We start from the raw sequence: 144,179 nt of genomic DNA, 5'->3' as shown, positions 1-144,179 counted from the left end.
TCATTTCTACCTGGCTCTCCGAACAGTATGAAACTATGGATGATTATCGTCTACCAACAACAATTTATCCAACCACTTATGAAATTTACCTATCCCCTTATCTTGTGGAGGATAATTTCACATTCGACGGGAGTGTACAGATCGCAGCGAATGTCGTCGAGCAAACTAACAAAATCGTACTGCAGTACTACGAAATCACCATAACCAACGTTTCGGTGGCGGCGAACTCCTCATCCCTCATAATTTCTAACACGACTTACAACTCGACTACCCATAAGTACACGATTATACTTGAAACAGCATTGGCAGCTGGAACGTCTATCGTTATTGATATTATTTACGTGGGAACTCTGGACGATGATATGCAAGGATTTTACCGAAGCTCATACATCAACGCTGAAGGTGAAACAAGGTATTGTATCCAAGTATTTCATGATAGAAACATTTTCTCTGCCACGATAAAGTCCTGTAGGGCCTATTCCAATATCGCACGGTTCTCGAATAGATTCATGTAAGAATATATGACCATTCCAGAAAATTGGGGCCGATCCTGCAAAAATTCACTGTATGGCATTCATTTTTAAACTAACGATAAAGCATCAAGAATGAATGTTTATTGCAAGTCTATTTTTCAGATGGCTAGCTGCCACTCAATTTCAATCTACGTACGCAAGACAGGCATTCCCTTGCTTTGACGAGCCATCTTTCAAGGCAAAATTTACTCTCCACGTTCGAAGACTAACAAATTACACGAGTATCAGTAACATGCCATTGGCCAATTCAACTGCATCTGAGTAAGTAAACATAATTAGTAAAACTTTTAAAAAGATTTAAACACAGCGAAGTCAAACAACGATTATGATTTGAATGAAATATCTTCTTAAAAAAAAAGAAACTCAATATTTACAAGAATATTTCAATTACCGAGTGATCATCATTATTGTTGAGTTGAACTATTCATGGACCTGACGAGCCAGAATTTTTTACATTATTCTTCCACATGTGGTCCGAGAGAGCCATAACACTTTGTGATAAGTTTCATATTTTTCGATTCATGTATTGCCCAAGTGTAGTATCCTTCAATTCGTGTTGTTTCAAAATATACTTGCTAAAAACATATTTTCAACAATTTCTCAAGAAATTGAAAAGAACAAAAACTACTTTCTATGTCATGAATCTTACGAACACTTTCATAGGCTTTTTCGTTGTTTTGAAAGAATAACACTAAACTAATGATGAAGCATAAAACTTTTAAGTCCTTGGGAAACTTGGTATCCCTACTTGTTCCGCACTCATGAATCTCTTAATATCTCAGTGCCATGAGCAGTTTGCTATATTGAAAACAATTCTCAATCTACCGACAATATCAAAAACTCTATACGGTGAAAAACTCAAGCAATTCCTATTACGATATGGAACGACGGGATTTTTGACATTTGTCGTCGACATTGAATAATTGAAAAGTGTGTATGTTATTCAATTTGCCGAGGCCTATTGGACGGTACAAATAAGGACCATGTTGACCTAGATAAACGTAAGCTTATAGATTAGAAATTAGTGTTAGGGTTATCATCCTGTTACTGACTATGAGTTGTTGACGAATAGACTTCCAACGCCTGCTGAAAGAATCTTCACAATATTCTTATAGCAATTATATTGGTCGAGAGAAGCATGAGTAGAAACAATTCCTCAAAACTAGTTGCATCAGAAGTCAGATTGAATAGAAAGTATCTTAGACTTGCATAGGGCAGGCATTCTGCAAAAAAATTAATAACCCTTCTCGATGTCAGGAACCAACATACCTCGCTGAATTCTTCTAGCTAAAGTCTGTGAATTGTGCTGTGAAGAATGATTCTGCCGTGTTTATCTATTATTAACCGGATTGCGCCAGAGTTTTAGGGTACAAATAGAGGCGCTAACGAAACGATACACATTCAAAGTATCGTTTCAGGCTGGATTCTGATACACTTAAAGGCTTTTTTCCATCCTTCCCAACCTATGCCGGTCTGAGGTTATCATTTGTAGCTTATATTTTTGAAGAATCACATTCTTCTCGACAAATTACTCCAGATTCAAGGTAGTTATTTTTTTCTCTACAACCATGCATATCGTTCAATTGCACTACCCGATTATGTATAACATTTGTGTCAGTCTTAAATGTATCGCAAATTAGTTTATCTAGTATGCTGCTGCTGCTTTTGATACTGTTAACTTGATCAGGCCAGTCAAAGACACGTGAAGAGGCTAAGTACATGGAGAGTAAAAGTTAAGTCAGCCAGGCATATTTCAGATTTATCCATCCGTATAATACGGTGAACACGTCATCAGCATATGATATTGGTACTGCATACATACAAACATGGTTAGTCGCATACAATGAAAAGGGACAACAGTATGGCAAATTCAAGTACATACAATGTATCTCTGAGCAAAGATTATTGCGAGTTTTGATCGAATAGTCATACGGTTGGTTGAAACACCAACACCTGTCTCTTAATTAACCACAATGACTTGATCATATTCGTATGACCATGTGCTCTGAATCGACTTCTTAATGCTGCAAATAATGTGACTCTCAAGGGAGTAAAATTTGTTTGCATTGACAACATTTTTCAACCCTAACTAATTTCAATACGTGGCTCGAATGTGACCAATCTTTTTGAGGTATTGTAACCCTTATATTTCAACGGAATAGAATAAAACACTAATGACTTGAGCGTTGAGCAGACAAACATTCCTTAGTTTGCCAAGTGTCTGCCTTTGTTGTGTATATGATATTTTTTTGTCGTATTCATCGCTTCAACGGCCCACGTATGTAGGAGATCAACTGCGACTTCGTATACCTACTTTGATGAAAGATTATTAAATGAATTTATTTACATTGAAAGTTAGTCCGTTCTCATTGCAGTAACTTTCTAGTATCTTAATTTTCGTTTTGAAGCTGTGCGAGTTTTCAGCAAAGAGAGTAACTCATGTTATCGGCATAACCAAGGTTGAGTTTTTAATTTATGGTTTATCGACATGCCCCGTACTAACCTATCAACTATAGTAGAATATTTTTCAAAATCACTGATGAACAGGAAGAATAGTAAGGGGCTGAGTATTTAGCTCTGCAATACGCATTCCGTATGGTTTACTTTTTCTATTACGCTGCCAGAACTACGTGAGCCTATTGTTACTCTACCGTGGATGTTTCTATAGACTCATAGAATTTCAAGCTGACACCTAGTCTTAACAATTTATGCTATCGTAGATCATGTTTTTCTGAGTCGTATGCCCTAACTAACAATAAGTTCATAAAGAAAGCGAGGAAATTGTGATTTAGCTAATTTCATTTTATTTGGACTAAAGAGATCAGGGTCAATAAATTGTCAGCACATTCGTTGCCTCTGCAGAACCCTGATTGAAACTCTGGCAAGGTCTCTGTAGTTTCAAACCACTTTACTTAGCGATCCTGAAAGATTTGTAAGAATATTTTTACTGTGGTAATTACAAACGAAATGCATCAATACTCCCAAGATCGTTAACGTCGCCTTTTTTGTATAGCATACTCAAGAAGAACTTCAAGTAGGGTGTTACCTGAATAGAAGGTTATCATAAAACTCACTTGAGATACCGTCAGGACTGGGCACGTTTCCGATTTTACATATTTGCAGACTGCTCAATAAAAATTTGTTCGCCAGCATTTTTTCTGGATGTTATGATTCTAAGTGACAATACCACGTCTATCTATTAATAGTATTTATTACCGTTCTTTGAAATCAAAGGCGTTTAACCGTCTGCTCATAATTCTTTGCTCTTTCGACACTTAGCAATAGATTCCGTAATAGATTTGTCTTATTAATATATCCTATTTCCCAGCAATTGTTCTCATTTTTCTGATTACTGTTATAAGCTGATCTGTCGGCTTCGCAAACCCCCGATTTTTTGCATATTCTACGGCATCCTTCTATTTTATTCTTTGCTTTCGCTTTCATGATTTGTCATATCATGGTTCTATAATATGCGTTCTGAGATTACGTCTTGTCCATACCAAAACTAAAAGCTACTTCTTTTACACTCGCTTTGAAACACGCATCTACGTTATCTAGATTGACAGCTGACAATAATTGCTCCGGTAGAGTAGATTCAAGAGTATAGAAAACACATTGATTTTTGAGGTACGCTTTCTATTTCAGGAAGCTACTTCCTACGGGAAGCAGAGACTCTTGAGATATCATAATTGCGACAATTTATTTTCAGAGCTATCGGCAAGTGGTTGGATAGTGTAGATAGATCGAGGACTTAAAAGATCAGTTATCAATATTTCGCATTGCAGATGGCTAAATCTGTTACACTAGAGCCTTTAAATCCTTGGCGCGTTAACCGGCCAGGAAAGTCACTTATACTGGGAGAATTCCTCGAAGGTTAACGAACGTACAACGCTTCACCGGCACATAGGCAGCCAAAGTAGCATCTTACACGTAGTAAGTCACCCAGATGGAACTTTAGTTGCCTATGTGCCGGCGAGTGTCGCTCGCACCGTTAACATTCTTGGAGTCCTACCGACATATTTACCGTTAACGATTATGAGAGCGTTTGGTTCAAAACAATCTGGTAATCTTCTAAATAAATTTTCCTTTATTTAGGTAGCCAGATTTCCCTGTTCCAGAATGAAAGTCGCCTTCTACAAAATGAGGAACCTAAGAATATTTTTGATACATGTTTTCCTACGCGTGATCAAAGCTTGCTAGGCATCGCGTTAAAGTTTATGTTTAGGTCAAAGTACACCGCGGCTACGATAGTCTGAAAATTTCCCACAGATAGTTTGACTAACAAGAATTTGGTAAGCAGTCGAATTATTTCTTGATGAAATTTACGTACCTTTAACGCAATAATAATATCACTTTTAATCCTGTCCCTATTATAATGTTTGCAGCGTATGTGTACAACAAATTATAGTTTCTTAGCCACGTTGATATTGTAGCCACTTGCTTCATGGACCGTGTTTCAACGAAGCATAGAACATCCATATCAGTGATTATTGTAGCAATATACGAGGTGTTACTGAACTCATGCACGTTCCAAAAGAAGATTCTTACTGGGAGATATAAATTCGTAAAAATGGTGATTTCGAAAAATTAACAACGGAGCCAGGAATCGAACCTGTCGTCTAGAGATACTTGACCGGAGCCTTACTTCACTAGACCACCTAGCCGGCCTGACTCTGTTGTCGTTAATTTCTCTCTTCACCAGTGAGTTCAAATTTATTTTCTTGTGCTTGGTATGTGTGAATACTCACTGGTGAAGAGAGAAATTACCGACAACAGAGTCAGGGCGGCTAGGTGGTCTAGTGGAGTAAGGCTCCGGTCAAGCATCTCTAGACGCCAGGTTCGATTCCTGGCTCCGTTGTTAATTTTTCGAAATCACCAGTTTTTCGAATTTATATCTCCCAACAACGAACTTCTCGTAATTAATGATATGCACATCCGCATATCATTCATTAGACGGCTTTGCCCGTCTTGCGTGGCTTCCCATAGGCAGCGTAAGATTCCAACATCTAAACATTCATCTACATACATTCTTACATCGGGTGCTCAAGAGACGAAAACGTTCTATTTGAAGATTCTTACTAGATGGAGGTGTCAGTAGGTGTTTGTTGCTATTTCCTTCTGGTCGGCCTTTGCCGTGTGGTATGCGACGATGGAGTCTTTACGCTTACGACCAATACCTTGCTTATATTTGGCGGTATTCGCTATTTCTACAAAATCTGTTACACGATCGCCAGCAGTATGACTTGTATTTGTTCTGGTTAAGGGGCAGCATTTTTTTCGACTTTATATGGACGACGTGGTAGCCTTCCCTTTTCTGTGTCATCCAAGTCATTGTCCTCAATCACAAGAGTAAATTCTTCGTCTGACAACGGACGGTCATCCAGAACTAATTGATTCACTTTCAAAATCTGCTGCTTACCTCGACTCCTGAAAAAATACCGCGCTTTCAGTAACCTTTTCTCTAGTGTACACTCTTCCGTGGAATAATCATTTTCTCTGGCCAGACTCATGACAGTAAAAACTGCGGTTTCCTCGAAGAACAGTTTTTTCAACGGGAAGTGATTAGCTTAATAACAATTGGTCTAAGCCCGTTTTTCCGGAAAATTTGATATATTCTTTATATATATTGTATGCTTTTTTTATATTTGATACACGCATGCCTTCTCAATACTGACTCCCGCTGTTCACTCTATAGTTACTACTTTATAAAAAAATTTTTTACTAACCATGTCCGTGTCGTCAACTTTGAATGGCATGGATGCTACTTGCTGTCTCTGTTGTTTCGGTACGCGAGAGCTTGTCTATGGTATTAAGTTTTCCTAAAGTTAGTGATACAAATTTCTTTAACTGACCCGTGCTGCTTATTATCAAGTGTGGCTATTTTATCTTTGTATGAGGAAATAGTACATTACGCTACGAGTGCGCAAAGCAGGTCGTTCCCGCTTCGCTCGTGCGGGATGACCTACGTGCGCACGAGTATCGTATACTATTTTTCCTACTAAGTTGCGCAAGGTTCGACCACTACAATTATTTTGAATAATTGAAACGTATAGAACGGTGGCGTTAGGGCGCTGGAGCGGGGGGGTTCGGGGGGGGGGGGGGGGGGGGGGGGGGGGCGAAGCCCCCGCCCCAAAAAAAAAACAAATTATAGAACTATTATAAATTTATTAAATTAATAAAAATCTGATTTATTTTTCATTTTCAATTATTATTAATATTTATCGTAACGTGGCAATTTACAAAATGAAACGGTATATTTTTTAATGACTCGGTTTGTTTACATCTTCAAAACGTGCGTTCTGTGTTTTGTATTCTGCCGTTTTGTTAATACGGACAACGAATGTCAAAGTATCGCTCGCACGTGTTAATGCGTAAGGAGTGCCGCAGAGATGGCGCGCGCGTATATACCTTGGAATCGCTCGTATACTCTTATACATTCCCACACGCTCACCACATTCCCGCACGCTCAGCTACATCTCCGTTCACTCAGTTGCATTCCCGCACGCTCTTATCAACTTGTGGGAAAGTGGTACTTTGCGAACGCAAATGCATGCGCAAAATCGAACTTTGCGCACGATAATAGGAAAACACTATAATACCGTCACCTAACTACACCTTGACACACCAGGCACCAATGCGCAGCATCATCTTCATATTGACATAAGAACAGCCTGATATATGCACGTGAGATGACACATTACTATTGTTCATGAAATGTCCAAGAAAAAAAAACTGTATACAGTTAAGGAAACTACAGAGCGATTATAGCTACGTCTGACTCTGACGACTGCCTATAGGGTACTCAAAATTGAAAAGAGCGAGGCCAACTTTTCTGGATCAGAACTTTTCTGTTCGCTCCTAATAGTAAGTACAACATATGTTCAAACCCTCCAAACTTCGTTGGCAGTCAACCAATTTTTAAGTAAATCAGATATTTCGGAAAGCAATCAGTCGAAAAATTAAATTACAATTCATTCAACGGAACACTAGTATAACGACTTGAGGGTCGTTTATTCCTGAGCGGTAAGGTTCAACTTCTCTTTCGGGTTTAAGAACATCTGGGATAAGGAATTGAGATTGAGGTATTCAAAGTGAACATGGGTTTCGAAAATGAAATAGCACTTGGTGATTTGTTAATTGTTAACGTATGCGTGGTGCCGAGTAATCAGATGGTCGCAAACAAAGTTGCCTAGGTTGAAAGGTAGGCGAAGTATACAGGTCTTAAAAGGTCGATGAGAAGTGACGTTGGATGAGCAAAAGGAAGCGTGAGAGAAGAAAGCAAGTAGAGTACCGGATCAGGATTCTGGGATTGGGGGGCGATAGTCAGGTGTGCACAGGATGTGCGAGATATTGTTTGGTCTGGTGAAATAAAGAGATTTTCAGATAAGAAGAACAAAGAATGAGTTGTGAGTGCAAAATGGCAATGAGCACGTTACACCAGTTTCCCTTATGATTAGAAATTACCTCATCATCCGTAATACTTGTTTTGCAACGACGTTCCAAGCCGCAGGATTTTTGCAGGAATGGATACATGTGGGATACATTTGATCAGAGTCTCACCATGTCCACTTACTTGGTGGCGGTTCTGGTTTCCAATTTCGACGGTGTGACTAATACAACAGCAAACTTTAGTGTATGGACTAGGCCTGAAGCTACTTCTCAGGCGGAATATGCTTTGGATTTCGGCCCAAGGATGCTGACTTACTTCGAGAATCTCTTTGGCCATGAATATCAACTATCCAAGGTAGACATGGTGGCGATTCCAGATTTTTCAGCTGGTGCAATGGAAAATTGGGGCCTGATCACGTACAGAGAAACGCGAGTATTATATGATGAAGATCATAGCTCAGCAGCCGCACAGCAGAGAACGTCACCCGTTATTAGTCACGAATTATTGCACATGTGGTTTGGAAACCTGGTCAGCCCGAGTTGGTGGCGCGTTGTCTGGCTTAGCGAAGCTTTCGCCAGATACTATCAGTACTTCGGCACAGCCGCGGTAAGTTCTTGTCAATTTTCATTGATATTTTGCCCACCGAATATTCCTCGATGCGTATTCACAGGAAAAACTGTTATAGAATGAAAGAAAACTCAACTAAGTAGACTACATACGAGTACTGAACTCTATTCTCCAGATCGAGCCGACGTGGAAATTCGATCAGCAGTTTGTCGTTGATCAATTGCAAGTCGTATTTGCAACTGATGCTTTGGAATCTGCAATTCCTATGACCAACGACGTGTCTACCCCATCTCAAGTCAGCTCGAATTTCGGGACTATATCCTACGCGAAGGGTGCTAGCATCGTTCGTATGACAGAGAACTTCCTCGGATCCGAACCCTTTGTCGCGGCACTACACAATTACCTGGACGCCAGGTATGCGCCGGAAGAAGAACTACGGAGTCATCGGCTTCTCCGAAGCGAGCAATTACTAAATTGTCATTGTTTCTATTCGCAGGCAATACTCTACGGCGGATCCAGAAGACTTATGGGAAGCGCTGCAAGAGCAAGTAGACATCTATGGACTAGTACTGGGCAGTTCCGTGGAAGATATTCTCAACACTTGGACTGAGCAGGCGGGGTTTCCGGTAGTCAATGTATCCATCACTAACGGGATTGCTACGCTCTCTCAGGAACGGTTTTTGTTGAGAAAAACTAATAGCTCAGTGACCAACGTCACATGGTGGGTGCCAATCACCTGGACGACCAGCAGTGATCCCAATTTTGAGAATACAACGGCGAAATATTGGTTCAGCAATGAAACTGCAACTGTTCAAATAGCTGACGGAACTCCGAATTGGACCATTTTCAATGTTCAAGAATCTGGTTAGTGTTCACACATTCACCATGTTAAAATGGGTTCCAATCCAAACAATGAAAGTACACGCGTGATATAATTTTTCGTCCGACAAGACACTTTTAGACCATAGTTTATTTGATCTTTATGATTCTTCGATTTGACGAACAACTTTTGTAACCCAATGTATTTTCACTTCGTATCAAATTGCTTCAAAGTACATTTATCAAGCATCGTGAATTTTATCATGTAACTCAAATCGGACATAGACGAATCACCAAAGCAAGTTATAATATAAAAATTTACTCATTAACAGGATATTATCGCGTCAATTATGATAGTGATTCATGGGCGCGCATCATTGCGTATTTGAAGAGCTCGAGTTTCGAGGAGATCCATGAGTTAAATCGGGCTGCGATTGTAGATGATTTGCTTCACCTCGCAAGAGCTGGTTACTTGGATTACGAAACCGCACTGGATGGCTTGCAGTATCTCAGTCAAGAAACCAATTACTTACCATTCAAATCCGCGTTCACCTCACTTGTTTACCTCAACCGACGTTTCGCTGGCCAGAATGGTGAATCGTTGTACAATGTTAGTTACAAATCATACATCATATTCTTGACTTTACAAATTTATCTACAAGCTAATCGTAAATTAGGTTTACATTTTTCGTAATCAATTGTAATTTCATAGTCGTACAAGTTTTCAATCACTAAACCTACCCACTGTGTAATCACAGACGCACATGCTGGCTTTAGTGGATAATATTTACCACGAACTCGGATTCGAGGATCAAGATGGAGATGATCGATTCATAGTCCTGTTGCGAAGCGAAGTCAATAGCTGGGCGTGTGACTTCGGCCTTGACGACTGTATATCTAAATCCCTTGAATACTACGCCGAGTGGAAAGCCAATTCATCAAATTTGTAAGTCAAATAATTATATTCAGTTAATGTTTTACAGACGATAGTTTTTCAGTTCCATTTGTATCTACAGAAGAAATGTTCTCCACAAAAATAAATAAACAACTGGTTCCATTTTCAATCTTGCAGTCTCTTGTGTATCCAAATTTACAATTGGCGCTCTCGAATTCAAAGACTTTTGATCAATGATTACCCAGTTAATTATAAGGCATTTTTACCAATTCTATATTTCTCGTGTTTCTGTCCACATTGTATATCTAGTATGACAATAGATTCAGGCTTTGTATCATTTCTACTTTCAGAGTTCCTAAGAATCAGAGACCTGCAGTGTATTGCACGGCGATTAAGTACGGCTCGTCAGACGACTGGGAGTATCTGTATGAAGCATATTTAAACTCTAATGTTGCCGCAGAACAAACAGTAATTCTAACTGCACTTGGTTGTAGCCAAAATACAACGATCCTCAACAAGTGAGCTGAAACAGGACATGCTGCTTGGGCAAAGACGAATATAATGCGTACAATCTTACCACTTTATTATTTCAGGTACCTTAGCTATGCGACGACTGGTTTCGCCAGCAACGGAATCCGTCGCCAAGATAGTACGTCTGTATTTGCTGCCGTTTATGGCGCTGGTTTATTCGGCGCTGAAGTTGCGCTTGATTATGTATCAGAAAATTATGGATTAATGTATGAATAGTAAGTATTAATTGTTGCAATTCTGCATGAATTACGTAAGCGTAGACTCGGGGATGCATAAGAATATTTGAGTGCTCATCAATGAAGTTTTATAGCTACCAAGGGTACAGCAGTATATCTTCTATCCTGTCAGGGATCGCTCTTAGGCTATCGACGCAGGAGCTGATCGATAAGTTCGAACTCGTAATAGAAAACCATGGGCAGAATCTCAGCTCAATAGCATCTTCTCTAGAGTCATACCTAACTTTGGCTAACTACGAGTTGAACTGGTATAATGATAACTCACCAGCCATAATTAGCTGGCTATCTGCATTGTATGAAGATACGAGTGCAACGACGGACTACAGACTTCCTACAAACGTAATTCCGGAAACCTACGAGATATACGTTACGCCATACATTGTAGAGGGAAACTTCACCTTTGACGGCATCGTGGACATTGTAACAAATGTAGTTATGGCGACGAAGACAATAGTTCTTCATACTGACGAAATCACATGGAACGAAATCACCGTAACTAACAATGGCATCGAGGTTGAAATAGTTAATGTCACTTACGTCTCGACATATCACTTCCTCACCATCGAACTCAACTCTACGCTTCCCGCTGGTTCCGTTGTTCATATCAACGTCGTGTACATGGGTATATTGAATACAGTGATGCGCGGCTTTTACAGAAGTTCATACATTAACGACGATGGTGAAACTAGGTGAGTGATAAAGCCAGAAATGCTTGATTCATAGGTGTATTTAACGGTATGAACTGGTGATTTTTATTTTACTGATAACGGAGATAGCACTCCAAAATACAGCGTAATTTTCACAAAAGGATGACTCAACAAAAATTTCATGGCAGGTGGCTAGCAGCAACTCATCTCGAACCCACGGGAGCCAGGAAAATGTTCCCCTGCTTTGACGAACCAGCCCTGAAAGCCAAATTTATTGTCCATGTAAACAGACCAGAAGACTATAATGTCATCAGTAACATGCCGCTGAACTTCTCGTCGAGTGCTGTGTAAGAATTATTTTAGAATTTTCAATAACATCCCGAACATCCCATTTTATTTGTGAATCCATGAACTCAATCTTAACCAAACTAGTACTACCGTAGAATTTTGCTGGTATCATGTTCAGATCTGAGGTGAAAAATATCAAATTTAAAATGGTCGAGAAAAAATCAGATTTCATGTGATGTATTTAGACACATGTTATGACAAGATGTTTACGCAGTGACGGTCGCGTTTGGGATACTTTTGAACAAACTGTGACCATGTCGACATATCTGCTCGCTGTGATCGTCTCCGACTTCACAAGTCTTACCAACGAAACTGCAAACTTCAGCGTTTGGGCAAGGCCGAACGCCATCAACCAAGCAGCTTACGCACTGTCCATTGGACCACCGCTGGTTACTCTTTTAGAAAACCTAATTGATCATGAGTACCAATTACCAAAACTTGACATGGTAGCTCTACCAGACTTTCGGTCTGGTGCTATGGAGAACTGGGGGCTCCTCACCTACAGAGAAACGCGGATGCTAGTTGATGATGAGCATACGTCGACACCAGACAAACAAGTTATCGCTAATGTTATTGCCCACGAAGTGACACATCAATGGTTTGGTAATCTGGTCAGCCCTGAATGGTGGAAGTACTTATGGCTGAACGAAGGATTCGCCAGATACTATCAGTACCACGCTACATCGGGTGTAAGTTTTGATTGACACAAGTCCGATTGGATGAGCGCTACATCACTTTGTATAACACGTAACTTGTAGTGAATTGTGAAATTTTTTCATAAAAATAATCTGTCAATCCCAGGTTGAAACAACGTGGGGCTTACAGTCTCAGTTTGTTGTGGAACAACATCAAGTCGTGTTTGCCGCTGACAGTTTAACATCGACTCATGCTATGAGCTATGACGTATACAGTCCCACCCAAATTCGCAACATCTTCGATTCTATCTCTTACGCGAAAGCAGCCAGTGTCATTCGTATGATGGAGAAGAGTTTTGGCGGTGTGCTGTTCCACAATGCTCTGCACGATTATCTGGAAGCCCGGTAAATTTCGCTCAGCGTTCCCAGTTTTCATTGATATCAGTTCACATAATGCACACTTTTAATAAAAAGGCGAACCTCGACAATGTATACTTTGCTAATCATGAAATCGATTCAATTAGGCAATACGACTACGCTGCACCCGAACACCTTTGGGAAGCCTTCCAGGCTCAAGTAAACGCTACGAATTTCGAACTTGACGCTAGTGTAAAGACCATCATGGACACGTGGGTTAACCAAGCTGGTTATCCGGTTCTTAACGTTACAATCGCAGCCGGTACTGCTACGCTTTCCCAGGAAAAATTCCTCTTAAGAAACACTATTAACGCTAGCACTGAACAAACTTGGTGGATACCTGTAACTTGGACGACTCAAAGTGATCCTCAATTCACCAATACAACCCCAACCTACTGGCTGAGTACGCAAAAATCAAACATTACAGTAAATAATGGAACCGATGAGTGGATTATTTTCAATCTTCAAGAGTCAGGTATGTCATGTACATATATTACTAATTACATCTCTAGTGAAGTTCTTAACCTACAGCATAGGTATCTTGCAGAAGGGAGACGATCACCCAAGTAGCACATGGTGGACTCACATTTGACTTATTTTTTACGGAAATTGAAGCCTATAGTTAACTTCATGTCATCCGTAGGTTCACGAATGTCCATTGGATTGTCAAATGATAGTCAATAGTATACAAGTAAACTGTAAAATGACTCGTGGTCATCAAAAAATAATCAAGCGAACCTTTGAAATTTAGATAATTATTAGATTTTTCCTTTCTATTACATTTACTATGGCGCCGTCTATATGATATTCAATTTTTGTTTTGACGTTGTATGAAAAGGGACATTTTTGAAGACATTTGTCAATGTACGATTGGCTCAGCTTTGACATTTGACTTATTCACAGTCATTCTCACACTTTAGACGAACAATTACCGTCTTGCCGACTTTATGCCAACTCTCAGTCAACTCTCAGTCAGTTTTTATCCGTTCACATTATGTCGACTATAATTAGTCAAATGGTAGTCGACATTTTGATAAGTCTGCTACCTGGTTACATTGGAGATAGTTTCGGATGGAGTTTGGTTATAAACGTTTTTCAAAGGGCATTTTCATTAAGTAGTAGCATTAGTAAGTAAATGCTTGAAGGATGATGAATTATAATACTGGTATACTCTTTAGTAAAGACATTGCTAAATCTTATGACTCCTACTGAAGATGGCTAGTCTTGCACACCTTTCTGTGCATTTATGCTCACATAATTCACCTCAAGCGATCAAATAATAACACAGTATAATGCTGTATTGTTTAAGACAGGCCCATACTTTGGACCCAGTCATTTATAATGTATTAATTACCTTCAGGCTACTATCGCGTTAACTACGACACTCAATCATGGCTGCGTATAATAAATGCGTTGAAAACTGAAGACACTACGATAATACACGAGCTTAACCGTGCCTCAGTAATTGATGACCTCTGCAATCTTGCTAGAATGGGATACGTCGAGTACGAAATTTTACTTGAGGCAACGCAATATTTAAAGCGTGAGACCAATTATTTACCATGGAGAGCTGCATTCAATGGATTAACTTACCTGAATCGAAGATTCGCGGGCACAGATTCTTATGATTTATACAAGGTATATTCGAAGTTTCGCTTGCATGCAGTACAAGCTTAGATTATTTAGGAAACAGAATCACATAGATGACATTTTTTAGCAACACATCCTCGCAATTCTGGATACAGAATACGAAAATCTTGGATTCAGTGACATTGACGGAGAAGATTACTTCGATACTCTTCTGAGGCGATATGTTCTTAGTTGGGCTTGTAACTTTGGATACGCGGACTGCATAAGCACATCCCAGGAATTATTTGCAGCTTGGAGAGCCAATTCCTCTGCAACGTAATACTTGTTCTTCACCCTAGCATGTCACCAAAATATATATGTGCTATAACTACCACGTCACCCTATTGTAGCATTCCTGTAAATCAAAGAACCGCTGTTTACTGTACTGCGATCAAACATGGAACATCGGAAGACTGGGAATTTTTGTGGGAACAGTATCAGGAGTCTAACGTCGCCACGGAAAACCTTGTCATTTTAGATGCTCTTGGATGTTCGGAAAATACAACTATTCTTCACGAGTGAGAGTTTAACTTTTTGTAGATGTTGCCACGATTTTATTTGGCACTGTTTGTTACGTATAAATTCATTTCACTTGCATGTCAATATCTCTACGCTCATTTAGCACACTATTATCTTAAAATGCGAAGTATAAAAATTTAAGTTTGATTTTGTTTGTTCTAAAGTTACCTGACATATGCAATTACTGATTTCGCCGAAAGTGGAATCCGCTCGCAGGACAGCTCAACTGTATTTTCGTCGGTTTACGGCGCTGGTCTGATCGGAGCTGAATATGTTCTCGACTTTGTCGAAGACCATTACGCAGAAATGTACGAATAGTAAGTAATTTCTCATGTTTTACTTGCTACTGCAATAGGAAGCTAAATGCTCTACGTGTATAAATGATTTACGTTTGTTAACTGTTATTGCAGCTATGCAGATTACAGCAGCATTGCATCAATACTCTCGGGAGTTAGTACCCGATTATCCACACAAGAACTCGTCGACAAATTTGAACTGTTCATTACGAATAATAGTGGCAATCTTTCTTCCATATCTTCATCTCTTTATTCATATCTAAATTTGGCGAACTTCGAACTAAAATGGTTCGAAGACAATTCACCGGGGATAATCGAATGGCTATCTAAAACGTACGCCGAAGAGAGTACATCCGTAAACTACCGTCTTCCAACTAACATCCTACCCGAGACGTACGACATATATCTGACACCATACATCGAGATCAACAACTTTACATTCTCCGGAGAGGTTCAGATTGTCATGAACGTTGTTAATGAGACTTCCGAGATCGTTTTGCATGCTTTCGAACTGACAATTCAGGAAATATTCGTATATGAAAATGCGATAAACATTTTGACAATTTCCAGCACTAACTATGACTCAGTTACCCACAAGCTTACTCTTTCTTTTGGCACCACTTTCTCGGCAGGAACCTCTATCACTGTATACATTGCATACACTGGAATCCTGAACAACGAAATGAAAGGATTCTACCGCAGTTCATACACGGCTGAAGATGGAAGCACACGGTAAGTCGATATTGAAATTTATTTTATCTTTCTATCAAATCAAGTCATCAAGTCATCAACTTATTTTCAACATATTACGTAAACAATAACTGAAATCTGAAAATCCAATTGCAGAGCTATTTATTCATTCATTTTCATTATTTTTGGCGTGTAAAAAATATCCAAGTGAGTACAGTAACACAAAATTTGTAATTAGGTGTTTCACCATCGATCTCATTTCAAATCACGTTATTAAACAGTCTCCATGATTAATTGTTAAATTTATAATGATCAGATGGATAGCGACAACCCAGTTCCAGCCTACTCATGCACGGCGTGCCTTCCCGTGCTTTGATGAACCATCATTCAAAGCCAAATTCACCGTGAATATCGAAACCCCCGAAGGTTATCATTCGATTAGCAACATGCCTTGGAGCCAATCTGTAACATCGACGTAAGTATGCAAAGTATGCGATATTAGTTTCACTGTGCATGTAATCTTTTACTAAACTTACAAACATTTGTTAGTAACGATTTCTGATGCTTAATAAACGGACTCATACTCGTTAGGCAAAGTCGTACGCATAAATATGTTTTACGGCATGGGCATTAAAAAGCCCACTTTTTGTGGCAGTTCTCGTTCCCTAAAGTGACGCTTTTTACGGCAGCGAACAAAGTTGCGGAATAAAGGCTTTATTCCGCAGTTTTGATGCGCAGTTCGAAGTGCGCATCCCAAACTGCCGAATAAAGTAGCTTCGTCGAATAGATCGCACTATAACTTCACTCTTCGTTTTGCTTTTCAATGCCCATACCGTAAAAAATATTGTATGTGGCATGCCCGTAAACCGTTTTTTGGCTCGGATAATTTCAGTACTCGCTTCCGGCTCGCGTTCAGCTCGTCCTGAAATCTTTATCCTTACCAAAAAAAACAGACGGTTTACGGGCATGCCACATAAATAGCTATGCTTGGAAGGTACAGTTGATCAACTCAATAATATCAACTCAATACTATCATGAGAAAAATAATAACAGAGATGAACAGAGTGGAGATGAGAGGCTAACGTGACAATGGTGGTGACGCCTGGTGATCTAGTAGGAATCAGTCCACGTATAGGCTTCTGCCGGTCCCGAGTTCAATTCCCGTGGTTGTCCGTTGACTTTTCCCATCGAAAAATTCTTCCATGTTTATTCTTATGTAACATAATTATAAGTAATTCCCATTTCTAAATTAATACGTTTATTTCCATTGTTTTCTAGGACCGCTAATCGTACTTGGGATTCGTTTGAACAAACCGTGACGATGTCGTCTTACCTGATTGCCTTCATCGTATCCGACTTCGAGTCAATAGAAAATGAGAACGAGGATTTCAGAGTTTGGGCACGACCAAACGCCATAGAGCATGGTGAATACGCGCTGTCGATAGGACAGGAGATATTAGACGTCCTCGCTGAATATACCGGTGTAGCGTATCCATTGGCCAAAATGGACATGGCAGCCATCCCGGACTTTTCTGCTGGCGCTATGGAAAACTGGGGACTTGTTACATACAGGTCAGTATGGGAATCTACAGTTTTCAGCTCCGTTATCTTATCACGCTCTACTTAATTACGAGATGTTTTTTCTCCAGAGAATATGGTCTGCTGTCGAACGATAATGTCACTTCGGCGACGTATAAGAAATACATCAACACCATCGTAGCACACGAACTTGTGCACATGTGGTTTGGAAATTTGGTCACTTGTGAATGGTGGGATTACACTTGGCTTAATGAAGGGTTCGCTCAGTACTATCAATTTTTTGTTGGCGAAGCGGTAAGTTTCAAACTCAATAGTAAATTCACATTGCAGATGAAGAGTCAGAGAGTAATAATCAAATGACAGTACACAATAATAAGAAAAGTCGACTTACCTTGTTTTGATGTTATTGTTTTTAAATGACTCTTGGAACACTCAATTTTTAGAATGAATTTCAATACACATTTCACGTTAAGTTAGATCAATGTGTCCAGATTCAAATCAGTTTATTTTATTTTCAAAATGATACGATTTTAAATGCAAACTCTCCTTATTACCGCCAACTGAGATCCAACTAAATGATTGAACGAACTGATCCATTAACTTATGTTTGCGCAGGTGGAGCCCGAGGGGAAACTGCTACAGCAATTTGTCGTCTATGGACTTCACAGTGCCATGGAAACTGATGCAACAGCCTCTATCCGTGCAATGAATAACGATGTTTCAACCCCAAGCGAAATCAGCAATGGCTTTGATACAATCGCTTACGCAAAATGTAAGGTTGCAGCCAAATTATTCAAACGCCAGCAATTACACATCTACTTTTCCTAACAATTATCAAATACATAGTGTAGACTTATGGCGGCTGAGTTAGAGATAATAATTCATCACGCGTTGCGTATATTTTTCCGCCTCGTCCGAATCTGTTAAACTGGTAGTACCGCTAGTCACTGCGTGTTTCGTCACCAGATTTGGACATCGAAAGCTTACGCGTGCCGCTACTGAGTAGCGCTGCATATTTTCGATTTGCCATTACGCTTCCCTGGCAAAAATGATTTCTACATCAAACTACGAAAAATTGCCGATCACAGAAAATCATAAAAAATAGTAGCAAATCTTAACAAGCCGTAAAATATTTTAGATAATCGTAGAAAATCGTAATATTTTGGGTAGAAAAATACAAGTTTCTACGAAAAATTACGAATATCTACGACTTTTTATGAAAGATAATTTCAATTTTAGACACAAATATCACGATTTTTTTTATTCGCAGAACCACGTAGAATTTTGTAGAAAAGTACAACTTTATACGAAAAATTACGAATTACTACGAAAACTGATAAAAATCTCCAATTTCGTATAAAAACAAATTACATTTTCGTACCCAAACCATCTGCTAGTTGCTGCATCTCTCTCACAAGGAAAATTTATGGCAGACAAGTCAAGTACCGAACAAAATTTTGGTCTATATCCGAAGACTGATCTTCTCATCTTCTAAGTACGATCTAGACGGATTCAGAGGATCTGTCGTATATTTTTGAACTCATCTTATCTCAATTAGGTGAGTTTTGTGAAAGAAAAACTAAGCTAAAAATGCAATGATCTACGAAAAATGATGAACTTTCACGGAAATCATGACTACAACATTACAGAGGAGTAAAGAAAATCTACGAAAAATTCTTCGACCAAACTACGAAAGTGTTCCAAATGACGTAAAAAATCGTCAAAAATTTTTGTCGTTTGGCGTAGAAAATTGTTGCAAGGGTTCCCTGTGCGTTCCATGTCACATGCATTTTCAATACGAAGTAATCAATCTACGAACGTATACGCACGATTTAAAACAAAGGTGAGCATACAGGCATTATAAATTCGAACTCGGACTCCACATGCCATCGAGACAAGAAGAAGAGACCCAAGAGGTCAAAAGACGATATTTTAAACCGAGAAACAAAGTGGCTGTGGAAGGAGGTTCGAGAGGACATTCGTCTGTTACGTGACCGCAGCTCATCAAGGAAACCAGTAGCCAGACCCTTACTGGACTGACTACCAAAGAAAACATATCACCAACAGGAAGTCTGAGTTTTGAGTATATAAGTCATGGGGTCAGGTTACTCTCTGATTTATATCTCCACGTCTCTACGACAAGGAGGTCTTTCATAACCCCAGGTCTGAATCAGCTAATCATGAATATCGCAGGAGATACAGAAGTCGATACCCTGATCTACGGCCAAAGGTTCTCAGATCGACTTGGAGCTGTTAAAGACCTGGAAAAGATCAGTGAAGATGGCGCCAAACAAACGTCAACCGACGAAAAAGGAGGAGGTTTAGCAGGCAAGAAGGCTACCTCAAGACTCTCCTTCAAACTGAGAATCGATTTAAACTGCAGTGGCCTTCTCAAGCGACACCCTCAAGGCTCACGACCAAGCGGGCTAAGACTGAACTATCATTCTACGAAATAAGGAGTCGTCGAAAACCAATAGAAGGAAACAGAAGTAAAAAAAGCTGGCTGGCAAAGTACAATTTTTCTTGGACGCTTGGAAAGAGATTACGACTGAGCCTCAACTCTTTAAATCGAAAACGGATATCGTGTACCATTCATTGAAACAGTACGTGAGAAAATACCACCTAGGAAACCAAATCTCTGAGTCGAAAATCATGAAGCTTACGGCCAAGTTATATAGAAGCTAAGGGATAAGGAAACACCTTCCGATGTTCGGCATGTTAGTGACAATTTATTCTGGTTTATTACATCCGTAAAAAGCCCAATGGAAAGAACAGGTTCACTCTCAACCTGAAGAAGCTCAATGAATTTTTACAGGCGCGACACTTTAACAATGAAGATACGAAAATAGCCTTAAAAGTCTTCACTAGGTTTTGCTATACGACAACAATTGACTCTAAAGATTCATATTCTCAAAGAGTATCACGAATTCTGAAGGCTATTGAGATTTTCGCCAAAAAATAGAGATATCAGAAAGTATAAGAACAGACTTGAATTGGTGAAGCTAAAACTTGAAGACATTAAACGAAAACCTATGGGAGAAAATGCGTACATGCTGGAGATATTCACAAATGCATCCCTCGCGGGAAAGAGGGCGTACTGCCAAAAGAAAAGAACACACGGATGGTGGGGATAAAAACAGTTTTCAACGAGCTTAAAATCTTTGGAAAAAATCGAAACACTTAGGAAATTATGCTGAGAATCAACAACAGTACGGCCATCTCGTATACAAATCAAATGGAAGACACTAAACACACAAGGCTTCAAGATTTTTGTAAACAGATATGACAATGGTGCGAACTTCAGAAAATATGGGTATTTACTTCATACATTAATACGAACAGAAATAAAGAAGCAGATGCAGAGCCCCGCATTTTGCCACCTGAAATGAATGAGAACCAACACACTTAGTTTTCAACACGTAAACAGTTTTCGTAAAGAGATCTGGACCCAACAGCAGTAGATACCTTTACCGTTAGCTGGAAGAATCTAAAGTTTACGCTTTCCCTCCATTTTTACTCATCCTAAGAGTCCTAAGAAAAATTGTAGTCGACGAAGCCGAAGGAATTGTCGTTGGCAGAAACTGGCCAACACAACCCTGGTTTCTATGATCCAGATTTGGAATTATTAGTAAAAAAAGCTGATGACACTTCTAGCCTTAGTAACGGTGCAGAGTGTTCAAACGCTATCCAAAATTACATTACCAAACATAATGACTTCTAAACGTTAGATCTGGATCAAAATCCCACAGCAAATTAAAACATCCGGGGGAAATCTATTCCAAACACCGTTAAATATCCGTTTCTTCCCGGGACAAAAAACAATATGCGCAGGAACGTCCTTGCAAGCACACATGTGTAAAACAGTTGGACTGACAATGAGACCAACCGGGGAAACGAACCTCTTAATTACCTTTGAAAAATCACATCATGCCACGATATTACAATCGATCAACCAGTGAATCACGCAAATACCAGAATAAAGTGGAGTAGATACCATAATCTTCACTGCATATTGCACTCGCCATGTTTCTGCATCAGGCGCAGCCCAGAGGGAGCCAACGTGGAGACCTACAGAAAAGCAGCGGGTGGGTCGAAAAACTCAAGTGTCTGCTCAATTTTGAGACAGACCAATAACCCGCAGGCAAAACTTCGCATCTATGGCGCTACAGGAAATGATCCAAGAGTAAAACGCTATGTTACAACTAGTTATCTATTGCATATATCTAAGGTATGACACACAAAGGAAAATAAAATATCCAAGCATATATAAATGCACAGACTGAGTGAACAGTAAAGTTTCAAGTAAGTACAATATTGAAAGACATAAATGAACAAATCGTGGCTCACTTTAAAAATCTATCAGTGTGATCTGGAGGACAAAGCAGAGAAGTATAATCAGACGATCTGCAAATTCAAAAAAAAAAAAAATCTGTCGATCTTCTACGTGTGGGTAGGGGGTCTTACAAGTTCAAAAAAGTAATCAATTAATGTCCCCTTAGTGAAGCTCGATGGAAATTTTACGAGCTGTTTCGTCCGAATAGATTAAGAACCTATCCAAAAAGATAAAATCGATCGTCCCAAATTCACTATATTGCAATGTAGTAGCTTCAATATTTAACAGCAAACCGAGAGCAGGCACTTAGTGACGGTTCACAAAAACTTTGGAACTTACAATCCTCTTACGGGATAAGCAGTGACCAGCGGCACTTCTAATTTGATCTGTTTGAACGAGGCAGCTCATACAATTTCATTTGACTTTCATTTGAGTAAGTTCGCTCGATTTTCTAATTATGTTTGTTTGTACAGCTGCTAGCGTCATCCGGATGATGCAGCACAGTTTTGGTGCGACACTCTTTGCTAGCGCCCTGCACAATTACCTTGAAGAAAATCAGTACAACACGTCGAATCCTGACAAACTTTGGGCTGCCATTCAGACCCAAGTGGACCAAAACGGTACACTTGACACGGTGGGCCAGACGGTCAAGACTTTAATGGACAGCTGGGTGACACAGTCTGGATACCCAGTTGTCAATGCGAGTCTTTCGTCTGGTGTTGTTACTCTCACGCAGGTACAGGGTGTAATTTGACTTATTGTTTTTTTACCACCACAGTTATAAAGGCGTCATTGTAATCCTTTGTGAACTAAAAATCATGGACATTCATCTCAAAGCTTTTGCACTGATCAAAACAGCTACATATATTTATACATACCCTTAGCTATCGCTGTCGTTTTTCTCTCCATCTATGATATTGTTCAATGTTTTTTCGTTCACAGGAAAGGTTCTTACTAAATCGAACTTCGACCTCGGTTACGAACTACACTTTTTGGATACCAGTCACATACACCACCGAGTCCGATGCAGACTTTGAATCAACCTCGCCCAAACTTTGGTTTGGCGAAAGTTCTACATCCATAAACTTGGGAATCGCAGACGAATGGTTTATCCTGAACGTCCAAGAAGTTGGCTATTATCGCGTGAACTACGATAAAGATTCATGGTCGCGGATAATTTCAGGCCTGCAAAGCAGCGAATTCGAAAAAATACATGAGTTAAATCGGGCACAGATCATTGATGACCTTCTAAATTTGGCGCGATCCGGATACGTGGAATACAGTTTAGCGCTTGAAGCGACTCTGTACTTGAAGCAGGAAACCAATCATCTTCCCTGGAGAGCATTTTTCAACGGGATTGCATTTTTGAACCGACGTTTCATAGGGCAAAGTATCAAAGAGCGCTTCGACGAGTACGTTCTGAATGTTATAGACGAAGTTTACGAATATGTTGGCTTGAGCGACGTTGATGGGGAAGGCCAACTGAATGAACTAAACAGACAGCTGATCGCAACCTCGGCTTGCAATTACGGCCACACAGACTGCATCGAACAAGCGCAAACTCTGTTTGCCAATTGGCGCAACGACAACTCGCAATGGTAAATATCCCTTGAGTGTACATTGTCCAGAACGTTGAAAAATGAAATTCAGAACAACTCAAAAAATTATGACCAAGAAAGTTGTTCCTAAGAACGTAGTTACAAATAGTAGCACATATGTATTCATATGTTAATGTTTTCCATAATATAGAAAAAATAAGAGTTAGGTTACAAATTATAGCAACCCAATGAACTGCATACTTGACTGGCATGCGCGTTGATATTTGTTAAGCATAAAAGGTCATGAGACGTAAAATAAACATGGGACTAGCATACACATGGGATCGGCTTGGTAGCTGTCATTTAATTAATTCATTCATTCATTCATTCATCTATAGCCATTTACATCGACTCCTTCGCCAGCAATAATTTAAATACTATCTGGTCCGTAGTAGGCGTATTTGGGTACTTGGGCTAACAACGATTTGGACGACATACGCGTAATTTTCGATGCCATGCAAACTCAGACTGTATAAGAATTGTATTCGTCTAAGCGTATATAAATCCGAATTGATGAAATATTTATCTCCTGGAATTTCCTTATTCGAGTATCGTACGTATACCCTGATGAACATATTTGTCTGGAAAAATAAAATTTTTTTGCAAATTTTATTACTTCGAAACATGTGCCGATGCATTAAAATGTTGTACTGAAAATTTCTGAAGATCACAACATTTCGCTGAGTTTCTTTTATCGATTCCTCATTTTGTTCGTAAATTTTTTGCACGCTGCATAATTCTTCTATAGATCTCTGCAAGTGTTCGACTCTATGTCTATTGTTCTTTCAAACGTATGAATACCTCTGGAAATCTGTGCATATTTCTGTAGTCTTCGCGAGATTTTCGTAGAAATTCATAAAAATTTTGTGAAACGACGTAAAATGCATATACTGAGATTGATAATTCAGTCATGCAAAGGTTTTCAGAGACTTTCAGAATTATATTTTCTTCAAAACTCTGATGATGTTAGATAATAGAAAATTGTTCAAAAAAGTTTGCAAAGATTTTCAGCACAAATTTTCAAAGTAATTCAAAAAAAGTTTCCCGCCAACAAAGCAATTTTATTTATTCGACATACAATTGCGTTGGGAAAGTGCAAAAATTCACGTACAGTTGAAGAATAACGTAAAACAATTCAGATAAGCCGGGAAAAATTCGACAGACAAATACAAAGTATTTCAGTTACAGATATATCGTAAAAAAAATGTGCAGAGACTATTAGAAAATTGTGTGAAAAATTGCTATAAGAATCGAAGGAATCGAGAATAATTTAAGGTCATGTAGTACTCCTACCATTACTAATCGAGCAAACTCACCCTTTTTCTTCCTGTATTAAATAAACCACACATTATAATTTGACAATTTTTGTGGTTTGAGTAATTTTCCTGTATTCCGCTACAAAACAACGATGCACTATCGAAATTTTAACCCTTTCCGTTTGTTTGTTTATTTAATATAGGTAGAAACAGGGTGAGTTTGCTCGGTTGGTAAGGGTAAAAATACTACGTAACCTTAACGGGCAAATGCAGATGATTTCGCTTAAAAGGAGGTCATTAGTATCCGATTAACGTCAATCACTTTTCGATATTTCCAGGCAATTGTGAGAACAATTACAAAGTTGCAGAGAAAATAAGGAAAAATAGATGCGTGAAATTGTAGAAATTGGCAGAGAATATGCAAAATATGTGCTGATCAATTTACAATGTCCTTATTTGTTTTAGGATAACGCCAAACATTCGACCAGCTGTTTATTGTACAGCTCTCAAGTATGGAACTTACGATGACTGGGATTTCCTATGGGAACAATACGGAACTACAAACTTCGGGTCTGAACAAGTTGTCATTTTAAACGCCCTTGGATGTACCACCAACACAACTATCTTATCCAAGTGAGTTAAAGTATACTTTTTAGTTTTTTTTGTATTTTTCATGCGGATGTAGACTAATAATAGTCACTCTATTCTCAACTAATTTTATTGTTCATTCTACTAATTATTATTGTGTGTGCATGTATGCTGCAGTCTACGTGTAATTTTTAATTACTCGCAAAATTCGACCACATTTTTTCTTTCAGTATCGGTATTTTTTGGGACAGTGATATTTTTATTGGATTGTTATTAATCGTTATACTGTCGATCATAAATTGCACGAATTTAGAAGCTGCGTAGTTCACCGAATTTGATAAATTAGTTCAATTAATTAGTAACGGAAAAGGGATTTCATGGTTATGATATAAATAGGAACGAGATACAAATAGTAACAATAGCAATTATAAGTTGACCATCGCATGAACTCACATGATTGACATCTTGATCATTCCACTGTAATCGATAAGACTATTTCTGAAATGCCTAACTGAAGTTCACTTGCATAGCAACATTTTCAGTAACAGCCGCGCAGTGAGCGAAGTTGAAAAAGAGTTTTGAAAATTATAAGTAGCGCCTTTCCTCAATTTTTACAGAAAAATGTCAAAGTCAAATTCGTTCAAATTATTCGCAGCTACCTTCACTACGGAATATCAACAGATCATGGTATTCGAAAACAAGATAGTTCGACCGTTTTCTCTTCCGTGTACGGCTCAGGTCAAATCGGCTTGGAGCTGACCTTGGATTTCATTATTGACCACTATAACGATATGTACGAATAGTAAGTTCTTTTGAAATTCTTTTTATTTGTATTCTTAGAATCTTGCTTCCATTTGCCGATTTTTTTCAATTTCATTTTGTTAAAGTTACGAAAACTGGAGCAGTGTGGCCTCTGTATTCTCCGGCGTAGCAACTCGATTGTCAACTGAAGAGCAAATTGCAACTGTACGTATTACATATTTTTTAAACATGGCCGTTATTCAGACGTGTATTAATTGTTTGGGACCAAGAACGAAAAGTCCCGGTAGCCTCTAGACTTCAATGTTAAGGTCATGTAATACTCCTACCTTTACCGACCGAGCAAACTCACCCCATGTTTATTTAATGTAGGGAAAAAAACCGGTGAGTTTACTCTGTCGGTAAGGGTAGGAATACTACATGACCTCAAGTATCGCGTGATTTAAACTTGTAACTGAATGATGCTTCTTATTGTTCATGTAGTTTGAAACTTTCGTTACTGTTAATACGGAAGTTGTTGCGGAGAACTTGACGGCACTCGTTTCATACGTGAACAGCGCAAAGTCGAACCTCAACTGGTATGAAGAAAACTCTCCAGCTATAATTGCCTGGCTGGAGATTCAATTTGAGGACGACGTAACGACAGAATCGCCTTCTGAAGGATCATCATCAACAACAGAGATTACTGAAATTACAACTACAGAATATCTGGACAGTGGAGGTGCAACGCCAAGTGTTAATATCATTACCATCACCGTAGTGTTAATCTTGACATTTTCGCTCCATGGATTCTATGTTGGCTCCCTTAGCCACATATAACTTTCGTGACAGCACTGACGATGAGTATCTCTGGTACAATTTAAAAATATATTAAGAAATTAATATTTGTATAAGCAAATTAACATAGTGTGACCTTCGTATATTGCGACAGATTTAAATTGATAAATTGAACCATGTCGTTTGTATAACTGACGACGTCAAAATAAACACGGAGAAGTCCCCTTCCTCTTTGAATCACTCATTCATTACCTTCCTTACGAACAAGTTTGGTTACAAGACCTAGAATTTTAATTTCATGAAGTGTACTCAAATATCAATTTCACAAATATTAATAAGTGGATAATTATCCCCGTTCACGGAAAATTTAAAGTGTTCCACGTCAGGTACTTTGGAATAACTAATGTCAACTCCTTGTCGAGGTAAGAGAAGTAAATGATTGACGGAAAATAGGTGAATAATAAAGGTGGAGTACTTCAACGGAGCATCGACGCGCCAGATCTCAACGATTGACATGCCACACCTCAACGATCGATGCGTCATACAACATATTGGAGTGAGTTTTGCCAATTCGCCGAGTTAAAACTCCAATCTATTGAAGTATGACGCGTCGATCGTCGAGGCTGGCGCATCAATGTGATTGAAGCAAATACAATCAAAACGTATCGACGTAAATCATTCCGAATTTTCTCTCCGAGTTGGCGATGTGAATCATTTAAATGGCACGTCATCTGACAAACGAAAATTAAATAAAAAAAAAAAAAAAACAAAATATTAAATTCAACAAAACAACATCTTAGATGTAACTATTAATGTGGTTGCCGAAAATTATATTACTTCACCGAGAAAAATTTCATTTGTTATAATAATTAGAAAAACTCAGTAAGACAGGTATCGTTAAAAAAAGGTGTTTAAATATTATTGGAATTACGAAAAACCAGGTAAATGTAAACATTTTGCGCTATTGTCGATCGTTTTTTGGTAATTGCAACGCAAAATTAGTTTGTCGGTTTACTGTACTTTTTTACAAGAAAATATAGTAACAGTGATCATAATGAGAAAGTATAGTAACAGATACCAGACTTTCTGGTGACAGCTACAAAACTAATTTTCGTTTTGTACCTAGAACTATATTTTTTGATTGTGGTAAAAAATTTAAATAATTAAGGACTGAACGGTAACCAGAACTAAAAATTTCTCCCAGTGTACTAACACCAGTGACCTTTGGAAAAAATAATTAAACCTTATTTAAATATATTCGCAGATGAGAGATGATTTAAAATAATTTAGTTCCAGTTTACATTTACATTGTGCATAAGAAGTAAGACTTGCTTGAAAATAAAAAGTTGAATTGAAATAAACTAGATAATCAGTCCCGTTTAACTATATCCTTCGTTGTATTTTTGTATTATGTTATTTTATAGATGTAGTGGAAAGTCCATTACAATAGATATTTACCTGCCACTTTTTTCTGTTATAAAGCCTGTTCCGAATATTTTTAATAACGTGAGGTGCATCAGAGAATACGAAAACTTTTCGTTTTTCATCAACGGGGTACGTGAACCAGGTCTTTGTATCCTCCATCGAACCTGAGACACCCAATACTGACCACATCTTGACGTTTGTTGCTGCACCGTCGACGACGACCCCATGAATTTTCGCACCAGCTTTCTCCAAATATTCGATGGCTTTAATGACCAGCTTCGCGAGTTCTTCACCCTTGACCGAATTTTTCGATGCAAAAACTGCAACTGGTTGTGTATATGAATCCGCAAGAGGTTGGAACATGATGACTAGCCCATGTGCCGCTTGATCTTCACTGTTAACAGACTGCAGACCATCGTCACCAAAGTCAATCAACCCGACGTAACTCAAATCTTTTGAAGATACGTCCACTGAGTCCCTCAAGCTGATTTCATGCAGGAAAATCACCCCATGTCGTTGCAAAGGCGTTTTTTTATCGAAATGTTTTTAAAGCAATTTGGCGAAGTCTTTATCGAAACCACACTTCAGGTCGACCAGTGAAAAATAATCGCGGATGGTTTGAGAACAAGGCAGTGGCAGAACATTGTTGTTGCGAAGGTATTCGTAAAAACTCGGCGACCTTATATTCATCAATAAACAAAGTATGATCCACTGTTCCCCGTATCGACGATTCTTACCGTTCTTCCCTGCAGCCGCAATTATTTCCTGAAGTGCAGTCTGTTGAGTGGCTGGAATTTTTAGTTTTGAGCATCTATTGATTAAAGTTTGATTACGAATGAGAGCAATTTCAGCAGCTTTTTCTTTCAAACTTCCCTCCAATAGGTGGATACGTTTACGGGTTCTTTGCTGAATTCGTCTGATACGTTCATTTCTTTTCCGCAATGCGTTTATCTTCCTTTGGTCAATAGGGTTGGAAGCTTGATGGACACGTTTCAACGATTTTTCCGTTTTTGATCTCGATTCTCTCTTTAGGACTACAGCCCTCATTTTAATGCAGCAAGCACATCTTTTCCATTTCGAGATCAAAGTGCAATCTCGGTCACGCCAATGGTCGACGCCATCTTTGAAGACACTGATTAATGACAGATGATGCTCGTTGATAGAGCCAAGACCGTTGCACAAATTCATATTCTTGAAGTTCTCCAAAGCTTGCGGTAGTAAATCAATGCTATCCAAGACTTGCAGGAGTTTACATTCGTGCACGACACGCCCGTATACAAAATAACGCAGCTGTTTGTTGGGGTCCAGCTTGACCAGTCTTTGTATGACCGGTACATTTTCGCCGTTGTCGACCTTAGGTGTAACGTATGAAAAAAGAACAGCCGCGTTATCTGTGCTCAATTCACTAACAGTCCACGGCTTCGGTATCAAGATGGATTCAGTCCTCCCTTCAGTAGTACCTGTACAAACAGAAATAAACTGAAATTCCGGAATAATTGACACATTTAACCCTAGACTGGTCACCATAAGCGACCTAACGATTTTGGTCAGGTGGTGAGGAATTCGCCGCCGTATATATTGGCTGCGACGGTGCCAAATCCCCTCTACACTGCCCAAGCGCGTTCAGCGTGTTTTCGGCAACGTCGCTCACCGGATAATTCCATTTAGCATCGGAAAAATGTTATCAGTTCCTAGAATTTATTTTAATTTTCTTCAAAATTTGCAGGATACATAATTAAAAAAATATAATAGTTTCTTAAACATTTCAACGATAAAAGTCAAATTTTTTTCAAAATTTTCCAATTAACCGATTGTTCATTGAAAAAAACAGCGGAGCGCGGCGTCACGCTCACAGGGAGACCAGTCTAGGGTTAAGGATGTACGAGTCGAATAGTTCCAGCCAACAATTGTATCTAATTGGAAGAATTATCGTACTACGCGATTCACTGAAAATCTGATGAAAACCAGTAACATTTGGCATGTTCCGAACAATAATCAACAATAATATGGTTCAATAGTTTTTGATGAATTATTGAAATTATAAATTATTCAACAATTAGTCTGTTAGTTTTTCTTGTCCTTATCACACTAGTCGAGTACGGTAATTTTTTCCATCGCTTATGATTTTGTTTTCAAATTCATTAGCTTTCTAAAAAATCACTACACTCGATTATAGTATAGAAAAATTGACAGATTAATTGTTGAATAATTATATGTTTAAATAATTTGTCAAAAAGTATTAGACGATATTACTGTTGGTCACTGATGTTCATAGCATGGCGAATTTTTTATTGAAACGGTTCGACTCACACATAATTAAGAGGGGTTCTTTCATAGCACATTAGAACGCACACAATATCCACTGGACTTAATTAACTTACTTATTTTACAGTTCAGTTAACTGGAAACACTTACAGCTTAAGGTAACTTCTGAAAAGTTAAATTTGCAGCCACTCGTTTCGGGGGCGCGATCATCTTGTATTGGTTCATCCTGCATCGGCTCAGCCGAATCATTCGTTACAGGATCCGATGCCATTTCGTTGGTTGAAACATCTGTGAAAATAAAGCAAATGTTTATATACTCATCCACCTTTATATCTATTAGAATTGTAAGTCATATTATTACGAGTTCATTCGCATTTGAACCATTTCTTTATGTTAGAGATTTTGTAGAAAGTTAATAAAATTTGGTGATAACATTCTTTAACATCAATTATGGAGACACCATTTTTTTTTTAATTTCTACATAGTTATTGAGTAATTAGAGTTACACGAAATGTATATCTGTATACATATATGTTAGTTATATACCGTCATTTCGCTCAGCCGTGACCCTGACCATTTTTAATTTTGTTGATCTTTTTTCTATAATAGCATCCTATGCAAGGAGTAACCTCATTTTTTTAAAATTTTTATCGCATGTATTTCAGAAGTTACAATTTTTCGAAACATCTGGATTTCAGAAAGTTCGAAAACGTTCTAACGCCGATATCTCTTTAATTTATCGATATATCGAAAAATGCCTGCACATCAATTTTTTTCATATTAGTTCACACTTTCATAAAAACAGAGGAAAAAATTTTTAAATCATCGTTGTCAATATTTTTTCAGCGTACAAAGTGAAAACTATTTTTTTCAAAGATGATAACCATTTTTTTTTCTCAAAAAATTCTCTTAAATAATATGATGAATTATGTAAATTTTAACGCCGGTCCCATCATGAGCCCATTTTTTCTTCTATTTTTTTAAAAATAAATTCCATTTTTTTTCCGAAAATTTTGAGTGTTTCGTATGAATTACTAATAATTTTTATTACTAATAATACTCGTAAGTAATAATTATTGTACTCATTTACAATTAGTAATTGTACTCATTTACAATTAGTAATTATAGCGATAATTTTACAATTAGTAGCCCGATCTAATATGTTGAGGATTATTTTTCAATTACTTTCCTAGAAGAAATAATAAAAATTATGCATTATGGGAGAATATATGAATGAAACACTAGGTAGATATTTTTTATCTTGAGAGAGATAGATATTCATTTTTTCAGTCATATAAAAATTTTACACAATCGAAACTGATCAGATTTTGAAAAATCTTTTACTCTCAAGGCTGCACCTGCAAGTTTCCAATTACCGATGCATAAACAGATAACGACTTCGTTCGATCTGTATGAGTGGGCGGCTCAGACAAATAACTTGCCCAATATAACCGCAAAATTCGCGTCATCAGATGCCTATCAAAACGTAGCGCAAAAACTAAGTGACCGGTATAAACGGGTAAAAACCATGACAGGTACTCAAAAATTGCACTGTGTTGTGAATGATAGTGATGGTGCCTTGAGAGTAAAAGATTTTTCAAAATCTGATCAGCTTCGATTGTCTAAAATTTTCAAACGAGTAAGAAAATAAATATCTAACTCTCTCAAGATAAAAAATATCTCCCTAGTGTTTCATTCATATATTCTCCCATAATGCATAATTTTTAGTATTTCTTCTAGGAAAGTAATTGAAAAATAATCCTCAACATATTAGATCGGGCTACTAATTGTAAAATTATCCCTGAAATTAGCAATTGTAAATGAGTACAATAATTATTACTTATGAGTATTATGAGTAATAAAAATTATTAGTAATTCATACGAAACACTCAAAATTTTCGTTAAAAAATGGAATTTATTTTTTTTTTACATGGAAGAAAAAATGGGCTCATGATGGGACCAGCGTTAAAATTCATATAATTCATCATATTATTTAAGAGAATTTTTTGAGAAAAAAAAAATGGCCATCATCTTTAAAAAAAATAGTTTTCACTTTACACGCTGAAAAAATATTGACAACGATGATTTAAAAATTTTTTCCTTTTTTTTTTACGACAGTGTGAACTTATATGAAAAAAATTGATGTGCAGGCATTTTTCGATATATCGATAAATTTAAGAGATATCGGCGTTAGAACGTTTCTGAACTTTCTGCAATCCATATTTTTCGAACAATTGTAACTTCTGAAATACAGGCGTTACAAATCTAAGAAAAATGAGGATACTCTTTGCATAGGATGCTATTTTATGAAAAAAAATCAAAAAAATTAAAAATGGTCAGGGTCACGGCTGAGCAAATGACGTGGATTGCCTCATATGCTTATACACGTGAACTTTAGTATTTAACTACTCAAGAACTATGTAGAAAAAAAACATAAAAAAATGGTATTTTCATATGTAATACTAAAGAATATGCTCACAAAATTTTATTAAATTCCAAGCTTTTTAAAATTTCCTGCGCCTTTAACATGGGCATCATCGCTGAGTATAGCTACCCCCTTCAAGTTTTCGTGTCATGGTATTTCATATAATTATAAATTTAAGAGTACATTTTCATAAGCATATTATGTATAATATATGTATACCTTGTATGGAAGATCTTTCAATGGGGTCGTGATCTGAAGATGACGGAGTTTCAATTGCTACGCCAACCGGTGTACTCTCCGCTTCAAACGTTGGAGTCTCTTTCGTAACACAATAATTGTGCTCCTTCCTATTGTGTCGTTCGATGAAGCCATCGGCAACATTGACATTGCCCACTTCATTGATGTTGTCAAATTCAGAAGGCACTGCCGAAGGGTCGAGGCGAACACGGGAATACGGCGCCTTAAAAAGCAGTCATTGTCATATTCAATTTAAAAAAAATCAATGCTAAGTCACAAAAATTATTATTAAAACTCATATTGATTACAACTATGGGAAAAAATGCAACGAATAAACTTACTTCTGCGACAATCCGACCGTTTGCGTCATATTTTATCCACTTCCGTCTGATGAATCGCTCCGGAAAATGTTTTTCACAAACAAATTGTGACGACTTTAGGTCAAAAATTCCTGGAATCGCAGCAATCCATTTTTCACGCAGTTCACGCTTCGATGGAACTTTGAACACGGAGCACTTCTCTTTAACTGATTTTCGCCCCGTGTTGCAGGTCGGAACCGCACAGGAATTAGTCGTCATTGCATTTATCTCTCGTGTTATTAATTTTCATCACAGTCATATGCTATTCGAATATAACCTTACGTTGTAGTAACTTCACTCATATATGTCTATGAATGACTGACAGCGCCGCGTAGCGGCCAGTAGTGGCAAAAAAAATCTGGACAATAACCCGGCTACCCCCACCACTCAAATTTCAGTTGCTTGCAAGACCTGGGCTGAGTTCAGAAACCTTACCCGAGTGAACTCGGATATCGTACTGTCTCTGTCTGACACATGAGATTAAACAAAGACACAATGATACTCGAATCACTCGAGCAAGGCTTCTGAACTCAGCCCTGTATGCACGGTCTTCTGGGGAGGTCGAAAAAGTCTATGGGTCGAAACCATGGGTCAGAAGGTTTCTCTCTGTCAGAACTGGTCAGAACTACGGAACTCACGAATCGCAAGTGAATATTAACAGAAATGAGATCCACTGATGAACCACGTGTTCAACTTGTTGTCGCAGTATTTTGCTGCCCGTGAAAATCCGCTTCGGCCAGCAGTCTTTTTATATATTTCAGTCAACGCAACCTAAATCTCTTACACCACGTCTTAGATTGTGAAGTTATGTTTTGACTTTTGATAACTGTACGCTAGTGAATAACCCTCAAAACATACCAACAATCAAGATCAAATAAACATGGTAGTAATTTTTTGCGATGTACCGTGTGTGACCGAGTGACATAATCGTTTGAGGAATTTCTGTCAGTCCGCAAGCGGCCAGCCTTGTGTTATTTGTTCCGAGTTGTACTAGTAAGTGACCGGGTCAGCCTTAACTACTATCGTTATGATATTAGAAATGAATATTAACCGAAAATGAACACGCAATCAGAAGCAGCCATCGGGAATGGTGGTGAATGTATGTTAGAGATTGATCTATTTTAATTTGCCAATTGTCACCGTTATGAGACGTGTTCGCAGGTGTAGCATTCAACGCATGATCTTACCGTAATTATCAATTCTGCGTGTTGTGTAGTACAGATATAATATATTGATGGACGGCGCATGGTGCTATGGATATACTCTGGCGATTATCTTAACTTTGCATTAACACATTTCTAGCTTCGGAAGAATCTGTTCCAATCCTGACGGGAGTTAATATTTCAACCAGATCTTGGACGACATGGAACCCCCTCAATATATTCACCTGCCCGCCAACCTACGGTCATGCTGTCGTTATTTTAAACAGGCCCATTCGCCTGAAACGCAGCATACTCCGAAATGCTTGGAAAAAAGGTTCGAATTTCGTTACGCATTTTGCTACTGGTGTTGTCATGATCGTTTTGACTATTGTTCTGTTAAGTATTGTTTTCTGCCTACATCTAACTTGGCATTACTGTTATTTACAATAACATGTGAACCAAGTGAAGTCAGGGAAGGGTTTGAAGCATCAAATAAAATTGAACAAAAGCTACATTGAGGATGAAGTCACTTTTTGAGGAGGTTGTTTGGTCAAAGCGATACTTGCTATCGATTTTGTTACAAGATAGCTGTACATTAAATCTTCATCAAATTGTTCTATTCATAAGTTACAGAAGTCTTAAGAAATAAAATAATTTAATATACTGTAATTGTACACATAAGCTCATCCATGTTTTACTTACAAATCGCTTAAACGTGGTTAATAATCTAGTAGATTTTTTTGAGTTAACTTTGTGATGGGTCACTTTATTCATATTATTATTTTCCATACATTCACTGAAATGCTTTGTCTTAGCGCGTTAGCATCGTTAAATATTTAATTTTTCATTACTACACCTTTAATGCTTACAATCGTCAAATGGCAATATAAGATTGATGACTCAAAATAGCCTATTCCAGTGACTTTTCAGAAAACACTATTTTGTATAAAATTAGCTATCGTTAACTGAAATCAAACGATTCTATTAATATTTGAGTATATTCAAGCGATTTTAAATGAAGCGTCGATAGTTGAATTGGTGTTTGTAATTTCCGTATTTTCCATTTCTGCACTTTTCAAAATATCGTCTTACATCATGAATATATTAATTTGATACATATGCAATGTATAAGTATCTTTTTATATAATTGATACTATTGAAATTCGACCAGCAAGCCTGCTTAATTAAAGAAATCATACATATTTCAAAGGATATTAAATCCTGTAGCTGAATCCAGGCACAAGCCATAATATTTGGGTTGCAATTGTAGCTTCAGCTTTAACTTTTTTTGGAAAAGGTGACTACAGAAACTGAAATTTGCAAATCCCGGATTCTTGTAGATTTTTTAAATTCGAAATTCAATATTCCATTTAGCTGTTCTACGATAGAAATTGAACTGAAATTTGCAAATCTCGGATTCTTTTAGATTTTTTAAATACGAAATTCAATATTCCACCTAGCTGTTCTACTACAGAAATTATATACCAATGGTAAAATATGAGAAAGAAATTTTATATTCCCATAACCAAAAAATGTTGGTATTACTTTATATTTTTATCCTCTCTTCGATTTAAAATTTTTTAAAACTGACAACATTCAAAATTGGTAAAATTTGAAGGTATGGATGGCGAAACTTTCATTACCATTGATATATTTATTTTTCACGAAAGTTCCATCATCGTACGTGAAATTCCGTGGCTTCAAAATTGAAAATTCTCCAACTCTTCTACATTTTCCAGAATTATGTATTTTATGGCTATCTTATTGAATTGTCATCATACTGCACATCAGTCATTCCACATCATACTGCACACTTTTAGGGCAAAATTGACATTAATATTTGTAAATTTGATAAAAGCCTGTGAATATGTTGGCTTTGCCCTGTGAGAATTTCCCTGATTTTTTCTGAATCTTAGTGTTCTGAGAACTACATAGTCAAAAATTTCTAACAAATGGTAGTATACGCTAGTAGAATTCTAGTTCTCTCGTGACGATATGTCTTTTTTCATTGATACAAATATTTAAAAGCATTTTTCACAATAGACTAAACGACCTGGAATTCTTTGAAAAATACCTGCATGTTCCTCATTCAAATTTATATAAAACTTGATATTTTTATAATGAATATATAATGTGGCGTATGTGAAAAGTGAGGAAATCTCGTTCTTTTTATACAGTCTAACGGGACGTGACCTATATAAAAGAAAATTTTGCATAAGTAATGATTGAAATAGTTTGGGTTCGTTAATCCCAATAATCATTTATTATTTACAACACTACAATAAGTGCATGTTTTTGTCAAAGACAAAGTTTCCGCAGTTATTTCGCTTTCTGATTGTAGTAGAGAAGCATGGTCCGACAAGGTGCTGCTGATCGCTTTGACAAAAATAAACTGTTATACTTGACTTCCCTCTTAGTTTCAGTAAAATAACTTAACCGAACGAAAACAATATTGTTGGTGGTGCTACGAAGTAATCCCCTTACAATACAATGAAACTGCCAAATTTCTCAGAAATCTTTTTGGATTGCGTAGCGCATTCATGGTGGCAGACGTTGAAGCTGAATGTATGAATTTCGACAACAAATACCTGACACAATTGCAGTTCTTGTATAAAATTCAGCTTCTTAGGTATAAGGCTTAGGTATAAGGTATAAGGCTTTTTGGGCTCCTTGTTTCTTTCACATAGACTCCATTGTTTCTCCAACATCAAAATTTCATGTTCCGTTGAAAATTGTATGAACAACAGGTCAATATTTTTGTGAGAATTTTTAGTGGTGTAGATCATAGTGAAAAATTCATTTGAATACTTATACCAATGGAAAAACATGATTGACTATGTGGATACTGAAATTAATATACATGTTTATGTCCTAAAGAGCATTTTTATTAGCTTTTAAGTGAGTCCTGTCTGGAGCCCATCTTCGATAAATAGGTTCGGAGGTATGAGCCTTGAAAGATTGCAGTGTGCAGCTATTTTGCTATTGTTTAAAATTTTTTACTGCGCATAACTCCGAAAATGGTGACACTTAGATTTGACGGAAAAATTAGGGGAATTCTCTCGGATCAAAGACTATATATTCATGTATCTTCATAAAATTTGAAAACCCGACTGTTTTTAGAGCGAACGATTTAGCATGGAATGACTTGCCATGTGTACATCAAACTTGCAAATAAATAATTAATTTCGCTTAAATAAAGCGAAATAAATAATTCTGTGACTTTGTCGTATTCAGAAATTGAACAAGGTGATTACAAATTTATAAACAGTATTGTAAAAGGAATTATAACTGCCACCAGATAAGATTAGGGCCAAGTAAGTATTTCTTGCAAATGTATGTAATGAAACATGAGGTCAAAACTTATATAAATATTGTCTTAAGGGGTAACGCCACTGTAACGGTCCAAAAAAAAAGGTTTTTTCACGAATTTTTTGCTTCAAAAATTGAAGGTAATTGATAAAAAACTTTTAAGGGTGTTATCGGGCATACATTAAACTTTATTATCAAATTTTTTTACAGCAAAAAAAAACAAAATGGCGGTTCCACAGCTATCTTCCCGGGGCATGTTTTGCTTGCAGGGCTCCGCGGCACGCAGCACCACTGGTGCACTTTTGAATCTAGAACAAAAAAAAAAAAAACCATCAATCTAGAGGGTTATAGCTAGAGAATGTCGATCGGATTTTAAAAATTATCAATTTTTGTGGATTTTGCATGCGTTTGGAAAAAAAAAATTGATTTTTGACGAAAAAACGGCTAGTTTTTTGTTAATAAAAAATCAACAAATAAAGTTATTGAAAATCCCGATCGACATTCTCAAGATAATGTTAATGTTCACATCTGGTCAAAATTTCAAGTAAAAAAAATGAAAATTGTTCGAGTGATGCTGCGTGCCATTTTGAAAAACCGTGTTTCGAGAAAAACGCGTTTAAAGTTTTGCGAATAGTTTTTTATTGGAAAAAATAAAAAAAAGATGGTAAAAAAAAATTTTACCGTTAGTCTGCAATCCCAGCACCATACATTTGTCCTTCGATGGCCAAATTTTCGTCTTCTTCGTCTTTCCTGGTGGATTTTTGGAGCGCGCGCGCACTTTTTGCCGCGTCGCTCAGAGATGTCTCCGCGTGCGTAATGCGTTTGGCGTCGGCTTCGATGCAGAAATTATATAACTGTACACCAATTTCCACCTCCAACATCTTGAATATTTGCAAGACGTTGGTAAGGCCGCCATTGAATGTGCAAACAGCGATATCCATCGCGATATCTAGGACAGTTTTTCCGCTTGAAGATGATTTGGGGGCCAAAAAAAAATTTTTCTCGCACGGGACCTTTTTTTTCCTTATTCTAGAGGGTTTAAACTATTTTTGAAGCCAATAAAAAAAAAAACGGTTTTTCAAAAAACTTACAGTGGCCATACCCCTTAAGTATGTACGAAAAAACCATCATTGCAACCATTAAAGACTCACGAAACGGCAAGACAATGAGCACAGATATTCGAGTTGTGATTTACTTTTTTTTTTTTTTTTGTTATTTCTTACTAGTAAACCTCTGACGATTTGAGTAATTAACTTTAATAAGGTTGAAGATCGTGACATACAACTTTAGGATTGCTTTAAATTCCATGAACTGTCATTAAACAAAACATACATGTTTCACAGTGATAGCGTAAAAATTAAAATTGAATTGTTGAAGCGACACCTTGAAATCCTATTTTTATCATTGATTTAATCATATTAGGTTAGATAAAACTTCACTAGCGTGCTGTGAACTGGATATCGCCGTTTATCCCTTTGAAGCATGAATTTTGTCTTACAGTCAAATTCCTTGAACTGGGTACCTAAGTTTTCAGTATTCAAAATGGTGGATCTAATATCAGCAAATGAAATCAATTTTTATATTCTCAGTCCACCAGATTCGATCCACCATCTTGCATTTTGAAATTCTGGTGTCCGATTCGTCTTCAGCGACCTCAAAAACTCCTGGAGTAACAAATTTCAAGCGAATCGAATTAATTTTTATATTTTCAGTCCGCCATATTGAATCTGTTATTTTGAATTTTGAATTTTTTATATTGAGCTCATTTTTAGCGACTCCAAAAACCCAAGATTGCTGAGTTCCACTTTTTTAGTCCCTCATAACCTTCCCACAATGACAATTATTTTGTAAAAACAGGTATTTTCAAAATTTTGTTAATTATAGCGCTCACTATATTCGCGAAATCACCGTAATCCTTCTTAAACCAGCAACATTGGCGTCTTAGAAGTTCAACTACATAAAAAAATGACAGCAGTATTTAAAAAATTGAATATAAATCTTGAATAACCGATTCAAAACAGGTGTCTTATATATGAGACGCGGTGCCGCAAATGATTGAGAATCGATTTTTTTTACTTGAAATATAATTATAATATTTATAGTTAAATTTTTGCATATAACTATATTTTCTAAGCATTCCAACATTTTTATGGTGCCTTCGTATGATTCCTCAACTGGCTTATCAAACAAATTGCAAAGAGTCATGCATCTTTCAGTAACTGCATTCTGCTCTTCAAATCTATTTGTTTAATAGCCTTGCTGTATGTGTTTATTTGATCAAATTTAGACTTGAACGTTATCAATCATTTTATGAAATTTCTGCCTTATCTATTGACTCGACATGAAGTTATACATCCCCAATAGCACTATCTGTGTTGTGCAATTCAAAGGATATAAAATATAAGCAGTGTTCAAGTAGAAATTGAGCTTTGCGTGAACATTGTATAGTCAGAACCTTAAGTCATCTATAAAATGCATTTTACTGTGATGCTCTTAATTCAAGAAGTGTTTCCCACAACATGAGTAATTCATATTCCTGTAATAGTTGTAACTGATTACTTTCTTTTGCGCAATTCTAGCCCGTGCTACAGTTACCGTTGACGGAGGAACAGATCAATGGATAATGTACCTTGGTTCTCGTGGAGAATCAGTGATGAATGGCCAGAACAAAGAATTTCTTCCCGATCTAATCACTGGCGACATGGACAGTATTTCACCAGCAACGCTTCACAAGCTGCAACGCTTAGGGGTCCATGTGATAAATACCCCTGATCAAGATGCTACGGACTATACAAAAGCACTGCTTCAACTGGGTGTTTACACTACAGCGAATAAGATAAATGTAACTATCTACATATTTATAATCTTGGTATAGATTGTGTAATTACAAGGTGGCCACCCGTCTGGAAAACCGGGAAAACCAGGAAATGTCAGGGAATTTTGTATATCAGGGAAAAGTGAGGGAAATGTCAAAGAATTTTTTGGTTGGTCGGGGACTTTTTGTACAACTCATGGATTTCAAAAGCCTTGTCCATAAAATTGAGATACTATCACTGCATCGTCACAATTTTTTTTCTCTTCTTATTGACGATTATAAGCTTAGTTGTTGATTGTCACATGAATTCAGTAGAACGAGCAGACGTCGGTGTGATTTATCTATGGCCGTCACTGCATGTGGAGACGCACTTTCACCGACGCCTAATAGTCTAGTCCACAAGTGTGATTCTTGCGAAAAATTGTTCCAAGGCTCCTAAAAATATCAGCGACTGCTCATTCGATTCGAAATGCGATTCTAAGAAAGAAGTTTTTTTCATTTTCCCGGCCGATAAAAGTTGCAATTGTTATTATTAAAAAACAAACAAAAAAAAAAAACGAAGTCTTAGTTTTTTGGCAATAACTCAAAAAGTAAAAGCCCTAGCGAAAATTTGAAAAAGATTCTTAAAGAGGAGGAAGTTTCTAATAAAAAAGTACAAGCACCCGGAATTCTATCTTCAGTATTAGTAATTTTAATTTAACGCTGAACGTAGTGCTCTGCGCAACTGTTACGGCATAGGCGCCCCGCGTCTAGACAGTACACCGCACAAAATAATTGTTTTGCTGTATTAAATATCAATTTAAAAATTTGGATAAATTGTGGTGTATTCTTAACACTTGAAAGAAAAATGTCCCGTTAGAAAAAAATTTTTAAGTTCATTTTTCAGAAAGTTACACATTCGTTAATTAGTCATAATTCTTGGAACCTTGATTTTCATTGCAAACAGCATAAATGTTAGCTTTAAAAATATTTCGCTTCTTGGAGCCCCTTCTTAAATATATACTTAACAAGACCACGGAAATGGAAATTTTCATTTTTGGTCAACTTTCAAAAATCATAATGAACGAACTAAACAACTTTTAAAAAATTTTATAACTTTACCTAGGTTACTATAGTTTTTAGTGATTTCTGCACAAATTGTGCATCAAAATGTCAGGAAAAAATAATGATTTTAGTTAGGGAATTCCGTGAGCGGAATTGAGTGGCCACCCTGACTTAGGTTTGACTCAGTTGTACCTAGTACAATGGATCGAGCTTGATTGAAAACTCAAATAATGAAAGCTTCAGAGTAAGTGAAATTTGGCAATCTTGCTAAAAGCACAACATGATAAACTTGAAGCTAAGTATTGCACTAACGTATGTTCGTTTACTATCAGATCGCAAAATAAGAGAAAAGTTGAAATTTTGATCAAACTCAATCCATCAAACTTCGGATACATTGATTCAGTTTATCACGAATCTTTTATGGTTAGTAGAAATATTAATTCAAGATGGTGAAAATGTGTTTCATGCATCAATACTAATTATTGAACATCAGATAGTTCACTATCTGTAATTTAGCTTTGTTTAGCTTTTGCTCAATTCGGAAAAATTGAGAAAGCTAATGAATTTAAATCTCACGTTCACTATGTATGATTTATATTTAAACTTGAGTTTGATTATGCTGATTTTTTAGTTTTTTCCGTTTAATCCATTACATATTTAGTTACATTTTTAATCTTGATTAACACACTTGATAACTCATCAACTTAATAATTAATGCCAAGCCTGTTACTGTATCCATATAATTTATGACATAATTTCCGCTTTAACGAATTTCATAGAAATGTACCTGAATACTACATAACCGACCATTAAAAGTCAATTGAGAATTTTAATTAATGAATTATTTACATTCACAGCTTGATGGGATTTACGTGTTTACGGAAACATCTGGAAGATTGGATCACATAATAGCCAATATCAACACATTGTTCCAGAGTAAAAAGCTTGTTGGAGATACCCAGGTAGGTGTTGTATGTGTTGTATGTGTTGTAATCAACAAGTAATCTAAATTCATCTACAAATTCATTCACTAAGGTATTAGGCATTATTCTGACTTTGAAAACGTTTCTATAATTCTTCATTTCGTTTAATTATAACTGAACAAAGAAACACCTATGGTCACGTATAAGATTTGAAATTAAATCAAAATAATTTTGTGCAAAGCCCAGATTAAGCATGGATTGATAATCTCTTTTACAACTCACTTAGGATATTTATTTTATTCAGGTAATACAAGTTTCCAGTGATTCTTTGACATGGCTTCTACAGCCTGGGACTCACAAGATATCAATACCTGAACCATTACTGCAACGTAATTCATGGTGTGCTCTGATGCCCATTGGATCTCGAGTTACAAGCATCTCGACAGCTGGACTTAAATGGAATTTGGGTACTTAGTAATCCTCTATTCACCTTGTATTCTATTTTTAATGGCATATTGCTAATCACGTTTTGATTACTTGCACGCTTTCATTGCTTATTTATCAGACTTTTGCATTCCCCACTCGAAAAAATTTTGGTCATCCTCAACACTCTTTTACTTTGCCTGGTTTTTAGTGATAATTTAAGTGAATTTCTTTTCTTATCACATTCCTTTTTATCGATTACATTCATATTATTTTTGTATTGCTTTAAAAATATCGAGTTATGAGCTTGCTGTAATTAGAGTATACTTTTCTCTGAGCGATTGGTCCATAATGAACGAGTTATCCGATTTTAATTTTCAAAATAAATGGTTTGATTAACCAAATAGAGAACTTGAATCCTATTTCTATTCAGATTGTGCGACACTGGAATTTGGCAACATCGTCAGTACTTCCAACACCTATTCTGGCTTCCCTGAAGTAACAGTTACTACAGACACTGCAGTGCTCTGGTCCATGGACATTGAACCACTTACAGAAAATATCTGTCCCGAAAGTGCACTGCCATCTTGAACAACAGGATGGGAAATGAAAATCTTTCTTAGTTAAAAAATTTCGAATTGAATTCCAACCTTTGTTCAAATACTATCGTCAACTGTACAGCGCTGCAGTAAATTGAAGATCTCTTTTCATCTATATTTTACATTAGAAAAAAACTATATTTATATATTTATATATCTCGATAAATACAATACTTTACGGCTACTGTACATAAAAATTATACGTTATGTACACTTGGGGACAATGAATCTGAGACGGCTAATTTTTTTACACTAGACAGTTATGGTGGTAACACAGAAACCTACAGCGCCATAGTCGGCCAAGCGCGAAATTAATTCAATCTCAACAAACATAACCAAGGAACATAGATGTACATGGAAGCACAGGTTCCGTATCAGCCCCCTGACACTCACCACTGCTCGTATGCTAAAAAATTGTACGCATTTTGTCCCCGTTTTTTAGTTCCTCTACTTGGCGCTAGTAGACTTCTGACACGCTCGCTGATCGCGCGCAAGCTTGTCAGAGAACTACTAGCGCCACTAGTGGTGGAAATTGGCGGCAGAATCGAGAGACATTTTGCGAACCACTTTTAGCAGCGTATGTCAGGAGGCTGTCCCGTATTAACGTCGAAGCCAACAATTTAGTTCCCCAAATGAACGCTTGACGTCGCCACTCGCTCGTATATGTGAGCGGCGCTATGTAGTAGTGCACGTATCGACTGGAACACGGAAACGGAACGCCGCGAGCGTTTCCGGCGGTTGCGGTGATAAACTCGCCAAACGCGCTTAGATCATCCCAAGAGCTGGCTTCAGCGGGCCCATGAGACCTGTGCTTCCATGTACGTCTATGTTCTTTGAGATAACTTAACTCATGACTGTCGAATCTAACCTTAGAATTGACGTGTCAATCCATCAAGTGATTATCCCCGCGGTATTCTATGGTTAGATTCGACGGTCATGGGTTACGTTAAGTTTATTGAGATTGAGTTAGTTTCGCGCATGGCCGGCTATGGCGCGGTAGGTTTTTCTGTTTTGCCAACATAATTGTCTAGTGTAAAAAATAATCCGTCTCAGATTCATTGTCCCTAAGTGTACATTGATTATTGTTTAAAAAAAATTGAATGTCCATCATTATCAAGTTTGGGCGTTACGGCACATGTTATTGCGTTATATTATTGTATTAAATAGTATTCTTTTTTACAAGTGCAGGTAGTGGACGATTTCCGATTATTATGGAATTTGCAGCGTAAAACTGCGCATGCGCCAAAGAATTCCCAAGCGTGTAAAATATAACATTTTAATTGCGGGCATACGCCAACGTTGTTTTACTGATCTCTGTGGAAATGAAGCACTTTACCCACGCTCCACAGGCTTCGAAAACCAAACTTTCCACGCACGTGCTGGTAAATAATTGTTTCACCGAAATATTATTTTTGGAATAGTTTGTAAATCCAGCAAAATTCTTTGCTGTTATTCGATTCTGATCATTTGGTATCTTACATCAAATAAAATAAATATGTAAAGACACCGAAGTCAATACTTTATGAAGTGATATAGGTCTCAGTGGCTTATATATCAATTTACAATAATAAAGGAAGAATTAATTTTCTAAAGTTGTAACCCCTATAACAATTACACTGAAAGTTGTCCGTGTACAGTCAAACAATTTTCTGTTTTCATTATTCATTCAAACCCACTCGTATTTTCACTCACCATCTGGCGAGAACCACTGTTTTTTGTGTTTTGCAAGGTGTACAAATAATTATAGTTATTCATTTATGTAATCATATCCGACGTTCTAAAAATAACAATTATGTTGAGCAAACAAAGTAAGTAGGAAACAGTAATGTCAACGTCGTAAATAATTGCATTAGGAAACCATGCTCTGATTAGTATTTTGTGACTTAACGCAAAGTACTAAGAATTATAACTTCAAAATTAGATTTCTACACGGAGGTAAATTCTTAAAACAGAGTAACATTTATGCGAGTATTGTTATACTCCGAAAATACTGACATAAGGTAAGTCAAATATACATGAATAATTGGTATCAATAGTATATTTCGGGAACTGGTATAAATATTATGATACGTATCGGCGACCTATACTGAGAAGTATCCTACATAAAAAATATTATCTAAAACATTGATTCTATCTGTATTAGTATGACAATTTCGCTTATAGAATTGGATAAAACACGTACATGCCTACGTAAATGCGTACAAGATAGTTAGGTGCATAGTATATTGGATGTAGTATGTTACTTATGAAAATACAGCTCATCATCGAGTGAAATATTAGTCCTATGTGAACTGTCTTGATTAATTTCTACTGTTTTCCTCAAGGGGGAGCAAAAGATTTCTGTGTATCATATTAATTGTATCTTCACGCAGTTACATTAAAGTATTGAATAAGCATGTTTTCCATGAAGTCTGACTTTCTCCATCAATATAGCCGTGGTTCAAATGATGTATAAAGGGCTTCGAAATGCCAGATGCCCAAAAATTGAAAGCTTCGTATAGTTATATACGAAGCAATATCTCAATTTTTTTAATTCAAGTTTTTCTTTTATACTGTTCTAATCTGACTAAAAATGCCGCACTCTTAAAAATAGGTATGCAGGAATTCTTCCCATTAACGTTTAGAGCTATATAGATTCAATAAAACTAATAAAACTGTGAATATCTACAGAAATTGAATTTTTATGCGACTATCCGCGAGAATTGTATAGTTTGTAAAAGAGGCAAAAAGTTTGGGCAAGTAATCTGTTTTGAGCATCATACGTATGACGTATCTGCGATGTGAACGATGATATTGGTTTTTTTAATTTTTTCAATTAGAAGATGTGCTCTAATCACAAGACGGACTTGGAAATCTCTTTAATGGTAATTTTTGAAAATTAACTTCGCTCAATCTACTTATGACTAAATTAGAGTTTGGAACGGAGTTCGTAATGTAATTGTAAATATTTCCTGAAAATTTCAACTGCTTATTCCTCTTCAGTTACGAATCTTCAATTTTTGTGATCAAATTAAAAATAATTGGATCTGTAACCAACAGAACTGTTATTCATTGTCTCACGCTTATCTTCAATATTGTAAATTTGAACTCGATAAATGTTAAACGTGAGATTTATTGAAACTTTTTGTTTTCCTTTCCCGGTTGCGAAATATCCAGAAGTTATTGACATTGCATTAAAGTATCCAAACATTGTTACCCCGATTATAATTCAGCATTGTAAAAAGTTAAGGCATGGAACAGTAACGATTTTCGTCAAATGAAACTTTGAGTCAAACTAGCGTGTATAACTTATCCGCAGCAGTAAGTATGATGCAATTACAAATGAAATTTATAACGATCCTGTGTTGCTTCTTAATCATCAATTATCAATTCATCAAGTTATCAATTAATTCATGAATATTGCACAGGTGTTCATGATACGTAATTTCCTGCGACAAAGATTGACAAAAGTAGCGTCTGTCATCAATCATGGACGAAGACCGTGAAATTCAATTGCACATAATTTCTGCATTATCGTTTGTGATGGAAATAAAAATACGGCCCTATTCTATTTCAAATATTTTACTTTATGCAAATGTGAAATGGAGCGATGTGTTATATTATCCCATAAAACTTTCAAATTCAAACCTTTCGAACTAGCATTTGTTTAAAATCAGTTGAATCATGGTCGAAGCAATGGATCTTTTTAGCTTCCACCGTAACAAAATTATGCAGTAAGCGTGTATGCACAGTTATATCTCTGATGAAAATAATTTTACCTCCAAACTGCAATAAAGTGCAGTTAGATGAAAATTGTAGGAAATATTCGAACAGCTTAGTATTTTGCATACAAAATTACAAATTTATACGAAAAATTATAAAAATTTACAAGTTTCTATAAAAGATGATTACAGTTTCCGACAAGATACTTTTTTTTGTTGAAGTATCATTAGAATTGCGTTGAAAAGTATAACTTTTTATGAACTCCGTGAATTTTTGTACCACCGTTAGATGTATCTCTCTCACGAGACAAAATTATAGCACACATGTTAAGTACCTAGCAGAATTTGGATCTTCTTTGGCACACCGATTTTTTCCTTTTTTGAGTACAAACTAGACGGACTTAGAGAATCTATTGTGTATTTGTGAACTCAACTTATCTTAATAACTGATCCTTTCCGTGAAAAAACTATCGCTTGTTAATTCTCTAACAATGAACCGCAGAAAAGACACGATATTCTACAACAAGTTACATCGATTTCAACATTTGATATACGAAAAACGGTCGCGTAAATGTAAGCCATTCTACAGTTATCTATCCAATCCGACGATAATCTATTTTTTTATCGAATTTCTATCTTATGGTCGTGTAGTCCACCTACCCTTGCAGACCGACTAAATTCTTTCTTTTTCTTCCACACATTTTTTTGACGATTTTCAGGATGTGAATAACTTTCCTGAATTCCGCTACGAAAGATTGATACGCCGTCGAAATTTTAATCCTCTTCGTTCCATTGTTTAGTTAATATATGAAGAAAAAGGGTGAGTTTGCTCTGTAGGCAAAGGTAGGATTCGAGTACTACACGACCTTAATTAATCGTATAATCAAATTCCTGGTTGGGCGTAGCAATTATTGCTCCCAGAGATCTACTATTGCCATGTAACAGTATTTTTCAGTATCTTATTAGTTCCGTCTGTCTTCTAGGCTGCTACTTCACCTCCGTATAAGTAATCAATCAATGAATTCCACAATCAAATTCTGTTCATACAGCACATTCGCGTGATGAAATTCGAACTAACGATCGGTTGTCGAGTAAAAATTCCCACATTGAAACAGGAAATGAAGTAAATAAGTAATTCACGCACACGGAAACTATGGCCATAATAAATGAGGATCGGATCATACGTAAACAGCTTAAATAAGCTGGGTAGGTACTACATAAATGAATGGTAAATCTCGTGCACCTAAATATTTAAGGTCATGTAGTACTCCTCCTACCTTTACCGACCAAGCGCACTCACCCTTTTTCTTCCTACGTTGAATAAAGAAATGAACGAATAGGGTTCAAATTTCGACGGTAAATCTCTCTTTCGAAGCGGAATTCAGAAAAGTAACTCTATCCCGAAAATCGTCAAAGAAATGTGAGGCTTACTTTAGGAGTACTACGTGACCTTAAAATTCTACATTTACCGCAGTAAGCGCTGAACGGCGTGCGGCGGGCTGACGATGGACAGTGCCAACCAGAGTGCTAGCATGCCTCGGTCTGACGAATGAACCACGAACCAGCCTTCGATGAACGCTTCGGTTATTCATTAATTTTCCAGCTCCGAGTTTGCGCTGCCGCTCCTCGGCAGGCGCCAGTTGCCGCTCACACTCATCGGTGGCTAGTATTCGTCGGTGGACACGGCGGATCTTTTCGTTGTGTTTGAGCAGCTGGCCGAGTGGTCAGTGGTCAACGGGATCCGTTATAATCCTCTTTTATTTTTTACCTATCTGTCAGACGGTGACTGCGTCGCTGCGGGCACTGACGGCCAACATACGCCAAAACTCCATCTCCAAGGTGCGAATTAATACAAGAGCGACCACCCTGAACACAGCCGGCTGTCAAGGGCTCGGAAAGCTTCCGGGGTCGCCGGAATAAAGAGCGCAACCTAACCTAACCTAACCTAACCTTGGGAGTTACAGCGGTTGACAAGCGAGCCGCGAATCCAGCAGGGGCGAATCACGTTTCGCTGACAACGTTGACGGATGTCCGACAGAAATAATCCTATTCCGTCTGGATCTTAGCTCTTTTTACGCTGCAGATCATACATTGTTCAAGATTCCTCGAGTGTCTGTTTGGTGACGCACGGAGTGCAGTGTGCCGGGGTAATAATATAGCACTTGAGTTACAAAGTTCAAATTTCGAACCTGGAATTAACGACTGTCGACCCGGGACTGCAGAGCCGATAGTGCTGACCTGTTTTACGCGGAATCCTGCTAAGTGGTAAGCTGCAATTCGCCTTCATTCGGAATTCCCTAACTATGTGTGTATTTTACATACATTGACATCTTTCAGCTGCATTCCTTGGTTTATTATTGACATAGACACACGAGATCTACTACCGTTCTGCAGGCTTAAGCACGACGGATTAACTCGTTAAAACACTGTTTGCTCTACTTGCCAGTATATTGTTCATTATTCAGTCGAGAATTAATAAAGAAGCTTACATAACTGACGTACATCGAATAACAATCATTTTATTCATCCCCCATACCCAATAATATTTTTTGTCTTTCCCTCCGAATCTTTTTCATTCCACAGCTCTGATCGAGGTTGAAGTTAGTAACGTTATCTTAACGAAACATTGGGGAAAAAACACAAGGTTGAAGTTAGTAAAGTTAACGTAACGAAACTTTGGGGGGGGGGATTACTATTTTGCAAGTTTATAGTGACTTTGAAGTAGTTAAGTTTTCAAAATATGAATACATTTTGCCTTTATTATGATTTACTGAATGTTGGACATTCCTGCAATTGTGAAATAATGATTTTTCGAAACGTTAATCATTACAATAACTTCAGCCTCTTACGTACTTACTCATTTGCCTTGACCTCTAATACTGTGAGAGAAGACAATCCTAGATCTGTTTTGATTTAGTAGGGTATAGTTGTCATCATTCATCCTAAGCGGAATTTCCGACGAATTTTCTTGCCGAGCAAATGTTTTGCCAAGTCCAACGTATTTACGGGGCCAGCTTTACTCATAAACAATTCATGTAGGCACGCTGTGCAAATACGCGTACATACTGAAGCGATGTTTATCTCCTTGCGTCTATGCGATGTTATTCGTTCCACGTTAGTTCAGCTTGTCAAAATCGATTCGTGGCCGTTCTTATACATTTACCATTCTTGCTGCGGTATTTTATTAATATCAGAATTCATCAAACTTGTGTTGAAGCTCCGGAAAATATCTGTCACTGTCTGCAAATAAGTTTCGAAATAATGGAGACAAATTCTGTTGTCAGACTTCACATTCCGAAGTGTTGTTAATTGTTTCCATCATGACTGGATCATCTATGACGTTTAATCCGTACATCTGACAGGCGATTTTCAGAATTTTCGAGCTAAAATTCCTTAAAAATAATTGAAAAATGAAGCTACCGTCAAGAAAAAAATATCGTCGAAAAGAAATGATTATACTTGATAAATACACGTTTGATTTAGATTGTTCCTACGAAAACTTCCGGAGAAAAATGAACGAAGAACAAAGTGATTACATCTTATTCTTATGGTAAAACGAGTCTCGTGGGACAGCATAACGAGAGTTCATATAGATGTATGAAACTTTCAACGATTTGCCATTCAATTATTCGGAATCGTCTTTTTAGGGGGGGGGGGGGGTCTGAGTAAAAATCACGAACACCCGTTTCGGGACCACCTTAATACACACACTGTAGAGTTATTCATTTACAGAATTGCTTGTCTACAGCAAGACAGGAGATGCTGCAGAAATACAAAAAGATGATTCAGAAGAAATTTTCATAAATAAGCAAAAATATTGTATCTGAAGTTTCTACCGATCAATCTTGATTAAAAACTCAAGCTATCACCGAAAATTATTATTCCGGACAAATATGTGAGGCCTCGTTAATTTTGTGGGAACAGGAAATGGAAATCTCAATGCAATGAAGTTCATGCTGACAGCCAAAGTTAACGGCTAAATAAACTAAATTTGTTATGAGTAGAATAATTCAGTGATTTGACGAAACTTTTAGCTTTCTATGACCTCCGATAAAATTTTTATCACTGATGTATGATCTTACTGCATCATACCGCTTATTTTATGAATACAGGAACTCAATGATAATGACTATTCGAAGATCTTTTTTGAAGTGATCCCATAGACGAAGGGGGACGAAAGTAAAATTAAACATATTTCAACGAAGTGCGTGAAGATATTCATGGGCTTTCATAGATTATTTTGAACAGGGAAGGTTATAAACATGACTTGCACGGTTATTCGCCGTGCAGGAAGGAATGTTATTTTGAGTACTCACGGCCTTAGGATTAGCGAGACACTAGGTATCGATTGACGCATAACGAGCGGCTGACGGTGCTGGCACTTAAAGTGTGACAACTTTAGTACCTACAAGTACCATTCGAGAAAATATTAAAGAAAATTGAATATTCTTTCTCTTTGTTACCTTATCCATTATCTATCATCAATCAGCATTTCCGTAGTTGTAGTAAATAAAAACGTCGAAACGAAACTGCTTCAAATTGTGGATAATCGGCAAAAGGCAGGATAATTATTTACGGTAATACGCTAACAGTGACAACGTTTTTCTTTCAGACACATGGCCGGCTGTTCTAGGCTGGCGATGCGACTTCAGGTATCAGGAGTGCCATTTGATCATCGAATGTCTTGATTCTTGCAACGCGAGGGATGCAGGAGCACCGACCGAAGCTGAAGTAGAGTGAGTTGTTTGTCATTTTGAACCAGTTATAATAGTAATAATAATAATTTGAATTTCATTATTAATAATTCATGAATAAATTCATACTTTCGGAATACCTCCGTTGTAAAAATATTTTTTTTTCAACAAATATGTCTCCAGCCAATTGAAAACGTGGCAGAACTAAGTAAATGTTAAAACAATTTCTACATGTGAGGCGTTACCACCAAATCAGCCACTTTTGTTACCCTATTTTTTCAGATTTTTTAATTTTCATGTTTCGGAAATGTTTTTCTTTTAAACGCGTATATCATGGAAGATTGAAATCGGGTAACAAAACTTTTTCATAAAAAAGTTATGTTGCCCAAGTTTACTCAGCAGATAAAAAAAATTAAATTTTTTTCGCTGAAAGTAACCTTTTTGATGTCATCAAAAATATAACATATACATATTGCAATAGATAGTTCTTAGGAAAAAAATAACTTTCTTATGATCAGATTCTTGTTAGCCGACTTCAATCTTCCATGATATAGGGGTTCAGAAAAAAATCAAATCCGAAACAAGTAGAGTAAGAAATTTTTTTAAATTCACAGAGAGTACCTTTAAGTCGTACTACTATATAACCCATTATGGAACAGATCCGAGAGGACAAAAAAAAAGTGGCTGAGTGATGAAGAACACTTCATGTATTGAACTGTATGTGGAAAAAAATTTGGTACAAGATTCACGGAGCCATCTGCCAAGCGCGCTATATTTTTTCTTGCTTCATTTAATTGACCGATTAAACAAACTTACCTGAAGTGAAGTTCGATCGAAATTATATAAGGGTCTCGTCCGAAAGGATTACACAACATATTATCGCTAATTCTACTACGATGTCGTCACATTTTCAGAGCAAAATACAGTGGAAAGTACGTTTACTCTCCACATGCTACCCACTTCACAGTCATAAATTTTAAAGTGCAGCCCCAAATAATAGAATAACTGGACTTGAAAGTCGACTTGAAATTTCTTCTAGGTTTTTTTTTTATGGATCTGGGGGGGGGGGGGGGGGGAGCGGTATGTAATATTTTCGGACGAGACCTGTATATAATTTCAATAGAGCTTCACTTCAGGTAAGTGTAAGTTCGTTCGATGGGTCAATTATATAATATATATGGTCTCGTTGGATTACACAGCGTAGATGTTTAAAGAATAGAATAAATCGAACGTTATTAATTCATTCTGCCTTGTACTTTTGATTTCAACGGACGATTGTAGAACTTCGCGAAACGTAGGAAGAATTAGACCATCCCGCTGTCGCTGTAATAATATTTATACCTACGCCCTTTTTAAAGGCGTTCGAGGTAGACGCATTTCTCTTGCTGTACGCGGTTAATCCTCCTCCTCCTCTACCCCGCTCTCAGACAAGACAGACTTGATTCACCTACTGTTTTCGTGGATGCCTGTTGTGTGGTTTCTTATAAGTAATTAGTAACTGATCACAATTGTTTGGTTTCAATATATTTCTCGACTGTTCGAGTTGGACAAAGTTGAGGTCTGTCGATGAAAAAAGGTAATTTCAGGAGTGTCTGACCAATTCCTGCTTCAGACGTTTTGACGAGATGAGTAATTTCTACTTCCAGACCATTTGACGTTTTCTTAATATTACTTTTTTTTTTATTTTTATAAGCGATAGCGTCTGAAGTCGGTGGGCTGTACCCAGTACTAGTAAGGTTACCAACTTTAGCGTGAGATCGGGTAATTTTAGTGACTCTGAGAGGATATAACTTAGATAAATATTTTAGTACTACAGTCGGGTCCCATTTTCTATCATATCTGGGCTTTACTGGGCGACTCTTATAAACTCTTCTAAGAAATCTATTCAATAACAAGCTTGACGCCAAATAATTTTTGGCGATCAGTGATATATGTAGCTGCTCTCGTTGAAGTCAATGTGCCATAAGAGGCTCCCGCTTCGAACTTCTCGCGATCTCGGTGAGAAATTGTAATAAGTTGATTTCCTCAAAGATATATGGATCTTTGTCATTCGATGTATGAGATTGCCACCAGGTTTTGATTGTACTGGAATACTGTTTAATCGTTGCTTCAGATAATGAGGCCATCATCATGTTGATTGTAGGGGGCGAGAGGTTCTTTGAAGCGAATGCTGACCTAATAATCTGCCGATAGTCGGTGACAGCTTGTCGGCCAAGGGATAAACGAGTTTTCTGCAAGGAGATCAAAGTAGATTTCTCGCAAGTTTAAATATTAATGGTTCTTCCACAAGGAGAGCCGTAAACATAGGGAACCAAGGCTGTGATGTCCAAAACGGAACCACTAGGATTCCACAAGCTTTATCAGCGACTATTTTCTGCAATACTCTGGGTACCAGCGTGAATGGAGGGAACGCGTGAAAGTGAATTGAACTCCAATTCAAAGTAAATGCACCCACGAAGCACCCTTCGGAATCTTTTAACCGCGAACAGAATTGTTTGCATTAGCGAATAAATTTATAATTGGTACAGTAAAGCGTTCGGTAATGCTTTTAAATGCAAAGCCGGCAAGCTCCCATTCTGTGTCAATGTTGTTCAGCCTTGATTCCTTATCTGCGTGAACATTGTCCTTTTAGGGGATGTACGACGCGAAAATCCGTAGATTTCGTTTATCGCATCACTTCCATATCTTTCCAGCTATGTTATTTAAGTGAGGATATTGTATGCCTCCTATGCGGTTAATCTATGATACAGCAGTCGTGTTATCCACTTTCAAGAGAACGTCGCAGTCACTTACATCCGAAGCAAAATTTGTTAGTGCCAGAAATACCGCAAGTAATTCTAAATAGTTAATGTGAAATTCTCTTTCTTCAGCTGACCACAGACCACGGGCTCACTTACAGCTGTGGAAGGCAGATGCCTGTTAGTCAATCATCAGAATACACTAGTTTGTACACACGAGCGTTAAAGAAGTTGGTCGAGGATGCTATATTTGATTCCCACCAACCTAGGTTAATCGGAATATCTCTTGGTAAACTCATGTTGGCCTCATAGTCGTTATCACTAACAATAAGTAGTAACGCCAGGAATTTCTAGGAGCTTAGTGTATAGCCATCCATATTTAATGGCTGGACAAGCTGTAGCGAGACTGCCTATAAGTTGGGCTAGACTCCTGATTTTGCAATGTTTTCTTGTACGGAAATCCTCAATATTTTTGATGTGTTTTTGAAATTAAGTCAACTAGATATCATATTATTTGAAGTTTATGCATTGTTTCTCCATGTCGTATGTTTGTTGACAAAACAATTAGGTACTTCAAATAAAATAAGCACATGAATATAGCCTAAAAAAAATTCACAACAATTGATTGCCATACTTTGTTGATCTAACCGGAGCTTGTTTAACGTAACTGGTTGAATGAGTCCAACTTAACTTGTTTACGAGGTAAAAAAAGAAACAGCACATGCTTTGAAACAAGTAGAGAATATATTCATCGTAAATATCAGTATACTAATACTATAAACGGCCACTAGGCGGAACTTTCTCACTTCGGAAGTAACTGCAGATATAAACGAAGTAAGGATAATACCAAGTTTCGAGTCATCGAAATAGATATTGTCAAAAAATTAACAAAAATTTCTGGTACATATTGAATTCATACTTCTAGATATACAACAATAAGTTTCCGGGTTATACCCATCAAATATCGGGTAAATCCCACAAAACTTTGTGTCAACAGAAGTATAAAAGATATCAATCGAAAAATGCGTTTTGCATGCTTGAATAACTCTTATGTTCAGTCAGCGCAAAAGATTTTTGTAACTACAAATTCAATTACCTGTTTCAACCATTGAACTCTTGACTTAAAAAAACTTGAATTAGAACAAGTTCAATTTGTTTTGATTCAACAATTTCGTATCTTCAAAACAAAACGATTAAGATGCGTTCGACTAAATTCTTAGTCGTTCCAATCACGCATTTTGTTGATACGAAATTCACATTATTGCAAGGAACTCGCATCATGTTATCTTGAATAAATTGATAATCAGCATGATGATTCAAAGGCTTGATTTAATTCTATTTTAAGTGTTAACCCCCCTGTGCACAACCCCGAGTATACTCGGGGTCGGAGTTTTCGTCGATAACTTTTGATGCATTAACTTATTCGGGGTGTTTGCCAGCGCAAATTAAAGCTTATGAGCACAGCTTGCAGAGGTGCATACTTATGAATTTCAACCAGGCCCAGATTTTTTGTAAAATGACACGGAAAATGGTGAAATTTGTCTACAATTGTGGATAATTATAATTTTTTATCTAACATCTAGGAATGATCTAAAAGTGGCGGAAACGGGCTGAAACTTCATACCAGGGGGTTTTCGAGGCTGCTGATCATGAATCTGTTATCGGATTTTAGAAATTCCAAGATGGCGGCTTGGTTTAGCGCATGCGCAATGGAGAACTCGTGCTAGACTTTCGGAATCGAGCTGGAACTTAATACCCAGTGGTTTTTTGGGCTGCTGATCATGAATCTGTTATCGGATTTTAGAAATTCCAGGATGGCGGCTTGGTTTAGCGCATGCGCAATGGAGAACTCGTGCTAGACTTTCGGAATCGAGCTGAAACTTCATACCTGGGGGTTTTTTGGGCTGCTGATCATCATCCTGTTACCGGATTTTAGAAATTCCAAGGTGGCGGCTTGGTTTAGCGCATGCACAATGGAGAACTCGTGCTAGACTTTCGGAATCGAGCTGGAACTTCATACCCGGGGGTTTTTTGGGCTGCTGATCATGAATCTGCTATCGGATCTTAGAAATTCCAAGATGGCGGCTTGGTTTAGCGCATGCGCAATGGAGAACTCGTGCTAGACTTTCGGAATCGAGCTGAAACTTCATACCTGGGGGTTTTTGAGGCCGCTGATCATGATCCTGTTATCGGATTTTAGAAATTCCAAGGTGGCGGCTTGGTTTAGCTTTATATAAATTCAGTGGAGAAATTCAGTTGCGGGTTTCGTGATCTTGTAGATTCCAAGCCACCTGTTGACATTTCCCCGTACTACAAAGGAAAATAGGGTAACTGAACAGCGCAAAGGCGGAAGATTTGACAATGCGACTGAGAAATTTTGCTTTCAACGGCTCCTTCCAAAATTTCTTGGCTGCACTCGTTTGAGAAGATTCTTGACATCCCCAAAGCCAATATGTCTAATTCGACTCAGAAAGGATCGATAAAAAAATAAATGAATAAGTAAATTTATTTATTTCTTGTACATGAATTTGCATGGATTTCACCAAAAGTTCGGGTTTGACCATAAAATTGGCCAATATTGACCTGTCCATTTCGAATCCGGCACTTTTGACCCTCGATTCGTGCTCAGCGACACAGAGAGCCCATGTACACAAATTTTCACGAATTTCGCAAAAAGTTTGAATTTTACCATAAAATTGGCCAATAATGGCCTGGCCATTCTGAAATTCAGAAAACTAATGCGAAATTCGTTTTCAGCGCCCTCGAAAACATAGAGTCTGATAGTTTCCCTGACGAACCCATCGGCCCAACTCCTGGTGCATTTCGCGATCACTGCTCAGGATTTCATATGCGCAGGGGGGTTAAAAGTATTTCATTCGATGAAAGTATTTCGTTGAATTAAACAAGTATTGTGTTCGCCGCATTTGGCTATAACATTTAGTTGAATCAAAAGGAGACCACTTAATTCAAATAATCATTTCCCTCCATGCATAATTTCAAAATATTGAATTCCTAATGCACGTAAACCAAAATACATAGTTCAAAGCTGACGATAAAAATTTCTTCCGTACATTTGTTTGCCGAAGGGTCTTTTACGGATCAATAGTCAATGAGCGAAGCATTGAGACACGAAACATCTCTTCCGTGACCTCTATAAAGCCACCCCGCCACTTGCTCAAAAAAGTTCGGGGACATCATAGATTAAAGAGCTATTCATGAGCTCTGCAATGCCGCAAAGCGCGGTTATTGAACTCGTTGCTGTTATGAGAAAATCAATTTTGAAAAGTGGTGGGGCTAGCATTCCGGTAAGCTGTAGCTTAAAAATTGAATTATACATATCCTGTTAGCTTTTAAATGGCTGAACATTTTGCCGTAAAACAAAATTCGCTGCGATGAATATTAAGAGTAGTTCTCTGATGATCTAAAACAAATCGGAGCAGGGGGTGGTCAGGGGGGACTAGCTCAAAAATCAAATTATCCGTATCCTGTTAGCTCTTGAATGGCTGAATATTTTGCCGTAAAAAAGAATTCGCATCCATGAATTTTGAGGGAGGTTTTCTTTTTGTTTGTCGCCAAGGGTTGAAAATCAATAATTGTCACCACTGTTATTCAAAAGCTCTTAAATCACGCAACATTCCAGAACTCATCATTTTGATTTCTGTTTTTTTCCTCTCGACGCGATTGGGTATGGATATATTCATAGGGGTTGTTTATACGACATTGTTTCCAACGTATATCAGGAGCTCCTAATTAGCGCCTAATTCTCACGTGGTCACAATACCAAAAAAAAAAAATTTCACCTTCTTAATTTACTTCTTAATATTGATTTTCCCGTAACATAACCGAGCTCAAAAATCGCGGTTTGCAGCATTGCAGAACTCGTAAGTAGTTCTTTATTCTATGGTTTTTTCAAATTTTTTCGAGCAAGTGGAGAGGGAGGCAGCTTTACGGAGGTTCTTCCGTGACTACGACAAACTCGATCGGCGTTAAGACAGCTGTTTCGGCACAGAGCTTGCAAGTGCAAGGTAGGGTGTGTACGCGACAATGTCGAATAGACGAGTGAGACTAATTGCGAGTATTGCGTAGGTATAGGCGATTGTATACGTGCATATAATCGGCACAATACCTACACACACCGAACCGTTTGTGTGTGTACGTTGATTCGTACGCACCGCAGCAGCTGTCCGTTTGATTAGGGTCACTTGTCGGTAGTCAGCCAGCGAACGCTGTCCAAGGCTCTTGTTCCTTGGTCATAATAACGCGCCGCGTATGTTACTTCTTCGCAAGCCCGTCCTCATCAGTTATCTCACCATTGCTACAGCGGTGCTTTGGCATTCCGCCGACCCAAGACGTTCAGTGGCGCCCTGGCGCCTCACGCTTTGAGGGGAACGAACTAGAGAACGTGGAAGAGGGAAAGTGAGGAAAGAGAAACAGCAGAAGAGAAGAGCAGAGTGCGCGTGCTTGATCGTTATAGGTAGGTCATCGCTGCCCAAGACGAATAAGTGTTTTCTAGTCGGAGAAAAGTAAGATAAACTGACGGAGTGATGAGGTTACCGGATAAGATGCGACAACACGACGTTCGTCGGGCTGATAATCGCATATATGCGTGTGAAATAGACTGTATCAAAAAAATCGGGATTTTTTTTTTCAAAACTTGAATCGAAAGTATTGTTTGAAATAAGGAAAAAAAAATTTGTTTCCAAATTTCAGCTCCTAATATTAATATTCAGATATGCCTTGTCGCGATTTTCTATTTCCCGTTTGAACATCATGGGAAAAATGTGTTTCCAACTTTGGAATTTTGTAATTCGTCAACGCATTAGTGTACTGATAAGACCAGAACGTATTTTTGTAGGGAATTAAACACTCTGCTCAAAAGGTCTTTTATCATTTTATGATAAATCTACTCATTCTAATGTTATTTAAAGTCGAAAGGTTTTTAAGGACTTGAAATAACGTTAGAAAGAATAGATTTATCATAAGATGATCGCAGACCTTTTTCGTAGAGCATTCAATTCCCTGCAAAAATACGTTCTAGTTTTATCACTACATCAATGCGTTGAGGAGTTGTAAAATTCCAAAGTTTAAAACAAATTTTTCCCATGTTATTTAAATGGGAAATAAAAAATCGCGATGAAGCACCTCTAAATATTTATATTAAGAGTTGAAACTTGGGCAGCATCTTTTTTTCGACATTTCAAAGAATATTTTCGACTCGAATGACGAAAGAAAAAATGGTCGATTTCTATGATACAGTCCAATGTGAAATATACGTTAGACACGCTTGTGAATGCACCTCTTAAATCGGAACTTTGGAAAAGAGTAAAAACTGTTGGAATACTCTTCAGCAATGTCATTTGCTCCAATGACATTGAACACAAGTGGAATAACATTCCTATATGCTTAGTAGAAACGAATCTAAGGAAACTCCCAGAAAACAAGCTAACATATTATATCAACAATTTGCGAAAAGATTTTACAATCTGAACCTTTTTTTTTTTTTCCTAATCGAATGCTAATGCTTTTGGGCTGTAGGTCTCAACAAATCATCTGATGAACATTCAAACTAAATCTTACATTAGTGTATATTTTTCAACGCGGAAATGTAATAGCGACAACCATCCGTTGTACAATGATTACACCAAGCTATTTTTATCCACTCTGGAGGTAAAATTATTTGTAAAACTGTTGCTGGGACGATTTTTGGAAATCTTTATGATGAACAAAATAAGCCAGAAAACATCAGAATTGCATCTAAAACACTAGAATTTAATCATTTCAAACATTTTGATTACACAACGTTTTCTCTAATTGTTGGTATCTTAGCTTGCGATATTAGAATTCGATCAGATTTATTCTTATTACACGGTGAGGACGTTGTTGCATTCGTGTAGACTATGTTGGGCGTAAATAACACTGTAAAATAAATTTTACAGTTCTTTCCCCTTCATTCATACGATCCAGTCGACTCTTTTACAGCGTCGCGTTATATGCTACATCATGCAGTAAGGCCACTTTCACACGTCTATTTAGAAGTATTATCCATCGTTTACGACTGTCATCATCTGTTTCAATTCCAGAATCGAGTAGTTTGTCTGCTCACACCTGCTACCCATAATTGAAAAATAACTTGACCATCGTGTAGAGCACAAAATTCTACATCGAAATATGTCCTCATGTGTCGGAATCGGCGTTAGATTAGTATAATTAAAAAAAAATAAGAAATTCTACTTATATGTGTATCTGGCATCTGAGGAATTTCGATGAAATAATTTCTTGTTTCTTAATTTGTTAATCCGACTCCGTTTCCGACATTTGAGGACATAATTCGATGTAGAATTTTTCACTCCACACGATGGTCAAGTTATTTTTCGCCTATTTGATAGCAGTTTTCGAGGAAAACGCAAAAAATGTAAAATTTTGCTGTTTTCTCAAAACACCGATTATGCCGCTCAAAAATAAATTCAGATTTGAGTTCCTGAGGGTCGGAAATCTCTGTACACAAAAATGCAGCCCTAAACATCCCGAATATTTTTAATCCAGACCTATTTTTCCGTTTTTCGTCTCTTTATTGTTGTATTTTTCCAAACAAGGTCAACCTGCTGCCTCTTTTCCACATCGCTCTTACATATTTTTGCCGCTTTTCCGCCGCAGTATTTCTATCCCCCCCCCCCCCCCCCCCCCCTTCTTCGCAACCCAGTTGCAATTCACGAAACGACGAGTAGATTAGGCTACCCGTTTGACCTGCGTCGACATCGAGGAGCCGCCCGTTTGACCCATGAGTTTGCTCTTGAACTTATAAACTGAATAATGAGTGACTGGAATAACTGTAGTGATAAATTATTCGATATAAGACACAAAGAGATACAGACGGAGTTAAAGGATAAGGAAGACGTGACCATGGTTCTGATGCAACTCGTAAACATGCGATATAAAATATGGCACAGTATACGTCGCGATTTCGCCACTGACACGATCGAGATATTTTACTCTCTGGGTTCTCTTGTTCCTACAAACGAGAGAGATAGTTTATTTTCATCCGGGAAACGATTGCGCCACGAGTTGGACCTCTCGACAATTAAGTCTTTAGTTACTATTATTAGCAACACGTTTCCGTCCCTACATAACCTGTGATGCAAGGGAGATTCAATTCGCGAGAAAAATGGGCGTGGACCTACTGTGCAAAGAATGTTTAAAGCATCCGGTGACGGTCGATAAAATAATACGTGGGTTAAGGGAATAGTGCGAGAGGGACATTGCGAAGTACTCGAACGCATCGATAGAGAATTGTTCTCGATAACGCAATTTCATAACAGCAGTTTGCCGATTACGCAGGTCAAAAAAAAAATATATACTTCCGCGTTTACATTTAAATGAATAAATTTTGATTCTATGCATCAAATAATAACGTAAATCTTTATTTATTTCTTTTAAAGTTTACTTTTGTCTTTTTTACGTTGATAAATGAGTCCTGAAGTTTTTGGTTAATTGTATAAGCAGCAGGTAGCAGCACGTTGAAATAGAAAGCAAACTTTATGTAATAAAACTATTTTCTCTTTTATTAATTACCTGTAAGAAATCAAAATTGGACGTCTAGAATCCAGACTCGAAATTCTAGTTGAATGGTGAATTGTCTTTTAAATTGCTTCTTCTCTATTACCTGGGTGTGCCATAAAAGTGCAAATAGCTGCTGGTTAGAGGCTATTTATGCTAGATTTTTCTACGTCAATATCACTGTTTAAAAGTACCTTTTATAGAACGCGAACATGATTTACGCGTTATTATGCGAGTTTTCCGTACACAAAGTACCGGTGACGATGAATGAGTCTGAGAATGCACATGCGCGTAGTATTGAAAATACGACTTTCGACTCCTAGAAGTTAAAAATAGTCATTTCTCTACTACGCGCATGATGCGCTGTCGCGAACAAATCTGACATTACGCGACCCTAACCTCAATTTCGTGCTGCGTGAAAGAATGCGTAACATACTCTTGTTATATGTATAAAGAATCGTGTGCAAGAAGAATCTAAATGTCTTTTCGCCTCGCGTTTTTGCAATACTCGTCTTCGGCTTACCTACGACTCGTGTTGTAAACTTTCGCTTAGCCTGAAAAGAACGAGTTTGCCAACTATTGCTGCCCCCGAATACATAAATTACTTAAAATTAAATATACACTTCAAAGATCCCTGCACAGGAAAAAGAATCCCAGCAGTGAGAGTTGTTGATCTTCGGGGAATTAAAAATATATCTAACAGCAATAGCGTTTTGTTTTTCACCCGTGTGTGGAGTTTGCAGTACGAGTCACAGACGAGTAAAACAAACACCAAGAGTAAAAAAAACCTCCCACCCGTAGCACAAATGATATTTTATACAACACAGGTTTGAATACGGCCATTTTGTTTCACCAACATTGTTCATACTAGCGAAATACGTTTACTCCGAGAAATTTACAACTTCTTTGGTCAAACCAATTACGCGAATGCTTGAACGTCGTGAATGAATCATCTATACACATTTTCGTTTGTCATTGAAGTCGATAAGCAAGATTTTAAATATCTCTATCATACGTTTACAGAAATCCGTTGAAAATACGATGGGAATCCGTAAATAGTTATTAGAAAAAACTAATCTTATACGATGGTACGAATCAGAAATGATAGTAAACTAACCGGTTTTAGCCAAAAAAAAAATCCTTGCTTTTTTGTACAAGGCACGATCACGCAATGTTGGGATGCCTAATATTTGATTTTGAATATTTCGAAAAATGACGGAGTTATGAACAGCCGTTTTGAAACTGGAAATGTGATAGAGCTTCAAATCTTATTGGCACTTTCGCACTAAGAACAGTGTCTCGTGTCACCCAAATTCATTTATGAGGATAAAGTTAGTAACGTTAGTTTAACGATGTATGTTCAGAAAAAATAGTTACTCGGTCCCTTAGGATTTTCGAAAATTCAGCTAGTAAATAATAACATAGAAAACATGTTCATATTTTGAAAAGTGAACTCTTTGAAAGTCCTTCTAAATTTGTAAAATAACTATTTTGTCCATAACGTTTCGTTGCGTTAACGTTACTATGTTCAGCCTTCCAAAAATCACTTTTTTATAACTCAAATATGGCTTCAAACGAATCTCGTTTCCAAAATATGAGCATACGTATATGTTTGGATTTCTTTATCCTGTAATCTACTAGATTTCAAATTCTCCTAAATTAGCGAAACAACGATTATTTTTGAAAATATGTCGTTTTACTAACGTTTCGAGAATCAACCACATCTGCTACTAACGTATTCGCTCGGGCGTAAAAATATGCGTAATGCACTTGCCAATTCTTTTCGATTGCGTAAAAATGCACAGTGGCAAACTCGCGGAGTGTCTTTGACCGCAAGCCATGATTACGTCGTTCATACAATCGTATAATCTATACAAGTACTGCGTCTCACATATGGGTAATTCTCGCGAAAGTCAAAAGCGTTCACAATTTCTACCCTCGAATTAACCCCATTATTTTTGTCGAATTACTGTTTTTCAACGTAAAATTATATCTCAAACAATTTTTATCACACTTATTGATATTGACTAATTAATTATCAAGAATTTCAAACAATTACCAATTATCAACTAGAGAAATTTCTTTTCTGAAAGATCAGTCTCTCTAAAAAAAATGGTCTCGATATGAAATCTTAATTTTTACTGAAGGTTCTTTAAAAAAAAAAAATAAACATCCGAAAATACCTCTTTTTTCTGTTTGTAATTCTTTTTTTGGAAAAAATTAGCGAAAATAAATGAGTTAAATTTTTTTGATATATTCTTAATGTTCTAATTAGGACCTTCTGAAATGAAATAAATGATTAGTTGCAGAATTTTTAAAATATCAGTTACGTCTATTTGGAATGGTTCTAATTGTAATTCTTTGCACAGAAATTGAGTAAATTTTTCTAAAAAGTAAAAAATGGGAATTAATCTTTTTGCAAATTTTATTCGTTAAATGCTGACAATTTCAATCAGAGCAGACGAAATCAAATAGAATTGACAAGTTTGAAAATTATTTGTGCAACAGTCAGATTTATTGCAGTAAATCCTAATGAGAGATTAATAAAAAATTTGCCCTAAACTGAATCAAGGGTAAAAAGTTGCCGTGTTTTCGTCCATTTTTTATTTTCGCGAAAAAACACAAAACGGAAAGTCCAAATCAAAGTGACGTATTTTTATAATCCCCAATTTAGGGATTCAAATCGAAAATCCCCCGTCATTGTTTACGATGTTACTCAAGTTATCAATTGGCAGTTCTAAGATATTTTTTATAATTGATTAGTCAAGATCCATAAGTGTAAAGAAGAAATATAATTTTCCGGCGAAAAAAGTACCACAAAAAATATTTTCAAATTTGATCTAAGAGTCAAAGTTCAGTACCCTTTCGACTTGAGCGAAAAGTACTCACATATAGGTGCGATTACGTAGCCTGAAGATATATGACACGTATTATGTATATACGTAATACAGGTATATGTCATGCGCTAGGCTCCTGCCCTACATTTTGTGGTACGCAACAAGTATGTATACTATATACAATAATATGACTGATTCCGACAATGATACGTAAGCCGCTAGGTCTGAAAAATTCTAATCGACTGTAATTTCGGTGTATCATCACGTGTTTTGAAATATGAAAATTTCCCAAATTTTACACATCTAGGCCTTACCGTTTACGAGAAAGACGTTGATAAAGTTTTGACTTTTTTCGATTGCATGTCTTACTTCGAAGTTTCAGCACCTATTGTTGTAGGAAAAAAAAATCTGGTCCACTTTGTTTATTTTTTTTGTTTTTTTTTATCTAGAAAAGTCTGATCTTTCCAAATTTTTAATCCAGTTTTGGATAGATCGTCAGTACCGAAAAAACGCTTCTTTCGAAAAACAAGTGTTTTTCAAGGTATACTACAAACTAAATGTTTACTTTCAAGATAATGAGTAAGAAAGTATGAGAGTTATCAATAAATTTGTTGTAAGTAGTAATGACACAAATCAAATTTTTCCAAATGTTAAAGGTAACACCTTCGGGAAGGCTGGTTCAATCTCACGATGTGTAAAAGTTTTATACAAATTAAGCTCAGACCCGATTCCTCCGTCACCGCACTATGAAAATCTAGAGTCCTTCCGTAAAAATTCCAAGTTTTTCAATGGAATCATCAAAATACTTTCTTTTTTTTTCTTAGTGGAATCTTGAAAAAAAGCTATTTTTTTCAAAAAAATCGGTATATTCTTGCTGTTGCTGACGATCTATTCGATAATGAATTTAAAATTTGGAAAGATCAGACGGTTTTTTTACAACAAAAAAAACGTGGTCTACTTTTTTTCTCTACAGCAACAGGTGCTGCAAATTCAAGGTAAAATATGCGAGCGAAAAAAAGTAAAAAATCCATCAATGTGTTTCTCGTAAGCGGTAAGGCCTAAAGGTGTAAAATTTGGCGAACTTTCATATCTTAATACACATGATGATATACAGAAATTACAGCCAAATAGAATTTTTGCAGACCTGGTGACTTACTCATAATTGGCGGAATCAACCATATACGTTCGGTATGTGTCGTGAATGGTAGTAAGCTGAATCGTGCACCTCTACGTATGTACATAACTAGATACATTGCGTAATTATTACACCTACTGTAGCTCATGAACGACAACACATGCACATGACACAATTCCTCTAAAGTTAATTTAAAATAATCAGCCGAAGTTTCTTTCTATCAGACTATTATTATCCAGTAGAAGATAAGCGCCAAAATGTATGGGGATTTCCACGCCAGTTCAGTAAACGGTTCACCATAACATGTTTTGATTTCATCAAGGATTTTTTCTAAGTTAGTACGACGCCTGAAAACCTTAAAAGAAAACGCAAATTTTTTTAATCACTCGCCTTTACCTTATGAATTTTCTAACCCATCTCAAAACACCTAAATTGATTTTTGTTAACCAAGAAAAAAACACTAAGTTTTCAAAATAAAACATCTTCACGCAAGATTCAAAATGGACGGAAATATTTTTCTATTTTTTGAAACGTTTTTATAATTTTTTCAATCGGTTTTTCAATTTTCGTGTCTGTTCAAAGTCTATTATAAAATTGTATTCGAAAAGTCGTAGATGTGTTTTAGGACATGAAAAAAAAATTTTAAAATTAATAAAAGAACCGAAGTTTCAATATGTATTAAAATCGTTTTTGAACAGGTATGAAAACAGTGATAAGGGTTTGAAAAATTAGAAAAACGATTTAAAAAAAAAACCGAACCTTTTCTCTGAATCTTGCATAAAAATGTTTTATCTCGAAAACGGAATGTTTGTTTACTTGATTCACAAAAATCAAATTAGGTGTTTTAGAGATGGGTTTAAAAATTCATTGGGTAAAGACCAAGTTTTCAGGTACGGTACTATCATGGGTGAAGTCTTTTATGAAATGAAAAGTTGTCATGGTCAAGCGTTTTACTAAGTTGGCGGGGAAAGCCCGATATATGAAACTTTATTTCTAATAAAAAGCAAGTCCTCAGTTTCTCGCCTCATTTTAACCTGTCACAAAAAACCATATCGGAAATTCTAAACGAACAATTGTTGAAAATATTTTAATGATTACGGTGACAGATATTCAGATCTGGATCTAAAAAACTATGCATGAAGTCGGTACATTTTTCCCAAAATGAAACGAATACCTTAAAAATACTAATTTTGTTAAAATCATTCATTTACACAACTGAATAATTTTATACTAGTTGTAAAAAAGAATTTCAAACAATTTACTCTCGTTTAGGATTAGCAATGAGAGTTATTTTATGATAAAAAATGAATTACGGCATCAGGCATAGATCGCGCAGTCGCAGGCGGTTTTAAAATGTTAGTTCAGTGAAGTTAATTAACTTTCTGCGCTACCTACGTCAATAACTCGACCACCTTGTGGTTTTTACGAGCACTAGTGCTTATAAAAACTACATAATGTACTAGTTTTTGACAAGAGATTGCACAGACAATTAGATTATGGCATATGCGCAAATAGCGACTTCTTGACTTGTGTGAGTTTGGCACTTCATATTCGTCAAGAGATCTCTAAAGGGTTCGCACGCACAGGGAAAACTTATACATTAACGGCAAAAAACCGACCCAACCCACGAATAATTATTTAGTGAATTTTTTTTCACAGCTGTCTCGGGGGGGTCACTGGGAGTGTAAATTCAAAATGGCGACCAAATCATGCTTATGCTTATATTCGAAAAATGGTTTTTTAGGTTAAAATGGTTTTTCTTGAATGAATAACTCGGCCGGTTTTGATTTTACAGAAAAACCGTGATAACAAAAGTTGTATAAATTTTGATTTTCTACAAGTTTAGTCCTTACAGTTTTTCTTCTAGGATCAAGATTTTTGGAATTAAACCTGAAAAAAGCGACAAATTCGAAATATTTCCATTATCTCGTTTATTTTCAACTTTACGGCACAAATAACGACGACCAAAGATGTAGAGAATCAAATTCTGAACAATTTCGGTTCTTACCTTTTTTTTCCAAAAATCGATATTTAAGGTCGTACGCCAACCATGGAGAAACAAAGCGTAAACGTCTATCGAATCCCACGACGTTTAATATCGATTCTTGGAAAAACAGGTAGAGGCCCAAATTTTCAGAAATTGCATTCTATACAACTTTTGCCCTATTGATTGTACCTGTAAAATTGACAAAAAAAAGGAGATAATGCGAATATTTCGAAATACTAAATATATAATATGATTATATAGAATATATTTTCGAATATAATATGGTACATATTTTCGGGTTAAATTCGGATAATATCGATTTTTGGAAAAAAAGGTGGGGACCGAAGTTGTTCAGGATTTGATTCTCAACAAGTTTGTTGCTATTCATGTATGCCGTTAAGTTGAAAATAAACGAGATAATGGAAATATTTCGAATTTGTCGCTTTTTTCAGGTTTAATGCCAAAAATCTTGATCCTAGAAGAAAAACTATACGAACTAAAATTGTAGATAATCAAAATGTATACAACTTTTGTCCTCACGGCTTTTCTGTAAAATCAAAACCGGCCGAGTTATTCAAGAAAAACCGTTTAACCTAAAAAACCATTTTTCGAATATACGCTTACGCATGGTTTGGTCGTCATTTTGAATTTACACTCCCAGCGACCCCCCCGAGACAGCTGTGAAAAAAAAAATTCACTAAATAATTATCCGTAGATCAAAGTATATAATGACTGGACTATTAAGGAATTTCGAAAATAAGACCAGAGAATTTTGTGTCTGTCGAGGGAGAGAAACTCGATCTTATACAAAATACTATCGATCTGGAAATCAAAAATTTTACTTGAAATTTTGTTCCATCGCACCACTCTTGATACATTCTGTCTGTTACTTAAATACCAACCGGTTTGTTCGTTTCTGTCTTACGGAAAATCGTAGGCTTCTTTACTGTCAATTGATAGTCAGATTTACTAGGGGTAAACCGAAAAATTGCCATTATGCATTCAGCGGTATCTTTTTCGAAAGATTACTAGACAAAAAATAGTATGTTCAGATTGGGCTACCCGTACAAAGTCCAGGGTTTTCAGATTCCAACAAGTGCCACAGGCAAATATTAATCATATTGACATGCGCATCTGTTACCTTAACATTCACATCAATTTTGAACCGGGACTCCCTCATGATTCTTCAAATTATCAAATCTGGATGAATCCTTTTGAACGGTCACTGGATGAACAGCCCCTTGTTAAAGTAAAGAGGCTTGCAAAAATTGCATCCCGTCAAAGTCACCGTATGGCAAACCTAACGGATGCGGTTATATTTTTGTTTATGGTTTCAGCATCAGTGCCCTCACTATACGGTCATTGAACACTATGCTCCCCAAAGACAAGGATGATAGAGCCACGCGATGCGTCTCGGTTCATAAAATCGGAGCGCTTTATTGTATGTGGGAAAGGCTGCCGCCTGGTGGCACGTCGTTAGACTCTGCAATTTAGCGAGCGATGCTCCCGACTCCCGCTCTTATCCAATGTAGCTTGCAATACACGGATGGTAAACTGCTCACCCAGGTAGGTGTAGGTCCAGGCTTGTACAACTAATCTGAACGACACGTGACAGGCACGAAGAAGGGGTTCAAGTGTAAGATATTTTATGTTTTATCACACCGGGGCGGTGAACGTCTAGTGTTATCACTTTCTCAGACTCCTATTTCAACTCGTTCTTAGGTGTTCGTCACTGGAATTACTGCACGTGATATAAAATGATATGGTTGATAAAAGTTCAGCCGCTTACTATCGGGTACTTCAGTATCCGATTAAGAACGTAGGGCCGTTAAAAAACCGAGGTACATAACTTTCTTAAATATGTACCGGTACGGAAAAATATTTTTTTGGATCTAACTTCACGCCTTCTTCATATTTCTTTTTGATCCAGAAACTCTCAGATCATGAATATTTCACAATATGAAATGGTATTTGTGATAACAAAATAGGTTGCAACGTTGTAACGTTACGGTTCATTTCAACGCTATTATTTAATACATTTATATCTTTTTGTTTATTCTGCCAGATTTTAAAAGAGCCCCTGATTCAAAGAAATAATTCAAAGCAATAAAAACTTTCCGTTGGCTTTAATTGGATTTTTGTTTGAGATATTTCTTATCAAAAGTCTGTCTTATCGAAATTTGATTCAAAATTGAATTCATTAATATTTCTATCGGATTCCATCGCTTCATGCAGAGTACAAGTATTTCAACACGATTCTATCCGATAAAGGTTAAGATCCGATTGAGAACGGTTAACTCTTATTGATTCTGTATTGGCAATCAAAAGCTCAGCGGGGCTCTACTAATTAGCATAACTGTATCATGCTCTTTCATCCGAATCAGTTTTCATAGATTTCCATCGTTTTTGTTGGCTGGTTCACCAGAGATTATATATAGTCAACATTCAAATCTTATCCACTGTGAATATATTTTCTCGTTTATACACATTGCAACAAATAGCCAACACCGAAATCTTTTATAACGATAAATTGGGTGATGATTATTGATTCATAAAACACTTTTACGTGTAAAAATTACCATAGTATGTAGTATTGTTATTTTTTGCTGCTGATCTGCACCCTAACTTCCAAACATGTATAGTCCAATCTTGAAACGTACGTGTCCAATCGAATCGAACGCGTCAGGTTCAATGTTCCATGTTATTTATGCGTTGATTGGTTATCAACGTTTTGTCGAACTGATTTCGAAATTTGGTGCAATTAATTGATATTGATTTCAAATGCATCAGGCAAAAAACGGGATTTTTTAATATTGCGCTTGATTCTGTTAAGTTATAACAGGCTGATTAAAAATAATGTCTGCGTCGTTCCCCAAAAAACCGCAGTAACACAAAAATAGGTTACAGGCTCAATGTAAAGATTAAATTAGTCAGGGAAAATGCAATATGAACTTGTCGAAAATTTTCCTTACACGTGGATATTGGAAACTGTGTGAAACTACTACATGTGTGCGCTGCGTACGCAATACTGTGGCGCCAAAAACGCAGGTTAGGTTAGGTTTAGAAGCTTGCAATCTGAGTAAAACAATTGGCGTCGAAAGATTCTGGTGGAAAGCACAGGCTCAAACAAGAGGTATAATATTGTATAAGATAGGCTGCAGAATGAAGCACAACATAAATCTATGGTAATCTTGCTATCATAATTGGGGCGATCAACTCGTCGAATCTATGATAATGAAGTTACGTTCATGTTGATTATGGATGAAAATGAAACGGTAATCCTGCAATCACATGTGACAATAAACCGAGTGGTAACCTGAATTTAATCCGCTATATCCTCTGGCGAATATCAAAAGTTGAAATGGTTGATCACGAGACATGCGAACAACGCAAAGTATAGAATAATTCATGAACAAAGTTGAAGACTTGAAGAAAGGGATGCAATAAATGATTAAAATATGGTCAAAAAAGTGTCATGCGATACATGAATATTGAAACAAGCAACTGTACATGGGAAGTGTTGTAATTAAAATTTATACTAATGTAAAATTTAAACTTTAGTCATTGATATAACTGAAAAAACAAAAAATGATCATTCAAATGATAATTTGGTAACTTACACTGCAAGATGAAATAATTATTATATTATTCACTGAAACTTATCTTTGAAAACGTTTGGAACGATTTGAAAAAAATGCATCAAACACTTTTAAACGGAATATTCTAACATTAAATGCACATTATGTTCACTTTTAAATAGAATATTATAAAATTAAATGTAGGTATATTACATTCGCTTGACCAAATACGATAATATTAGATATTTATTTAAAAAATATCTGATGCTTTAGTGAATTTAGGCCTTATTAACTGTTCAATCGGATTAGAGTAGCAAATTGGCCACGTTAGGTTAACTATTATGTCGAAAATTTCAGCTTGCAATTCAGAGATATATCGAAGTTGCTGCTGTTTTTCAACTACACCAACTGGAGAACTTCGAGAAGCTTATGTTCCTATTCGTGATGGAATTACTAAAGATTACAAAATGTTAGTTTTATTTTTCCATTTGCAATGAAAGATTTGCAAGCTACCAAAATTGCACAAGGGTTGACATAAGGTGCAGAGAAATTAGAGGAACAGCAAAGAAACCAAGAGAATATTGCATTCAGTATAGTTAAGCAAGTTAAAAAAAGAAACAATGGACTACTATCCAACTTAATCTACTAAGAATCGAAAAATTACAAAAGATGCTTCACATGATCAAAGAAAATGTTGAAACCGAGTTTGAGTCGTGGGTAATCACAAAAACTTGAGGCCTTATTTTTCGTGTACAAAATTTTTTATCATTTCATTCAAGTATTTCCGCTCTTACTTTGACAAAATAAAACTGACAGTACAGTAGAATTGCGTGAGTGAGACTGTAAAGACAAAAATATTTTAAACTACTTTAGTCATTGAAATATCAAATATTCTTATTATTTTATGTTCCTTTATCAAACTGCAAGGCCAACTAATAATGCAATAAAATAGTACTAATTCAAAGTACGTTGCAAAAGTAAGCTTTAATCATTATTTATTCTACATGTTGTGATTTATTTACACGTTACGTGTGCAAATTATTATCACTTCACATTACAAATTTAACAATACGATGCAAGGGCGATAAAAATTTCTTTGAAAAATGCGTACCTTGTAAATTTCCAACCGATGAAATTTCATCATGGCGTCAGACTTCGTACGATGAATGGTATAAAGCTGTTATACGTGGCCAAAAGTTTCAATTTGTCTAATGCAGATATCTTTAAGATCATCGTACGTACACTGTTAAAAATTTCTGTATGGAACTTCTTACACTGTATTAGAAGTTTTATCTGGATACGGAACAGTGAATTTACCATACATTTACTGTATATTCAATTTACAAACACAATAAATTTATGACAAAATTTAGTGAAATCAAATTACTTTTTTGTGTTTTTCTTACAAATTTTAGTAAAATCAAAAATTTTCGTTGTAAATTTCAAACAAATGCATAGTAATTTATGTTGCTGCACTGAATTTGTAAATTTACACCTCTTGTGTACAGTAAATGTGTAGTAAATTCACAATCATTTTTAACAGTGTAGAAGCCAGTTGGTGAAATAAACGATACTTGCATTGATAATGCATTACGTTCGTGCCCTGCACATATTCGCTACTAATTTTACCTTTATTGTCACTTGCCAGTTAGGCTTGAACAACTCTTGATGATAAGTTGAATACAAACAGCATATAGTTCCAGTATGTTATTGGCAAAGTCCAAAGTAATCATTGTCAATTTCAATCGCAATATCGAATATATACTATTCTTTTACTGATTTTCATCTGCCGGATGTAAGAAAAATCATTCGTATCTTCATGCTCAAGATTTGGATGCTTTGAGAATTTGTTTACGATATGGTGTTTTATTCAAAAACAGCATTTTCTTCTGAGAAACTTACTAGAAAAAAAAAAAAAAAAACACAGTAACGGATATCTATCAAATCTAACTGTCAAAGGTCACCGTTGGAATTCGAAGTTTTCTCATTTGAATAACATGGGAAAGATGTGACTTTTTCAAATTATTATCACATGTTATGGAAACATTTTGCAGCTAATCAAGTCTTTTCTGAAAGTGTTATGTATATGAATTTCTGTTGTAAAGTCAATAGCTTAGCCACTAACATCGCACCTCGCAAAATTGAATAGCTACAAGTTATATTCATATATATACGTCCACGAGGATTTTTTTTTTTTTGCAGTGTACAACAATTTTCTTTGGTGGGAGCGGGAAAAAACGTTGCTTCCAAACAAAAAGAACATCCTGCATCTAGTGTAACTATTAACCCTTTGAGTCACGCTTTATAGTGATGAGACAACTTTTATAGAATGACAGTATTTTGTGCCTTTTGGGGTAGCTAATTACGATTAGTCGCTGAAATCAGATTTCAAAAATTAAAGATTGCGGATCCAATATGGCAGACGAAAATTTCAAATCTGATCCAATACGGTCAGAAAACTGTATCCAGGGGTTTTCGGAGTCGCTAACAGGATTCGCCACACTGAATTTTCAAAATCTGATTTCAGATTTTTAATCAGTGACCCCAAAAACTCCGGAACAGAGTTTTTTCTCCCGATTCGATCGAATTTGAAATATTCATGCTCCATATTGGATCTGCTACCTTGAATTTTCAAAAGCCAACTTTAGATTCGTAATCAGCGACCTCAAAAACTCATAATTTATGTAAAACATGTATATACGTAGAGGGGTAACTTTCTCGGAAATGAATTATCCCTTCAATTTTTACGATTTTTTTTTCAATTTTGTTTCTAACAATAATAATTTACATTATATTGCAATAATTACTCTTGACTATTGAAAACCTATGAGTATACTATCAGAAATTGGAAAAAACCGCAAAGAAATATGTGGAAAAGTTTTCTAAATATACAAAAAATGGATATCATATAAGTGGTAAAAATACTTAGCACTATTACTCAAAAGATTAACACGGCTATAATATGTAGTACATCGTGGAACGTGGTAGAGTTCGTAGATGCGAAAGATGACGAAAAAAATCGACTCACTCAATAAGTGGTCTTATCAGCCTCTCAATCGTTGTTAGAAACTGTTTAATCAATACCGATACGGGTATTTGACAGGCATTGTAGCTAAAGGAAGGGACTGTTACGCGCTTAACTATGTATGTCTGTTTGATGAGTTAATCTCGAAATGATGTAGTGTCCGTGGAATTTTATCACCGTAGTGGACAATCCGACAGTCCAGCTTTAAAAGACTCGGTCGGTTGTTATGCTGGGCCAAACGGTATCTGACCCTCGAGCATGGCGTGTCCTTCCAATCAGACCTGACCCGATGCGATGACGCAACTAAGTCACGCTCCATGCCGCACCCTTTTCATCGCTTCAAGCTCTGCACAAACTTGTTCGGTGTGTCATTTTCTTGATATAATTTCCTCTCAAATATTACCGGAGTTCGGGAGTAGAAAATTTCTAATGATACATAACAATGGCTAACAATGAGCGGAAAAATTCGTACTGTCGAATTTGTTAACAGAGCATGTTTATATTTTCAGAATTTAGAATTTGTAAAACGTAACGTTGGATTTGGGAATTCGATTCAACAACGTTGCATCTCAAGTCAAGATGTTTTGAGCATGGTATCACGCGACCGATAAGGAGTATTTACGAGAATCGAGATAATTTCGTCTTGAAAACTTCCGAATCGATTTGGAATTTATTGTAAAATGATTTTGCCACTGTCAGAAAGTGCACTGTAGTCAGAAAATTTCGTACAGATCTTTCATCTATTTACTACGCTGCGAGACGGTCTTTGAGGTTATATTTAGCAATGTATTCGATTTCTAATTTATATAATAATTTATCGGTCCTTGCTGATCAGAGCGCACTTTGCTAACATCAGAACGATCGGATTACAGTACAAAGAATTTTGAATGGAACCAATGTTTTACGAAAAAATGCTATGGATTCTCTTAATATATTTTCAAATCGGTCACGTGATCCCGTGCTCGAAACAGATTATCATAGAGTTTCGTTGATGATTCTCAAAAAGGTATTGTTACTGGCTGACGCATGCATGGTGTTGTTGGTGAGTGTGGAGTGGTGGGGAATGGAGAGCCTGCTCTACTTCCTCCTTCGCTGTCGCTGTTTGAGTTTGGTGGGACTATAAGATCCATCGCATTTTGGCGTCTTTATCTTACGGATGTCATTTAAGTCACTGGAAACTGTTCCCGCCTTCGTAGATGATTGAGAGAATGCGATTGAGATTTAAAATTCATCTCCCATATCGTATATTAATGCTGGGGTATAATTAAAACAATTTCACCCGAAGCGTGTTCCATTATTTCTGTGAATTACCGAGTAGCTTTTTAATTGTTGCTGAGAGACCCAGCGAACCATCTTTTTTTTGCAACTTTTTATTTATTAATCTACTTTTTTGTTAACAACTGCTGAGTTTTTTGGTTCGAAATCGTCCCCGAAATATTTCCGAGTCTAAAAAAAATATAAAATTTATTTATATATTGCAACAATAGCACACGTACACAAATTGTCAAAATTCGTAATTTTCCATGCCAAACAGCGCTTCTTGCTAATCTACCATGAAAATCCGAGTGCCAATTTCTACACAAACTTAATACACACCAACAAATTTCATAGAATTTTTTTTTTAAATCCGTCCTTTTGCTGTTTTTGTTTGTCCGCCATGTTAGTTCCGCCATTTTAAATATTTGAATTTCAAATTGACATTCATAATCAGGTACACCAAGAGCCCATGAATGCGAAATTTCAAACGAATCGCACGTGACGAAATATGTATGCATGAAAGGGTTAATAATGATTCTTAATAAATCATCACGTTGAAATGGATGTCGCTAATATTGAAGATGGGTGTTTAATCGAATCTGCTTCAATAAAATATGTTATATTTTTTGGAACGTAACCAAATCTTAATCATATTTTGTAAATTGACCAGCACAAATATTTTACTAAAAAGCAGATGTAGTCAGTGATGACGTAGCCTCAAAAATTTTTTCTAGTGAAAGTTTAAGTTGAGTTGATATATTGTTGAACAAAGTTCTGAGATACTACGGTTCCCAACCGAATTCCGAGATACGATATTATTTGAATCAAATCATGAAACACCATGTTGGCCCTCTCAGTTGTCAATGTATCGTTTTTCGAAGCATTTGCATACTGAAGCTGCGGCATTTCTGCATAATTGACGAGTCTCACTGTCATACTCTCACCAATTTTGATTTGATTGGATGCTTAAGGGATTACATCGGTTTTGAAGGGCAAAAAAACTCATTTTCTCTCATTTTTTTTTAAACATATAACGAAATAATTAGTTTATTCAAAACTTTAAGCACATAAAGGACGGATATTTGAACAATATTTTATAAAATTTTCGTTCAAAAATTTTGGAAATTCATCCGTTTAGAACTGGTTTTTGGAGACCCCTTAGAAAAAAGTATCCTCGCGCAGAGAAGGCCAGGATAATTCATCGTAGATTGATCTGAAATCGAAAAACCAAATTTTACCTATCAGAAGGTGAGTATAGCTCGCGATTGAACGAAGGGTTTTTTGTTCTTTGATGACAATTTATTTTACAAGTCAATACATGGTCTAGATTTTACCGAAGGTCGTACTGCTTTGCATACAACTCTATGAAAAATGTAATATTCAATTTTTTTTCAATCCTTCGTTACTTCTATGATTATGTATTTATATTCGGGTAAGAAATTGATAGTCTATACGAGAATTTCATCACGAAAAGAGTATGAAAGTCAAGCGTTTATCGAGTTATTCTTAACTAAAACTTATATCTGTATCTGAAAATAATATGGTATTCATTTTTCTTTTCTTATATCCATTTTTCACGATCTATACATATATGAATCAGTTTAAGACTTTTACAAAACCTACTTCATATTTTTTTATTTCAATCTGCAGATTAACTATCGATATAGTGTTTGTTTTGATTATCTGTGTGAATCTTTTGTTAATTTTCTATTGATAATGCTACTGTAAGGCCTGTAACGCTTTCAAAAATTCCTCGAAAATGTAATTCAATCAATAACCTGCACTAATACCAGAAAAAAATATCCCATGTTTGTTATCATGCGGTCGTTTTATCAAGAAACTTTTATCCTAGGTTTAACAACTTGAGTTTCGATACTGACACTTGGAATTTCAAGCATTAGAATTAGCTTGTATGAAATCTGTCTCTTGCATGGTAGATATTATCACTGAATATACCAAAACTCGTTCGTGTCAATTCTGATATTTTACGATAAGCATTATACAGACCGAGTGTTGATTTTATCCTGCACAATATTGCCCAATCGGTGAGCGGCATCTACATCTGAACGTCTGATTAAGGATGTACTGGCTATACATTCTTAACCAAAAGTGAGTCACGTCGACAATATTGGATACTCTATGATAAGATAAGTATCGAAAAAAAATTAACCACTACAAAGACGATAAGAAAATTAAATTTAAATAATAGTAATGCCCAAAAGTTATCAATAAATTGGTTAAACAAGACATTATTTAACAGTTTTTTTGGGAATGTTATTTTTGTTGCGTGGAATGAAGTTTTTATTTTCCAGTATACACATAAATTTTTTTTTCATATCATTATTTGGAAATTTCCGTTTTCAAAAATTAAAAATTTTTTAAAATGGAGGAAAAATTGCATATTTTGGATAATTTTTCGTAAAAACCTTGTACATTACAATTAAAAAATTTTCGGTCATTGAACGAAGTTTCGTAAATACAGCTTATACAAATTTTCGAAAACGGAAATTTCAAAATAATCAGAAAATTATTTAGAAATTCATGTGTATTCAGAAAAAATTCTTTCATATGACAAAAAAAAGAAAAATATTCCGTGAAAATCAATTGAAAAATATTTTGTTTAAACAATTTATGGATAACTTTTGGGGAGTATTATTATTCAAATTTAATTTTCTTATCATTTTTACTGTAGTTGTTTTTTTTCAGATACTTATCTTATTATAAAGTATTTAATGTTTTCAACAAGACTCACTTTTGGTTGAAAATGTATAGCCAATACATCCTTAATCTTGCAGTCTCGTTTTTGTTAGGTATACAAACGTACACTGCCAGCCAAAAGTTTGGGTACACCAGTCGAAATTTCTTACCACACCAAAAGTTAGATGGCGGACTCAAAAATAAAGATAGTCAAATTTTCCAAGCGATGTTTTACGTTTTTTAAAATTCTATACGATTTTTCGACCCCAGGACGTACTTTTCAACATGGCCGTTTTCGGTTATTTTTTAGCCACCGAAAATTAACCCCACACCTTAGGGATAATTTTTTCTCCAGTTTCTTCTATAGTAGACTTATAAAAGGATGTCGAATGCTATATTTTCGTTTTTTACAACGTTTCCTACGATTTTTTTTCGCCCCAGTGTTGCATTTTTCATTTTTAATATATTATCTTAAACCCGATAGTTCTCAAGAGACAACAACTCAACTAATGATGATTCTCCGAGTTCCAGCTAAAAAAATTGTGAGAAAAATATTTATAAAATTTTTGAAAAAAAAAAACTAGCTACTCCAGTGTGAACCTATGCAATTTTTTATCTTCCTGAAATTTCCTCTGAAACCCCATAGTTATTGGATTACGCCTCTTTTTTTAAAACATGTCTTTTTCTATCTAAAAATGTAATACCGGGGTGAAAAAAATTGTACGAAATTTTGTAAAAAATTAAAATGTAGGTTTTGATATCCTTTTTAAGTTTACAATAGAAAAAACGGGGGAAAAAATTTTCCCTAAGATGTGGGGTTAATTTTTGGCAGCTAAAAAATAGCCGCAAAACGGCTATGTTCAAAAGTACATACCGGGGCTAAAAATGAAATCGTAGAGAATTTTCTAAGAAAGCAGAATGAAGGTAAATTCGTGCAGTTTAGAACGTCGCTTGGGAAATTTGATTATCTTTATTTTTGAGTCCGCTATCTAACCTCTAGTGCGGCAAGAAATTTTGACTGGTGTACCCAAACTTTTGGCCGGCAGTGTATGCAGGTATGTACAAACACAATTCAACGTCCCATATGATAATTAAAGTTATCACTAGCGTGAGGTAATTTTCTCTCTTACTCTTTGAAGTATCTTACGTGAATATGACTCAGGCGAAAACATTTCCCAGCTCAAAATTGGTCCCTGGTGGGAAAAAATATCGGTAATTTTTATAAAAATCGCTACAATTTTTTTAGGGAATTTAAAGAAACTATCGTATTTTTTTCAATAGAATTGCTCATTATGTTTTGTGGTTTTTCATAGATAATTTTACAATGGTTTGTTTTTTTTGCGATCGTTTTTCGTAAATAAATCGTTGAAATGGATATAATTTTTTGTCGAATATCATCGAATATCTGGTTTGAAAAAAAAACTAATACTTGTAAAATGAGAAGATTCTATGAATTACACTTACATTTTTATGTAATAATATGATAATTTATGATGATCAAGAGCAATGTTTGAAACTAACCGCGCGATTTACGATTGATTTTGCTAGATCATGAACATTACCGTTAATTCGTTATGGATATTTTTACGAGGTTGAAATTAGTGACGTTAGCGGAAGAACTTATTGAAAATAAAATTCACTATTTTGCTGAATGAGAATTACCTAAGAAAAGTTGAGTGTCCAAAATATAATATTTTTCTTCTGTGTAAGAATCTCGTCAATAATAGAATTCTTTACATTTGTTAACTCAAGGTCTCAACTTAACCGCGGCTGCTTTCTGAAGGTCATTCAGTCCATTTTTACGTATATTTTTATTAATTAGCGGGACAGAATTTGAAAGTCACGCGACACATATGAGCTTATGAATTGTCGTGCTAAATAATAGTCTGACACTGAAAAAAGTATACTTATTGCTTTCATATTATATATATATATTCAGAAAGCCTGCTGGCCACATTGACAATTTTCTGGTTTTATAAGTGTCATTATATTGTTTACGAAATCCACGCAGTCAATATTGAAAAAATGTAAACGGCTTGACCAACTTCGGAAAATGAAAATGCTATTTGCCTAATTTGTTTGAAATGTAACTCGAACTGAAGCTTGTTACAAAGTATACAGAGTGTATGATTACAGGTGATGCAACACTAAAGACTAAAATAATGTTACGCCGAAATTGCAATGTGCATGATTTGTGTAAACCCTCGTCGGACCTTCTGTGTGGAGTTTTTTCAACACCGGCACATCATCTAATTAACCTTTTAATTCACACTGGGACGCCCAGCGTCCCACCTTTTTTTTTTGCAGTTTTTTTATTTATTAAACTACTTTTTTGGTGACACCTGCCGAGTTTTTTGGTTCCACATGGTCCCTGAAATATTTCCAAGTCTAAATAAAATTAAAATTTAAAATTTATTTACTCATTTATTGCAAAGATAGCACATGTAAACAAATGTATGAAATTCGTACTTCGCAACGAAAAAAGCATTTTCTGCTAATCTACCATGCAAATCTTAATGCCGATTTTTACACAAACTCAATACACACCATAAAAATGTGCGGATTTATTAAAAAAATTTCTAGTTGGTTTTGTTTGTCCGCCATATTGGATTCACCAATTTGAATTTTCGAATTTCGAGTTCAGATTCGTAATCAGCGACCCCGAAAGCCCATGAATGCAAAATTTCAAGTGGATCGCATTTAAGAAATAATGCGTGCATGAAAGAGTTAAAAGGTCATACACACAATCTGAATGAGACAGACATTTATAGCCATTTATTATTTTTTGTCGTATATGATGTTCAGAAAGAAAAATCAATCAAGTGCAATAGGTTATATGTTTTGCACGCACATATGTATAACTTTTACTTTTGCAGCTTTCTTGGTTTCTTTTTTTATAGTAAATTTTCTAATGCCCTGAAACCGTCGTAAACCAATTTGTTCATTTCAATGTATTCAATCGGTTTGGTTTCATTATTTTTTACAACAAGTCATACAATCAAAAAAAAAAAATCTGTCTTTGTCGTGAAAAACGTCTTGCTGGGTCTTTATATGCATTAAGGTCATGCGGTACTTCTACCTTTAACGAATGAGCTAAGGAACGCCTTTGTTTATTTGATATAGGAAGAAAAAGGGGTGAGTTTACTCGGTCGGTAAGGGTAGGAGTACTACATAACCTTAATTTCGGTTCTTCACATGAATTCTATTATAGGCATGTGATGTATTAATAAATGGATACGATTTTGTTACGTTTTTACGGATTTACGGATTATTAAAAAAAATCATTTTTTTTGTAAAAAGTTTTCAGAGGGTCCGTTGTGCCATACGTTCTCCTATTTACTTTGCGTACAAAATTCAGGTATCACAAGCAAACATGCATAAAATGTGTGACAGAAATTTTACTTGGAAAAATGAAAATAGGACACGTGAGCCCTGTAAAGAATAAAATTCAAATTTAAATTCTTAGTTTTTCGTTTCTTGACAAAGTTACTGCGACATTCGCTGATAAGGAGGTTCCTGGGAAAAAAATACTCGATACTCTTTGTTAATAGCAATACGAGATAGTCGTGCATTGCGTATTTGTGAAATTATTATATCCGGAAGCTGCTCTGTAAACCAGCTGCTTTAGGTACGGTGAGCCAGACCTCGAACTTCCTGTTTTCACACCGCAGATTCAAAGCTCATAGAAAATAAAGGCGAATATCCAATTCGACTTTCAAAGTTCATGTTCAGATTCGTGATTATAACTCAAAAGCCCACGGATGCTATATCGCATGAAAATATTAGGATTTTTTTTATTTTGTACTACAGTAATGGATCCACGATTACAAATTTTGGAATTCTGAGCCTGGATTTGTTATCGGTGACCCCAACAATCTTCGCCTAATAATTTCCATCAAAATCCGAATATGTTTAGATTTTATTTCTATCATGTTGGATTCGCCATTTTCGAATTCGTGAATCTGACTTTAGATTCATGATCAGCGACTCCATAAACCTTACAGTACCAATTTTTATTCGAATTCATTCATCCAACCTCGTGGTATCATTATTTTTTTTAAATTTTTTAGATTTTTTTTAATCCAAATAATTCAAAGAGGACCACCGATCAAAACCAAAATCTCATCTCAGCTTCAAGTTTGGAAAAGCTGCGACAATTGAGACCAAAACCAAATTGAAATCCGGTAATACTCAATGTATACATATCTCTTGAATAGAGATATCGTCGGTAAAAAAAATTGATCTCACGCATTCATACATAGGTATATGTATACATACAGACGTCCATCCGAAAATGATTGGAGGTGATTCTCTAGGTCTTGAAACGTCGAGATCTAGTGAAACCTCAACTTTTCATTTTCGAAATGGTTACAATAACTTCCTTTCTTCTCTGAAAATATAGAAACAGTAAATTAATTACTAAAAGGCATCGATATTTTGACAACCAACGTCTTCATGTTTTGAGTAAATCACTCTTAGGTCTCGAATCTTTATCTGCCGACTTGTATAACATGCATCCAGAAACGTTATGGTGAAACGGACGAATAAGATGTACACATAAAACGTACTTCAACTACGGCGGCGTTTCAGCTCGATTAAATTTGAATGATAACTAAATATAACCTTTATCATGCATCTACTGCTTATCACAGTACAAATACTGGTCTTCCATCCTTTCCAACATAGGAATGATTTTCGTCCATCGTTTAACTATTTTGTCGAACTGTACTTGTACATAAAAATTGTTTTCGATCAAATGTTGACAAATTTTGCAGTAAGCGAATAGTGAAGAGAAAAATTCTTCCTTACACATATTGTATATAAATATCTAAAACGATCTTCATTTTTCGTTAATAGCGTGATAAATATTAGATTTACGAAAATTTTACAAAAGATCTTGTTGTAGAGCATTAAATTTTCCACAAAATTGCACCAGGAAATTTTTTTATTACACAACGTTTTAAAGCAATTAACAGTTTTTTTTTTTTAAAGAATTTCAAATGCTTGCATTTTTCCATATAAAAATTCGACTGTTTAGCGGGGCGTGTGAGAGTTATCGGAAAAATTCGGGGACAGCCAGATTTTTTACTATGTATGTTGACTACTTTTAGGGGGCATATATGTTATATATGGGGCATCCCATGCCAACTCACTGAGCCCGTGCCCCGACCGATTTAGATTTTCTCATTTTTGATGAAACCTTAATATGATTAAATATTGATGTTTCTTGAAGACACTTATCGCTTATTGTTATTCATCTTTCAGAAATTCTGGAAATAAGCGCCGAAACAACAAGATTATAGAACTTGCATTAAAATTGTTGAAATAAAATGTTTGATTCCTTCTGGAGAAGTAGAAAAAACCGGAATCGCACTCCCGTTCTGAGCTTAAAATTATCGTGTTGCATCTCGAAATATCTACGAATTTTTTGGAACATAAAAAAAAAGGCGTTTTTGAGATAGCTTAAATAGCGAAAAAACGAAAATCATTTTCAAAATTTTTTCGTGGTTTTTGAGGAAGGTCGATCATATAAAACAGAATCAGATAAAACCAAATTGGTTGGAGTCACGGGCTTGGTGTATAGGGCATTCCATGCCACCTCTCCGAGTATATATGAGGTGTTCCATGTCAACTGAAAGGACATTTTCCCTGACCCCCGCCAATTTGCTTTATTATTTTTTATATGATTCTACAACCCAAAAAAAGCACTCACCATTTTTTTAGATTTTTCGTCCCAACCATTCTTTTTTTAAAATGTTACGAACCCTTTTATGGTCCTAAAAAAAACGTCATTTTTTATTTTTTTACATAGATCCACATAATTTCTGAGTCCCAGAACAAACATTTTGACCCATAGTTCAGACTGGAGAATTGTTTTTTTGTATTTTTTAAATATTTTTTTAGAGGAATAATTTTTCTTATTTTGTATGTATACAAATTGTAAATTTGCTTCATTATCTTTTATATGATTCTACAACCTGATTTTTTTTTTTTGTACGTATACAAAACATATGTTATGTTTGTAACATTTTTTTAAAAAGAATGGTTGGAGCGAAAAATCTGAAAAAATGGTGAGTGCTTTTTGGAAGTTGTAGAATCATATAAAAAATAATTAAGCAAATTGGCGGGGGTCAGGGAAAATGTCCTCTCAGTAGGCATGGAATACCTCAAATACATTATATATGAGTGTAGAGAACTATATATTAAGAGAAATCAGCAAACTAATAATTCCGATGCCACGTTTGTTACAAATCAGAAAAAAGAGAAAAATAATAAAAATTCGAATGCCACTTGTGGGTCGCATGACTGGAACCAGATAATCACTGGTAGAACAGTTTCCTCAGTTGTATGAGACTCGTCATTGGATATGTTCATCATATCAAGGCGAGTCACGTGCTAGTGCTTAATTATAAGTTTAGTAAAATTAGCAGTTGTATCACAAACTGATTATAATCTATGAGAACCAATTAAGATGGAAGGAATTTTGTCTACTCCTCCCACTTCTGTCTTCAATTATCGCGATTACATGAACATAAGCTAAAGACCGCAGGCAGCTAACGAGCTGTGTGAATGCGATAATTTACGTAAAGTAAATAATTAGTAGCCAAGTGAAAAATATTTAAAGAAAAGGAAAACGTACGTCACTTTACAAATGAAGATACCGGTAACAAGTAGTTTGTGTAATGTACAATGGTATTGAAATTTATATAATTTCAAACTGACTTTTTCCTTAAATTGCGAGAAAATAAAACACTAAAATCACGAACAAGAACTAAGGTATCAGTTTCTCATTTAAAATCGTTTTAAAATAGTAAACAATCTGATTAATTCGTATGATTTCATTCTGCAGTAACTCATTTTATACAGAAACTTATTTTTCACAAGATCACTGAAATACTTTTTTCTTATTATCATGGCATCGTTGAATATTTAATTTTATAACATTGCGCCGATATTGGTTATCATCGACAAATGGGAATATTCAAATGTATGCTTAAAAAAATCTGGTTCAGAAACTATGTAGAAAATAGTCTTCTGAATAAGATGGAGCTAGCGTAAAGTGAAATCGAACAAATATGCTAGAATCTTAACCATTTCTAAGCATTTTGAAACGAAGCATCGATATCTACGCTCGTGTTTATGATTCCAGTATATTTTTTATTTATTACTCTTAACAAGATTTTCTCAACAATTTCGAGGGTAAATTTAAATGGATATAGCGCAATGATGCGTTGCCCACCTGGACTACAGAAAAATGTCTATCTATTGATTTGTAATTCTACTATTTTCTGAGTGGACATATTTATGAAGTTAATTGCGGAATATATTCTAAACATCAACCTATTTCATCAAATATATTCCACGTGTATAAAGTCAGTTTTATGCCAGCCTGATGTCCCAGTAGACCCTGACTAAACTTGAGATGTTCCAACTACCACAAGCAACCACCAGGCGTCATGGAAGTCCTTGTCATTCTCATGATAAAAGTATCACATAACTTGTACTAAAATGTGGCCATCTACTTACAAATTCATACGTAGTATGATTTCATGGTCTATTTATTACATATACCACTTGTGTAGATATCTACCTACAGATTATCAGCTACTCATTTTGGTAGCCTCGGCTTCGCATCCGCACAAAACTAAATAATTCGTGACGTTATTTAAAAAATGAATAAAACTGAACGAACGCTGCAGGAGTTTGATCAGGTAGTGTCTTAAACACCTGCCCTGTTAAACACGTCATGAGGCCCTAATCCAGATCTGATGAAAGCCTGATCAGGGTCTGAATATCATACCTGAACTCAGCTTGATCAGGACAATACATATATCAATCTGATCAGGTGGTAAGAAAAGCCTGATCATGGGCTTATATGAGACTGGTAGGAAATTTATAATCGGGAAACTTATTCATTGTGCGGAAGGGACCGAAATTGTTTAACAATAAGTAAAACTTCAGACTTATACCTATATTGGTGACAAAATTGTTTATACAAAATCGAATCGAAAAAAATAATTGTAGCGACGGTATATATAAATCCAAGTCTGACAAACCCTGATTGATCAATTGAGGGAGGGTGAACTGATTGCCAGATACATCGCACTTTGAAGTCGAAAAATAGTCCGAGGCATACGTTCATTGTTGTGCAATCGGGTCTCTCTCTACGTATAATGTCTTTAGCTTCGTGATGAATGCACACTATACAAGAGGATGTGTTTTGTCATCGATTCATTCCAAAACCGATCAGCAAGGGCTTATCGGAGTCTACTAACAATCGGTGTCAGTCTGTATGTAACATCTCCGATGAAGAAACACTCCATTCGACACACTTATAAAGACTGTCTTGTTTGTCTGCATCATAATTGGACTCATCTAGTAATAAATTAGCTGTCCATATTGACAAACATTCACGGAAATATGTTTATTTAAATATTCCTCAGTAGATGTTCAATTGATTTCAAATTCTTTTGTGATATTCGTTTCCAAATATATTCGCAAAACTGTGCTTTTCGCAAAATTCTTGCCGAATCTACGTCGAAATTTTCTGTGTTCATTATGTGCCGCCTCTAACCCGTTGAACAATGCTCAAAACAATTGGTGTGCAAAACGTAATGTATTTGCTTCAAGTACGTTCTCAAGCACTTATATACCTGGCAATGTGTTTGAAATTAATTACTGTAACCTAAAACTTTTTTTGTTTCAACTTTTTTGAGCAACCGCGATAATTGAAGGTATTCACAAGTATACCTACGTATTTTTTTCATCAATCGTCATCACTAAGTAACATCTGAAAATGAAGTCGCGTTTCTTTACAAATTTGATAACACACCTTCCACTTAATCCAAAATCTTAACGGTTTGACAATCAAACTCGATGTGCAAAGTTTTAACAGACCAACATTGTAACTTCACTATCTCTCGTAATAACGAGAATAAGTAATAACATAAATTGGCTAATAAGATACCTTCTTGATGATGGATTACACGTTATATAGTAGTATAACGACATACTCAAGGCTGTGTGAGGTATTATTACATGACTCTTACGGCATTTCAGTGCACCGTATAAACACGCGTACAATATAAGATAAGCGTTTTAACGAAGAACCAATGGTAAATATGTGTACCTTACATATATTTACATACATGTATTCCCAGCAGATAATGCAGTATCTTAGCTTTTTTAAAGTTTAGCATGCGTGCAATCAATTTCATTGGAACAATGTCTGGTAACGGATGTCCTTATAGGTCATCAAGATGGGTGTAACTTCAAAAATTTGACAGCGGTCCGTCATCTGAATTTATGAATGCTGATCATCCTGACAAAACTACGGCTCTTACTCTCGAATTTTAGTGCATGCGTATTAAACCATTCAGTCATTAGCAATTCACTCTGTGTGTTCAGGCTGTGGAATTCAGAATAATTATATTTTCTACACAAACAATTCTTCATACTCAAGCATGTAAGTATGCAGCAAAGACTTATATAAAAATAGAATGTCGTCAATGATTTTATTCGAATCTACAACGAAGAAATCGTATATTGTGTTACTAGTGTGGAAAAGACGCGATTTCTGGCCAGTGTGAAATTCGCAGCGTGAGCCGTATGGCGAGTGCTGCAATAGCAGAGTTCTAGTGTGATGAATTGATCATGAGAAATTCGAAAGTGCGCATGCGCCAACGAAAGCTCTAGTGTGTAAAACCAGGTATTTCAGTTATGCGCATGCGCACTGCTGATTGATTTCGTTTTTGATCCAAAGAGTAAAGGGAAAGGGAAATGCCTTCAATTTTTCTTGAGACTTGGACGATTTGCAATGCATTTTTAATTTCGGAAAACTTCGCTATAACTCTATTTCGACCCCCCCGCCCCTCTCCTTTCATAGGCCTACCGCGGATATTACCATGGAAGAGTACGTTTTAAAAAAATGTTATGCAATAAAAGATTGATAAACAAGTAGTTTTTGTTTTTTTGTAAAATTTTACCGTTCCAGGACATTTGAAGGGTCAAATGACGGAACTAGCTTATACGTATGGAAATCATTGTCAAGAGGAAAAAATTGTTCTGCGTTTGTTCGTGATAATCAAGCTGAATTTCAAGTATAGGTAGCTGTTACGAAGGTACATAATTGACACCCATGAGTTCAAAAGACATAATATTGCACGCAATGAATTAGAATGCATCAATTTTAAAACTACGTATCGCAGGCTAACACCCATCACCCAATGTGACCTGGTCGTTAATCAAACCCCCCTCAAAATAGCTCCCAACAGATATGATCAGAAGAATCCTCAAAGCAATACGGAGATTAGGATTTAGATCTTCCGTATTTGAATTTTCAACGAAGTTGACAACGGTCATAAGACTGTTGAACTATCGAAGTTTTTAACACAACTGGTTGCTTATTATTTCGTTACAAAGTTAACATTTGCCCACGTCCTGATATGTACCAACAGTCGAAGCTACTTGTAGATTGCAACACTGTTTTACCAGTGTCTTTCGCGAAGTCCAACTTCTATTTATTGCACGGAAATCCCCAAGTTTCAGCGTATGATTATAATTGTTCAAAAGAAGTGTAAGATTTACAAATTTTTTCAGTACGGATACTTTATAAAATTGACCGATGTTCGTTGAAAGTAATCACAAAAATGAAGAAATTGAAGAAATCAGAAAAAAATTGCGGTCCTCTTGACGCCTTTCGACGGTAATTGGCGCTGGGACTGTCCGTTAAGGGAACCCGCAAGTGAAATTCGAGTCCTACAATAAATATGTGCTACACAGCCGCTAATTTTTTTGAACGTGGTTTTGGTTAAGAAACGATGTCCCACGTCGAAAAATATTTCCAGTAAAATTTTTGCCATTTTCGACATCGATATTTTTAAACGATAATGAATTTCGCAAAATCTATGCATAAAGTTGTTCGAAATAGTGAACAGGTCATGTTAAAAAATTGGCGAATCTTAATATCAAGTATTAAAGGAGGAGATACGTTTTTAAGTAAATAAAAACCACTACAAGGCCGTTTTTCGTACTAACAAGCTCCTCAATTTCATGTTTTCTGACTTTTACTGTTATGACATATTTGTAGATCTAGAAGTGGCAGAAGCAGCAGGGATCAGGGGGGAAAGTCAAAAAAACATGTATAGCGGTGGAGTTTGTATATTCATATAAATTTCATTTTTTTTCCTTCGAACACATAAATTTCGAAAGAAGCGAAGATTATGACGGAATTCTTTTTAGACGTGGGACACCACTTCTTATCAACGGCTTTGTAGGATATGTGTATCGTAGAGCTAGAATTTTACTTGCAGGTCCCCTTAATTCACTAACGAGATATCGCTAGAAATATTGAAAATGGTCGAACATGATTCTACATAGAGTTCGATACATTGAGATTCATAGAAAACTAAAACTCTTATTTTTGGGATGATAATAAAAAATTCTATTCTTATCGGAACACAGATAAGTGAGAAGTTGAAAATGCACGTAAAATTGAAATACATATAACGACGCGGGGTGTGGTGCTCATTGCGATGTGTAAAGAATTGCCGTGGAACAAACATCGGTTTGCCTTCGCGGCCTGCGCTACAATCGTCTTAGCTTTAATTGCTCCGAGATATGCCCCTCCACCGGTCTATTTGCAGATCGCACGAAAGCCACGGTAGCCAATAATTTTTCTAGAGGTACGGGAATCGGGACGGCATCATTGGCTCCGCCACCTCGCGTCAAGTTATTACCTTATACCACTGGAAATGTGAACCAATCCTTTTTTCGTAATAACTCTGCATCATCGAACCAGAAAGAGAGAGAGAGAGAGAGAGAGAGAGAGAGAGAGAGAGAGAGAGAGAGAGAGAGACAGAGAGAGAGAGAGAAAGGGAGGGAAATAGACAGAGCAGGCAAGCCGCAGGGACGCGCGCGGAATTCGTTGAAGGCTCACACGCGGCATCACTCGCCGCTAATATTTCCCCAAGAGCTTCTCTGCCTCCGCACGTCGCACGTATCACCAAACGAATCCTAGGATCAGTCCCAGTCCCAGCCCCGGGCTGAACGCGACACAACAATAACCGACGCTATCCGTGCATCCCGAACCCCGGAAAACGTTGCTTCGACACGTAATCGCCGATCGTAAGTCGCCCCATCTTGACTACACGCTAGTTACTTACTAGTCACACTGCGCACACACACACGCACACTATCTCTCTCTTTCTCTGAAATAGACTTGCCGCAAATATTTGGACTCGCCATGAGGCATCGAAATCTACTTCCTGCACTTTCCCGTTTATCGATATCCTCGTCACATATACTATCGTTACAACGTATTCCGAATATGTATATTGCGTAACAAGGTCTTTTCGGGCCGAGTGTAAGTTTGCAATATGAGTCGTAGGTGAAGTCGAATACGAATATTGCGAATACTCGAGGCGAAAAGACCGTTGGATTCTTCTCGCACACGATTCTTTATATAACGAGAGTATGTTACGCGTCTTTTCACGAAATTGAGGTTAGGGTCGCGTAATGTCAGGTTTGTTTGCGACAGCGCATGCGCGGAGTACAGAAAACACCAATTTTAACTCCTAGGACTTAACATTGGTCTTTTCAGTACTTCGCGCATGCGCATTCGTAGACTCACTCTACCGTCATAGAAACGGGTATTTTGTGTACCAAAAAGAACGCATGAAAAAACATGCTCGAGTTGTATAAAAATACTTATATCATTAACGCGTCGTTGAATAGATAGAGTATCGAAACATGAGCATATTCAAACATACCGGGATTAGTTTTCTGTGAAACTCACCGCTCAACGCCAGCAGGTAGCCAATGAAAGCTACATTTCGTATTGTTGCAGCATATTCGAAATGTAATTTCGGTTATCTATCTGCTCTCCTTCGGCGGTGAGTTTCATGGAAAATTTTCCGATAAATTACAACACCTTTATCATACGCGAGATAACTATGAACGCGAATAACTTTGAGTCGAATCTTCACCCGAAGGAATGTTGTACGTATTACGTTGCAGGTGGGTGTGATTACGCCCGTTACACGTTATATAGCATCCGACTCGGCATCTGTTCTTGCGCGTTGCTTAAGTAGTCCGCACGCAGTATATCTCTACGTGTACATGTATACTCTGAGACACGAATCCGAGTGTTTTCCGAAGATTGTTCTGCTTGCTTGTGCGACTATCTCCAGACTGATTCAACAAGCCTTGAATCACAAATTAGGCTACTTAAACAACACAGAAATGGTGATATGACAATCCCATTGATGCTATTGTTATATTATCTCACAATCGTGGTATATTTTGCCGCTTGTTGTTGCATTCCGAGCGATGTCCAATAACTATGCTCACGTTAATATTAAAAATTCCTCAGTCGAAAAATATCATTTAATTTCATCGTGTCGCATTCACAGGCAGTTCTTTTTTCCACTTCCAATACTGGTATAGTCCAGTATTTCAGATCTGTTTGAATGAGAAAGTATTCGGGTTGACAAGATTTTTCTGTCATGAATTCGAAGAAAATTTAATAAGTAATTGAAAACTTATGCAATAGCGCGAATAGCCGAAGTTATAACGAGGTTCAAGTTAGTAACGCTATTGTAACACGACACTGGGAAAAACCATTAGCTTGCAATTAAGAAATGACTAGATATGAGCATACTTGGTATGTTTTAATTTGTTTATGCAGTCTACTATCCTTCAATATATATCCTAATATATATATATATATATATTAGGGTGGGCCAAAAAATCGACTATTTTTTTTTTCACTTTGTACTCCGAAAACTTGGTTGGTAGAGACCTCAAAAACATTTTCTCCAAGTATGAGCTCCTAATTTTAATAGGAAGGTCCTCCGCCTCGCAGTTTTCTATTTTTTTCTTATGGTGAGGAAGAAAAATACATATCTCGGTATCTACTATTTATAAAAAAAAAATGTGTATCATATTTTCGTAGGAAATTGAATTCTCTTCAAAAAAGGTCTCTTACAATTTTTTTGTATACCTCACTGTTCATACTACTATATTTCAAACGCTTCTAAATTTACGATACAACAATTACTCTTGAAAATGTATCGTTACGTTAATGTTACGACTCTCGACAGCACGAGGCGAACAGGTCATGTGAGAACTAGGAATGGAGAGCGTAAAGAAAAGTCAGTGCAAGGTAATTGTCAGATTGTACATTTGATTTTGCGTCGTGAAAATGCAGTGCTCTTTATGCATATATGTATAATGTATCCTGAGGCGCTCTGGGTGTGTAACACAAATAAGAAAGAAGTTAGAAGCATGATAACGACCTTATCATGCCAAAATACGACAGTGAAGTGTAACTATGCATTTGCTGATATGGATTATAAATTTTTGATTCGACTCGATTTTTATTAGTATTACACTGGCTTGAGTATATTAGGTATAATAATGTGACATATATCTATGGAGGATGTACGTGACGCGTGTTATAACCCACCGGGTACGTTTAATTTACAAAACCCAATGAATAGAACATAAATTTCAGGACACGAATGGTCAAAGTTTATAGGAAAATACGTGACTCCTAAACACCTCAAATTAGAAACCTTTATAAAAAAAATTAATGACAGCAAAATGATTAGGATTTTTCAGATCATATGGAAGAATTATATTTAATCGGGTCTAGGCCCAATAAGGCATCGATATTTTTTAATTAGAAACTCTCTTTTTGGGAATACTATCCATTTCATACACTCCTGTATACAGTTATATCTAAAGATAATCGAGTTATCAATTGTAAAATCTTCGCGCATACGTGCCGTGTATAAACATGAGTTTAGATCGGTATCCGAACGCGATAATAAACAGACATCGAGTATGGGATAAACAGCATATTTGCTTTTTCTCCGCAGAATCTCTGTTTATTATTTGGTCCGCCGAAAGCTCTAATTCATTCAATTACCAACATGAAAATATTGTAAGTCTTCGTATTTCATTCTATACTGAACGTTATACAAAGTGGTCAATTAATTTCTCAGTATTGAAATTTCATTACCTTTTACATACATAAACGGTCGAAGTGAAAAATACACGAAAAAAATATTACTTTACATTGAATTGCAAACTTTCCGGAACAGCTGCACAAAGTATAATTTTTTTATTGTTCTCGGCAAATTTTTCTTTCAAACTAACGTCTAATTCATACATTCGAAGCTTGTAACCACTTGTTTATACGTATAATAGTTATGTCGATCAAAAAGTTCAAATCGAAACATCTCAGATATCAAAAGTAACCCTTACAAATTTACCGGAAAGTACAATTTACCATCTTGATGAATTCAAAAATCATCGTATTGTGATACCATAATTGCTGAAATGATCGTCGAGGGTACGAATGGAAGTATTTCGTAGTCGGAAAAAAACTTGTATATAATTCGGAATTCAGCAGTCAACTAGATCGGCGATTCAAGTATGTATGATAAATTTTCGGGAATTTATAGTGATCGGTAGCATTTCAATAGTTGGTCGATTTTCATATAATGAAAATAGCACGCGTCGTACCGAGTAAACCTAAATTTGTTTGTTGTGTTTTTCTCGGAAACAAGGCAGAAACGATCGTTAAATTGCCTCGTAAGTTACAGTACAATATAGACTATGGTCACACTTTCTCTTATTATTTTTGAGCGATTAGACGGGTTTGATTTCAAAAATCTACATGGAAAGTATTTTCACCTAAACAATTCAAACGAACGCTTTTCGATTCAAGTACTGTTTTAAAATCAATTCTCTGCACTTGCTGCGTCTGTCACACAAAAAAAAAAAAAAAAAAAACGGTTTCGCTTGATAAATTTCAAATTTATTGCATTAAATATTTTCTTTACAGCCAAAACCTGGCTCGATGTCCATTCGCAACGAGTGTGTTTCACGACTGATGTATCACGTGACACGCGTGCGCGGCAGTCGTCAATTTTGATAGGTTAGCTATCTATTTTACAGCAGGCAACTGTATATGACTGGGTGTGTCCATGCCACGTGATCCGCAAATTAGCTTATCCCTTTCACGCATACATTTTTCCTAACATGCGATTCACTTGAAATTTTGCATTTATGGGCTGCTGGGGTCGCTGATTACGAATATGAACTCGGAATTCGAAAATTCAAAATGGCGGATCCAATATCGCGGACAAACAAAAACAACACGAAGAAAAAATTTGAAAAAATGTAAAATTTTTTGATGTGTATCGAGTTTGTGTCAAATTTCACATTCAACTTTTCATGGTAGATTAGCAGAAAGTACTTTTTTTCGTGGAGAAGAACGAATTTCAACCATTCGTTTACATGTGCTATTTCATATAGAACCGAAAAACTCTGCAGTTGTTAACAAAACGGTAGTTCCATAAATAAAGGGATACAAAAAAAAAACGTGAATTAAAGGATCAAAATATCGGGTATCTATTCATGTATAAAGCTGGATGAACTTGGCGCAGAACTCTGCCGAGCCTTTTGGAAATTACACACTATATATCGGCAGTAAAGAGTAATAAAACACTCTTGTTCTAATGAAACAAAAGCAGATAATAGAATGCTGTGATGCGAAAATGATTCCACACGATTTTTTACTCCCGATTTATAAATGAGCTATTTCTAGATTCGCGATACGAGAAAATGATCCCTAAAGACTTTATCTTTTGGTTGTTGTGTGTTGAATATCTACCTACATAAATTTTACTATCAGATCAGTACTCAACATCTACTAATTTCATAAAATCTGAGCGACGTTTGCGAGTTGCGGAAAGAAGGTAAGCTGCTCCGGTTGAGATGGAAAGTCTGACATTGTACGGCGGCGTATCAAATTACACACGTGAATATATTCATCAGGTTACACCTATAACAGTAACTGGTAATTTCGCTATCTGTTTTTATGTGTTAAGTTTCGTTATCTTTTCTTATTGTCACAAGACTCGAGTGTTTTGTTGAACTCGTCACAGGCTTCTTGCGTAAGTACACGTACGTATGTATGAACTATACCTACGTGTAGTATACCTATACATACATGTTATACATACTTGCGTTTCCTTCACCTTTTATATCGTCAACATATATCATACATACCTGTATCTATCCCTGCGGAGACGCCGTTGAACCACTGAAACAATTCGCGATAAATCTCGGTGCATAGGTATGTGGTATAGTTTAAGAGGTTACCCGTCCAGCCCAAAAAAAGTCCCACAGGAGTTCATATTATAACGAATAATGTTTATTAACGAATGGTGGGCTTTTGCATTTCTTTACATTGAGCGTCTCATTACGAACTTGCGCCAGTGGATTCGGCCATGGAAGGTTTGTTATTTAGAGAGGACGTTTCATACACATTCGTGTCTAACTTGTCCGTCAGACCTTAGCCTAACTATTTCGCATTCAGGTTAAAACAGGCATGCGATGCACGCGATATGGATCAATTGTGTTCTTTATTGCATAATACAAAGTAATTCCCGTAACCAGTTGCAAAATATAATATACCCACCGTATCTCAAACCTTGGAGAACTGGCGGTTTCGCGTACAGATAAGTCGGGAAATACGTGATAGACTCTGCCTTTTTTTTTATACTCTATAAAGAAAATATTATAAGAAAATAGTATAAGGAAGAATATACGCAAACTCCAAAGATAACGTCAGGAGTCAAGATACTCTTATTATTTCCGGTTCTAGCGGTCGTATAAATAATGGTATTGCTATTGAAAATTGCCCTCTTCTTACCATTACGATATATTTGAATATTGTAACTTGAATCTATGCGAGCACACTGTCTTTGATATTTGTAACAATTACGGTGATCACCGTGTACCTATATTTAGAGTGGAGCATGTATTTGGCTGAATAGTTTATACGAAGAATTATTTTGGAAGGTCTAGACCTAGACATATATATTTCTATAAGATGCTGAAAAATTTCTAAGAGTAGCTAGTAACTGTGAACCGTAAACAATAGAACAGGAGGTGGTGGAATTAGTTAGAGTAAGGCAAATACGCATTGCGTTGTTTCTGTGCAACGTCGAAACGAATGACTGATTAATTAATGCGAGTGACGAACGCATGGTAAGTTAAACGTACTCTTGAGGCTTACGATACCTTGAAATGTGTCGCCTAAGAAGCCTGTAGCGAGGAAAAAATTTACAACTTAATGTGCCGCGGTTTGACTTATCGCAAATAAAATACGGCTCTTTAAGATTAGACGCTCTTAGTGCTTATACCTATGTTGTATATCAGACTCGGTAGCGACTCGTGTTCTTTCAATACATTTTTAACATGGATCTCGAATATTTTCGGTAGTTCACTTTATGCCCTTTCTTGTCACAACGCAGTTCACCTCATTTCCTTATTCTAGGTGTCAAACACCTGTAGCCCAATTCTCGAGAAAAGTAAATAACCGAGAATGGCGTAATAGAGTGGCTGTAGTTAGGAAACACTTTCTGTGAGATTATGAAAATATTAGACTTTTCATAGGAGTTCGGAGCAAGATTTCGTTTTCTTTTTTCTATTTTTTCTTTTTCTTGTTTACAATTCCAATTCAAATTTTGTTATGTTGTTTTCCTTTTACTCCTATTATTCTGTGGCCACTTTTGCACACAAAAATAATTAATCTATATATTGTTGGCATTAAACTTCTTAAAATACTTGTTTGCTTTTAAAATTATCGTACTACTGCGTTTTCGTGTTTAGATTTTAGTACAACGTTTCGAAATAAAATTTCGAAGAAACGGAAATTGTTTGCGTGTGAATGGTCGATGACCTTGAATGCATTGTAGACGTCAAACTATAAAGCGAAGGACGCTGCAACGATAGTCATTATACTAGGATACCACTATTTCGATTACCGTTATGTTACCCTGATCACCTAGCCGTATATGCATCACTGTACTAATTATCGTAGCTCCGTTTTACAATGTCCTGCCGCTCCTTTCTTTCTTTACTATGTACTTCAATGAATTCAATCAGAAGTCTCGGTCCCACCCAGCATGATGCCGTATAAAAGGACAGCGGTTTCCGGAAAAGGATAAACATCAAATAACCCGAATTAATTGGAGAATTCCAAACGACTGTGACATTCTGTTCAGATTTATTTGAACCCGCGTTTGTTACGAATCAAAGAATATTTTCTTATCGCGTGATATATTTTGTCTGTTTCTTCTGTAGACGCATTTATGATACTCTATCGATCATTTTGACCCTGCTCAAAGTGATCAATAACAATAAGTGTCACGATACGTGGATAGTATTGGATAACTATCTCTTGACAGCAGATAAGATCAATGTCTATCGTAAGTCGGTGAAACGAGTCGGTGTGTGTAATCTATAATGCGCAGATGCGCCAATTCGGCCCGAACAAGGAGATCTCGTATTAAAAGATACTGATTTATCGAATTGGAGCATTTGTAAAACACGGTCCACAAATTCCGGACTGCGGGCAATTCGTAATTATGATAGAGAGAGAAATCGTACACACTAGAATTACGGAATTACAATAGTCGATGGATGGTTTCGCCATTTACCAAATTTTGCAAGTTAATTGATTTCGAAAGTTTCACCAACAGTTTATCTTTATTATACGGGACATGATATTTTGAACAATTTTTCAGACTTTCTCTGTCTCTGTACTTCGATGTGTCAACCAAGTCATGCTTCCAAGTGGTTAAATCACTCTTGAGATCTTTCAGAAGTTGAGGTGTTGGAGGGATTGAATAATTACAATTTCAGTAGTACCAACTAGATACTTTTAAGAATATCTTATACGGAGATAATACGGTCGATTGAATTTTCGTTCATCAAATTCGTAATAAAATACGTCAGTACTTTTTTGCAACTACTTTAAAATTAGAATAAAAGTTTTTAGCTGCAAAATAAAATTGAAATAACAAAGCCAATCTTCATTTTCAAAGAAAAGCTGCAACGCTAGATTGGTCACGGATACTCTGGAGGTTAATTGTTATTCCTAAAAATTATAAAAGTCGTTAAATTATTAATTGTAAGAGATCCTTTCCCAAATAAAGCACTTTTGCAAGAGATAAACTATGAATCAAATTACGGACAAATAATAGAAATTGAGAAAACTAAATTTATGTAATCCCTCCTCCCCCACACAAACACAGACAATAGATTAACTTATTATACGACAGATTGTAAGAACTTCTCACATAGCTTTATCTCTCCGCCGATGCAAATGTCAGCTATTCGGTATACATGTTTCCCTACGTGTTCACCATATACATACCTACTTGCAGACTAACCGGCGAGGTCAGGTCTTCGCTTCCTGCGCGGTTCTTCAAATTGCTTCAATATACCTAATTGAATAATATATCTAGAACAGCATGCACGTGCTTATCTGGTATGCTTCGTCGCGGTGTCACGTGGTTGTTACAAATATTCCTTAACCTTCTGGCAAACGAACAATCACTGTAATTTCACTCCAATTTCACATCCCTTCAGCTTTCAAATCACTCTGTAAGATCTCTTGTCTTAGGGTTTAACCTAATCTAGAGTACCTCAACTTCCTGCAATTATACTTTCTTAAATCGATCAGGGAGAAGCCTAGTTTTTCGGCCGAGTCGATTACGTTTGTAAAGCAGATTCAGCTTGCGGTGCCACTGTCAGATTGTCGCTATGGGCGGAATCTGCGTTACCAACGTAATCGACCCGGCCAAAAAACTAGCCGTCTCTGAATTAATGTCCACATGTGTACCTCCTGTGTAAGAAATGTGCGAGGAGTTAAACATACTTTAACCCTTTGCGGCACAGCGTCTCATATACGAGACACCTTTTTAGAATTTGTTATTCGTTATTTATATTCAATTTTTGAGATATCGCTGTAATTTTTTTATTTTTGTTTTGCCTGATTGGACTACTTAGATTTCAATGTTGATGGTTCGAAAGGGATCTTGATTATTTCGCGAATATATTGGGCGCTATAAATAAACAAAGTGTTGAAAATGGCTCTCTTTACAGAATAAATGTAATTGTGGGAAGGTTATGGGGACTAGAAAAGTAGAATTCGGTAATCCTGGGTTTTTGGAGTCACTGCAAGCGAATCCAACGTCAAAATTTCAAAATTCAAAATAGCGGATCCAATATGGTGGGCTGAACATATAAATATTCATCTGATTCGCTTGAAATTTGTCAATCCAGGAGTTTTCGGTATCACTGAAAACAAATCCGGTGGCGGAATTTCAAAATTCAAAAAAAAACATGGTTTTTTCAACTGTTTCACCTTAAACCTGATACTTGTACTAGGGATGATAAAATTCGTTATTCTAAAGAGCTTTGAATTCCCATTATTGGGACACTGGGTGATATTGCAATATAAAATTGTCAGACCCCCGTCTCAGTTCAGATTTCATTTATTGGATATATTGCTTTGGCCGTCAATCGAGAAGATACAATACATAACTTGGAGGGAATAAAAATATAACATTTATTAACATGTTGAAGATTAGCTTCTGAATGTTTCTTGAAATAAGTCAATATAGGCTATCTGAAAATTGTATTCAACAATTTCTTTATGTTATAATACAATGAAACCAGAGTTGAAAGATTTGCGAATTTTGTGGATTTAATTAATGGATCTACGTTTTTGAGATTAAGAATTGCGTAGACACGTCTAAAGAATCTACCACAATCCTAATTTTCTCTTTCTCTTTACACTGGTTCTTTACGCAGTAATAAATTATGTTTACATGCCCATTCTCACGAAATGATTTAGTTATCACAGGCCTGGTATGAATTGTTAAATCGACGGGTGTGGTGTCAATACTACGAATCGCTGCACGTTTCATCACGATGTTGTTAAGAGCGGAAAGTTTTTCAAGCTTATATCAGATGTCAGAAAATCATAAATCAATTTGCTGACCAGCAAGATCTCACTCGATCCGAAATGGTGTTTAGTAGTAGTAGACTCAGAATTATATAATTGACTAGCTGACCCGGCCACGCGTTGCTGTGGCTAAAGTTTTTGTTAAATTATAAAGTTTTGATCAATGAAGCACAAATAAGTAAAAAACAGGATTAATTTCACTGTATTATCTTCATTATAATATGAATGCAATTTACACTTCAGTCTAAGTAACACGTGGCCGGCTATGCTAACACCAAAAATTTAAAAAGTGGAAATAATTGAATTGTACGGTATTTCGTTCACTACAAAATAAATTTAATTAATTTTATAGCGTCAACAACACGTGGTAATTATGCTGTTAAAATGTAGCTTATATGACACGTTCGTAGATTTACCATAGCAGCGCCATCTATTGATTACTTACTCAACCCAGTCGAAAGGTATCGACATCTGTTAGAATCATTTGGAGTTAACAGATGATTGTGACTGTCAAATAATAACAGACAAATAATTAGCAATAAATTAAAATTGCGACTATAATTTGAGATTTAAACTATCCTATCTCTCAAGTTGGATCGAACTGCACATGGTGTGCGTATTTTATTATAATCGGTTAAGTGGTTTAGGAGTCCATTGAGGACAAACATCGTGACACGAGATTTATATATATTAAGATGGTGCTGAACTGGAAAAGAGAAGAATAAAATTCAAAGCGTTCATTGTTCTGAATCGCAAAATTTTGGTCGGTATTGTCTGTGCGATTTATGTTTCAATTTTGTCTTCATAGTATAATCCAATAAAAGACATGGACAGCTAAGGTTCAGATTATTTCTTTTGATCTTGAAGACTCCAAACCCAAACCAGATTTCTTGGTGGTAAATGGAATTTCGTATAAACTAAATCCATTATCACTTAGTATTGAGTCATCGTATGCGAGTATTATGTGCGAGCGTGATTAGTTTTAACTTGTACCATTTATTGTAAGCTGGTAGTGTAGATTTTCACGCCAGCAACGCGCCACTGTACGTGTTTGTAAATGTACTGAAAGAGGGGGGAAAGTCCAATTGTAAATGCTAAAAAGAATCGAGAACTTCTGCACTATAACTCGACAACAATCTCTAAATGATGCATTATGATGGTCCTTATTTAGAGCGTTAACGAATTTTTGCCGCCCCATCTCGCAAATCAATGTATAAATCAATTTTTTTTCAGATAGCATCACTAATGCCCACTGAAACCTTGCAGTTATAGATTTTTTGGAACATTAATAATTTTACAGTAAAATATATATTGAGAAAAATTCGTTAACACCCTAAATAAGGACTACCTTAATGATGCAGAGATAGTGGAGTATACTAAATAAGTCTAAGCGCCCAACGAACGCCCACTTGAGGTAACTTTCGAGTTCGAAGGTCGAATGTATGCATGCAATTGACAATTGTCACGGAGCTTGTAGACGATGATCTGGAAAGTTTGTTAGCGGCGTGGGTACTGTGTAGACGTGTGTAACTTCTCGAGTAACACCTCACGAATATCCAAAATTATGACACTTTCACAGTGAATAAAAAACTTGAGCCTTTCATGAATTTTGAAAAAACTTTGGAATTGGTGTTAGAACGTTTATCCCGAAATTGGCCGTTATTCTTGGTGTTACAAGCAATATGATGCTTTGCATGATGTATGCATGTATGTGTGTGAGTGTGTCATAGAGATGTAAGAATGAGCTGATGAATTAGGAGGTCAGTTGTGATGTGAGTGTTGTCAGAGTAGTTACTCTGCTTCAGTGTTGGGCAAAATTGTAATAAAAAATTAACAATTACAAATCACTAAGGATAATTTTTAATGACATTGAATTTCATTAAAATTATTTTCAGTAATAATAATTGAATCGGAGTTCAGTGAAATTACTTTTGATAATTGTATTTGACTCAGAGTCCATCGAAATTATTTCCAGTAATTGTAATTGAATTGGATTTCATTAAAATTACATTGAGTAATTTGAATTTAATCAAAGTTTATCAAAATTACTTTCAGTGATTGGAATTTAATCAGAAATCATTTCAATTATCCCCAGTGATTGTAATTAAATCAGACATTATTAAAATTCTTTTGAGTAATTGTAAACCACACGATGTGGTCCAATTGAATTTTTTTTTCTAACGTTAATCCTGTGAAATAATAACAAATAGACAAATAAATTTACTCCGTTTTTGGAGTATTCAAATGGTGTGATCGGAACGAGTCTTTTACAGTCAATATGTGAATGGGCTATGGTTACCAAAGTTTTTTGGGTAGCTGATCAAGGATTTCACATTACTTTGAAAAATTAATTTGTTTAAATAATTTGCTTGACCAGTCAATGTGAATATGTAAGCTCCATGAAGTTCCCGATGTTTTCGGAATTTGAAATTATGTTGAGAATTCGACATTACGTTTCCAAAGGTAATTTGTTTAAATAAATTATGAAAAACAATTGAAATTTGAAAAAAAACATAATCATTTCCATTAATTGTAATGGATAACAGAAAAATTACAATTGTTCCAAGTAATTGTAATTAGTAGCAAAAAAATTACAATTTTTTCAAGTAATTTTAATTGACAACAAAAAAATTACAATTATTTCGAGTAATTGTAGTTGATAATCATAAAATTACAATTGTTTATACTAACTGTAATTGGTAAATCAAAATTTATAATTATTTCCCGCAATTGTAATTAGTTACTAAATATTACAGTTATTCACAGTAATTGTAATTTACGGGTAATGAAATGACGAAAGTAATTTCTGCTGCCCAATTCTGCTCTGCTTCCACAACAACTCTGTTTATAGTTTGATTTCTATGGCACCTTGAATACACCCAAATCAAGTTTTAGCTTGTGTATTCACTTTCTACTCCTCCACCCTTGGTCGTAGATGCATTATTTGCAACACTTGGAATGATCGAAGCAGGCAATAAACCAATTTTGAGCGGTATACGTCTCCACCTGATAATCAGTTTCATGTCGCTTTTGTTCAACTATTTTCCGATTCAGCTACGCTAGGCTGTCATATGCTGTAGCCAGAGTGTACTAAGCTAACCTTAATCTCAAAAGGTGAGGTAGCAATACTAATAAAGTCATTATTCTGATCTAATTCCATTAAAAACTATATTTCGTCCTTCTCCCGCGCGAAATTTCTCATTGTCAGTTGAAAGGAGGTTCCAATTCAGAGATATTTGGCATCTTTGTAAAATGACACGACTCAAGTGTTCTTTACATACCTATGACTTAAATTCAGAATTAAATCTGATTCACGTTGTACCTCACAGGACGGAGGATCTTGAAGGTGTATTGGGGACAATGCTGGATACATCATTTGGCAATAGAATGCTGAATCAGTTTCAGTTCTTCTAATATCTCATCTCGTAATAAACTAAAATTAAATGCATTCTTGAGTCGAATCCGGCATTTATAATCTTGAGTAATAACAATACAGGCATCGAATCTTTTGTATTAAATTAAACAATCTCGATTTCATGATTTAAAATATTGGAATCGCAAAGTAATCTAAATCGCAAAGATCATGTTATTAAATAATACATATCAATAAAGCAAAAACAATTTACACAAAAGATATATTGAGGATAAAACATTTGAGCGAATACTAGATGGGTTTTTTGATCGTCGATTTATCTAATCTTAAAATCATAAATTGATCTGATCTGACCAGATAAAAAATATAACCAACAACAGATACATTGAATTCATACTCTTACAGATATGGAGATCTGCGAATTTCGGTGCTTGATGGTTCTCTGAAACACTTTGAACCAATTGATAGTATTTTTCGGTTATCAATTGGGCCGTCAGATCTATTACCGGAAACACAATTGACACGAACAAAAACTATTCTACAGAGTTCTACATAATTCGCAGGCACGTGCTTCAGAGTTTAGATTGCGATGTCAATAAATTTCATTAGTATAACTGTTTAATATGTAGGCATGTTATAAGTGATGCTATTTATCTTATTGACCGTGTGATAAGTAGATACTTGGACAAAATACATAGTTTGCTCCGTCCCATAAAATTCGAACTATCGTTCAATCACACTTCGTTCATTTAGGTAAAAATATTTAAATGATGATTATGCATTCCCTTAAATTCAAAAAAAATGTAAGCGATTGCGGTGCATGAAAAAAAATTTCGTTTTTCTTTTGTCGGTTGCTTATGCAAATTGTTTTTGTTTTGCTATTAAATCATACAATGATTTATCCGGGATTGCAGCTGGTAGCGTATTTAAATGCCGTTATTCTGTAATATGCGGTAGACGATTATTTTAAATGAACAGTGGTGTAAATGAGGCTTAACCTATAGTAGCTGTCACGCTTACCTTACGGCTGAGAGCTACTGTAATGCGATTGATCTTAGCTTGTGACTCCACAAAGTGTAAAAGCTTACGAACCAAGACGCCTCTCTTAACGTCACATGACTCACTGCAAGGCAAATTTCATGTGAAAGAGATTAGATTGTGTGGTGCAAGTGAATCAGAAGGTCGGCAGAAGTTCACAGAATCGGTCCTTAACGTGGAAATTTTACATGATAAGGTGCATTTCTGTTTGGTGCACTATAATTAACAGCAAAAAAAGACGTTAGCAAGATGTTAGGAACCTGAGTGAACGGAAACGAGTTAAAATTACATTTATAACCAGTAATACAATGTTTCGACTTGCTATAAAAATAAGAAGTCTCTTAACAAGACAATAGCTGCAAAATAGTTGCAGAGTATTTGCTACGTAGAAAACACATTTTTACAAGGGAATTCTTTCATTATCAACCATAATATAATTTTATATTATCATCTCAACATAACAGGTTATCGTCGTCGTTACTATCGATTTTTTCACTACTTCCATCATATTCACCTTCATCGGAAAAAACAGTGAGTGCCTTTGCGAGCGAAAACAATCGTATAGAAAATAGCGAGGTAAATCGGAGAGGTCATGGGTCAGACCTAGATCGATTCGATATAAAATGCCCCATATGTATAAACCCACCGAAACGTAATCCTGTAGGCTGTACGGTAAAAATTGTAAAATCCGCTTAAATCCAATTGTGATCCCTTCCCGCAGCCTGTGTAAATTTCGTAGCGCGTGACTGACCTTCGGATTAAACTTACTTTACGTCTATAACTCGACTCGCAATCAGACGTCATGAGTAAATCGATGGCATATTTGAGGTTATGTAGTACTCCTACCCTTACCGACGGAGAAAACTCACCCATTTTCTCTCCGTTCAAATTTGAACCGTTTCCGTTCATTCGTGCATTTAATATATGAATGAAAAAGGGTGACGTTGATCGGTCGATGATGTATGTTTTGTGGAATTTGAAGAGGAACGCTTTGCCTCCTTGTTGCAGGGTGAAATATATTCGGCAACGGCAGGATGGGGGCGATGTTTCGTAGCGAGGAGATGGCGCTTTGCCAGCTGTTCATTCAGCCCGAAGCTGCCTATCTCTCTGTTTCCGAACTCGGCGAAACTGGGACGGTGCAGTTCCGCGACGTGAGTATTTTTTATTTATATTTACGTATATAACGTTTATATAACGTTTTATTTACCAAACGTTATCACCAGGGGTAGGATGCAAAAATTTGCACAAAATGCATTAGCCAATGCTTGAATGGCTCCGATTATCACGAAGTGTATGAACGTGTGAATTTTTCGGCAATCCCGAGTGGCGGGACGAAACCAATTTTCACGTCAGCTTAACGAACTAATCGAACTTTTAAGAACCAGAATAAGTATTACAGTTTACAAACTCAGAATAATAATGCCTTTTTGCGTCTTGAAGAACACCAGATAACTGCTCGCATAAAAACTATACGGAATATTTTTGCATCCGAAGTTTGTTATCGATCAGATTTCATCAAGCTGGTGTTTATTTATTCTGAGCTCAGACAATAGATAAATATACTACATCAGTGCAACACTTGTGTTCGAGCTTGCTACTTTTTCCTTTTGAACAGCTTAACTAGTTTCATTTATTCTTCAAGACTTTATTATTACAGTTGCCAAATAAGCTCGATCAATTAAAATTACAGGTACATAAATATTCATGATTCCACCACTTGCAGACGGTATATGTCTAATATATTTCTGCTGTACTCATCATGCAATGGCTTCTCCTGCCTTTGAAATGACCTATTTGCAAACAAGTTCTACCTTGCATTAAAGGTGATGCAGTACTCCTACTTTTACCGATCGAGCAAACTCATCCAACCAAAGAACGCTCGGCCAGCGCCGGGATTTAACTTGGAGCCGCCTGTAGTCCCGAACTTATTTGCCCCCCCCCCCCCCCCCCCCAGCTAGTGATCTGTTCACTAATGGGATATTTTCAATCAGGATAGATCAATATTTGATAATTTATATCACACATGCTCATAAGCAGTCATTTTATTCAATATTTTTCGATATAGCTGCATACATATAATAATAATAATGACATCAATAATAATTATTCTCTTATGTAATAATCATAGTACATTATAGTACATTTGGTGAGTGACTAGTAATGTCTCAAAAAATTCTCACTTCTTTAATGCAAATATTTTTTCCTTGCTTTTTGTGCCGCGAAGTCATTTATAATTGCAAAATTCATTAAATTTTAAGACACTTTTTCCATCCGTACTATGAGTGTCCGGTACTAGGGGAAACTTCTCTGACACCCTAGTTTTCGTTAATAAATAAATTTGAATTTTATTCTTAGTTTAACGTTATATACTAATTCCAAAAGTTCCTATATTGTTAAACATATTCCAAAGATTATAACAAAAATAAAAATAATTTTTTTTTTCACTCAAATGACGATTTTATTAACGAATAACCTTAGGTGTCCGGTACCGGGGGACTTCCCCCTATACTAGTGTTGCGGTTTAAAGGGCTACTCATGAATTCACTTCCATCCAAAATTCTCCAAAGCCGCTATTGAAGTTTCACTTCAAAAAATCCATTCTACAAGTTGCATATGATTTTGATTTACCAAAAAAATTGAATTTCCAGTGCCCATTTTTGCCGCCCCTAGAAAATGCCACTCTAGGCCCGGGCCTCTCTTCGACGCTGCTCTCGGCCGTGCGCCCAGCTGATCGTGAGGGCATCTTTCATATACGAAATTATTGTAATTTCTAGTTGTCGTCTATAGCGACCTCAATATTGCATGAAAAGTCCTACGATGGTTCATTTTACTCCTCATTCTATCCGGAATTACGCAAAGTATCTCAGCTTTGCACTTTTTCGCCCCTCAAATGCGGAAAATATAGCAGTAGCAACACGTGTCAAAAAACTACACATTTTTCGGGATATGAGTAACTTTTCTGAATTTCGCTACCAAAGAGCGATGCACCGTCGAAATTTGAAATCTTTCCGTTCGTTTGTTTATTTAATATAGAAATACAAACGTTGAGTTTGCTCGGTCGGTAAAAGTAGGAATACCACATGACCTTAAATCATAATGATTACTCTTTATCAGCCTACTTACAATTAATGGCTCGATTCAACGGTTTACATATGGTTCAAAATGTATGATCAATCATATAATGTCGAAAGTCTAGATTCCTCGATTTTTTATATCAAAGATTTGTGCATTGTATTGTGGAAAATTTTGAAATGTAGTGAATTTATAACTCTCATGCAGTTGAACGCAGAGGTGAATTCCTTCCAACGTAAGTTCGTGAACGAAGTGAGAAGATGCGACGAAATGGAGAGAAAGCTGCGTTACATCGAGGCCGAGGTGAAGAAGGACAACGTGCCAACACAGGATCATCTTCTGGAGTTGCCACGAGCTCCGAATCCGCGCGAAATCATAGACCTCGAGGTAAAGATTCCCGAGACGGCTATATGGTGCATTCCACGCCAAGTCACCTGTGAGGCCTGTGAGGGGTCACGGTCATTTCATACTAACAAGACAAAAAAAAAAATTATATGATAGTCCTCGCCCTAAAAACCACAAAAAGTTTGTGTTTCAAAAATTATTTTGAATCAAGTTACGATCTCAAAAACAGTTAAAAAGATTTCATTTTTAAGATTATTTGTATAAATTCGATGATGTGACTCGATGATTTGAAAAACAAAATGGAAGTGGGACACTGACTTTTTCTATTTTATAAGGAGATTAAATTTGTATACCTCAATAATTTGTACATAATTAATTATAAAATTGCTTGTTTTTTGTAACCGCTTTTATGGGAATATTTCGAAATGAGGTATATAATAAGATTTCAGAAAAAAAATGTACAACTAATCATGCCGAAACTGTTGATATTAAATATTCTTTATAAAATACAATCAGGTATAAAAAAAATTTCGAAGCATGCGAAATGATTAGGTTCACAGGCAAGGTGACTTGGCACGGAATTTCAAATTGCATCGTGAAAAAAAACTTTTTGTTTTTATTGTTTTTGTTCAGAATAATTTTCAAAATTTTGTGCAAAAAAATTATTTGCTCTCAGGAATGTAGAACATGGATCTTATATGAAAATATTATTCATTTGCATAACTGTTTTATAAAATTGTATTCATACCGAATTTTAAAAAGTCTCTAACCAAAAAAAACAATCTTTCTTCTTTTGGTTATAACTGCCAAAGACTAACAATAAGTCACGTGAATTTTTAATTTTGCACAATTTCACTTGAAAATTAGTGTAACTCGCGGTGAAAAAAAGAATTAATAGAGTGTTTCGCTGTGCTGTACCTATCCTCAAAACATAGTTTTTTGTGTACTGAACCCCCTGAAAAAATGTAATTGTATGAGGGCTGGACTTTTACAGATTAGGATAATATTTGTTTTTCGTCGGAAAAAAATCTAATTGTCAGTTTTTCCGAACTAAAATTCCTCCTGAATTCTGAAATTCTTATTGTTAGCTCAAGTCTATGAGGTGATTTTTCCATTTCACCCTTTCGCTGCACACTGGGGTCAAAGTAGCCCCATCGCATGTTCATCGTGAATTTCATATGAAAAACAACCAAAATAATCTGATTTGATCCGAGGTAAATAATGAAATAACGTAAACATCGTTTATTCGTTCTCTTCCCAAAAATTCGACCTTACTCACTGAAATAAATAACTTTTTTTCATCCCGCAGTAGCTCCATATTTTTTTTTCTTCAAAATATGTGTCTTAAGAGTAAATCATCGTCAGTCCATTTCCAACTCAAAATATTAAAACTTCAGTGAATTATGATTTTTTTCAAACCGAGGTACTGACGTGGCAATAAGAAGAGGATGCAGAATACAAGGTATCTGTAAGGGTATGGGGAAAATCTAACAATAAAGTCTGGAGGACGTAATAAGTAGGATGATCCATTTTACGGTATTTCGTTGTTTTATGATTTTTTTTCACTGAAAATAACTAATTTGTCTTCAAATATCATAGTTGAAGAATATCACAGAATTTTTCAAGTTATTTAAATCGAAATTCCGTTTCGCACAACAATTTTTGATGTGGGGTCTGCAGTGACCTCGGCGTCACACCAGTGAGGGTTAAACAACATCTAAAAATTAAGGTATACACATTTCACCTTCGTCGCGAAATTTCCCAGAATAATCGTGCAGCACCGTTCACAGTTGAACTGGCGTTAGTTTAATTCCAATGCTGACATTTTGAAAAAAATGTACAAAAAGTTCTGATTCTGCTAATATCGGGTTTCCGGCTGCTCCAGCATAAGAAGCCTCCATCGCAAGCCTCAATCAATTATTTTTATTTAATCCGTGAAGATACGGGAATAGATATATTTTCAGCACTCTAATCTCAAAATCGCAACTTCGTCGTTATTTCTTGGCTCTCGTGATAAATAAATACGGATCGAAACTCGTATGGATAAGATTTTTTGACTCGCGAGTTACAGCATTCGCCTTCGGCTCACGTTCCGTCAAAAAGCCTCATCCATATTCGTTACGAAATGTACTATTATACAAGGCGAGCATGTTTTACGCGTTTTTCCAAGCGTGTTTTCCGTATACAAGGCTACTTTCATACGGAAAAGTCCGAGTTTGCCTCCTTGTTACACAATATACTATTATCACAAGTTGTTTGAATAGGAAAAGGTCACATATGCTTTGAGGCACCTCTTAGACTTGAAATAAAAATCTGATACTTCGGAAAAGTTTTTACATGGCAAAAACTTTTGTTCAGACCTTCTTACAACAGAAGAAAGACAACATTTCCCTGGTTCCCAAAAGTCTAATATAGACGCACCGCTCATTGCTCTCCGCAGGCTCATCTCGATAAGACGGAGAACGACATCCTGGAGCTAAGCCAGAATGCTGTGAACCTGAAGAGCAACTACCTCGAGCTCACAGAGCTGCGCCACGTACTGGAGAAGACTCAAATTTTTTTTACCGAGGTAGGTGGTGGTCTGCTCTCCCAGGTTTCATTGGATTCTAACATCTCTTCTTGTCAACAGGAAGAGGTCAACGACTCGATCACCAGGGCGCTAATAAACGAGGAAGCAAGTGCTGTCCATCCGACAGCAGGTACCAGGGGACGTCTCGAGTAAGTCGTGTAATCGTTTATCGGATGAATTTTAAGGGAGCTGGTCATCCTTTCGCGCTTCATTTTTAAATTAGCTTTGAATACGTGCTATTGATACGGGAATGTTCGTAACTAGCCGATAATTATACGGCTAAAAAATGCTAGTAGTTTTACCTTTATTTTAAGTTCATGTAGTACTCCCACCCTTACCGACCGAGCAAATTCACCCTTCTTCTTCCTGTATTGAACAAGCAAGCGAACGGAAAGTGTTGAAGAATGGTCCACAATTGTTTAACTATAGTAATTCTACTCGAAAAGATGTGTTTTTACACTGTTTACATACTTACGGATTATACGATTTTTATGAAATTCATTTCACATTCTACTCTGATGCGTATAGTTTCCGCGAGAACTAGAATAAGTCAGATCCAACGCGACTCCGTGGGTTATAAATTGTAAAAATTCTGAAATTTGATGAAATTAATAACGTTTTGCGTATTTTTATCGAACTCATCTTCAATTCATAACTTACAAAGTCTAAGTCGGGCACGAATTATTTGAGCTCCTGCAAAAAGTACGTACAAGAATGCAGTTTACGAAATCTAATAAAAAATCGGACGAACGGTTTGAAAGTTATCCTGTAAAAGATTTTTGAAAACCGTCCCTTGGAGTAAATTGATAAGGTTGAAAGATGGTGAATAATTTTTTTTAATTTCAAAGCTTAAAATAAAAATAAAATTGGTATCTTTTAACCGTACAATCACCGATTATTTACAAGTCTTTTGATACCGATAGCAGCAGCTATTAAAAGTCAACTTGAAAGTCAGGCACGAATGGCTGATGATTAACCCCCTTAAGTCCGAATTAGGATCAGTATGAGTAAAGTTTCGCGTATTTCATGAAACTCCTCAGATGTAATCCCTAAGTTTTCTTGCATGTAACTGAACTTGATTGAAGGCATTGTTGTTTTACTCTGTTATTAGTCACCAGGATGTAAAAAAATTTACAGAAGCGGAAATCGGTAAAATATGTTTTATGCTGAGTCACTGAATGAATTTATTTTATTCTTTCTGTATCTTGCTAAGTGGAATTGTTAACCTTTCTCGAAAATTTGGTGAAAAAAACTATGATGTCCATTTTCAACGGAACTCTTTTACATTGTTTGAACATTTATATGGAACTCGGATTGTTATTAATCATTTTACATTTTAAAAAAACTTCAAATATTTTAAATGAACGCTTCGTTTCATTTCTCTAGAAAAAAATCCATTTTAAACGTTCCATACCGTTGACTTCAAGAGTCAAATCTTGTTCTTGTGCGGAAAGATTTATGTGTCTACTTTTTCACAAATGAAAATATTTAATAAGTTTCATTTTAATTTTTTTTTTTGGAAATTCAATATTCTTACAAAAAAAATACGGCATGGTGAAACTTGAGCCAAATTCAGAAATTCCGTTTCAAAAGTTACTGGAACAGTTTCAGCTTTTTTCACTTGAATCATTATGCAATACAAAAATTTCATCTTGTTTCTAGGTTCGTCGCAGGAGTCATTAATCGAGAACGTGTTCCAGCATTCGAACGAATGTTGTGGCGTATTTCCCGCGGTAACGTTTTTCTACGGCAAAATGAACTTGATAAGCCATTAGAGGACCCGAGTACCGTGAGTGGAAACGCATTCCTTAACCCTTTATTTCATGCTGGGACGCCCAGCGTCCCGCCTTTTTTTTGCGGATTTTTATTTATTAAACTACTTTTTTGGTAACAACTGCCAAGTTTTATAGTTCTACGTGGTCTCTGAAAAACTTCTAAGTTTGAAAATATTATAAAATTTATTCATTTATCTATAGAAAAACAGCCCATGCAAACAAATTGTCGAAATTCGTACTTGTCCACGAAAAAAAGAATTATCTGCTAATCTACCACAAAAAATCCGAGCAACAATTTTTACAAAACCTTGATACGCACCAAACAATTATACACATTATTTTTAACATTTTTTTTTCTGTTGGTTTTGCCGATCTAGTATATTGGATCCGCCATTTTGAATTGTCGATATTCGAGTTAAGATTCGTAATCACTGACCCAAAATATCACGTAACATAAAGTTCTATCAAAACCAAATAAGGTTTTTAATTTACGTTCGCCATGTTGGATCCGCTATTTTGAATTTTTGAATTTCGAGTTCATGTTCGTAATCAGAGACCTCAAAAGCCCAGGCATGCAAAATTTCAAGTGCATCGCATGTAAGGAAAAATGTATGCACGAAAGGCTTAACTTCCTGCACTGCTGTATATATATCAATATTTCATGTGTTCTTAACAAACCCCGTTTAATTACCCCAAAACAAATCAAATTAATTTAATCGTTTTCAATCAAAAAATATTTTTATCTAGCACCTGAAATAGATAACGTATTTCTCTGTGACTTGAATTATGATAATATAAAATGCAATTATACGCAGACATCTATGTTTATTCGTTATGTATCCGTTTACATGAAGATGATTAAAACAATGTATGTTGATTATTCTTAACAGATTGAAAATAGATTTATCACTTTCTCAACGATTTTCAAATCATCACAGAAATTATTATGATAACTTCAAGTCAAATGCCTCAATTTTACGGAAATCACAACTTGAACGACAGAGTTTTCGAATTCACACTTCGGCCATTCTCAAAGAGTTGGATTTTTCAGTTGAATATGTTTGAAAATTATTGAAATTTTGTAAAATCATTATGAAATTGAAATTCATTGCATGTTTGCTTTTTTCATTTCTAACGGTGCGGCACTTTCATTGACTTTGGCCACAAAAAATGTTGTATTACTTAAAAAACAATGCATACTTAAGTTGCTTAATTGTTCAGGTAAAATTGTATTAGATGTGAGTGTCTGAAAAGTATGTTATACCATCTATCGTATTGAGTAGGTATACACACGCACACACCAATGGCAATAAGAAAGAAATGATCGTTTCAGGGAAACGCGATTTACAAGACGGTCTTCGTTGCTTTCTTCCAAGGAGAGCAGCTGAAATCTCGAATAAAAAAAGTGTGCAATGGATTCCATGCTTCTTTGTATCCATGTCCCAACAGTCACGGCGAACGTCAAGATATGGTCAAAGGTGTCCGAACTCGTCTTGAAGATCTCAACTTGGTATGCAAGTCAGACACGTCAACATGATGTAACTTACAGCTGTGCGATTGATCAGTTAATCGAAAAACGATTGATTGAACAAACAGAATAATCGATAAATCGGGAAAATTATCGATTGCATAAATAAAAAACAATTAATTGAAATTCATGATTATTGTATTACTCGCACAGCCCAAGATTGATTTTTCAAAATTTCTCATTTTTATCCATCTTTAGCAAAATTTTTTCTTATCGTACGTGTCTTCACATTCTTCGGGTTTTCATCTTCACACACATCATAATCATACAGAATGTTTTAGAAATATATGACAAACGAGGCCTTATTTGAAACTGTTGAAAATTGTTTTCCAATTTATCTAAGAATTCATAGAAATAGTACGAAAGTTTAGTAGACGTTCGCAGGAAAATGTAAACTAGTTTGCAGTGCTTTATGAAGCGTATAAAAACACGGACAAATTTTGTAGTTTTCAAATAACAAATTAGAAACATGAAACGCGTGTCTGAACAATTATGCTTTGCTTTTGAAGACTGTAACCCAAATTCATAATAATGCTACAAAGTCATAAAAAAAAAAATAGATTGACTCGATACTTTAATCGGTTTTTTATCATCTAGGTCCTGAACCAAACTCAAGATCATCGCCAACGCGTACTGCATAATGTCGCCAAGGAATTGCCAAACTGGAGCATCATGGTTCGCAAAATGAAGGCGATATATCATACGCTGAATCTTTTTAACATGGATGTGTCCAAAAAATGTTTAATTGGTGAATGTTGGGTTCCGGTACAAGATTTGACCATCGTTCAGAATTGTCTCACTGAAGGATCGGTTGGTATACTCCCTTATATGAAATGCAAAGGACAAGAAATGAAATAGTAGGTTTTCTTCGCTCCGTTATCACTTTTTCATTTATAGCGCCTATGTGGAAGCTCCATTCCGTCATTCCTGAATGTAATTCACACTGATGAGGACCCTCCGACCTTCAATCGCACTAACAAATTCACTCGAGGCTTCCAAAACTTGATTGACGCGTACGGAGTAGCTTCGTACCGTGAGGCCAACCCAGCTCTGTACACCATCATAACATTCCCTTTCTTGTTCGGCATTATGTTTGGTGATGCTGGGCATGGTGAGTGTTTTTCAATATTAATGCTTGCAGGCACCTTAGGGGGATTAGAAACCCTTAAAGGGGAAAGATGCTCTAATTGCATCAATGTACCTACTCAAATGACTAAGTTTCAGTACATTAACTCTTTACGGCACAGCGTCTCATATATAAAACACCTTTTTTGAATCAGTTATTCAAGACTTGTATTTAATTTTTGAGATATCACTGAAAACGAATCCAGGGTCAAAATTTCAAACTTCAAATTAGCTGATCGAATATGGCAGACTAAAAATATAAAAATTGATCCGATTCACTTGAAATTTGTCACCCAGGAGCTGAAAACGAATCTGACGTCAGAATTGCAAAATACAAAATGGTGGATCCAATATGGTCGACTTAAAATATAAAATGGTGATTGATCCTATTTGCTTATGTTAGATCCACCATTTTGAATTTTGAAAATTTACCTTTATACACCCAGTTTCAAGAAATTTTACTACAAGAAAAAATGTATGCTTCAAAGGGTTGATTCTGTGTCGACTAGGTTTTACCTATAGGTATATGTATAGACCAAAGAGCCTAAAATTATTCGCAGTACGAAAATATCCTAATTCCTCTGAGTCGTTTGGTTTTATTAGACATTGAAGCGTCCCTCGAAGTCACGAACAGTAAATGTCTTGGACACCTCAAAGTCTTGAATGAGCAAGATTAAGACTGGCCACTGTCTTGGGAAAAAGTCATGGATAGTTATTTTTAGTATTTATGGGGGTACTTTGTGACAGAGATGACACATGTTGAATTTTAGTTTAAGTCTATATCTTGAATAAATAAACTGCATATCAAGAACAAGATCAAAAGAATAGTATTGCAATAGCGGCGACTTAATTGTAACTGATTTGCGTAATGGATGGCTAGATTCACGTCCGGAAGTCTCGTCATGTCAGTCATAAATAGTAGATGGCGGGCATGTCTGTGTCACGGTGGCAAAGAGGGATTGTGTCGCTCAATTTGAAAACTCCAACAGTTACTTTTCAAGCAGCCGAGAACTGGTGGGTTTGACTTTACCTATAATTTAGGAAATATAGTGCCAAATTGGCAATAACATCAATCGCTTCTGAAAACCAGCTGATTAAACTCAGTATTTTTTATATTATGGGTAAATATGTTAAACCAGAATGCTAACGTATTATTTCCATGTAAGCCAAAAATAGCCCATTCTTCACACATCTCTCAAGATAAACTGTTCTTCAAGTGTTTTATGAAACTACCAGTTATTTTGTCTAATAATTGATGTTTTCCGTTCCTCTTATCTGCATTTAAAAATGTAGATGAAAATACATATCTGAATATTTTTCAATGTGTTGTGTCTCTGTTATACATTGTACCCTCTCAAGATACATTATAGTGCCTGCACAAGTAGGAAATTGGTAAACTCGAATTCTTACTATTTCTGCAAAATTTTTCATTTTAGGTCTAATTCTGGCGCTTTTTGGAGCATATATGATCATATGCGAAAAGCAGCTGATCGCCAAGAGAATCGACAATGAAATCTGGAATATATTCTTCGGTGGTCGGTACATCATACTTCTTATGGGTCTCTTTTCTATCTATACCGGCGTTATATACAATGACGTATTTTCCAAGTCCGTAAATATATTCGGGTCCAGTTGGGAGAACCCTTACGATTACGAAACACTTGTCGAAGAGGAGACCCACCAGTTGGACCCTATAAGCGCTTTCAAGGACTCTCCATACCCGCTGGGCTTGGACCCAGCATGGCAACTTGGTGAAAACAAAATCATCTTCTTGAACTCGTACAAGATGAAGCTATCCATTGTTATTGGCGTTGTGCACATGATCTTCGGTGTCTGCTGCAGTATCATAAACTATGTGTAGGTATAACAGCTTGGGCTACTATTTTTATATCATATTTAAAATGAGATTGAATGTCAAGATGTGAAGAAAGGTAGTTTGTACCTCATTTATATTCATTTGTATTCACCCTTCCACTGCTTTATTCTTTCAAAATTTTACTTTCTCAAAATAAAATATGATGAATGGAATAAAATTTGAATCTCGAAAAGTGCATAGTAGCAAGTTACGGTAATATGAGAGAAGCAATACCTTCCAAGATAACACACGTGCCGTGTAAAGAATATCGAAGAGACGCCCTATAATCCGGAAAGACGTCTTTCAGTTTTACCTAAAAGATGTCTGAAAGATGCTTAAAAAATGTCGAAAAGACCGCATATGCAACATTTTCTGACATCTTTTAGCTGTCAAAGAAAAGGTATTTTGAAGACATATTGTGCTGAACGGCTTAACGTCCTCTTCAAAATATTATTTGCTTAATATTTTGAAGACAATTATTTTCTGTCAAAGCGATTTCTTAACACAGCCGAACACAATGTAATATATAATAGATCATCAAGTTCGTTGAATGCACAGTCAAATGTATAACACAGTATTTGTTCGTAAAGATCTAGGCTAAAAAAGTATGCTAACAACAAAGCAGCTAATTCTCAATTGTTTCAAGTAAGCACATGACCACATAAAATAATAAAGGTCAGGCATCAGCAGTGAACTACGACAGGGTTGGGACCGTCTGTTGGTATTCGTTGACTAACTACTGAACGAAAGAGACATGTCCTAATGACACTTGCTCATGTTCTCGATGAATGATTCGTAGATCACAGTGAACCAAATGAAAAAATTGTAGCTACGAATGTGTGCTAATTAAGATGGCTATCAGACTCTTATGTGGGCACTGCGCATTACACGATCTGTGGTATTCCAGATGTAGATCCATTTGACAGTGAGAAAATCTGTAAAAAAGACGGCCTGAGAACGTCTTTAAGATATCTTTTCGACATATCAAAATACAGGACTTAAAACTGTCCAAGGTGGACAGCTTTCCTGTGTCATTTTGCTTTACCTAAACGACGTATTTGTAAAGACGTGTAAACGATGACTTTGTAACATGTGTGTTGTCTAGGTTGTGTTTGTGAGGTATGCAAATTAGCGGTGGCCACTAAGCTAAAAATAATCAATGCATCGGTTAATCAAGTCCAAAAAAATAATCTAACACGACTCGGTTAAATTGGTAAATATTAATCGATTAATCGATTATTTCGTATTTTTTTAAACAGTGCATATGAAATAAGAAGTATCATAAATAATCGATTTTCGATTAAATCGACCATTTATTCAGATTAATCGAGTATAATCGATTACTTTTCAAACTCGATCAATCGACCAACTCGATTATTTTTTTTCACAATTAGTTTTATTTTTGACTCCCATGAACGACGCAATACAATATCAATTAATGTGATTAAAGTATTAATTATTATCGTATTCTTACTTACCAAGTACCTATTTGTTATAGTAATGAATATTTTCACCTGAAATTTGAAAACATTTTTAATGAAACTATAAATTATCAAAAAACTTTTCCGTTATTAAGACCACATACTGAAGTTTCATATTATCAAAACTAAATTTCGTAAATTTCAGTATGCAGTCTTAATAGCAGAAAAGTTTTTTTGAACATTTCTATCTTCGTTCAAAATATTTTTCAATTTCGGGTGAAAATATTCATTATTATATCAAGTAGGTACTTGGTAAGTGATAAAATGATAATAATTAAAGCTTTAGAGGCTTCGCAAAATCGATTTTTTCAAGGATTTTTTTGGGAAGGAAAAAAATATCCGATTGAAACGAAACTTTCAGGTTTTATTGTTATATATTTCAGCAGTATTCTTAAATTTTTTCATTAAGATATATGTCATATTATGCCTGGTACAAGCATTTCACCGAGGCGTCTCGAGTGTGCATTTGTCGTGCGGCGGGAAAGGTGCAGATCGCAATTTCCATCTGAAACAAAGAACCCAAAAAAATTTTTACTTCTCAATAGTATAGCTTCTAGTTAAACCAAGAAAATTCAACAAAAAGTGGAAAATTCAACAATTTTTCGCAAATTAAAAAAAAAATTCACTTTAGATTGTTTAAAAAGTGGGTTAATCTTAACTTTCTTAAGGTTTTTTAGGTTCAACTAGCAGAGAATTTAATCCTGAGTACAATGCAATTTGTCTCGTTTCGATAGGACGTTTAGTTTTTTCCCTATCTTTCCCGCCAATTAGGAAAAATCGTAAAAATGAAAAACCGAGAAATCGTGCGTCAAAGTTTTTGTATATAAAAAATCGTAATTTTCTTGAACTTACCACATTAATATGCTAATCTGCGCTTCCGTGGCTTTCCAGTACGTTCACTTGAAGATTTGCGCACTTTTGGATAGCTCTGCATGATTTCAAGATGTTCACGTGCCGAAAGACAAATTGAAACTGAACCTAAATGCTATGGTAGCTTTGCTCAAACCGACGCAGCCAGTTCATATATACCGTTATAATACATGCTTTTATCCCTACGATAGCTCTATAATAACCTTCTACGAACAGTCAATAGTGTCTCGAAGGACCGTTAGTCCCTTTGGATTATAATACGTACTCCGAGCAATCCGGCCGCTCGTATACCTGCTCGATGCTTGCTCACTATTTCTTCTGTAACTCCGAAAATATTTGGAATTTGCGTCTGAAATTTTAGGGACACATTCTTGGATAGTTTGGGAAGACATTTATGTAAAAAAAAAAAATAGATTTTTTGAAGCCTCTAAAGCAGGCTCCCCTCTTAATACAAAACATCAACTATGCTTCAAAGAATTTTACCATTGATTCATCGTGTACATGTCTTGCCATTAAATTTCATCAGTATTAAATACCCAAGCTTCAATATCAACGTTTTCTAATTCAACAGCCACTTCAAGAAATACGCTAGTATATTGTTGGAGTTCTTGCCACAGCTAGTGTTCCTTATGCTGCTCTTCTTTTATATGGTTTGCCTGATAGTCATGAAGTGGATCTTGTACGCTGCAACCAATGGTAAGGCAAAACTTGTGATAAGATTATGTAACTAGAATTAATTAGAAAAAAAAAAAAATTTAACCGGCCGCAGTAGCGTCATGTATAGCATGGGAGACTGCGGAACGGGAGCACTTAATTTGAAATCCGAAGCGTGGCGATGAGGAACTGACCGATAACTCGCTAACATTATAAGACGAGTCACGTTATTCAAGCACCGAATCTGCAAGCTGAGGTTCCAACTTTTCTGCAGTTTTCCTTGTTGCTTGCACAAATGCAAGTGTTGATATTGAACTTCATAAATCAACTGCAGATGCATAATGATGGTCACTAATCCCTCGCCTCCCTTGCCCCACATAAGCCTATAAGAAAATGTCTTATCGGATATAACGGGTATTGGTTGTGATTATTAGTAAGCCAATATATCAACAAATTGCGAAAGCAGACATTTAGAATATGTTACTATTCATGTTTAGATGACTTTAGCAGGGGTTCTACTTGTGCGCCATCGGTATTGATTACGTTCATCAACATGATGCTTATGTCATCGAGTAGCGATACGACCGAGGGTTGTTCAGAATTCATGTTCACCGGTCAAGGCACTGTCCAATACGTCTGCGTCTTTGGTGCCTTAGCCTGCGTCCCTGTGATGCTTTTTGGCAAACCATTATACATCATTACCACTAGAAAAAAGAACCAAAGTGCTTCCCCCGTTGTCGTAAGTATAGTCAATTTTGCTGATACAGTAATAAAGTATCCAAAAAAACAAGGTTGTTAAAGCTTGATGTAACATATTCATTGAAAATTCCTAGTAAACGTATTAAAATAGATTCGACGCCATGTCAACCAATCCCAATTTCGGATTTAAATTCAAATTTTTGACAAAAAAAAAAAAAAAATAAACCTCCAATTCTCAAGGCGCGCATTTCCTAAACGGCTCACCCTAAATATCTGGGCATGTGCTCATTGGATTAGTTGGTTCTTTCAGTACAAGATGGCCGCTGACTTTTTGGTCAATTTTGAGGGTTTTTGGCCATTATAACTATGGGTGTTTGTCGTAGGTCAAATTTGTGGCCAAATTCTTGTTCCTTGGTCAGTTTTACACTTAAAAACCGCTTTCTGCCACTTCGTACAAAAAATGTCTGCGCAATCAAAAATTCCCAAATTCAAGTCAGAAATGTGAGAAAACAAAACGAAAAATGGGTCTTGCTCAGCCAATAAAGTTTTCCGGGACCTAATATTTTGGTTTATGACTACTCCCTAGGTGGGTAACATGACCACAAAAAATCAGCCAAATCGGAGGGGGTGGGCGATAGCTCCGACTTTACTTAAATAATTTTGCTCATTTTGAAAAAAAACGAGTGTCATGCCACGAAAATTAACTCATTCAATCGTTTTATTGTTTTGAATATGTTTCTTTGGATTCAGTTTCTCTTCATTTCTTTCTGTTTGAATTTTAACGCAATTTCATAATCTGATCCAGTCTGCATTATATATTCCCATATCTGGCTATTCCTATTGCTTTTGTTCATAAAAAAAAAAAAATTGATTACACCTCGGATGCAGTTTAATGATAAATGGTCCTTCAGTACCATCTAAATCAGTAAAGTCATTAAAAATTTTGAGAAAAGTTTTCATCATTAGGACATTTGAAATGCTTGTAATCTGAGCAAATTGGAGAAATACAATCTAATCGAGATATCGGAAATTTGAGAAAAAGTTTTATAATTGAAAGTTGCATAGTGTAATATTATTAAACTCTGGTATTTTTGATCCGATTCGGATGGGTTTGACCTCATATTAATTGCTAACGATATTTATTCATCTATTTCGTCGTTTGATAAACAAGCTAGATAGCCCTTCCATACATGTCATAATAAAAAGGTAATTAAGACAAGTGGTGGAGTTTGACTTGAAATTAAAGTTATATTAAATATAATTTTAAAAAATGAAGTAGCTATTGTAAATCAAAAAATAGTTAATCAACCACTCATTGGAATATAAAGAGATGTGATTCAACTACAAGTGATCAAGAATATTATTTTGATTTTAAGTTTCGAACTCACAAAACAGATTCAGCAGAATAAAAATTTTGCATTACTGTCCATACTTTTATTTGATAACTAGTGTGGAATAGCCTTGTAATTAGGATTGTTTCAATTTTTATTGCAGAGTAACGGGATTCCGTCACAGGATATTGAGCTCCAGCCAGGAGGCATCGCGAGTCCGTCAAACACCGTTAGCGAGCATGGCGGTGGTCATAGTGTCGAGGATGAGGCATTTAGTGAAATAATGATTCACCAAGGCATCCACACGATCGAGTATGTCCTCTCGACAGTATCACACACAGCCTCGTATCTTCGATTATGGGCTTTGTCGCTGGCTCATGCTCAGCTGTCCGAGGTGTTGTGGGAGATGGTTTTGCGCCAAGGACTGGGAGCTGAGGAAGGAGAGTATGTCAAATCCGTCATACTATTCTTTGCCTTTGGAGCATGGGCGCTCTTTACACTGGCAATTCTTGTCATGATGGAAGGTTTATCTGCTTTCCTTCACACCCTTCGACTTCACTGGTAAGTTTATCTGCCTCAAATTATTGATGCTTCGGGTTTAGAAAGGTATTTTTACATCAACTGCTTTCTGAAAAATTATTCTTACATTAAATTTGTCTGAATTTTAATTATTGCCAACGGAAAAGTTTTGACGAATTCAGCAAACCAGATTTCTGTAACGTGGACAATGTTTTATTCCAGAACTTTTTATTATTTTGCCAATAGTTCTTTGTGATTTACTAATTTTGTATTGTCCCACAAAAAAAAAATATAAAAACACATTCATTTTAGTATTGCGTAGCGGTGTATAATAAGAATCCAAAAGATTATCATGTATTTGCTTCAGGCCGACTTGATTATGATCTGGTGACTATGGATCTTCACATAGAGAAATTGTTTGCTAACTACTAATCACTTTGACGTAATTTAGTCATCAACGTTCACTAGGTCACTCAGTAAATGTCATTTGTTTTTTTATTTTCTGCAAGTATCATATCTGTTCCAAAAATTAGGAAAAAATTTAATTTTTTTACGCTATAACACTTTTTTAAGTTGGGAAATTAATTTTTCGTTAAAAAGTGCGTAAATCTAATATTTGAAAATAATTTGGGAAAAAATAGGTGTGAAATAAGTAGAGTTTGCCAAACGAGTGAATTAATTCGATTAATATCTTTACAGGGTGGAGTTCATGAGCAAATTTTACACAGGAGACGGATACATTTTCCAGCCGTTCTGCTTCAAGACAATTTTTGAGGCCGAGGATGCTGAAGACTAAATAAATTATTATATGTATACATATGTAACGTGCAATGAGTATGCTGTAAACATATTACAGATATTGCAACTCATATTTTCGTACAAGAAAGTTTGAATCACACATAGCCCAATCGTATTACACTGTATATGCTGGAACGATTCGAAAAGCACAAGCAGTTATCGAGAGATATTTTATTTACAACATATACACCTTGTTTTTTAACGATTTTTGATCTCTCATAAACCATCAGTGCCTATCGAGTTGACAGAATAATTATTTCCAAGTGAGTCACTCTTGTATACGTAGCTCTTCAACAGAACTGGAACAAAATTATACAAATTGCTTTGAAGAAGTGTTTTAAAAATTGAAGTGCTTGATTGTATTTTATTCTAAACAACACACTGTATGATATTGAGTCTTTATTGAGACCTGTAATTGGTTTTAGGGCCGTACGTCACCTGATTGCGGCACTCATTTCAGGCGATGATTTCGTAGTTTCATGATTGTAGGGCTCTTTTCAAAAATTAACTCAAAGTTTACTGTATATTTCATAAAGGATATATGACAGATGTACGGGCCATGAAAAATGCCAATACTTTGAAAATCTCTGCTTTTCTCGTCACTCTGTATCAGGATGGGTATTGGTATTATATTTGTAGACATTAACTGAAATGAGAATAGGGAACTGCATGTTTTTTAATTTAGTTTTATTCGAAAGTAGAATGAAAAATAATGAATTCCCCAAGACAGTATTTTTTTACGAGCCATATTAACGCCAGAAAATAATTATTTGTCCTCTCAATTTTCTCGGCAAATTTGAATCGGCAGCCATTTCGCTGGACCCCTCTATCAGCGCTGCCAGGTGTCACGTTCGGGAACTATGCTCGGCTGTGAACACTGTCTGCTTCGAGCAAGCCGGAATCCTAACTTTATTATACACCATGTAAATGCAGTTTGCATCGCACCAAGCCTTCCGTTTTAATACATTATTTGGCACTCGGATAAATATCTTTTCTGGAGTTGAACTTGTTGTATTTTTACACGATGGTACAAAACAATACATGTACCAATCTAAATTTGGTCGCGGAGCTGATGGATCCATAGTTGTCTTTTTATTTTAACCAAACTAATAGTTATTTACAGAGATAAATACAATTTTGACAACGCCGACCATGCTTCAGAGCTTCAAATATTAATATTGCAGGTTAGGATTCCGGCTTGCTCGGAGCAGACGGTGTTTACAGCCGAGCATAGTGCCCGAACGTGTCACCTGGCAGCGCTGATAGAGGAGTCGAGCAAAATGGTTGCCGGTTCAAATTTACCGAGAAAAATTAGTGTAAAAGAAAAAATTATTGCAGCGTTAATGTTGCTCGAAAAAAGAAAAACTGTCTTGGGAAATTCATTATTTTTCATCCTACTTTCGAGTTCAATAGAGGAATATGGAGATTTCAGATGCATGCAAGTTCCCTATTGTGATTCAAAACTGACGTACGGCCTTAATAACCGCATTTTTAAGCAATACTTGAATTTGTGTATCGAGTTTGTGAATACTTCCACCGAAACTTATACAATTACCTTTGTTCATTACTATATTTAACGAAAAAATGCCTTATAGCCGGCACTCTAGGTTTCTCTTTGTCTCACTGACCTTTGAATGGAAATAATTTTATGCGGAATTCAATCACCATTGTGATTATAAATGCGCTACGCGGTTATAGGAAATTGAAAAACAAGAGATGGGGAGAGATAGGGAGAGAAAGAGAAACAGGTCTTCCAGCGCACAACTATTGTTATGTATTCATTCCAAATGTAATTAACATTAATATCTATTTAATATATCAAATGGTTACTGTACATATGGACGTTCGATTAAGAGAGTAAGTACAAAGCATTTTCAATTCTCTAGCAAATCTATCCGGAAAAGAATTTTGATTCTATTGAAAAGGTAACAAATGATTTTTATTCTTCTACCAACTGCGACGCTATAAATTGTCGGCGGGTGAACCAATCAAAATTGTCGTGATATATATTTTATTAGTACCGAAATCGTGTAATATTGTATTACATCATATATTAAATCATATCATATTGTTGAAGTTATTGCGTGTACCCTTACTTATTCCTCAGTCCTTACATTTCATCCTATTTCAGTTGTCAAGTATGTGAAATGGATTTCATGCGAACGAATGTGCTACAATTGTGTTTATTAAGTAATATAGGTATACCCACTGGCCTCTACAGGGTGTCCCAGAATCAAGTGGCCAAACTGCCTAGGTTATATTATAGAATCAGTCGAGATGAGTAAATTAACCCAAAGAACATGTGGTGTCCGAAGTCGCGTTCGCAAGATACGACCAGTTAACAAAACGTCTTGTAACGACTAGTTTCTGTTATAAAATTTGATGTTGGAACTACTTTCGTTTGAAATTCTGTAAGTTGAAACCGTGTTATCCATTTCCATCGCACGTCCCCATTGTTGTGTTTGGCAAAAATTCAACTACAAGAGTATTTTCGTTTGACATTCGTAGATTTGAAAGCGTTATGTTTCGCATCAGCAGTCGAGTACACTTATCAACACGGCAAATGAAATCAAATTTAAGACTTTCAAACGAAAGCATTTCCAATATCAAATTTTATCACAAAAACCAGTCATTGCAATATGTAGTGTTCTGGGGTTGGCAACCCTGAGAGCAAAAAAGGAGAAGCGAGAGAAAGGAACAAGAGAAAAATAAAAGACGAAGCACTCGCCAGATATACTCGCGTGAATATATGTTGTTTTATTTATACCCGTCCGGAATATAACACAATATAATTTTTTAACCAGTCGTATCTCACGAACACGACTTTGGAGACCACGTCATGTTCTCTGGGGTAATTTACTCATCTCGAAAAGTATACAGATGAGTGCATTCGTCCGATTATGCTGAAACTTTGGTGAGTTGTGCGCACGCTCCCGAAGGTTTCTGAATCAGTACAACCATTTTACAATTGGTGTTAACACAATTTAATAATTTGGGATTGTTAATTGGAAATGTGAAAAATTGGAGTAATGAAGAAGCGAGATGAAGTAGCTGATGGCGTATTTGGACTGTACGCAATCAATTTCTCTTGCGACATTGCGTTGATATAGTGCATCACAGAATTGATTTAAGTATTCTCTTATATTAGCAAAATTTCGACAATTTAAATGGGTAAGTGTAAATGGTTGGTTTGAAAACATTTAAAATGTTACATGCAAAATGCTATTTATATTTTAAATGCGTATTTTTAAATGAAACCATTTCAAACATTATCCAGCAGTGGATATAGTGCATCACAAAGTCGATTTCAACATTATTTCAATCGTCAAAATTTTGAGCAAAAATCCAAAGGGATTACTCTTTTCAAGACTTTTTAGTAGAAAACTTATCAGCTTTGAATCTATTCATACGACTCTTCCTAAACTAATCAGACGTCAAGTATTCCAAAAAGGCGGTTTCATTGTCGTGGGACTAACAGTTGACAAAATGCAAAAAAATATGGAGAAAATTAAATTATTTATTCATTTCATACTAGGTTACATGAAATCGTAACAATACAATATCATACATAATATATGCAGAGGGCCGTTGCGCTTGTACGCAAGCCGGAACTTGAACTATACTTACTATAACTACGACAATGATTATCTGATATAATATTTTTCGTATTCTGCTTAATTGATCCTAGTTAGGTCACGCCTCAGTAGAATCGCATAATGGTTATACTGGATGAAATTCATCCCAAAGTTGATACTTTGCTTCAAAAATGAGTTCTAATAACGAAATTTAAGTATTGTTTAAAAATCGCAGAAACAGCTCTCACAGTTCTCCTAACCAAATTTTCATATTTAAATTTTGTAAAACATCAGCAAAGTTAAAGAAAATACCAAAAATATCCATAAAACGTCTTTTTTTCACGTGAAGAAAGAATTTCACGCGCCACGAGGTCCATATCCACGACTAAGGGACTTTACGAGAAGTTTGAAAAATGCTTGGGATAAAATTCAACCCGTTTATTATGTATTATAGTCTTATTATAAAAATATAACTATATATATATAAAAAGATAATTCTTAAAATTCTTCTGTTTTTTTTTTCTTAGAATATTTTTCTTAGATTAAGGATTTGTATATTTTATGATGTAACCAATGTGGTAATTTTATTCGCAGTCATGTTACCAGTTTGTGATGGTAAAAATACGGTAAATTTATCGTTCACGTTTACCACTTACATCTCTAGTCACTCCTCGTCCGTTGCTCGCAGCTTATTCGAACTGCGCGCAATCGATTTCTGTCGCAAAATCATGTTGATATAGTGCGTCAAAGAATTGATCCCAGGATTTTTCAAAATCCCCCAAATTTTTACCAACAATCCGAAGGGTTAGCTTTACTTTTTTCGTGATTTTCAGTACAAAATTTTTTTTTCCTAGAATCTATTCATACGACACTTCCTAGATTAATTGGACCTCAAGTATTCTAAAAACGGCGTTCTGATCGTCGTGGAACCAATTGCTAAGAAAATAGGAAGAAAATATGGAAAAACTCAATTATTTATTTATTCTAATCCACGTTACATAAAATAATGACAACACTATATCATATATTATAGGTGGTATATCGTACCCTGCAGAGGTGCGCTAGTAACGACGACAATGACTATCTGATATAATATTTTTCTCATTCTGTTCAAGATTGTGCATATTGAACTCCTTTTTTTTGTTGTGATAACACTGATCAACAGTGGTTTTTTTGCCCTTGACATTTGAACGGTCTTAGAAAGATTTGATGTCAACACCCCTAGAAGTAAGCATAATTTTTAGAAATTGGCTCTAGTTTTTTATTTTATCGACATTTTCATGTACGATTCAGAAAAGCAATATTTGGATGAAAAATCCGATGTTTTGTTCAATCTCTAAAATTTATCGAAACGATACTAAAGAGTTCAACAGAAAAAGTTTCTGCGAATTTTGGTGTTTGAGAACATATAATTTACGAATAAAATCATGATCATATTAGATTCTCCTTCCGTTACAATACAATAATAGCATAAAAAATAGAAGTAATCTAATATAACCATGATTTTATCCTTAAATTCTTCGTTCAAAAACACCAAAATTCACGGAAATAATCACGGTGATAGAAAATTATTTTCTTTGTGTTCAGCTGTGTTATTAGGGTTAGTAATCACGAATTTCATGAAAACTTAGGATCCCATAAATTGTCGATCACAAAAGTGGGAGTCATGAAATCAGTAATGCTAATTTTGATAATCGTGATAGTATTGTTGAAATGTATAAAGCCTACCTTTCACTCATAACTCATATAATAGGCAATAGGCGAGCCTCCCCACCGCCAGCTCCATAGTGGAATAAGGATTGGTCTCAGGTGATGCAGAGAAAGAGACAAGCAGCTGAAGTATTTAGAGATAGTACTTCGAAATAAAAGTATGATAATTATATTGCAATTGAGAAGGAAACTAAAATCTTATCGAATAAAATAAAAAATGAAGCATTCAAAAAATTTTGTATTTCCCTGAGTCCACAAATGGATACTCGTAACATATTGGATGCCATAAAAGCGTTCGAAAGAAGTTTAATATGGAAAAATCTACCGTTTGTTCTTCGATGGCATATAGTATGATTCAAACTGTTTTCCAGAACGTCACTCTAATCCTTGGTAAACCAGAAAATCGGTATTCAGGTCTGATCTCTAATTCAATTCTTAAAGCCCTACCAAAAGAGGCACTCCACCTTCTTTTGAAAGTTTTCATCAAAATTATTATAGAGAGTATTTTCCCAGACTCGTGGTTGGACTATGATGTATGCTCAATAATACCTTGGGGAAAGGGTTATAGACTGATATTTTGCTCCGCAATGGTGGCTGAATCTCTCGAGAAATTTTAACAATAGACTACGTTGGTGGAAAAGAGGTTGAAAATATCTGAAATCAAATCGTAGTTATGTATTTTCACTGGAAGAAACATTATAGATCAGGTTTATAGAGTTTTTCTTATTGTCAGTAATGAAGAGGTCATTAATCAGGCTTCTGTTGTAAACTTTTCAAGTTTCTGGGTGTAAACGAACATCAGTTTGGTGTCCCCCGCCAATATCGTTACAACTCTTGTATATTGTATAGGACTTGGAAAACTAAAAGTCTTTTTGCATAGGTCTTTTTTCATCAGCAGAAAAACGGTTTAAAAGGGTGAAAGCGACATCCGAAAATGACTAACACCCAATGGGGTGTTTTCTCAGATTCCCATAGAAACGCTTGATGTATTTGGATAAAACCAACGCTGGAATATTTCATTTATCAACAGAAACATTTCAGCTTTGGTTTCATTGAAATGCATCAAGCGCATCAAGAAATCATCCTGTTGGGGGCCGATGTTGCAGGATCGTTTCATCCCTTAAAACCGTTGTCCTCCGATGAAAAATATACATGTCATTTCCCTCGTGGAAATGATTTCTGCACCAAACTACAATAGATATACAAGGCCGGTTCTGAGTACAAATACCTTCTTTACCGACCAAGCCGCCTATCCGCGCATCCCAGGTGCAAACCCTTGAAGGTTACCCTCACTCTTGTAAGATAAAACGTGCTCTGCCGACCACTCGTCGGTAAGAAAATCTGTCAAATAACCATGGTAAATCGCTGGTAAAAAATCCTCCAAATGACCATGATCGCTGGTAAAAAATTCCTGAAATTGCCGTGGTATTACGATTGTGAGATAAATTGTGCTCTTTATCGTTAAAGATAATCATGCTCATCGAGCGGTATCGATAACTGCATTATCGAGCGTACTCCGTGAATCCTCAGGCGTTCGAGCGGACCCCGTGGATCCTCGAACGTTCGACCGAGAATCCTGGAATGTGTCAGGTTTTCAGAGCTTCCAGAAGGTTCGAGAAGATTTTCCGGCGATCGAGAGGATTCGAGGGTGGAGGTACGACGTTGGGAGGCTTATGCAACGGCCTTGAACGAATATAGGCTGACAAACAATTCGTCCGACGTGTTTCGACTCAATGTTGAGCGGCATGCGGTCAAAGGATTTCGGTGCGACGTTGAATTCTGAAAGACCCGCTCTGGCCTTGAACGAATTTTAGACAAGCAATTCTCGGAATCGTCCAATGAGTTTGGACTTGACGGTGAGCGGCCTGCCGACAACGGATTGAGGTGCGACGTCGAATTCTGGAAGGTTCTGAAATAAACTCTTAACTAGCAGGACAGAGGTTCTGAATTAACGGTTGATATTGTTGATGAAAAATATTTTACTGAAAGAAAAACAACTTAAGATTACAGTTTTACGTGAAATTCATAATGCTGATATACGAATGTAATTACATGTTTCTTACTCAACGGTATCGTACCCATGCTTCAGGCAATGGAAATGAATAACTGTTCGAGTAGACACCGATTGTCTTTTGTGTTTGAGTGAAAAATTTTGCAGTAACAATACTTTTTGGGCAGCACAGTTTGTACGTAATATAGTATAATGCGTACAGTTTGAATTCGTATCTGACATTTTATTCAATTTCTGCAACGGCGAAAAACCCAAATCCATCAAATCAACGACTTCAACTTTTTCACCCAGAATTTTCTGCAGCAAACTTTTTTTCTCCAAACCTTTTACGTAAACTGTTGAAGCATTACACAGCGATATACATTCGATGGTGAAGTCCAGCTTCTTGAAAGGTAAATCACCGCCTTCCCAGGATAGTCCATGATAATTCCGTGACAGCCACAAATTTTCGCTTTTGAATGGAGCGAGTAAATAATTCCAATCGTACGGAGGTTCGAAGAGAAAAATTGACGGGTTGGTATCTTCGTCGAATGACACAACTGCCAACTCTTATGGTGTAAATCCGGGACTCGGTCTTCTGAATCCTTGTACGTCGACTATGAACTCCATCGTAAAAAATACTGAATCGATTGTCACAACCTTCAAGCTTTTTATACCAATTTCCTCACCCCACCACTCAGCGGGTTATATTCAATTATAGGATCATGTAAAATCAAGCAGTAGGCAGATGTTCCAGTAGAAAAGTTATTTTTAGCCTCAAATTCAATACGAATATCTATCGGTCCAGATTTCAGAGCCTCGTTTTGTTTCGAACAGTCGATAAAAGTCAAAGGTTCGTACTGTAGAAATTCGCTCTTCGTCAACAAAGGCTGGGATTCTTTGCCGTAATAGGTGGCTGGAAAGTTTGCGTACATCTCGTACAGCAATGCAAAGTGATTGTGACTCATGTCCAAGTTCAGGTTACCGTACGGATAATACTCGGAATTCAAGAAGAGCTTGACGTCAGTAATATGACAGTGATCAAGATGACTGGCATTATTGCCGGCATTGTTTTTTTTGATTCGTTTGAAAACCGAGCATGACAAATCGCGGTTTTTTCAAACGGGTGGATGTTTTCACAGTCCAAACGTGTTTCGTGGTTGCCGGTAGCAAAGGATATTCGTACAACTCCCAACTGCGGAAGCTCATGGAGACAGGTGTATCTTTCTCAATGAAATTCAACAGTGCGATTTTTCATTGATCCGACAGCTTCACATACGGTACTAACCATTCCACCTGATCGATCACGATTCCAAAGTCTTTGTCTTGATTTTGAACGATGGCATTTAAATCACTTTTTCATCTTGTAAGAATCAGCTCGTGTTTCGCGTTAACGATGATCTTGCGATAGTCTTCAGCGAAGCCCAATATCATGCTCAAGGGAATAACTACATCAAAGTTGCCATCGGCATCAGTTAATTTTTTCGTTTCCTAAGCCTCGAGCCATCCAGCATTTTCCATGAGCCAACTTTGACCAGGGTTGAGCGAAGCGAAACCTTACAGCAGGCTGGTCAGACCAACGTTTTTACATTTATCAATCTCTACAGCGTTTAGTTCGTACCGTACATCTTCGAACAAATGGCAGATGGCGTTATTGACTAAAGTTGTGATCGCCGCTGCAGTGCCGTCCGATATTCCAAAGATATGCAGCGAACTCTTGCTCGGTAATACGCATAAATCCTGATGCTGAACGGTGATTCGAATCTCATCGCTGTTGTTGAAAGGTGACGATGCGTACGGTTTGTGTGCGTGTATTTCTTGGTGGGCGATTGATTCGTCAAAGACAGCAGGTGTTTGAATGCTCAAGATTTCCTCCTCCATGGTACGTAGCAGGTAACGAAACAGCAGAGTCGCAATTTCATTTGTCGGAAATTCCTTTTCCAAAATGTGTCAGCTTTAGACCTTAAGCCATCAGGAATTACACGTTTCGACGTGTTAGCGGTTCAGGAATCGATCGATAACTGACTTGATCGGGACATGCTGAATGATCTTTTTGGACAATCTGTTATATACAATACCCAATACCCATATTTTATTGCGATTTGATGTGCAGTCTCACAGTTATAACTTCTCCGCGAAAATTAACCAGGTCTCAGTCTTGATCGACTAACCGAAGCTGTACGTGATCTATGGTCTTGACGGTGATCGGAAGATAAATGATGTGCGACGGCACTTTCACGATCTTATATCTCGGTGGAACGATAGGGAAAAATTCGTGAATAGTATGCACTTTGCGCTCGTTGACGTAGGCACTCGTTGTAATGCTGCATTCGACTCGCAACGCGTTGACCTTGAGAATAGCTACAGGCATATCCCAATGGTGAGTTTGGTTAGCTACCAATACGCGCGGTGTAAATCCGAGAAGCTGACCAATAGAATCATCAGGTTCTAAATTTACGATATGGTTACATTTGATTTCGCTGCATAACGTATTGTTGTGAGGCTTTATGCTGATTTCAATGTTGGTATTTTTCAACGCGTCTTGAACATATTCTTGAACATCCTCAATTTCGTAGCTGCTAGTGGATATAGTGACTACCTTATCGGCTACGTATATTTTATTGTGACCAACATCAACGTTGGGAATGGAATTGAAGGTTAACTGATCAACGAGACCGAGCACATAATTTTTGTTTAGAGCAAGTTCGATCGAAGGAAAATATTGCGCTTCGAGAATTGAAGACGTTCCCGATATCGTTAATGTAAACGAATCATCCATGACTGCAAGTGCTCGACTGACGTTATTAAATTACGTGTCATGTTTATATAACTCATCGCTTAGAAATTTCAGACACAAGTGTCCGCAATCGAATGGACCGTAATCCTGATACCTTTCATCGTTGCACTTAACGGTACCAACACCGAGATATTTCACGAGGTCTAACGGAAGTTAAAGATGACCAAAACTGTCGAAGTGAACTACATCGTTGCCGCGTTTCTTATACGCAACCCAGTGTGTCCCAGGACCATCTTTATCGTCGAGATTGACTACAGCTGTCTCGTTTTTACGCGGTTCGGTTTTGGGCATTTCGTTACGAAGACACCTTGGAAGTATGGAATTTTCATGATTTTTGCATACTTCAGCAAATCCCAGTTGGTCAACGCTCGGCGTGGTAGCTCCAAGCTAAGTTTTTTGAAAGATGAAGACTGAAACCCTTTCTATAAGGTTTGAGATGGAGACCTTTACCTAAGGCGATCGCTCTCATCGTTTTGTTATGTCGTTTGCTTTCCTCCAATTCTCGTTTAGCCGCGCTCGCATCGTTTACAGTTATTGCTATACCTGCAGCAACCCCCGCTCTCGCACCCGTAGCGCTGAGACCGGCAAAAATAGGTATGAGAAAAGGTAGAAATCCGCCAACTTTTGAGGGTACCAGTAGAACGCGCGGTGATCGGACATTATGTTTACCGCATTCGTTTTTCGCAGCTTCTCGAGCACCTTTGAGTGCAGACCTAATGCTCGTTTTCGCGTTGTATCTCCGAATCACAGACTGTTTTGCCGCTCGTATGATTTTGTTCAAGGAAACGTTCTTTGGTTTTCGACACCCCATGTCTAACTTTATTTTCACCTTCATCGTGTTAGCTACAGCCCAAGCGGCTGCCTTCTCACCCAAATTTGCGTCCTTTGCGAGAACCCGTTTCCAGGCTTTTTTGGCTAATATTTTATCCGCGACGCTTCTAGCTTCAAGATTCTCACGATTTTTCGAATACGCTATATCGTGTTCCTTACACGCTGCATCGAGAGGATTGATACCGGAATCGCCTCTCGCGAGTCTTTTTATCATCTTCGTACAAGGACCGCAGTATTCGTAACCGGGAACATGCAACTCGATCGGGATTTTGTTGATAATGCTATTTACCAAACCTTTCTCACTTGATCGCTTTTTTGAGGATCGCTTACGATCACGTGTGTGCACAATCATGTCCGCTCCGCGACTGAGAGAAAGTTGTTTCAAACGATGCATTTATAGAAAATCGAGCCAGTCACGTTCGAGATGAAGTTCGAGACACAATCGACCAAGCTGCCCGTGATGAATTTTGACAAATTTACGCAGCAGAGTACAAAACGGAAAAAACGTCATGGCGAATTGTTGCCGAGTAGTGTACGTGCGGTATTCTGCGGACCATCCAACTGTGGCAAAACCAACGCATTATTTGCGCTTATAACGCATCCGAACGGTTTGAGGTTCGAAAACATGAAGGTATACTCAAAATCTCTCAATCAACCGAAATACAAGTTTCTGAGTCAAGTTCTCGAAAATGTCGACGGTGTTGAGTATTACCCCTTCAACGAGCATGAGCACGTCATTGCACCGAACGAGACGCAACCTAACTCGATCATGATATTCGATGACGTAGCGTGCGAGAAGCAGGATAACATTCGCGCGTACTTTTGTATGGGTAGACATCACGATGTAAACTGTTTCTATCTTTATCAGACGTACGCTCGAATCCCTAAGCATTTTGTGCGCGACAAGACCAACTTGCTGGTCTTATTCAAACAAGACGAGATGAATCTGAGACATGTGTATAACGATCATGTAAACACCGACATGTCGTACGTAGAGTTTCAAGACTTGTGTACGGCATGCTGGAACGGTGACAAATATTGGTTCGTAGTGATCGACAAGGATAGAGAGCTCGGTAATGGTCGGTATAGGAAGGGATTTGAAAATTTTATAAACATGACATTAGAATAAAATACACGATCTTCGAAGGCAACGGAACAGTAGCTTTCCAGAACTAGTTGTGTGAACATGCAGGTAATTCGTGAGGAAAAAAAAGTCTTGCATCATATCGCTCAAGCGAGTAATGCGATTCGTCGTAAACACAGAATCCTCAAGACGGAAAAAGAGTCGCTGCAGGAAACAATGAAGGATGTCTTCAAACCTGTGGTAACCCCGCTGCAGGAATCAGTCAATGTTTCTCGAGACATGAAACTTGTCAAGAAAGAGGTGAAGGAAGAACTCGAAACTGAAACGAAGCGTGAGCCGAAGAACGAAATGGAAGCAGGCGATTCTTTTGCAACTGCAGAGAAAGAGAATCAAACTGTCACAGAATCGTCGGTGAGATCAGAAAATGAATATCTTGAGATGCTCAACGATAAACAAAGACAGTACGAGTTGGATACCGTGTACGGGGTACGGAGTCTTTCTACTGCCGGGCTGATGGTTGGTGAGTCACCGATAAGCTTCGAGCGCGATTCCGTTCGCATAGGCGGTACGCTCTATCCGAAAACTCGGGGACTGCTGAAGCTGCTGTTTAAAAAGATGCACTACAGCGCTCACGTTACCCGTAACGACAAGGAGAATCAAAGCAATATCCTTCTCGCAATGAATGCTCACAGAAAGTACTGTAGCGCCTTCGAGCCTATCCGAAACTCAGAGCGCCAAATTCAAGCATGTAATTGCTGAGCTGCTCAATATTTCTACATCAGGCAAAGGCGTATCACCATCGTCACAGATGTCGAATTGTACGGGTGAATGTGTTCTGCTACCTCAGGCTTGGGTTACTCGACAAGGTGTAAGAACAGATTAGTAGTGTATATACGACAGTTGTGGACCACAAAATGGCGGCGTATCGGCAGCGTATCCCGATACCTTACCGACAGTCGGTATGTTACCACCGCGATGGTGAGCCTTACCCACAAAATTGTTACCGACTGCAGCGTCACCGTAGATGGCGCCACCAGTATTCTCACCCGATCTTACCGACAGACAGTTTGACAATGAATTGTTTGCTTAGTCGGATGTGCAGACATTTTGATTTTTGCTTAGTCAGATGAGGGGTCATTTCGATTATTGATTAGTTGGATAAGCGGCCATTTTCAATTTTTTCAACGTCAGACAGTTTGATAATGGGATTTTTTGCTTCGTGAGATGAGCAGCTATTTTGATTTTTTTTTATTGTTAGATGGCAAACATTTTACCGACGAAATTGTTATCTCCGATCTCCGATCGACTGCGGCGGAGAGGGGCTGCAGGCGGCCTCGTCGTCGATAGCGCTGGACTCTGGTGGCAAGGGGCACCTCCACCATCGCCTGCCCTGTCCGAAGGCCTTCAAATAATAATATTATTAATAATAATAATGATAATAATAATAATAATAATAATAGTAGTAATAGTAATAGTGATAGTAATAATAATCTATAATTTTTCCATACGATTATTTTTCATTTTATTTTCTGAAGAACTATTTTTCATTTTTTGAAAACTTTTTTTTACGTGTTAATCAAATGGGAAAAAAGTTTTCGGAAAACTTTCTTCCGTTTTCCGGAAACTTTTTCGTTTTCTGGAAACTTTTTTTCATTTTCTGAGAACTTTTCTCGTGGTAAACGAATAAATATGAATAATTGCTCAATATATTAGTAATAAATAAATAAATAATTGACGAATACATGAATTTACATGGTATTCGAATTTTGAAACTTCGATCTACTCAGTATCGTATTGCTGGCGAAACGTCTCCGCTTCATGAAGGATCGCCCTGGGTGTCAAACGCATATATTTACAACGGTCCTATGCCCTCAGTTCTATCCTACGGCTAGTTTATTGCGGGGTTGCAGCACACCCTCCAAAGTCTGGTGCTTGTTTGCCCAGGTATCAGTTGCATATTACCGTCTTACCAGCTCAGCGTCAATTATTCCCGTACGGTGGAGCTGATTTTGTGTTTTGTTTTCTCATTTTTTTTTTCACTACGTATCAAACACTGTGGGGTGGGTCAACTTTGGTGAGCCCCTCAGATGGTTCTTATAATCATTAAACGTGATGCTATTTATAGTTGAAGTTTTACATCCTTGACACGCTTACTCACTTTAACACCGTTGCCATATTTCGGTTTCATCCTCATCCGTGGTGGTAAATGTGTGCAGTTTCACATGGATCTAACGTATTGATGACGAAATGTCTCTGTTTGATTAATGGTTATCCTTACAGCAGTGCTATGTCCACAGTTCTATCCTACAGTTAGTTTATTGTGGGGGTGGCGGTAAACCCCTCAAGGTATTGCGTCCGTTTGTCCAGGTACCAGTTGCATATTACAGTCTTGCCAACTCAACGTCAATTTTTCAGTACAATGGGACTAACTTCATGTTTTTTACTAAGTATCAGACATTGTGGTATGGACCAACTCTTTGTAAGCCTCCCCATGCGATGCTTATAATCGTTAAACGTGATGGTGTTCAACGTTACACTTTCGGCATCCTTGACACGTTTGCTCACTTTGATGGTAAATGTGCCCAGTTTTACTTGTATCCCCGATGAATTCGGTCATAATTTTTCCATTGTTCCCATCCTTCATCAGAACCCGAGGTGTGAAATGCTCGATACAAGAGAGGTAAAATCTTTATGATCCTTGTGAAGCTCTATAGGATATTCGGATATCCATCGGTTCAGGATGTACCCGATCGGTGGATCGTCCGAGTGAGTTGATATATCGATAGGATTATGCCACCACTCGAACGAACCGTATAGATCGTTTACGTCAAAATATATGAGATACGATTCCACGTAACTTGGATCAAAATCTTTCCCCATAAACCTTTTATTGGCCCGAGCGTGTCGATTAGAATATTGTAAATTTACTCCCGTGTATTTGAGCATAGCGTCGAAACCAAGTCCCGGCACTGTGTAGCAGTGCAACGGATCTAAATCATATGTTTTGAGACATCTGGTCAGATCACCGTTTTTGCATTTATCAATCTCTATAGTCCTCCATTGGCGTTAAATGGAATTCTTCCCAAACATTTTTAGCATGCTCGTAACCGCTGTTTGAAATATCTGCATTACATACGTGTGAATAGAAATGCTTCTTCGCAGGTTGCTGAGTTTCATCGAGCTTCTCCCAACAATCAACGTATTTATGGGGAAAACGTCGTTGCCAGTCATCAAACTGAACTGAGTCTGGTTATTGCAGAATTTACGCGTTGTGTGTTTATCTGCATCATTGAAATATGTGGAAAGTTTATCGATGCTGCTAGCCATAAAAATCAAAACGAATCGATGAATCTCAAACGCATTATTGTTCCATCAACGCATTCGTGAATGAGATATATTTTTCCTTATTTATTGGCAGCAGTGTAATTTTACGGGGAAAAGTTGATGCTAGGGATTTTAATAAAAATTGCGTATCCAATAGGGTTGATGAATTGTGCAAAACTGATGGAATTGTAAATCGTGTTAATGTTTATAACGGCCAGGAATATGAATATCGTTAAATACGTTAATTCTAAATTAATCTGTCTTACAAGACCTGTCAGAAATCAAATTATTACTTTACATAATGTCATCGTACTACAACAATGCGGATTGAAAAATGTTGTGATGCATACTGCACTCTCAACAGCTCCGCTAGATTCTACTGATTTTGTATTTTCAAACATGAATAAGCCTGGTTACATTACCCATATTGCATGAGAAGTAGTACGTGTAACAAAATGAGAACCAGTAGACGACAGAACAAGGAAAATGAGCGAATGTTACCCAGAGCTTCCCCGTCTATAGAGGAAACGGAAGTCTTTTCATGATACCGGGAAACCTGCAAAAGATTAGGTTATATTAGGTTGGCTAGGTTGTACGGTCTTGGGTTGAGATAGGTTATATTAGGTTGGGTTGTAGTGTCTTGGGTCAAGTTAGGTTATGTTAAGTTCCCCTACGTCGGTTGTCACCTTGTCGTGGTGTAGGGGCTTGGCGGTCGCAATGAATCCAGTGGACCCAATGACTAGGGCTCCAAAGTCCCTAGGCAAAGGCGAGACTGGACGAGCGACTAACACTAAGCACAACCGGCCCAGCCTCTTGAGGTTGGGTGAGGGAATGGCGAGGGATGAATGGGAAGTGAATGAATGGGATGTGGTCGGACCTCTGAGGATATTCCTCCGAGACTAGACAAGGCCGGACTAGTAATCCGCCGACCAGGGCTGCAAAATATGTCTGTACCTTTCCTGTGGTTTCCTAGGAATCCGCATGGTTGAAGTGGGAAAACCGCTACTTGCAGCTGTCTGGAGCCAATCGGAGGGTTGAATCTTGGGCCTCAGGCGCATGTATGGATGATTACCTGGTCAGTATTTCCTCATACACGAAGCTGGTAGGGTATTTCCGGCAAGGTCTTACCCGAATGGGGGCCTACCCTGGCTCGGATTGACAGGGGAATCCCCCGGACGGAAGACCCTAAAGAGGTAAGGGGGGTGGGGGGGATCGCATGGACAGGGCTGACCACCCGACAAGCTGAAAGCAGCTTCCGCGCGAGTACGGGGTTAGGGTTCTTTCCGGCGGGGACAGATGCTGCACCGCGGTGCAGCTGCCATGATGGCCGAACCGTCGTTAGACATAATTTACTGTAATATGGCTCACTTAAACAAAACAAACAAAACTGAGAAACAGATGGAGAATGAGGTTTTCGAGGTGGATCCCTTCGCGAGAAGGACCAGCATCCACCGGACACCACCACAGCCCAAGCGGGTCACCACCTTGGAGGTGCAGATGAGGGAGCCGGCGCCTGTCCAGACGCCACTCATCCTCATCGATGTAGAGGCGCCGAGGGAGGGTGCGCAGAAGGGTGCGTTCGAGCTGAAGGGAGCGATCCCGAAAGCCAGGAGCGAGGGGGCAAGTACGATGAGCTGCCCCGGCGAGGTAAGCCTGACCACCCGAAACGTGCAGGAGGTAAGCCAGAGGGAATCGCTGAAGGACCTGATTACCCTCATTGAGGGCATGAAGGCCTTCACGGTGGCCCATAAGAATACCCACGTCGCCCTCAGAGAGGACGTGGCCAAGGCAGCCATTATCATCAGGCGAGTCGAGCGCGCCTGGAGCAGGATGGAGGAGGAGTCGGCCGGAACCAGAGTACCGCGGGAGACTGGGGACAAGGCCACACAGACAGGGGCGCAGCAGCTGCAGCAGGAACAACAGAAGGCAGCATCAACAAACAAGAGGAAGGAGATCTCCCCCTCAACTGGAGCCGCGGAAAAGAGGCCGCGCCTGGAAGAACAGGGAGAGAAACCCCATCAGGAGGGCTGGAGCGAGGTGGTCAAGCGAGTCCGCCGCAAGACAGCCGCCTCAACGCCAGCAGCGCCAGCGGCACCAACCAAGAACACGGCCGCGGCCCCCGCCAAGTAAAGGGGACCAAGGCACAGGAAGCCTGTCAGGCCGGATGCCGTCCTGATTAAGACGGAAGGGGGGCAAAATTACGCGGATGTCCTCAAAAGGGTCAGGGGCCAGGTGGACCCCGACAAGGTAGGTACCTCCATTACGGCAGTCAGGAGGACCAGAGGCGGGGACGTCCTTCTTGAGCTCAAGGGCTCAAGCGGGGCACAGGCCCTGAAGGAGGCCGTCGTGGTGGCTCTAGGTGGTTAGGCTAAAGTGTCAACGCTGGAGTCGACTATGACCATCGAGGTCCGGGATCTCGATGAGATCACGACGGCAGAGGAGACCAGGGCGGCCCTCAGCAGCGCCCTGAAAGCACCACTGGAGGGAGAGATCAGGCTGAGGAGCGGCTTCCGGGGCACGCAGACCGCGCTTATGCGTATCCCAGAGCGGACTGCCCGGAAGCTACTGGCGATAGGAAAGGTCAAGATCAGCCGGACCGCCTGCCGGATCCGTGAGAGGATCATGGTGGACAGGTGCCACAGGTGCCAAGGCTACGGGCACCATGCCGCCAAATGCCTAGGAATCGACAACTCCAACGCCTGTCGAAGGTGCGGTGAGACAGGGCACAAGGAGAAGGACTGCAAAAGGTCCAGCCCTCGGTGCATCGTCTGCACAAATGGTGGCGCAAGGGCCGACCATTTCGCCGGGAGCGGCCAGTGCAGGGCTTTCAGGGTAGAGCTGTAGAAGGCCAAGGACCGGCGGAACGGGAGGGCCATCGAGAGGGAGTCCCCTCCAGCGAAAACGCGGGCAGCAAGAGCGACCGGGGTGGAGCCAATAATGCTCTCCCCCACAAACCGTGGAGTGACCTTCGGGCGGAGGCTCGACTCTTTCCCAAAATGGCAGGAGTAAGGGGAGACAACGCAGGATCCGGGGACAGGCCTGGGGTAGTAATACTCCAGGTCAATCTAAACCGGAGCCGCGCCGCCCAGGACCTGCTGACCCAGACCGCCGCTGCGCACGGGGCCGAGATACTGATAGTCTCGGAGCCCAGCAGCATGGGAAAGCAGGGAAACTGGGCGGTGGATACGAGGGGAGACGCTGCCATACTGGGGACGAAGAGGTTAGCCGGAAACCTGGAGCCGGGTAGCAAGGGCGCTGGCTACGTCTAGGCGAGAGTAAGCGCGCTAACCATCTTCAGCTGCTACTAATCGCCTAACGAGGCCATCGAGGAATTTGAGCGGCAACTGGACGACCTCGAGGGCGCGGTCAGAGCGGTGGGCACCAAAACCCTTGTGGCTGGCGACTTTAACGCGAAGTCGCCAAACTGGGGGTCAAGCAAGTGGGACAAGAGGGGTCGGGTGGTCGCGGACTTCCTTGCCAGGCTAGACCTCATTCCCGTAAACGAGGGTACAGCCCCAACGTGGCAGTGGGCCAGCACGGGGGCCTCGTCGGTAATCGACCTGACAGCAGGAACCCCAGGGGTGGCGGCCGAAGTGATGGGGTGGCGTGTGCTGGACGACGAAAGCCTGAGCGACCACCGCTATATTTATATGAAGTGAAAGCCCAGTGACAGGTCGCGCGCTCGAACACCTGGCAACATCGAGAAAGGATGGGTGGTGAGGAAGCTGGACAAGGACGCGATGGCGAGCTTCCTCAGTAGGGAAAAGGAGCAGCGCAGCGCGGACGCAGTGGGAAATGAGATAGACGTTCTGATGACCACCGTGTAAAGGCCTGTGATGCGGGGATGCCCAAAAGGAGACCACCCAAGGGCAAAACCGCAACGCACTGGTGGAATGAGAAGATCGCGTCCCTCAGATCCCAGTGTGTCAGGGCCAGAAGGCAGGAGCAACGGCGGAGGGCAAGAGGGGAAACCAACACAGCACCCGGCGCATACAATGTGGCAAGGAAGGCCCTTCGGGATGAGATAAAGGCCAGTAAAGCCAGATGTTGGGAAGAGCTCGTCAGGACGGTCGACGAGGACCCCTGGGGGCTACCTTATAAGTTAGCATCCCGGAAATTAGGTGGTTCCAGGCAACCGGACAACCCAGAGCTGGTGGAAAGGGCCCTTGACGAGCTCTTCCCAATCCACGCCCACGTCGGAAGGCCTAGCCGGGCAGAGCCCGCAGAGGACCCGCCGCAACCGCTTACGGAAGCGGAGCTGGTCGAGGCCGTTAGGAAGATCAGTAGGGGAAAAGCCCCTGGCCCCGATGGGATCCCCAACGAGGCTATAATGGTGGCGGTCGATATCGACCCTGGACTATTCCTGAGGGGCTACAACGCCTGCCTAGCGAGCGGTACCTTCCACAACCTGTGGAAGAGACAAAGGCTAGTTCTACTACCTAAGGGACAAACCAAGGCGGGAATAGCGCAGAAGTACCGGCCGATCAGCCTGATCGACACCGCCGGGAAACTGCTCGAGCGGCTGATCTACGCCAGGCTGGGAGCGGCGCTGGATGCATCTGGCGGACTTGCTGACAACCAGTATGGCTTCAGGAAGGGCAGGTCGACCGTGCAGGCGATCACGGAAGTGGTGGAGATCGCCAGCGAACCTAGCAGGAGGCGCGGCCGCTCCTCAACCCCCTGCTTGATGGCACTTCTGGATGTCAGAAACGCCTTCAACGCGGTGGGGCATGGCGTCATTCTAGAGGCAATAGAAAGGAGACAGGGCATACCAACGTACCTCCTCCGGCTGGTCGGGAGCTACCTGGAGAACAAGTGGCTTCTGTACCA

At 37.1% G+C, this 144,179-nt stretch overlaps 4 protein-coding genes, 1 long non-coding RNA gene and 1 other non-coding gene across 14 annotated transcripts in view; 3 read left to right on the top strand and 3 right to left on the bottom strand.

The window, feature by feature from the left end:
* Window positions 1-27,239, top strand: part of LOC124211096 (uncharacterized) — a 37,717-nt gene extending 10,478 nt beyond the window's left edge. For both annotated transcript variants that reach the window (XM_046609814.1, XM_046609813.2), the window contains 29 exons: window positions 1-412; window positions 636-794; window positions 8,055-8,529; window positions 8,666-8,904; window positions 8,987-9,354; window positions 9,642-9,919; window positions 10,068-10,255; window positions 10,555-10,722; window positions 10,798-10,950; window positions 11,046-11,660; window positions 11,807-11,965; window positions 12,181-12,655; window positions 12,768-13,006; window positions 13,126-13,493; window positions 14,379-14,656; window positions 14,736-14,923; window positions 14,998-15,165; window positions 15,331-15,483; window positions 15,577-16,194; window positions 16,469-16,627; window positions 17,431-17,724; window positions 17,802-17,985; window positions 18,307-18,463; window positions 22,498-22,760; window positions 22,967-23,622; window positions 25,344-25,511; window positions 26,122-26,268; window positions 26,354-26,432; window positions 26,709-27,239. The exon at window positions 1-412 is cut by the window's left edge and continues 115 nt beyond it. In XM_046609814.1, the coding sequence (XP_046465770.1) occupies window positions 1-412; window positions 636-794; window positions 8,055-8,529; window positions 8,666-8,904; window positions 8,987-9,354; window positions 9,642-9,919; window positions 10,068-10,255; window positions 10,555-10,722; window positions 10,798-10,950; window positions 11,046-11,660; window positions 11,807-11,965; window positions 12,181-12,655; window positions 12,768-13,006; window positions 13,126-13,493; window positions 14,379-14,656; window positions 14,736-14,923; window positions 14,998-15,165; window positions 15,331-15,483; window positions 15,577-16,194; window positions 16,469-16,627; window positions 17,431-17,724; window positions 17,802-17,985; window positions 18,307-18,463; window positions 22,498-22,760; window positions 22,967-23,622; window positions 25,344-25,511; window positions 26,122-26,268; window positions 26,354-26,432; window positions 26,709-27,044 (8,144 nt within the window). In that variant the 3' untranslated portion in view covers window positions 27,045-27,239. The remainder of the gene's footprint in view (window positions 413-635; window positions 795-8,054; window positions 8,530-8,665; window positions 8,905-8,986; window positions 9,355-9,641; window positions 9,920-10,067; window positions 10,256-10,554; window positions 10,723-10,797; window positions 10,951-11,045; window positions 11,661-11,806; window positions 11,966-12,180; window positions 12,656-12,767; window positions 13,007-13,125; window positions 13,494-14,378; window positions 14,657-14,735; window positions 14,924-14,997; window positions 15,166-15,330; window positions 15,484-15,576; window positions 16,195-16,468; window positions 16,628-17,430; window positions 17,725-17,801; window positions 17,986-18,306; window positions 18,464-22,497; window positions 22,761-22,966; window positions 23,623-25,343; window positions 25,512-26,121; window positions 26,269-26,353; window positions 26,433-26,708) is intronic.
* A 657-nt stretch (window positions 27,240-27,896) lies between these two features.
* LOC124211097 (uncharacterized) lies at window positions 27,897-34,144 on the bottom strand. Its single transcript, XM_046609816.2, has 4 exons — window positions 33,696-34,144; window positions 33,337-33,577; window positions 30,843-30,980; window positions 27,897-29,887 (listed from the first exon to the last, which is right to left on the bottom strand). The coding sequence occupies exons 1-4, from the start codon at window positions 33,930-33,932 to the stop codon at window positions 28,974-28,976; spliced, it is 1,530 nt and encodes a 509-aa protein (XP_046465772.1). The 5' UTR covers window positions 33,933-34,144; the 3' UTR covers window positions 27,897-28,973.
* A 7-nt stretch (window positions 34,145-34,151) lies between these two features.
* Window positions 34,152-46,242, top strand: LOC124211098 (thiamine pyrophosphokinase 1). Of its 3 annotated transcripts, none has more exons than XM_046609819.2 (7): window positions 34,152-34,331; window positions 34,475-34,812; window positions 35,016-35,189; window positions 40,744-41,006; window positions 42,881-42,985; window positions 43,251-43,413; window positions 43,803-46,242. In XM_046609819.2, exons 2-7 carry the CDS (start codon window positions 34,770-34,772, stop codon window positions 43,958-43,960), a joined length of 906 nt encoding a protein of 301 aa, XP_046465775.1. In that variant the 5' UTR covers window positions 34,152-34,331; window positions 34,475-34,769; the 3' UTR covers window positions 43,961-46,242. The 3 variants fall into 3 exon arrangements, with proteins under 3 accessions (XP_046465775.1, XP_068989336.1, XP_046465774.1); XM_069133235.1 differs by having other exon boundaries at window positions 34,152-34,356; XM_046609818.2 differs by having other exon boundaries at window positions 34,152-34,360.
* A 3,061-nt stretch (window positions 46,243-49,303) lies between these two features.
* On the top strand, window positions 49,304-126,118 carry Vha100-2 (V-type ATPase subunit a family protein Vha100-2). 6 transcript variants are annotated; one of them, XM_046613222.2, is made up of 15 exons: window positions 49,304-49,508; window positions 49,634-49,934; window positions 52,282-52,405; window positions 106,426-106,568; window positions 108,697-108,876; window positions 111,275-111,552; window positions 113,066-113,192; window positions 114,512-114,688; window positions 115,304-115,516; window positions 115,604-115,817; window positions 117,268-117,688; window positions 120,609-120,733; window positions 121,189-121,430; window positions 122,885-123,282; window positions 123,940-126,118. In XM_046613222.2, the coding sequence occupies exons 4-15, from the start codon at window positions 106,452-106,454 to the stop codon at window positions 124,034-124,036; spliced, it is 2,589 nt and encodes an 862-aa protein (XP_046469178.1). In that variant the 5' UTR covers window positions 49,304-49,508; window positions 49,634-49,934; window positions 52,282-52,405; window positions 106,426-106,451; the 3' UTR covers window positions 124,037-126,118. The 6 variants fall into 6 exon arrangements, with proteins under 6 accessions (XP_046469178.1, XP_046469184.1, XP_046469180.1 ...); XM_046613228.2 differs by having other exon boundaries at window positions 49,304-49,934; window positions 111,275-111,403; window positions 111,464-111,552; XM_046613224.2 differs by having other exon boundaries at window positions 49,304-49,934; window positions 52,303-52,405.
* On the bottom strand, window positions 69,872-70,009 carry LOC124213484 (U4atac minor spliceosomal RNA). Its single transcript, XR_006881890.1, has one exon. It is a non-coding gene; the product is annotated as a U4atac minor spliceosomal RNA (small nuclear RNA).
* Window positions 119,602-120,615, bottom strand: LOC124212785 (uncharacterized). Its single transcript, XR_006881751.2, has 3 exons — window positions 120,521-120,615; window positions 120,020-120,386; window positions 119,602-119,672 (listed from the first exon to the last, which is right to left on the bottom strand). It is a non-coding gene; the product is annotated as an uncharacterized lncRNA (long non-coding RNA).
* Window positions 126,119-144,179: the final 18,061 nt, after the last annotated feature.

The sequence above is a fragment of the Neodiprion pinetum genome, chromosome 2, assembly GCF_021155775.2.
Source record: "Neodiprion pinetum isolate iyNeoPine1 chromosome 2, iyNeoPine1.2, whole genome shotgun sequence".
Taxonomy (NCBI): domain Eukaryota; kingdom Metazoa; phylum Arthropoda; class Insecta; order Hymenoptera; family Diprionidae; genus Neodiprion; species Neodiprion pinetum.
This window is presented reverse-complemented; position numbering and strand designations above follow the sequence as displayed.

Excerpts from the sequence above, each read along its gene's own strand:
- LOC124211098 (XM_046609819.2), top strand. The coding sequence starts at position 34,770 with ATGAACACGCAATCAGAAGCAGCCATCGGGAATGGTGGTGAAT. Across the intron at positions 34,813-35,015 it reads CATCGGGAATGGTGGTGAAT|CTTCGGAAGAATCTGTTCCA; the intron begins GTATGTTAGAGA and ends ACACATTTCTAG. Across the intron at positions 41,007-42,880 it reads CTACAGCGAATAAGATAAAT|CTTGATGGGATTTACGTGTT; the intron begins GTAACTATCTAC and ends TTACATTCACAG.
- LOC124211097 (XM_046609816.2), bottom strand. The coding sequence starts at position 33,932 with ATGACGACTAATTCCTGTGCGGTTCCGACCTGCAACACGGGGCGAAAA. Across the intron at positions 30,981-33,336 it reads TGAAAGATCTTCCATACAAG|ATGTTTCAACCAACGAAATG; the intron begins GTATACATATAT and ends TTATTTTCACAG. Across the intron at positions 29,888-30,842 it reads TTCAGAAGTTACCTTAAGCT|GTACTACTGAAGGGAGGACT; the intron begins GTAAGTGTTTCC and ends CTGTTTGTACAG.
- Vha100-2 (XM_046613222.2), top strand. The coding sequence starts at position 106,452 with ATGGGGGCGATGTTTCGTAGCGAGGAGATGGCGCTTTGCCAGCTGTTC. Across the intron at positions 106,569-108,696 it reads GGACGGTGCAGTTCCGCGAC|TTGAACGCAGAGGTGAATTC; the intron begins GTGAGTATTTTT and ends ACTCTCATGCAG. Across the intron at positions 115,818-117,267 it reads GTTTGGTGATGCTGGGCATG|GTCTAATTCTGGCGCTTTTT; the intron begins GTGAGTGTTTTT and ends TTTTCATTTTAG.